We start from the raw sequence: 138581 nt of genomic DNA on the forward strand, positions 1-138581 counted from the left end.
TAGTTAGATAAATATTTATTAATAGACAAAAAGAAATATATTTCCGAAAGATAATTATTATCCTGGCCTTTCTTAATACATTGAAATTCTCGTGCACGGTCCGCTTACAACCGTACGAAGACATTTTATAAATATTTCTGCGGGCCTAGTCGTATATATAGCATTTACTGTTTTTTCGTGACTTTGTTGAAATTATTGAATAATATGAATGGACTTCATGGTTCTACGCATGTTAGCTGGAACAATAGCCGTTACCATATACAATGAATACAAAGTGGACTATTCAGTATCACTACTGGATTTGTTTTTTAGGAGAAAAAGTAATAAAATACGCCCAAAATGCAACATTGTGGACTAGAAATTGTTAAAATTTTCTTGAGGGTGTCCCCCCTCCCCGCCAATACTTTAGACCAAATAAATTCCGGTTCTGAGGAAGGGGCAAAAGTCAAAATGTTACGCTCCTAAGTTACGCCCCCTCAAACGTAAAATCCTGGATCCGCCCCTGAGTATCACCAAGCATGGTAAACAAATATTTCATCTCCGGAGTAACGAGATGAACGCGCATAATTTGGATTTCAATTACTTCATTAGTTAAATTTAAGACAAATTTAAAACATGATATACAATCTACATTATGGTGACAACACATTTTTTTCTTTCGTTTCACATGCAAGGACGAGGTATAAATAAGCAGGATGATATACATATTTACCATAAATAATTAAATGCAAGTCACCTAAATGTCCTATAAAATATTAAATGCAAGCCATTTTGATTTTCAAAGCGAACTCAAATTCTCAGGTTTCGAAGGATAAACTCTTTCCAGAAAAATATAATTTGAAAGTCAAGAACACAAAACACAGTTTGACAAAATCATTTTTATTATTTTTGTCTTGTTGCAGCATATTCTGATCACACCCTCGTGCTTTGGCCCCCAGTGAATATGTACAACGGTAATCAGCAAAGTGGCAGAACTATCTGCCTCTGCAGTCACCTACCAGAGGCTAGCGAACACCCGGGTATCACATGTCATGCTGTACAAAAATAGTAGGACACTCGTAACTGTCTCCACAAAACAGTCATCTAGAAAATACACTGTCAACTATTACCACAGATGTAGTGCTGTATTAAACATAATGCATTTTATTGGGACGCTGAGCATCTGTCGAAAAGAAACAAGGAACTGCAACTCTGTCAACTCCCAAAAAGCAGGATATGCTGAAAGAGTTGCTGGTCTTGATTCTTGACAGAGTTCTTGCCCTTTAAAATGTTTTTGTCTGTAGCATTATCACAAAGTCGAGAGAATACAATTACTTCGCCTGATAATGGGTGATCTAAAGCATACATGTACAAACGTTATGCATGGTGTTCAGACTAAATGCTCCATAAAAGACCAACAACATATAACAGCTTTAAATTTAAGGGCAGATCATTCTTGCAACCCACAGTACACAAGTTAAATCCTCGTCAAGTACCAAAGGATAATTGACTAGTCAAAGTTTAGTTGTAATGACATTTTGAAATGTATGAAACAGACAAAAGTTGTATTTTTTTGGTGAAATTCAAACTAAACTGATTAAAATTGACAACATTTGTCGTTTTGTTGAGAGTTGAACCTATGATGCAATATTCTTTCCCATCTCAAGTCAGACGGCTACTGATTATCGGGGAAAATATTATCTTAGCTTGATTTTTTTTCCCAAAATCTAAGATTTTGCAAGATAATTGACCAATGGTACATGATGACGGCACAATGTTAACGAGTACTGCAGGAATCCAACAATGAAGGCAGGTACATTTAATCAACCCAAACTTTGAAACCCTTTTTTGAGAACAAATTTTCATGATTAACAATTTTACGAAACAAAGCATCTTCGTCATGGACAGGTTTCTGTTGTATTGGGTTGATTTTTACAAAATACCTACCATATATTATGTAGTAACAGAGCTAAATTGAAATAAATCATTATAAAATAATAACATATCTGTTGCAAGAAATACTTCTGATTTTCAAAGGCAACTTGTTGCTTTGATCAAAATCATAGAATTGTGTCAATCTAAATAAGCAGTATAAGTAAGGTTTACTTTATAAACTTCTGTACTTGAAACAAAGTAAAAACCTTCCAGGCGCCAAACAAGCATACACTAAACTTACAAATACATCAAAAACATGTTGCATTTATTGCACATTGTGTAAATCACAACGAAGGGGCCATTTTGATACAGTGTTGACCCCACCAGTAAGGATCACATTTCTAGCCAGTGATTTTTTTGGTGCAATTTACTGCCTTCTAGGGCTGTTTCCCCTTGCAAAAAATTGTCCATTTTCCCCCAAATTGTATCATTTATTCATATAAAAGTTAAAACATGTGTATTTGCCTATATTAGCTATTTTGGCCCGATTTTGTATTTTTCCCAAAGACGGCATTTTTTCGCACTTTGCAAGGCACAAGCAGTAAAAATAATTCCCCAAAAAATCACTGCTAGCTACAGGGGTTCTAACAGCTGATTATTATCTATCCTGGAAAATAGCTTAGGGGGAGGGGGGAAGAGGGGCTTGTTTAAATGCCCAAAGCAGGCTTAGACCCCTTTTGAAATACCGTAGTTTCCAAAGTTGTTTATATTCATTTAAAAGTACTTTCTGCTGATTTTGATGCAAATGAGGAGCCAATATACAATCTTTAACTGTACAGGAGTCTGAAGCTTTAAAGTTGCACTCTCCTAGATATACCATTTTTACAACTTTTTTATTTTTTGTCTTGGAAAGAGCAAATTTTTGCGTGAATATCTGCAAACCAATGATATAAGTAGTGAAATAAGACTGGTGACAAAATCCGGAGAGCAGATTTTCTTATTTCTGTTTGAAAAGTAATGTTTTATGACCTAAACTGTTACTAACGTTTTAAGAAAAAATGCATAAAACATCAATTTTTGAACTTAAATATAAAAATCTGTGATTTTTTTTTTTCAGTAGTCTTTAATAACTGATTTTTATGGATTGTCGTAAAAAATGGCTCGTTTCAAGACAAAAAATAATAAATTTGTCAAAACGTTCAAACTATAGAGTGCAGCTATAAGCGCTCAATCCAGAGTTCAAGATGAATCCTCAACTGTAGAACCCCTGATTAAAAATTAGACCACATGAATAAAGATCACCTTTCTAGCCACCACAGTTTAAGGGAATATTCTAATATCATTTTGTTGTTCTTGTTTTCAAATTTGTCAAAGCACAAGAGATTGGCAGCATTTTGTCACCATTGCAATGGTTAAAATATCAAGAAACACAGCTGTTGTATTGTGATACATGTACAATGTGTGATAAAAACATGTCTGAATACCAAACCGATGTACATTAACATTGAAACATCATCATTCAAAATTGAAATGTTCAGCTTAACCATTTGCTGGAAATATGAATTTCTTAGTTGTTTTTTTTTCTCAATAAAAATCTGCTGGTTTATATGTGAATTTGCCTTTCATCACACCCTTTTTGTAATGCTTTTCATCAGAGCTGGCATTCATAAAAAGTCGTTACCCTAACTCAAGTCATTTTCTGAAGTTGAGCAGCTCACTGGTCATTTCATAAATTACTTTCATATCCGAAAAACTTTATTTTTATTAAATTTTAATGAATCATGTTAAAAAATTCTGTCATATCAAAAACAGTTTGTTTTTTAACAAACATTTTAGGAAATTGATTTTTTTACCATAAACATTTTAGGAAATTGAATTTTTGATCATGAACATTTAAACAAAATTGACTTAAGCTAAGAGAGATGTTTCATGAATACCAGCTTCTGGTATCTCTATAACTGTTAATTTAATATTGTTGTTTGCGAATGCAACTAATAAAAATTAATTCTGAAACACAAAGAAAAATCTAATATTTTATATTACTTTCTGACAAAATTCTGAACCCAAGTAAAATATATCTACACATTAAAACTAAAAAACAAAAAAAACAAATTAGCAATCATTCTAAAACAGTAAGTTTCAAAGATCCAACAAACAGTATAGTACACTTTTTTCATGTCAAACTTTTTATTTCTCAAAAAATAAGCAACTAAAAAATGGACACAAAAACCAGAAACAAATCATGGACTGTTTTCGAAATGGAAATAATGAATATTATATATGGATATATATAGCTATATTATGGAATCTATTGCACTTTGGAAAATGCATATATAATTTGTTTGATGATTGAAAACAGCCCATTTCTTGGTTTCAGATTTTTTGAAATAAGAGATCTTTCTAAAAAGAGAAAACATGACTAAACCATAAGGGATAGGTTCATGAGGCCTCATTTTTGCCCCGGAAAATACTAACCAAAAGATATAAAAAATAGCCATTGTGGTGTTGGAAACATATGTTAGAAATAAACTATAAACCTTTAACAATGCAAAGATAAATACTTTTTCATTTCTTTTTCACCAAATAATTAAAAATTATATACAGGTTGCAAAAAAGTCGAGCTTTCACATGTTTGGTAATCTTTTTAACTGTTTTGCTGTTTATTTATTAAAGTAACACCATCCTTCACCAGTGTTCATATCTTGCCTACATTTGTGGCCACATTCAATTTTACTATTGGATTTCAAGAAATGTCAACAAATGTAAAAAATTGCCAATTTCAATGTATCTTTTAATCAAGTACTTATGAATTGTTTGGTGAAATAGAACACAATGAATATTTTTGCTTTATATAAAACTTGATTTATTATTATTATTACATAAATTTCAAGCACCTAAGTTTATTTCTTATTTCTGGTGAATTTCAGGTGCTGAAAATGAGCCTTCAAGAAGCTTTCCCTTTGTTGGTATTACCGGTAGGATATTTAGAAGCTCAGCAGTTGCCAAGTACAAAAAGTCAACCATTAAAGGTCAAACTGTGATAACCCATGAATTTTTCAGTGCATATTCACAATTCTAAATGTTTAAATGATAATCAAAGTCAAAGTAATTGAATAGTTCTTACTATTTTCAACTGATTTAAACATAAAAAAGAAACAACTTTATTGGCAGCAAAAATGTGTCAATAGTTCAGAGTCATTTTTTAGTTAGAATTGCTGTAAAATAATCACACTAGGTGATCAAACTTCCAGTAAACCCATATATTCGAATTCTCCACGATGTTTAAAGTGGTTCAATCTCACCCCAAACAGGCTTTACAGCTAAACGTCTACACTGAAATGTTTTTTGTTATGCCAATGTAGCAGTAAATGTCACTTGAGCAAATAAATCAACACCCTGAATCTTACCAATTCCTGTCATATTAATTTCCCTCATATCTTTGCCAGCTTGATATGTTAATGAAATGTTAAAAGAAAAATGGGCAGCAATAATTCCTTTCATTTACTTGTGATGCGATTAAACATGATACTTTTATCATATTTTTTCTATTGCTTTTATTCTCATAATCAAAATAGTTTAATAAAATCTCGGCATATTTCAGAAATGCAAAAATAGGGGCAAATTTTGCTAAACCTTTAAGCAGAATTCTAAACTAAGTGTGTGATTCTCCATAAACATATAGAATAGTGAACAGGTGCATTCTGCGTACATTCCCACACATCAACACCGTATAGAAATACTGTAGCAGGTTTTCTCCTCTTTTTCTCTCCTTCCCCTTACCTCCTAAAATGAGATCAAGCCTGATAAGACTTCACACTGTGTGACACAACCTGTTCCCAACCACGAAAACACACACTTCCATACACAAATGTTCACACTAATTTCATGACACGAAGGTCAGATTATTTCACACAATGTCAACTGTTTTCAAGGCCAAAGTCCATTACAAAATATCACACCTGGCATCAAATATGAAGTGATCTCAGCACACTGGGCAATAAACACAAATGATATATTTAAATGTTCAATTATGAAGCAGAAAAACATGTTGGAACAACACTAATTAATGATAAAATTTTGGCATCTACAACCTCTGCCCATGGTCACTGTATAAGGCCGTCATTCTGTGAGGTATGTTCAATGTGAATCGAGATAGCAGAGTATTCTTTTGATTTGTCATCACTTGAAGTGTCGCACAAAATGGAACTAGCACAATGCTTGCAGTACCTAGCCTTAACAGAAAGGCACTTTTGAGATTCTAATCATGACAAATAGCACAGAAGCAAGTTTCGTTCACATATGGAGCATAAAGTTTTAACACTAAATGTCTGTTGTCGCCATCCTCCAGTGCTGCTAACATGTATCAAAAAGTAAGGATGCTGAAATTTCTTAAAGTGTTTTGCTCTTTGCAGATAAAATATACAGTTTCAATGTATACATAAAAACATCATAAACTCTGAAAGATCTGTTTGATTCACTTCAATTCTATCCATCTTTACAACATGATCAGAATTCAAGGTTTCAAGACTTAAAAATCACAGGCGAAGTCAATATAATCCAGCATCCAACTCCTCAGACTTTGTAGCACAAGATCCAGTATCTGAGAAAACAACGAACAACAGAAGTCTGTCCGATGCACAATGTAAGCACAAAAAATACGCCATTAGATCACCATGGATACTCTTCAATCTTCCCTGCCGACAAATAACGACACATCTCAACGACAGCAGTGATAACACTGGTATAAGAATTTGAAGGTGAGCACACGTTCGTCTCGCGATTTCCTCCGATCTCAATTTAAGTCTCTGTCTTCCAGATACCGATACTCAAACGTGAACCCCTCTTTTTTTCTTTGGCCCCATTTTTCATAGTCAAAATAAATATATGTGCCCTGAAATAGAAAGAAAATGTGATATTTTAAAATGTTTAGACTCCATTAACCTTAATATGTTAATTGTAATTATCTTTTATCATGGAGCAATTGATGTTATTTGTTATCGTTCATCATTGTGCATCTTTCAATGGCTGGTTTAAAGTAGGAAATTTAACGAAATTTTTATGTAAATGTTAAGAATGGTGTTCATAATTGTGGTTCAAAAATTGGTAAACATACAGATCGTGGTATGTGGTTCTAGCATTATGTAACTTTTTATTACGAAACCAGATGGTGAAACATGTTTGTGATATAATTGGGTACCTAATTTATGACGTTTACTTATTACCAGTATACAACCAAGGACAGTTTATCAAGAAATTCTGCAGCCAGAGTTATGGTTCTTGTGCACAGCACTTTTTCTCAATGAGATCTTACTGTTTATGAAGTTTGAAGTCAATACCTCAAAGACTTCAGGAAAAAAGTAAAAAAAATAAAAACAATGGAAGGGCAATAACTCTAAAACTACTATACACAAAATAACGTTTCTTTTGCAAAGCACTTCTTCTGAACAAAATTTATCTGAACAAAATTTATCTGAACACAATTTATAATATGTGTTTGCAGTTTAAAGTCAATGCCTCAAAAATGTATGGAGTAATTGAGAAAAGACTTGTCCCAAAATCCTAGCTGACCTTGCTTATCAATCAATTCCCAAGGGGCACAACATTAAAAATAGATTAGCAAGAGTCTGATGACAATTCAGTCCCTCTAAATCAATTTATTACAAAAAAAGATTTCACTTTCAAAACTATTTCACCTGTTCATAATCTTCATTTATTGTCTTTGGTTCTTCATGTCGTTGAAACCACATCATGTATTTTGTGTGAAATCTCCAGGACTGCTTTTTCAATGCTTTTGCTGCCAAATATTGAGCCTTGGTTCCCTAGATTAAAAAACACAAGCAGTTATGTGAAATGCCTGGTTCTTGGACCAAATTCCTCTTGTCTACAATGTTCAATGCGATTTCTTACAATCAGAGACAAAACAAGTTCTTACTTTTATTTTATGTTGACACCAGCTCATGATGTCTATTTCTAACTCATGACTGCTTCCTTAGCACAAATAAGCTTATTTTCTCTGATTGTCTATTAAACATATTGTTAAATATTGAACAATACCTGGTGATACCATATAATTTAAGCATCATTTGAAAAGCAATAATTTGCTGATAATAAATAACAAACCGAAAATCAATCGCAGTCAATCTTGTTTCTAATAGCATTTTGTGTATAATTTTTCCATATTTGCAATCACCAGGTATCACCAAATTTCACAAAGCAGAGTACCGAATACCATAAGAGGCATAACTCAACTAGATTTTCAGTTAGAAGTATGGGATCAGCTATAACTGAACATTTTCATCGTGAACATATTATACCATGTTTATTAACAACTTACTTTTCTTATTAAAGTAATGACAAGATTTACTTGGCCATCTATAAACATGAGTACAACAAACTATCGTGTTATCCAAATTTCAGTTCTCTGAAGATTTTTTCTTCATTACAACAGATTTTACCCTAGCAGCTTACCTCCATGTAATAGAAGATGAAGAAGAGTGTTTCCGTTGACAATCGTTGAAAGAATTCGACGGAGTCAGCGTGAGGGGGTGGGGTCTGTGGGTAGTATGAGGGGGTAGGGCAAGGATTCCGCGGCAAATGATGCCTGAAGAAAAAAAACCAGTAAGTTCACAGCGTCTGATTTACAGTTTAAAAAAGCTAATATCACATGAACTGATGTACTGATGTCAGAGTTTCAGAAGCCTGTATACTTATAAGCTGTAAGACAACACTGTCAAACTTCTTCAAGTTCTAGTATGTGGAATGTCGTTGAAAACACTAATTGTTCTGAAAAAATTGTGAAATTGTTTTACAACTGTTCAATTGATTTATTTTCATCATAAAACGAACATTTATGAACATTTATTATGCACACTACATAGGATTCAAAAATGTATTCAAGGACAGTTCTATCTGACAGTGAACAAGAGTCTTTCAAACAACAATTGATCTCGTTAAAACAGAGACAACATAATAACCAGTCTTTTTTTTTAACAAATAAAGAACAAAACTGTAAGAGATTTTTACAACTTCTTGGAACCATATGGTGGTAACACTTATATCGTTAATTTTGGATGTAAACACTTTAATTCCACATCCCATGATCTTAAGACTGTTTTCATACAATTCAGTGTTTACAGTATTGACAACAAGGCCATCATACCAACAAGCAAACAACAAAATATTGAAAATTCACAACTTTCAATTGAATCCATCCATCCAAATTTTATCTTTTAAAATACATTTACTACAACCAAGAATAAAGAATTTGGAAATTATTGGTGTGATATGATGGTTGATAATTTTGCCCTTCACATTGGCTGTAACCTTTCTACACTGACCGTAATCTTTCAGAGTCTGATGGGTGGGGCAAGTGCACGAAACCCGAGTCGCTCATCACCAGCTGGAAAATATTGTCCTTCCCGAGGGGTACGGGGCCGAGGGGCGCCACCCCCTGGAGCCGACTGAGCTGTATAGACTTCGTTGGCGGAACTGGTTGCCCTGATAAGCTGCCGTCTTGTGAGCCTGGACTTAACTGGTCTCCCGTCAACTGGCTCACCGCACTTGGAAATGGCACTGAAACATGTAGAATGGAATGTTGTTTTGCCTAGTTACCTTTCTTTATATGTTACAGTCTGTTAAATTAACTTTCAAACCTGCCCATCCTTATGACAGGTATAATCCGTTGAAGGAAGTTTGGAAGTATATTACTCCCTAGAAATGGGCATAATCAGGTTTGGAAGTAAATTACCCCATAGAAATGGTCATAATCAGGGCTTCCGTTCAAGAAAAATTGGAAGTAAATTACTCCCTAGAAATGGGCTTAATCAGGGCTTCCATTAAAGGAAGTTTAGAAGTATATTAATTCCTAGAAATGGGCATATAATCAAGACTTCCATTAAAGGAAGTTTGGAAATATATTACTCCCTAGAAATGGGCTTAATCAGGGCTTCCATTAAAGGAATTTGGAAGTATATGAATTTCTAGAATTAGGCTTAACCTTCCAATAATTCTCCCAAGAAATGGGCTTAAAATCCCATATTTTTTTAAGAATACTTCCAAAGTTAAAGGTTTGTTAGTTCAAAATATCATTACCTGGTGTCAATGCTTCTTTTATGGCGACATTTAAAATATGTCTTGAAGTTACATTATCTTTTATAGCATTAATATAAAATTGTCAAGTTGGCAGGTTATAGTTGCAAATTATTTAATTGTTAACGTAATAGTTGGAAAAAAGGAACAAACTGTAGTTTGAGTGACTTCGATCTTCCACATTTCAGTGAAAAACTGATTGGTAAGGAAGTTCAAACTTCCAGTTCCAAAATCTTAATGGAAGCCCTGTATAATGGCATGACAGAATTGTCCAAAACAAAATCTACAGGTTAAAAAATGTCAGGGTGTTGGATTGTTTGCATTCAGAAATGTATGACAGTTATGCTTAGTGATGTTCAGATGATCGATTATAATCGAAAATCGATTGGTTGGGCCTGAAATCGGCGACAATCGATAGTATTTGGTTATAATCGATTATCGAAAAAAAAAAAAAAAAAAAAAAAAAAAAAAATGAAAAAAAAAAGTAAGTGTTCAGATGTTTCTTTAACAAAATGGCTGATGAAAGCCACAATGAGCAAGAAAATGAACTATTTTTTATACAACAACACTTAATAACTTCAATCATAGACATAAGGTATATGCATATAATGATTAAGAGTTTAATACTGTACATGAATAAAACTACAACTCGGGTACTATCTAGTATTTTAAAAACCCATTGTACTATCGATAATCGGTTACTTGAGTGGAACCGATCATCGATAGTAAAATTGCAACCGATTCCCAACACTAGTTATGCTTTACAATAAAGTGAACAGTTCCAAACTTAAGGACTGGTTTAAATATCACTCTTTAGTTGCATAAGGGCATTAAGGTTTGTCCAAGTGTCTTAACTTACTTGTCAAGAGACCATTTTTGTATAAATACTCCAGTATACAAGTTCTTTTTGTTTTTGAACCATTGCTTATTTGGGCCACTGTTAACATCATAGTATCACAGTGCAAACCGAATCAAGAAACGGACAAGTTTTATACAATGGGTATTATTGCACAGTTTTAAAACAATCTCATACCTAAAAGTACCAAGTTGTTACCCACCTTTATTGTCCGACGGCTCTGAGGCTGATTGGCTCTGGTTTTCCGGACCCGCGAGACCAGCGTTCATCACAGCCTGCCGTGCTATGGACTTCAATGAGGACATTGATTCTGATAATGCATCCTGTAAATGGAATACAACAACATATGGCTTAAAATGGCCATTAAGAAGCCTTCAGTAATGAGATGTTAATAATTGGAATTCAAACTCCTGTGCTCCCATTCTCTGCATTTACCTATTTTTCTATATTGTTCTTTATTTTGTAACTAAAAATCCCCCCATCCCCCAACCCCTTGGACAATTTTTTTTTATGCTTTTGAAATGGAACAAGAGGTCACTGTTTGAAGCTTGCAAAGCCTAAAGCTCACAAGTCTATTCAATTAAATTCTTTCGGACATCATACTATATCCACTTGGAACAGCCTTCCACAAAATGTTGTTACATGCAGCACCGTGAACAGTTTTAAATCACAACTGGATAAGTTATGGGCACACAAACGTTTTGATCTAAGTGATGTGTATTAAAATCATCAATAAATTCGTCAGTAAACAATCAGACCGAAGTGAATTCATCAATATTTTCATTGATAAACAATCAGACCGGAGTGGAGATTTGCACAGAAGTAGTCTTAAGGCCTAAAAAAAAAATACATTTGGTTCGGGTTACCCGACCCTACCTACGGAATAGGTGCCGACCCTACCGTTTTTATAGTCAGTTTGAAAAAAAAATGAAAAACTAAAAAATAAATTAAAAAAAAAATCGTTTTTTTTTTAATTGCTTTTTAATATTAAGTTTAAACCTTAAATGCTTATACAGAAGATAGCTTTAACACCATTCTCCAATGATGAAAATGATATTCTTATATAAAACCTAATAAAAAAAAAAAAAAAAAAAGCCTACCTACCCTACCTATTTTTGAAAAGGATGTAACCCTAACCAAACAATTATTTTTTTTAGGCCTAAGGGATCAGCTAGCCTAAACGGCTAAACATTTCCCAAGAAGACACATGGTAGACACAAGGTAGGTAGAAATATGTCCGGTTAAGGAATGAACTTGCAGATTTAAATGACTAAAACACAGCTCAAGCAAGAGAAGATAAGGTGAAATTAATTACACATGCCAGGGGTCGTAACTCCTTGACAATTCAAGGGCCATAACCCAAGAGTGCATAGAGCAATCTGACTGAGTATTAAACCTTAAAATAAGAGAAAACATTGCCTACCTTATCATTTTGTAACACACTGCCAGCACTTAAAGGTCCGTTCATAACTACGGGCATAAGGTCTGATTTACTGGCGCTCAAACTGTTCATAGTTATCACTGCCTGAGAAACAGCTTGTGACGATGGTAGGGATGATTGTAATGACGTTTTTAAACTATTGTTGTTGCTGTTTAGCGCGTTGGGCGTCGACGCTGTCACACGGAGGGGCATCACGCTGATGGGCGACAATGATGGTGAATCTTTGCCGAGCCCATTGTTGAGTAACGGCGCTTCTGATGTTTGATTGGAGGGATTTACTACACTGCTGCTGTTGTTTGAGACAGAGTTTATTGAAGAGTTCAATGACGAAGACATTACACTGTTCACTAACACACTCCCCGAAATTCCACCGACACTTGTGAATCCTGACACATGATTTGTAATAACGTTTGATTGGCTCTTTGAATCTGAAAATAGACAGATGATTGAATCTGAAAATAGAGAGAGAAGAATGGGATGAAAATAGAAGTCTTTTTTAAATGCATGCTCTTACTACTCAATTTACTATTCAAAAATAAAACCAGTACAATACATAAATAAAATACTGTTAAAAGGATTTGTTACAAAGCAATTTTACCAATACATAAAATCACTTAAATAACAGAAAATACTTCCATTTCACAGAGATAGGAAAATAGTATAGCAGATGACTTTACAAAATATTTTACTGGAAATTTATGTCTGAAACATATAAACATGAAGTCATACAGCAACAGATGGGTATTATAACCAATGTGTGATTGTGTTCATGCAAGTAAGCAGTCTATTAGCTACCTACCGTAGTTACAATGCATGCACATGTTAGGAAATGAGACACTTCTAAAAAAAAGACTTGTCTTACAACATTAATAACAACAGATTAAAAATAATTACTGAGAGACAGAAAATAGTCTGGCTTAAATTTTTCACCACCTAATGACACCACATTATTTTTTTTTATAAAATTGAGAAGTCAAAACTTTAATATAAATATGTACACATTGTATTGTGTTTCTCTTAAATTTTTTATTAAAGAGCCTTTAGTTTAAGAATAAGAATGTTCTAGTCTATGATTAATTTACCAGGCAATACATAATGAACAGTAACCGTGTAGGACAAATATGATGGGTTTTTAATCATATAATATCCAAATGACAGAGGTATTATTAAGAACCTCAAATATACAAACAGATAACAGCAACTGGCACTGATTATCTGACCAAGTTCCGACAGATAATATAAACGCTTATATACGCTGACAAAGGGGCATAATTTATTATTAACTAAGTTACAGGACCTGATACAATTACGCTCAGTGTGCCTTGTACATAACTTTGTGTCAATGTTTGCTGTTTATTCGTTTCCAAAGAGGATGGCTACATTGTCCTCCTCCAACTCAGAGATAACAAAAGCTTCAAGGAGCAAATGCACATCCAATGTAATGGAGCAAATACCAATGTAACTGGTGTTGTTGTTTTTTCACTGGAAAAACTGGCATAGTTTAACACTTTTGTTAAAGCCTGAGTCATGGGACTTGCCGTACATGTGCAGATTGCCCCTGATGACATGTGTACCAAGTTTCATTTCAATATATTGAATGATTTTTTTATTTATGGCTAAGGTAAAAGTTAAAGCACAATGATGCCAGCAAAAGCAAAAGTGCTATGACAATACTTTGTGGACAATGTGGAATGTAAGTCACAGTTCACATGTGTTTTAAGTTACATGTCAAGATCTTTAACATATTTTTGGAGTTGACTAAACAGACACCCAAAGGCTTTGACAATATAAAATAGCTATTTTTTTGAAGAAAAAAAAAACACCTTTAGATTGTTATTAAACTCACCTGTGTGAAATCTCTGTTCTATATTTATTCTACATAAAATCTCTTGACTACTGGGGGACACAGGACAAGGAAATGATGGGAGACATGGAAACATGCAGGAACACATGAGCTGTATATGACAGTGGAATTATTATTATTAAACACTATCCTTCCAATCTCCCTTGCTTACATCAACTTCTACAGTCTTATAACTTTTGAAACAACGAACCCGAATTATTAGCCTAGTTATTTAAAATTGAAATTTTGAGCAAGTCTGATAAATATTCATCAGTGAAGGCTAGCTATTATTTTGACCACTATTTCATTTAAAAGACATTTTCCATTTCTCAACTCTTATGACCAGCTTCAGAGAATAACTTAATGCCAATTTCCTCGTAATAAGGTCTGACCATTCTGGCCCCTACAGGCATTCACAAACCATGGAATCTCACAACCTTTACTGAAGAGATATGCTGACATTGATAGATATGGATGCACATTTGTATCAGATTGTAGAGACTCTCCGCAATTCTGGAGTTAACAACCAGCTCATAATGCAGGGATGTGATTGACCTGGCAGCTGGAGGGCTGAAACCATTTCGGCCATGGGTTCTTATGGCATTTTTGGGGTCAAAAGCACACTGCCTTAGAAGAAAAACTGGCTTTTAAGAAGCTCTTTTGAGGGTTCTTCTGACTGGAATTTAAAGCACACAGGAATATCAACATAACAACCAAAAGCACTCTAGTAACTTTTTTAATCTGCTAAAAACAAATCACATCCCTGTAATGGCAGTGCTCCAGCCAGGATTTGAAAAGGGCAGGGTGAAGTTTTGAAAAGGGCAAACTACATGAGTCGTGTAGGGGCGATTGGGGGTGGTTGTGGGAGGGGTCCACCCCTGTCACAAGGTTGTTTGTTGTTGTTGTTTTTTTTTTGGGGGGGGGGTCTCCACCTAGAATTTGATTTGTTTTCATACTCAATTTAAATCATTTTCCATGATTTCCAGACTTGAACAAAAAAAGTTTGTTTTTTTTCTCCAAAGTTGGAAGGGTGTGTTTGAATATCTTTTTGTCTGTGGTAGTATGATTGTACTTGTCTGGAGTCTCCTTTAGTGAAATGTCACATATTTCTCCAAAAATCGAAGACAGTTAAACATTTGAAGCAATCAAATAAATAAATACACAAAAAACAAATATGTAGGTGACGATTCTTAGTTTATTATGATCGGGATTTGGTACGAATGTTACATTCAGCCTGGCTGTTTATAATTGTCATTGGTAAAATAATGTTTAATATGCTAATGTTTTAGAATAAAATGACAATAAAAATCACTGCCCTTTCTTTAAAAATCACTTATAAAACATAAAACATTGATGAAATAACTCCGAAATTCGTTCTGACAAAATGGCGCTTTCGGCGAATTTTGACATGATCGTTACCACGATAGGTAAACACTACATAAAGCATCAGCATATATTTGTGGGTTACAATGAAATTTTCATCAATAATATTTTACAAATAAACTTTAAAAACATTTACTGAAATAGTGAAGTATTTGATTGTGTTAGCGCCACCTTTGTTATGTTTACAAATCGGCAGTGACCGTCTGCTTCAAATCAACAATGTTTAAATGACGATTTTCGTCAGTACAATACAATTAACAATTATTTTAAAAGATTTAATTGTGCTTGACAACATTTTTTTACCATCCCTTCGCATTTTCTATCGCATTTTACGAACTTTCATCATTAAATGAACGAATTCTCAATGTATATTCTGATTGGCTGACATTCAATAGCTCCGCCTCCTGCCGATGTTGCCCTATTTGTCTCTTCTTAATTATTGGATTAGAAGATGACCGATTATGAATACACAGGTCATCTGCTCACTACACAAATACACAATTAGCTGTCATATGACTTGGACAATGCACATGGGAAGATGAAAGGGCAGTACGGCATATTTTAAGCAGTCAATGGGGGCATGGTGACACCTAGCGGGAACACTATTATCATAAGTATTACGTAATTTGTCTCAATTATGACAGCGGATTAAGGGCTGCCGATCTTTTATAATGATTTCAATAGTAGAAAGGGCACAAACGGGATAATTGGTGCTAATAGAGCATTTGTGAAAAGGGCACTACTCAAAAAGGGGGCAGGGCGGTAAGAAAAGGGGCACGGGCGCTGCGCCATTGAAAAACGGGCTAGCTGGAGCACTGAATGGTCAACCCTGGGGTCTGTATCATTATGAGGGATTCATGCCAACAGCAGGGTGAAAGACTTCCTTTAGAAGATGTTCTTGTTAAGTGATTTATATTCATTTAAAGGTACTTCCTGCTGTTTTTGATGCAAAAGTCCCAGCAAAAAACAATCTTTATAACTATGCAATAGTCTAAAGTAAGAGCTTTCAATCCTATTCTGAGCGTTAATCCAGTGTTGAACCCCTGGAAAATATGTTCACAACTTATTTGTTTTTTCTACACACGAATTCAAAAAATATTCCACTGTCAAATACCGCCAGTGTCCCACTAGATGAAGACCTAGGTCTTACCACTGGGCTGAGAGGCGAGATCGGTAAAGCTAAGTTGCCTCAAAACGGGCGTGCCAGTAGTAGAGGGGGGCCTCTGCCATACGGAGGGCGGTATTACGGTATTTTGTATTCGTGAAGGTATAGGGGAACCTACAATATAATAGCAGAAGGTAGACAGTTCGCTAGTGGTAGAGAGAAACTGCTGTGAATGGAAATATCTGTTCATTCATTGTAAATCTGTGAAATCATTCATTTTTATGGCCGTCTGGATATTTTGAGTTTTAGTCCATTAAAAAAACATAAACCACTTTTCTTTGATTTCTTTTTTTTTTCGAATATAGCCAGTCTTTTATTTTTTTATATTTTGTGATGTTCTTGTCCCTCATAAAAAAAATGCCACTTTTTAACTATTTTGGGTCTTTCTATCTCAAGTCAAAATTTAATGACCAATGCAAACAAATGATTCTGTAACTAACCAAAACTTCAACTGGACATTAAAAATAAAAATTAAATGAACGACTACTCATTAACCAGAAAAATGAATATTTTCACAGCATTCCCAATTCCTGCATTTGTTACATATCTGCCACCATCTAGAGACTACTTTAAAGCTACATGCTTGCTAACTGATTAGTATTTGTAACTGAACAGAAACAGGTTTTAAAGGGACTGTACACCAGATTGGCACCAATTTTTTTTTTTATCTGTAATGAATCTCAGGACAATTATTTAATAAAATGTTTTACTCTTTGATATCATAATTGTAATTTTTTTTTACCAAATTATAAAAAAATAATAATACCAAATTATAAAAAAAAAATTGAGTCGGACACCGGGTTCGAACCAGTGTCACCAAAATTGCAGTCTAGTGTTGTATACACTGTGCTATGAAGGCTTACCCTAAACGTTCGGAATATTTAAGCTATATACCTAACTTGGTAATATCACGTGATATGTCAGTTTTCGACAATTTTCTATTTATTTCGCTATTTCATCATACAGAGTACAGCCCCTTTAATCCGCCCTTATAAAATATTGTTTGTATGGCCTTTTGGCTTAAAATTTAGTTTTCGGACAAATTCCCAACAATTTCTCTCTCGTTTAGGAAATCTGATTACAATAAATAAACAGTATAACGTATGCATGCATATAAGTACAGTAGAATTATAAACATATTACAAATTTACTGTTAAAAAGCCAAAATTGTTTTAAATTGTATGCATCTTCATATTCTAGTAACAAGACCAAATGCCAGGCAGTTTGATGCAAATCAGTCATTGAAATTAGTCTTTGGTACGAACAAGCCTGAATTCTAACCCTATTATTGCTTGGAATTAAAAGTTTAACAAGCCCTGCTGTATAAAATTGAGAATTTGAATGAGCCCGGAAAGTGTTTTATCAGAGCAGGGCTTGCAGGCTTTGGTTAATTTTAATCACAAGCCAATATTGCACATTTTCGTTGGAAAAAAAAATCAAATTTAAACACTTAAATGGAAAAAGTAAAATACCTCTATCTTAAGTCCCATGTTATAACCATTAATTTATCAACTGATTTATCATAACCACTTAACTTTTATCTAAAATCCAAAAGAGCAAAATAGACAGTTTCTGTATTATATCCACATGAACATTAAATAACCCTATTTAGTTTTTGAATTTTGCAACTTCAAAATTAAACCATTCCTAACAATTTTGTAGAACAATGCATGACAAAGACCTAAAAACTCTAGTAAAAGACACAGTATAAACAGAAAATAATTCCTCTCTATAAATAAAGGACAATGCCCCACACTCATAACTGATTACAGATTTCTAGCTGCGCTAATTCTAGAACGGAACATGGTTAGATCTAGCTTATCCAGTCAAAACTAACATGCTGCTACACATCCATTTTATATGAATTTTTTTTAAAGATGCACTCTTACTCCCAAATAAGATTTACCACAATTAATACAATTGTTTAAATATACAAAAAAGCGTCCATAAATGCCCCCAAAAATGGTTCTTCTGGAGGTTACAGAGTTTAATTTGAAAGTAAGGTGTAGAAAACAGGGTATTTCTACCTTATGAGACAATAGTAAATCTTTAAGCACTCACCAATTATTTAATATTTTTGAGTTTTCAGCTATTAAATACACGATTACAATCTTGTTATCAGATATTAATATTTTACATAAATGCATAATTTAGTAAGAAGTTAAAAGGTTTATCACTCAAAATTTATGTTTGTTACACATGAGTATGTATTGATTTTGAATAGGAGTGTCACTTTAACTAATCACAACAACTGTACTTGCTAAATATGATGATTTTCCAAATAGCATGAGCAATTTTAAATGTTTTGATAAATGTTTGATAAATTTCTCAATGGGGCAAGGTAAGATAAAAACAATTGAGAAACAATTATCTATTCCAGGATTTACAATATCTTAAAATAATCATCTGCAACCACATATTAAAATTTTATACAGTCAAAAATCAAATCAATTGTCTGTAAAATGGGAAAAAATGCTTGTAACATAAATAAGAGTGCTATGTTTGTATTTATGTAGAAATGTTACAAAATGTGTTTCATTTTGCCAAAAGCCATTAGCAATGCTATTTAATATACCGTAATTTTAGGTTTCATCTTTTAATTATTTTTTTTGTTACCAGTTAAAGTTTGATTTTAGTTAGTAAAAGTAACAACTTTAAACAAACCCATTTCTTGGCAAGAAAAAGAATGCCAGTTCGTCCCTTTAAGGAAAGTTTAGAAGCATGTCAGCATAGACTGGATATATACATAATATAAATACATTAAATGCCTAGCAGTACATAACACCCATCACCCAAATGGTAATGTATTAAAGTGAGAGGGAGTGGAGGCAGGTCAGGGATTCCCCATAGTGCAAGTTTACCTGAATTACTTCCGTTCTGCCCATCCAACCAGCCATGCGATGATGACGATGATGCGTTTGGCAAGTGATTACTATTTGTATCATTTGACTGACTGTTTGAACTGAAATATAAAACAATACACATGAGCCTGAAACATTCACACGCCACCAGCTGTTATTCAACTAACACTGGTTATCATTTAACCATTCAATTGACCAAAAAAAGAATAGTACCGTAAATGTCCTTGTAATATTAGGACACTCTTCATATAAATCAATGGGGAAAAAGATTTTCCTTCCTTAATTTCAAAGGGACAAAAAGGACAACGCCTCAATTTTCACTGCATCTTTATCTATGGTATTAAGAGGTTTTATGGCATCCCACCCCCAATGTTTCCATATTTTATTGCCTTCATCATATACACCGACATTTACGGTATTTCCAATCAATAACAGCACATGGTTGTATAATCCAATACATTATGTTGAACACCTTTGTCAATCAACCTATGACTGTGGGAATGTAAAGCAATGCTTTCATTAGCGTTATTCTAGTTAACATATTTATTTGCTAAATTATTCATATATATATATATAAACAAGAAAAGCTAACTAATTATATATATTTTAATGAAAACAACATCTGGGTAAACTAATACTTTAAGAAAAACATTCACATATATACATTTGTTATAAGTCCTTTTGCTTTGGTACAAAAAAATACCAGGATTATTCTTTGAAAAACCATGTCAAAATGCAAGAACAAATGTTTATGAGGCCTTTTATTTTCTATATCTACTCACAAATATGCTGTAAATCCTGTTAGCAAGTTACTGTAGGCCTTTAGGTCTGGCATTATAACCAGTCCTTTTGCAGCAGAAGCAAACCTAGTACCTAGCAAAGATTTTCAACAGTGAGGTATTACTGTTGAGAATCTCTTTTCGAACAAGTTATCTCTTCTTGATGAATAGCTCTCATTCCCCCTCCATCCCTGTTAAAATCCACTGCATGTGCCCCCCCCCCCCCACCTCAGAAACAAATAATGTTCTGTTTCTATGGCAACATCACATTCACATTCATCTGTGGGTTTCATGTTTAAAACATGAAATTAGTTAAACGCCTTTGAAAAAAAATGTGTAATTTTCACCTCATTCAAAGAAATGTCATGGCTTCTTAATTACATATATTTTTTAAAACAAGTACTCCCTCCAAAAATTAAAATAAATTTGTGCCATGTATTTTTCTTCAATAAATTTTGTTGCTCACAGTTTGGTAGGCGTACTGGGCATCTTGGTGGAGATGGAACTACTGCTGGGGGATGATGTCGCATTGTTGTTCTTGTTTTTCTGAAATTAGAGGCAACTTCTTAGATTCTAATTACCGTAAATGACTGGGTATAAGACGATAGGGGGTATTAGACGCAGGGAAAAAAATCTGTGAAAAATCCGAGAAAAAAACTTTTAATCTATGTTTTTGGTTAAAAGACGCATAGAAAAAATGTCAAAATCGTCCGGCATTTTCAGCCACCATGTTTGTTGACAGTGACAAAAAAAATTTTTTTTCGTGAAAATGGCGATGGTTATCTTTAAAACCATACAACCATACTGTCGAGAATGAAAAGTTATGTTATGCAAAAAATATTTTGACGGTGCCCAACTTTGCTTTTTATATGTAAGTTTGATTATTGTTTAATTCAATTTATTATTCAAAATAATATTGAATACCGTAATTCACAAGAGTTCGGACACCATAAATTAATGATTTTTTTCGCTCTCCAAATACATAGAAAATTATCATTTTTACATTTTATTTACATGTTTGTTTAACCTGCCTTTTTTCTTCATGTTTGGTTTTTACCACTTATTAATTTATCCATAGTAATCAATGGTCATAAACTTATTTATTACGCCTATAAGTGTAAATCCTTCATGAAGTTAATTAAAACACCATTTTATACATGCACTGAACTGAATAAACACATTCTATCGGCTTCAGATCAAAGAGTCACACTGTGTGACGTCACATAACTTACAGTTATACCCACGAGGATCTCGTGGAGAGCATGGACATTGCTATGCAGGATTAATGTATAACTGTACGATTATTGCTTCATATAGTCTATAAGTGTGGTACAAGTTTGAAAGCTTATTGGCAGATCGTTTTACAAACATGCCATGTCGATGTTTTCTTAATCCCTTGATTGCCCTTGTTGTTTGTTTAATCCTCAAATAAATATATCACACTTCCTTTTCAACAGGCAATAAATCGTTTAGGATGGGTAGTAACTAATTAAATTGTCACAGTGGTGTATACGGTTAGGTAATCTAGCCAGGCATTGTAAAGATAAAAATCAATAATCTTCGTCTGTGAAACTTGGTAACTATGAAAGTTATGATTGATGTATTTGGGAAATAATTATGGGTGTCCAAATATTTAGAGTGTACGAACTCTTAGGTGAATTATCGTAACTTTAATCGAAAAATATTTTTGTTGAAATTATAAACGTCATACGATATACCGTATCCCGATCTTCAAGTGCCGTTTTAACCCGTATATACTCGATCAATATGACGCGAGTAACATCCCTTTCTACATAAATCTAAACAAACTCTCGGCTAGAAATTGACCTCAGAAAAAAAGTTCAAAAAATTGTTACTGGGTATTATACGCAGGCATTTTTTTGCATCAAAATCTGAGGGAAAAAAGTGCGTCTAATACCCAGTCATTTACGGTACAAGTTTGAATAAATAAACTTTATTTGGAATTCATTTATTCTGTTTCCTTTCCTGGGAATTCAGCAAGCACCATTATATACAACTGCAAATAAAGCTTCTTTGTATTGAATTATATACATAATCATTGGATACAATAAACTAACCATGTGTAAATATTAAACTGAGGTGGAGAGACAGACCCTAATTTACTGTAGGGCACCATCAAGGGCCCTAACCATAAACAAATACTAATTCTTAAGAGGACCTGCCTAAAGTCAATTTGACTTTATCAAACAGTCTTATCTGGTAAAGAGTATTGTTAGCAAATGCTCTCATTTTTTCTGCCAAAAAGGCGGATAACTCCCATTCAGGCCAGAATTTTCCTTTCTGCAAATATTAAACGTTTTTTATTAATGGTGGCCAAGTTTTAAAATGCATGATGATAATGACACCAAGGCCATCCCAATACCAGTTTTTTTCATAACTGTCTTAACTACCCAAAGAACTTAATACAAGCAATATTAAATTTGCAACGGAAATGAAAAGGACAACTTACAGCGTCTTCAATACTTTTATACTTTTTTCTTTCATCATCCTGAAAAATATAAGAGTTTCAGAAATTACAATTTACTTTTAGTACTAGACTACTACAGGCTAGAAGTGTACTTCATAAACCAATATAGGTCCCATTCCTCTTCTTTTGTAACAAATAAAGTAATTGACATAATTGGTACTTGTATTTAGATACTATAATTTGTAACTATTGACACATATCAAGGCTTGATCAATGAAAATAACACACAGGCACGTCAGAAAAAAAAAATAAAAAAATTATAACTTGAATCAAATATGGAAATTAGAAGAGTTTGTACAATCATGTGAGGGTACTCAATAAATTGATCAAATATTCAATTACTCTCCGATAGTCGATATAAAAGGTCCATCTCCTTACACTGGGGGTGGGGGTGAGGGGTTAGTAAGCCTGTTTATACGAGCACTCTTGCAAGGCCCATTCGGCGAATGCTTAGATAAGATTGTCTGTCATTTCAGGGTAACAGAATGTAATCCTGGTTAGAGCTACCCTGGATCTTCAATGTGCACTAGTGTATAGAACTGTCACAAGGTACCCCATTTAACTTCCCACCCGCAAGACAAATAGTATTTTTAGTGGTGCGGCAGGGAATCAAACTTGATCAAATTTAAAACCTCATGAAAAACACCTGTACAAAAATACTCAAAAAAGGATCTTCCAATGCTTGATACAATCTACAGTATTCTCCTTTCAACCAACCTTGGAATGATTGAGGCCAATGCCAGGACTAGGTGACGGAGAACTCGAGTTTGTTGACGTGGGCGTCGTTGACAACTTGTCTGAAAACCGATCTTCATCATGCGGTGGTGACGTCGGTGGAAGTAGCACTTGATCTGTGAACGTAAGGTAAACAGTGTATGAAATAGCACAAAAATGCAAACTAGATGGAAATTGATTAGAGGATGGTTTCAACCTATCCTCAGTATCCCAGGCTATACATAGCTTGTTACTCTACTGATTACCTTGGGAAAATTGACATAAGACACCTCATGTATACTCATGAATAATTAATGAAGTAAATTCCAGGTGTTTGATTGGGTGGGTGAGACACATTTCAGACAATACAGATATTGCTGAGAAGTTAATAAATATTCATGCATTATGAAGTTTCACTAGCAGATTTTCCCATGGTGTAGCCTGGGTGTTGATGATGGAATTAAACAGGAATACATATACATCAATGTTGGAAGAACAAGATTACTTCATTGGATGCCAACACCCTTCTGTTTTTTTTTAGTCAATAAGGGGGCATAACATGACTACTATGAAAGTCAGAGTTATGGGCCTTGTTACACAAGTTCAATTCCACGCTTCATGTGCATACCTTGACCTTGAACAGTTTTCGACCAACAAGAAATGACAAAGGTTAAAAGAAACTGCACGACAACAACAACAATGTCAAGGCTAAAAGAATAACTTAATCTAATGGCAGCCATTATGTATTATTTAGACAGTCACTGGATGGTGGTAATGATGGTATAGAATAACAGATATGCTTTCAAATTATAAATTCCTATGCATTTTACTTTCACATTGGCAAAATTTGAATTTATTAAACAAAAGAGCTCAGAATATTTTTATCCTAAATATATATATATCAATTCCAAGAAGTATTTTTTTCCAAAAGAGATATTTCAGACAAACTCTCTCAACCAGATATGGGTCCTTCTGAGCTATTGAGTAATATTTTTTTTTTTATAAAAATGCTTGTAAAATTGCAATTATACTTGGAATATAAATAAATAACATTTGTGTTTTCAAAACTTATATCAAGGATATAGAAAACGATAACTAAAATGTCCTGTTTATAAGGAATAATTTTTAAACTTTAAATATTTGTTAAAAAACGACGATTTTGGGGACGTTATTTGTGACATTTTCGAGTGCTATCATGCAAACTGTAAAAAAAAAGTAAATATTGCTTCATAATTACGGCAATTAGAAACAAACAATACAACAATAAAGTATGTATATAAATACGCAAATAGTTTGATTAAATCAGTTTGTTTTCTTGTATTTCTGTCCCGATAAACAAGTGCATTAGGACGTTACTATGTCGGTCCATTTTTTTGCATGAAAACATTGGAATCTCGATACGTCCATGCATATAATGTTGTGTGATGTGAGCGGTCTTTTACAAGAAGAAACACTGGTTTCGCGATATTTATGCGTTGCACCTGAATCTGATGATCAGAAACGCCACTATAAACTTTTATTCACAAAGTTTAATGTGTCGGTCCAACCTATAACGTCCGGTTATTTATCATTAAATACAAAACTACGTAATTTTATAAACATGTTATACTTCGGAACCGCAGTGTTGTGTACTACGTCATCAATTGTGGGCCCCGGTGTACACAACGAAAATTAGCATGGATGCAAATGAGGTAAGTTGGTGTCGGTCCATCATGTTCTTAAGCGCATAACGGGCATAGTACAAACCGAAAATGATTGTCATATTGTGTTTCTACTGTATTCATGTATTGGGGTGATTTATTAACCTCCTTATACATGACAAATGACAATGTGTTGGATTTTCGATGTTTTCACTCGGCATACTGGGGGCCTCCCGATAGTTATCGTCTGTATTGAGCATGCTCGTTACGTTTGGACCATTATTTTGGTTTTCCCGTTACACGTGGACAACGCTATGCATTGAGTCTACACTGCCAACGTAACGTCCACATACTATATTATCATTCTTGCATTGTATTATAGTTTACAATCACCATCTTATTGGTAAAAAACACTTCATGTTTCACATAATGTATCTGTACAGACAGTGTATTGAGAGAATGTCGTTGAAGTACATGAAACACTTGAATATCACAGACGTTATTTTGGACAATGACTTTTTGTTTTTTTGTTACGTCAACCCATAACATCTGTACATACAGATCTACATTCCGAATGTATCTGATAGAATATTGTTTCATTACTTGCAGGATGTGTTACATTTGATTTGATGATCAAGTAAATGAGACAAACCAGATCCGAAGTAATATTATAGAGGAATAAAACTGTTTTCATGTATGGACGTTACTTCTACACCTAAACTGTATGTCAATGTGTTCTACATAACGTCCAAATAGATTTTGATTATATCTATAAACAATCTTGTGCTAAAACTTGTATGAATGAATAATACGTATGTTTATTTAAGAAATATGATTGCACATGAAACATTTAAGTTGAATAAAACAGAATTCATATAAATAACAACATTTGTGTACGGACGTTAAATTTGACATGATATTAGTGTCGTAAGCTTATTGACGACTGATCCGTGTTGACATGACGTCGAAAAACGCTGTCTCATATTGTCTCATTCAATTGTCTCAGTCTGTCCATATTATAAATAATTATATATATATACAGGTTGAATTTCAACTTGGGTGGATTCGTGGAAGTTGCCTTGCCATGCAGTAAAAACAGAAAACTGTTTGTAGCAGAGGTATACACTTAAAACAAAGTTGTCTCTTGCTTTGAACGAATTCTTTATTTTGTTCTTGTTAATAGTTATTGTTCACATTATATGTTTGTGTTTGAAACATTGTTATGTTACAGAACTTTCCATTTATTCTTGGATTCACAAACATTGATAGGAAGCGGTAGGTCCCGTGTTCGATCCGGCAGGAGGGCGGGCTCTATTAGTTTCCGAACACCGCTTCATTGGACAGGATGTAATTCATGTTGATTTTCATGATAATCATACTCATCGGCCCTATATGACCTACAATGTCCAGTGTTTTTCCTGCCTATCAACTCCATTCTGAAGTAAATTTTGTTTTAACCCACCAAAACTCTTTTCCAATCATAAGATGAATTCATTGTATAAAACACCTAAATCCAGACATAGTCGTATGATGTACATGTAACATACCTTTTATAGTAAATAAAGGGATATATGTAGTTATACTTAGCTCTAACAATCCATGATGATGATGATGATGATGATGATCTACCTATTCATGGTGATGATGATATCATGGTGACTGCCTTTTTCATTCAGCAATAGTATGATGATGTCAACAAACAAACCAGAATGCTACAAATGCTGTTACAATACTAACAGACAGGTGCATCACCCTTAGTTGAATACCATTTGTTGCTTTTCTAATGCTGATGATAATGATGATGATGATGATGATGATGATGATGATGATAATGATGATGATGATGATGATTGGTATAATGTCCAATAAAGGCATGCAGGTGCAACACTCATATCATGAGTGTTGCTTTACAATTGATGATGATGATGAAATCAGAAGTTGATGATGAATGACTGCCTTCTTCCATTCAGCTATTTTATATTGTTGTCAACAAACACCAGAATGCTACAACTGCTGTAACAGTACTAAAAGACATGTGCAGGAGCTGTATTCACACAAATCTTAAACTTAAGTCAAAATTTCAAATGCAGACTTCTCTATTACTAACTATACGACTTCAATGAAACTTTTTATGACAAGTTTCATTGAAGTATATCTGAAAATGAATTAGAAATCTGCATTTGAAATTTTCACTTATGTCCAATGTCTTTCCTAAATAGCTTTGTGAATACAGCCCCTGCACTCTAGTGCCTTTTATTACTTTTACATCTATAGATAATGATGATGATGATAAAAATGAGCATTAAGTACACTATATTACTGATTTGTAATGATTGAATGTGTCAATCTGACTAATTATTCATCCAATGTCTTCATCTGACTTCAGGTTATTGATGTCCAGGAGGATGAAGTGTTGTTTCGTTACATGGAAGCTGCCAGAGGTGGATTTAAATGGCCAACAGTTGAAGATGTCAGCTGGGAGCATCATTCATCAGTTACTCGCCACCTTGATAACCCTGTTCTTGACATCCAGAAGAGTTCAAACCATGTTCAGATTTTTAAGTTAAATTAGACTTTGACTTTATCACAGGGGAGAACCCTGTTCTTGACATCCAGAAGAGTTCAAACCGTGTTCAGATTTTTAAGTTAAATTAGACTTTGACTTTATCACAGGGGAGTACCCTGTTATTGACATCCAGAAGAGTTCAAACCGTGTTCAGATTTTTAAGTTAAATTAGACTTTGACTTTATCACATGTATGGGAGAACCCTGTTCTTGACATCCAGAAGAGTTCAAACCGTGTTCAGATTTTTAAGTTAAATTAGACTTTGACTTTATCACAGGGGAGAACCAATCATTTGTTGTGGTATTTTTTCTATTATAATTTAGGCGATTTCAGTTAAACAAATAAAGTTATGGGAATACTTCAGTATCGTTTATAACGTTGGGGCCAGGTCCGTGTGCAGGGTCCATCCTAGAGGGTAATAGTCGATTTGCCAGATATAGATCACTGTGCAACTTGTCCGGGGTGAGCAATGATGTGTAACAATGAAAATGATGTCATCACAGATAAAGTTGCACAATAATCTCTATCTGGCAAATCGACTATTAGGGAGAAATACTTGTTAGCCTAGAGCTATAGATTACCAAACTTCTCCAATGCCGAACTCAAGAAGTGTTTTTATATATATAACGTTGCGGCACACCAATTCGCCCACCAAAAGAATATATTTAAACGGTGAGGGAAAAATAATAAAGTTATGAAGCTTTTATTTTGTGTCCACCCAAGAGAACATGTGACCTTGATAATTGTCATAACATGTTTCCAACCGGGTTCATATAAAGGTCAGTAGTACCGTCGTCAGGTGTCTCTCTCTCTCTCTCTCTCTCTCTCTCTCTCTCTCTCTCTCTCTCTCTCTCTCCTCTCTCTCTCTCTCTCATGCATTTTAGGTACCTCTTACCCATAGGGCATGTAATTTGTTGGTTTTTAATATAATATGGTGCTTTAATCCAATGCCCTATGTCAATAGTAACGTCCAAACAGAATTTTGGTCAAACTGTCAACAGTAACATCCGAACATTATTTTGTCCAGAATTGTTTCCTACCTTCAAATAAACATTTACAAAGTACATACATTATAGTCTACGTTGTAATGAAGAGATTACAAAGCTAATATAAGTTTAGAAGTCAAATCTGATATGTAGAAACAAATGTTAAGTCCAAAAATTTGGGTAACGTCCGTAACACTTACAATTTAATGTTTTATTCTTTTTTACATTACAATGTTTGAGAAATGATCACTATGGGCATGTACACTGTGCATCCAACTTGTTGTAAATTAACATTCATCTCCAATTTAGCACTTTATTTTTATGTCAAACCAATGTCAAAGCATGTTGAGTAACGTCCGTAACTTTCAATGTAGCTCATAAAAAAACTTAATTTGTATATATTATGCATTCTGAACTATCTTCTAACGTACCATTTATAAATGGTGAATAAATCTGCCATAACTAAAACCTATGCATTACAGGATATACTCAATTCTATTTATTCAGGTGTTGTCAAAAAAATATTACCCAATAGCTCAGAAGGACCCATATAGATGAATGAAGCGTAAACAATACCCATTAAAAAAATAAGGACAGTTGCCAGCAAAATTCCAAACCCATGTTGATGCGTTAACATTTTATAATGTATTCACAAGAAAAGAAGATCATAAAGATTCATATACACATCATTAAAAAAAAATCACCACAAAAAGTGTCATCAAATTTTATTTTCACATGCATTGTCACACAAATTTTCATGTGCAACAGAATCCAGCCTTGTGCTGTTAATTACAAGAAAATTATTCAAAATGCCACACAAGTATTTAGCGTCAAACTAAAAACCAGATTATATGTTATGTAAAAAGCCCTAAATGCATGCTACAAAAAATATTTTTACTTTTTCTACATCTTTCTATAATAATGGGGATGGGGACTGAAGAAAAAATTATATCTGTGAAATATCTGTGAGGCATGATGTAGCTATGAACATATAAATATGACAGTTTATACTAATTATTTAAAAAAAAGATAAATCCTATTCAGAATTGCAAAATCAATAGGATATTTATATTCATCAGAATAAGGAAAATGCTTACAACTGAAATTTATCATGTCGATGCACAAGTGCTGACAAAAGCATATTTTTTTTTTAATTCTGAGAAACTATATAGAAACATAGATCTGACCAATCAGAAAAGGCAATATTCAAAATAACATATTTTCAATACCTTATTTCTACCACAGCCATTAACAGTGATGGGAATGATGTTGAAAGTGATAACATTTGTTTTAATTCTATTATTTTTAAAATGTCTCTTAAGTTAAATTTCTGACCAATCCAAACAGGTTATTTCTCCTATCTGACCAATCAGAAAGATTTTTCACTCACATCTGAGCAATTAGAAAGACTTTTCACTCAAATCTGACCAATCAAAAACTTTTTTCACTCACATCCGACCAATCAGAAAGGGTTATAACTGTTATCTGACCAATCAAAGGGCTAACACTCACCAATGTCGTCCAACTCCAACTCATCATAGACAAACTCATTGTCCTCGAAATCGGGATCCCCATTGGATTCCACATAGTACTCAATATCGTCCTTTATGCTTTTGATCTAAAAAAAAGAAAGAAAGAGGCTTTAAACAAGATATTAAATATATAGCTACCAGTGACCCTAGCGACAACCAGTCACAACCTTAATTCTTTGTATTTTAATTGAGGTATCAACAAACCCAGCCTTATAGACTACTGTACTCTCACTTAAACGTTTTGACAACTTTTTTATTTTTTGTCTTGGAACGAGGCAATTATTGTGAAAATCCATGGAAACCATCTAATATAAGACTGCTGACGAAAAATTAGATTGCAGATTTTTATACTTAAGTTAAAAAAATGATGCTCTATGCATTTTTCTTAAGCCATAAAACATTAATTTTTGAACAGGAATATGAAAATCTATGATCTGATTTTTACTCAGCAATCTTATATCATTGGTTTGCAGATATTTATGCAAAAATTTGCTCTTTCTAAGACCAAAAAGTTGTAAAAATGGTATATCTGTAAGAGTGCATCTTTAAGAGGATACATGTAGCATCCTTAAACTCTATTACTAAATTTTGAAGACTCTTCAAGCACTGCTTGAGAGCTTTAGTGCTTTATTTTTACCATTTACATATATCAGAATGCCAACAAAGGCTCTTAAAGAGTTTGAGAGGTGTATGACTTACTAACACATGCATATTTGCAGTCCTTATGAAAATAATCTGGTTAATGACATAGAGGATCTCAAATGAGTGTTTATTTTGTATAGAATATATCAAACGAGTTCATTTTTAAACGATAAAAATGAGGCTTCCATTGCTCACTTGACCCGCTACCGAACAATCCGTGCTATGTTCCGAATGCATACATGTGCTGTCATTTTGTTTTGAATGTAAATGTTGCTTTAATAACTTTTAGAAGTATAATGAAGAAAAAAAAATCAAAAAAATCAACAAATATTTTTGTATAAGAAAGATCGCTCAAACTGAATGTATCATATTGGTAACGTGTAACCTACATTGCAATCTTCACGACTTAGTATTTTATGTCATCTATAATTCGCGAACGCTGTCATTTTCGAAAAATTGTTTATCCGAAATAACGCTTCTGAAATAATTTTTTGGGTCCCTACGATTTCAGATTAACAATGTTCAACTGTATGAAAATTATTGCATGGGGTTATATCACTCCTGCCCCATAAATTATGTTAAACCCTGGAACACTTGGCGGCACCCTACTGACTGAGCAATCTAGGGGACTGGTTATTACCCAACACACATTTAATTCCTCCACCCTTTCATCTTTTTGTTAAAATAACATAATGCCAAGTGGAGCCATGCTCCATCTTGTCATGTGACAGAGTTTATACTCAGCCACCATGTGCTTTTATTTATTGACAAAATAAAATTCTTTTGGACAACGAAATGGTTAAAAAACCTGCTTTATTTTAATTGCTTTTATAATGAAACTAGCATCATATATACTTTCAGTGATAATATAGTTTTACAGTACCTGTTCAAGGGGTATGGCATCGTTGTCGACCATTCTCATGACTGTCTCCAGCTTGTTAATGTGGAAGTTGTGCTTATCTTGACTTGTCTTTAGGGAATCAAATTTTTCTGACTTCTGAAACAAATTACAATAGACAACGTTTTTCTGGAAGGGTTCCTAGACCCTGATAGTTGACTAACTGGATGTCTCTAGTAATTATATTGTATAATGCACTGGTCAATAATTAATAACAGTTTATTTCTGTCCAGGGGCAGCCTGCTTGACTATTTCTTGCTATAAACCAGAATTTCTAAGTCTAATAATAACTTCAATGCAATAAGTCATGTATTTGCCCAGATATTTATTGAAATTTGCTGTTAAATAGTAAGTCTTGTTAAGGTTCTGTTTATATTTCAAGAAATTCATTGCTTTATTATTCATTAATGAAATCTGCATTTAGTAAAAAAAAAGATTTTGCAAGGGAAAACAGCCTTTAGAAGTCTTACTAATTGCATCAATATATCACTGAGTGGTGAGTAGCACAGCTCTCATATTACAGTCATCGATGTTAGAATTTTGAATCAACAAGCCCGAATGGTTATACCGTATTATATCATGCATACGACGCACTTTTTTACCCCCAAATCTCGTCTTAAAAAGTGCCTGCGTCCTTTCTATGCTATTAGAATTTCATCTGTTTTTTCCAAGTCCATTTCAGGTCGAAAATATCGGACCAGGGAAGAACGCAGTAATAGTAAGTATCTGTACTGCGTCACCGAAGAGAACAACTGACATAGGTAAAATCATGCAAGTTAACACACGCAGAAATATATTATATGTTTACTTTAAAATGATTTATTGAGAAATAAATTGAAAACAAACATGAGTGTTTACTTTTTTACAAAAGGGACGCTACTCACAAAAAACTCGATATGAGTCAGCATTTAACTGGATTGAGTTATAACGGCAACGGAAAATCGGGAAAGGAGGTAAATATCAAATAATCGTTGTTCATGATTTAAATGTTTCGATATTTTACAAAACATTTTGTTGTATGTTACTGTTTTAAAAAAATAATAAAGGAATGTGCATAACGCAAAGTAGCATTATTGTCACTATCAAATCTTTTCAAATGTGCGAAGGTGTGAAAAACACCCACTGTCTGTCATTAGAAAAACATCAATAGAACGAACTATTGTGATGGTAATACCGTATGGTTGTTTGTTCGCACTTTACCCGTCGTGCCTTCCGCTGGCAAGGATAATTACCGACACGTATTAATTATGCCTGACATGCTTTATTCCGCGCAGCGACAAGCCTTATCAAAACAATCATCAGTTTTGACAATACACAGTTTTGCAACGGTTGCAACGGTTGACTGTCATTCAGAACGCATGTCAGAAGCAACGGTTGCAACGGTTGACTGTTAGTCAGAAGGCGTGTCGGGACTATAACAGTATTTGTATAAGTCTTATAATGTTCTCAAAATGTCAAGACTTATATCATTGTTGTGTACACTAAATAACCGAAATGCTAAATTACCGAAATACGACGATAATTGTCGAAATACACAAGACAGTTATCGAAATATGCCTTATATACATTTTTTTTTACTTCAATATATGTTATAAATACTTTACCAGCTTCGATTTTTCGGCACCGATTTTGACATTTTTCCGCTGCGTCCTATCTTATATATTAAGGGTTTTTAACCCGTTTTTTCAACTATTTTTTTGCCTGCGTCTTATCTATGCTAGCGTCCTATACATGATATAATACGGTACTATTGCTTGGCATCAAATTTTTGAACAAGCCCTGCTATATAAAATTCACAATTTGAGCAAGCCCGAAAGACATTTTACCAGTGCAGGGCTTGCGGGCTTGTGCTAATTTCAACCACTGATATTAATCAAATAGACAAGCTAAAAACAGGCAGAAAGAATGCCCTGCATTACCTCTTTATCCATTTTCTTTTTCTTGTTTCCAATGGTGAGTTGTTCAAGCTCGCTCTCACACCGATCACTTTGGATCTTCAGATTCTCAATCTGAGTCTGAAATAGAGAACACACCTATCACTTTGGATCTTCAGATTCTCAATCTGAGTCTGAAATAGAGAACATACCTATCACTTTGGATCTTCAGATTCTCAATCTGAGTCTGAAATGAAGAACACACCTATCACTTTGGATCTTCAGATTCTCAATCTGAGTCTGAAATGAAGAACACACCTATCACTTTGGATCTTCAGATTCTCAATCTGAGTCTGAAATAGAGAACACACCTATCACTTTGGATCTTCAGACTCTCAATCTGAGTCTGAAATAAAGAACACACCGATCACTTTGGATCTTCAGACTCTCAATCTGAGTCTGAAATGAAGAACATAAGGCTAGTTTTGTAACTACAGCACCAATTACAAAATCTTCATCTTATGTCAGCAAAAAGTACATTTCAATCTCAATACCAGTTCTTGTTAGTTTCTTCACAATCCTTGTAAGTTATGATCAAAGTCACTCCTTTTGGCACAATGTTGCGCAAAGTTTGGTCTTGTGTTGTGGGGGAAAACTGAGTACCCAGAGAAAACCCAATTGTCCGGGTTGGTGACAACATAGCAAACTCACAAGACCCCCAGATTGGGAATAATCAAGCCCTGATCACCTTGTAGAGAAGCAATGGGCTAACCATAACAAGGTATTGGATATATAGCGCAAAGCAGCATTTATAATGCAACTGAGGTAGCTTTTACAGTCAGGCAGTAGAGTGTCTGCCTGCAGAGCCAGGGGTGGTGGGTTCAATCATCCTCACATATTTGTACAGGTAGTAACATTTTGACATACACATTAATTTGGAAGGTTTCAACTTTCAACCTCAAAATATGCATATACTACAACAAAACTGTTTGTTCCTACATATACTTCCAGTTCTTGCACAGACATATCAAATAATTATCCAGTCACTCAAATCACACAGAAAATACAAGGTTTTATGGTTCATTTGTAAATGATATTGCATGATTAATGAAGTTTCCATACCGACACCCAGTTTGTGATTTCTTGTTTCTCCTTGGCTTGTGGGTCTAGTTTGGACGCCGCACCAAGGCCTTCTTTTGAATATGCCTTGGTTTTTGTCTCTCTTTCAACAACTTTGAACCGCTCCATTTGCTGGAAGCAGATGTTTGTACTTAATAATGACATTTATATATATATAGCCTGAAAACAAATATGATGCATGTTTACAGTTGACACAATATCAAGATAGTCTTTCTCTGAAATGACTAACAAAAAGTTATCAGAACAGATAAGTAATGGAAACATAGCATCATATGCAAGAACTCCAAAACTACTTATATATCTATTCACTTGGGTTTTGATATATTTAAATTTTGTATTGTGCCAATCACGGTATAATTCATTTCCATAATAATATTTCCCTTATCAATGAAAGATAAAACCCTATGAAGTGTTGATTTCTTAATCAGTTTAACTCAATTTTATCCAGTCTAGACTGGCTAACAACTTTCACATTGCTGTTGTGTTGTGAAACCCATCAATTGAGATAAATGTGAAAACTGGAGAGTACCTTACTGTCAGGTAAATTAAATGACCGAAACCACATTATAAATAAAGCTAGTGCATCTTGTATCTTTTGTTCTTTAAATTACCTTAAATCAAACATGAATGGCTCTCAAGTCCAATTCAGTATTTTTTGTTATATATTTATTGATATAATATTTACATATATTCTCCTTTACACAGTAAACCACTTCAAATGATACGAATATAATATTGTGTCCCCAGGGATAAAAAATTCTAATCATTGTCCATCAGGGACTTGAGGTTAATCAGTATGTTTTCAGTTTCGGTAAATACAAACGCTTCTTATTTACAACACTTTGTATAATTTCAATGTTCAACCAATTACCGTTTCAATAAGCTTTCTGTTGTCGATGAGAGTGCGTTTGTCTTTGATATCACTGCTGGCCAGCCAGGTTTTAATCTGATCACGCTGGCGTTGCAGCTTCTTAATCTCTTTCTTAAGGTCCGCCTCATATTTCTCTTTCTGGTTTGCATTAGCTGAGTTATAGACCTGAAATAGTTATGTTGTATTGAAGATATTTTGATGACATACATAAGAAAGGCATAGCAGTGTTTTTTTCCCCTTTTAAGGGAATGGTGGCAGGCCCTTTGATAGGGGAAATATAGCATTGTTTTGGCAAAAGGGGGAATTCCCTTTAAAACACTAACATCATGATTCATATAATTATGTATGTTCAGCTTGTTTTCAAACCTTTTTACTCAACAAAGGGATTTTTACCTGGGCAGGAAAATGCCTTTTAAGAGGGAATGGATCTGAGCAATCTTTTTAATTTGTTTCTGGTTTCCCGGCCTACCCTATTTATTTTAATTGCCAGTCAACAATTTTTTCCAAACTTTGTTAAAAACACAGTAGACATGAAATTAAATATTTTTGTTCAAAAACAGGATGGTGACTGTGTTTAATGTGAAATTCTGTAATTATTCAGAATTTATGAATAGAGCCCAAGTGCTTCTGCACTGAAACTACTTTGAAAATCAATAGAGACAGGCAATAGCAGTAGGTTTTAGAAGATGTCAATTTGACACACAACGAAGCCAATACTGCCATGAGGCACCCAAAGTCAGAATAACTGATTGATTTTATTGCAAACAAGGCAATAAATCTGCATCCAATCCCTGTTAAGTGTGGATAAAGTTCCAGGAATCTACTTGACTAACAACTGGTCATCAGTTGACATCAATGTTTTATTATCATAGAATAAATGCATGAAATTTGTTAAAACCAGAAACTGCCTTTATTTATTTTCCATGATTTGGTCCGAGATTACTGGAATATGACCATCATTCAAGTTTCGTGAATCCAGTGGACTCATGGTTTCAAGCACAAACAACTTTGAAAACAAAATTGATTTATCATTACTGAGTTACTGCTTTTCATTTAACTAAAAGTAGATTAAAACAAACTAGACCTGTCACAGGAGTGACGAATACCCCCAAATGCCGCATGGACTCAGGAATGGCAAACCATTCCTTTGAAGAGGCCATAACTCCAAGGTAACTGCACGCTGCATCTTCTTTTATCATGCATGTATTGTTTTATTTAAATCTGTTGAGTAATTTAGAAGTTACACTGCTGACAAGAAAAACTAGCCTTTCATGAGTTATCGTCCGGAAACCGTTTTTCTATTTTTAGTAACAGTGACCTTGACCTTGGCCCCACCAGCCCCAATATCGAACTTGACCTGTATCTTCTGATGTTACACCTGTGTACCAAAAATTGTTCAAATCTGTCTAGCCTTTCATGAGTTATCGTCCGGAAACCGTTTTTCTATTTTTAGTAACAGTGACCTTGACCCCACCAGCCCCAATATCGAACTTGACCTGTATCTTCTGATGTTACACCTGTGTACCAAAAATTGTTCAAATCTGTCGAGCCTTTCATGATTTATCACCCGGAAACCGTTTTTCTATTTTTAGTAACAGTGACCTTGACATTGGCCCCACCAGCCCCAATATCGAACTTGACCTGTATCTTCTGATGTTACACCTGTGTACCAAACATTGTTCAAATCTGTCAAGCCTTTCATGAGTTATCGTCCGGAAACCATGAAAACCGACAGACCGACCGACTGACAGACAGACTGACCAACCGACAAGCTCACTCCTATATACCCCCTCAAACTTCGTTTGTGGGGGTATAACAAGAGCTGTCACAAAGACAGCACGCACGACTATTTCGCCACTTTTCAGTGTAAGGATTGACGAAAGGTTTTGGCGTAACATGCATGGATCACTGTATAAAGTCTCAATGCAATACATCAAGTAGTTGCTGAGATATTGACCTATGTGTGCTAACATGCAAAACCTTAACCAGAATTGCTAAATCAAATAATAAAGGCCAATTATTTGCATTATATTCAAATAAGTGTTATCTAATTTCATTAATTTAGTAGGTTAGATAGTTGGGAATATCCAAAGTTTCAAAGCAATAAATGATGTCAGTGCTCCAGCTAGCCCGTTTTTCAATGGCGCAGCGCCCGTGCCCCTTTTCTTACCGCCCTGCCCCCTTTTTGAGTAGTGCCCTTTTCACAAATGCTCTATTAGCCCTAAATATCCCGTTAGTGCCCTTTTTACTATTGAAATCATTATAAAAGATTTGACAGCCCTTAATCCGCTGTCATAATTGAGACAAATTACGTAATACTTATGATAATAGTGTTCCTGCTAGGTGTCACCATGCCCCCATTGATTGCTTAAAATATGCCGTACTGCCCTTTCATCTTTCCATGTGCCTTGACCAAGTCATATGACAGCTAATTGTGTATTTGTGTAGTGAGCAGACGACCTGTGTATTCATAATCGGTCATCTACTAATCCGATAATTAGGAAGAGCCAAATAGGGAAACATCGGCAGGAGGCGTGCCTATTGAATGTCAGCCAATCAGAATATACATTGAGAACTCGTTCAACCAATGATGAAAGTTTGTAAAATGCGATAGAAAATGCAAAGGGATGGTGAAAAATGTTGTGAAGCACAATTAAATCTTTTAAAATAATTGTTTATTGTATTGTACAGACGAGACTTGCCATTTTCAACATTGTTGATTTGAAGCAGACGGCACTGCCGATATGTAAACATAAGAAAGGTGGCGCTAATACAATCAAATACATCACCTTTTCAGTAAATGTTTTGTAAGTTTATTTATAAAATATTCATGATGAAAATTTCTTTGTAATCCACAAAATTATGTTGATGCTTTATTTAGTATTTACTTATCATGTCCACGATCTTGTCAAAATTCGCCGAAACCGCCATTTTATCAGAACGATTTTCGGAGTTATTTTATCAATGTTCTAAGTTTAATAAGTGATTTTGTAAACCAGGGTAGTGATTTTTATTGTCATTTTATTCTAAAACATCAGCATATTAAACATTATTTTACCAAAGACAATTAAATAACAAACAGGCTGAATGTAACATTCGTACCCAAACCCGATCGTACCAAACTAAGATTCGTCTCCACATTTTTTTTTTTTGTGTGTATCTATTTATTTGATGTTTAACTGTGTTTGTTTTTGTCTTCATCTTACAAACTTTTAAAAGAAATATGTGACATTGCACTAAAGAAGATGCCAAACAAGTACAATCATACTACCACAGACAAAAAGACAAATTTTAATTTTGATATTAAAACACACCCTTCTAAATTTTGAGAAAAAACAACAACACCATTTTGTATAAGTCTGAAAATCATGGAAAATGATTTAAATTGAGTATAAAAACAAAACAAATTCTAGGGGGAGACCCCCCCCCCCCCACAAAAAAACAAACACCTTGTGACAGGGGTGGACCCCCCCACAACCACCCCAACCTCTACACGACTCATGTAGCTTGCCCTTTTCAAAACTCCACCCTGCCCTTTTCAAATCCTGGCTGGAGCACTGGATGTATTGTGATAATGACTTTAAGGTGCTTACATGCAAAACCTTAACCAAGGTGTGCCTTGCCGCCGCCATGGTGGGTAGTATAGCTCTCCTTATACTTCAAAGTCGAGCTAAAAATGTTCAGCCAGTGTCCTGCCAAGGGCGCCCCCTTTTTTCAATCCTTGGCAGAACACTGGTTCAGGCCATCCTTATATAATTTTGTTTGGTTGCATTAGCCCAAACAACTTATCAATCAATGGCCACAAAAAAATGTTGGTTTATGCAGAATATTAAGTTGATAATGATGACATAAACATGAAAGCTACATTTTTTGCAAGGCATTATTTATCTATTTTTATTTCTGAAAAATATATCATGTTACACTCATGAAATACTGTGATATGTCACAATATGTTTTTGCAAATAGTACCCATCCTTATCAAACAGATTGGAAACTTTTATACATTTCAGAAAATTAAAAACAATTAAATTCACTAGTATGTAACATCATGTATACTGGGAACAAAATGTATAGAAAATCAATGACGGGAACATTAATGGACACCATAGTGACATGTATTATGAGGGTAGGAGCATCTTTAGACAGACATGACAGTAGGACAGGAGCATAGACAGACATGGCAGTGGGACAGGAGCATAGACAGACATGACAGTGGGACAGGAGCATAGACAGACATGACAGTGTGACAGGAGAATAGACAGACATAATAGTGTGACAAGAGCATCGACAGAAATGACAGTGGGACATGGGCATAGACTGACATGACAGTGTGATAGGAGCATAGACAGACATGACAGTGGGACAGGAGCATATATAGACAGAAAAGACATTGGGACAAGAGCATAGACAGACATGACAGTATGACAGGAACATAGACAGACATGGCAGTGGGACAGGAGCATATACAGACATGACAGAGGGACATAAGCATGTACAAACATGACAAGTGTGACAGGAGCATAGACAGACATGACAGTGGGACAGGAGCATATACAGACATGACAGTGGGACAGGAGCATAGACAGACATGACAGTGGGACAGGAGCATAGACAGACATGACAGTAGGACAGGAGCATAGACGGGTTTGACAGTGGGACAGGAGCATAGACAGACATGACAGTGGGACAGGAGCATTGACAGACATGACAGTGGGACAGGAGCATCAACAAAATGACAGGTGGACAGGAGCACTGACAGACATGATGGTGACATGTAGCATAGACAGACATGACAGTAGGAAGGAGCATAGACAGACAGGATGGTGACATGTAGCATAGACAGACATGACAGTAGGAAAGGAGCATAGACAGACATGACAGTGGGACAGGAGCATAGACAGACATGACAGGAGCGTAGACAGGTGTGACAGTGGGACAGGAGCATCGACAAAATGACAGTCAGACAAGAGCATCGACATACTTGACAGTGACATTTAAAATAAGGAAAGGAGTAAAGACAGACTTATGAGTAGGACAGATGCATAGACAAAAGTTGACAGTGGGACAGGAGAGTTGACAGATGTGACAGTCAGGGGTGTAGAAATTAATTCAAGTAGCAGGGAATATCCTAAAAGTAGGCGGGGGGTCTGGGTGTCCTCCCCCTGTTAGGGTCAAGGGGGCAACGCCCCTTGTGGGATGAATTTAAGCCTTTTTAACCAAACATTCTAGTCTTCTGGTGCATGTTTATTTTGTAACAGGGCACCTTAACATAAATGTACTATAATATGATACTGAAACTGAGTACTATCCCCCCACCCACCAGTGAGGGCTAACTAATGAACCAAACTACTGTCAAATTCAGATTTAGGATAATATTATAACATTCCAGACCACATGCCTTGACATTTGCTAGCTATTCCCTCCTAATAATATATGTAATTTCTTCTCTACCAATTATATACTTTCAGCCACTGAATCACTATATTAACCTCTGAAAATTAAACATCTGACTTCATTTTCTGTGGTTCTAGATATTTCACCTGCAACTAACTTATTCCATTTTGATACCAAAAGAAATATCTGGACACTAAATTTCACCCTACGTACATGTAAAATTCATCAAAATAATGGATTATTTTTAGCAGTGACATCACCGCAAGCTTGTTCATTTTGTTTACACCTGGTTAAGTTTAACACGCGTATATAAAATTTACTGTTGCGTAAATGATAATAGGACTAACAGAAGGCCAGACACGCTCATGTTGCATACTTACTACGCTTTTTTGTGTCTGGAAAAAAATATTTATTTCACCCTCCATTGCTTCGCAAATCAATAATTTCAAAACATCCGCAGAGGGGATGCGACTAATAAGGTCATGTATCGAGCTAATGTTATTGTATTCGGAACACTGGGAAACCCAAACTTGAAAAACATCCCAGAGGGGGATGCGACTAATGACGTCACGTATCGAGCTAATGCTGTATTGTAGTCGGAACGCGCAGAAAGCAAAATTAACAATACCAACAATCAAGGTTTTAAACGGATGTAAACAGAACAGACATGACAAAAAATAACAGATTTTATTTTTGTTGATGTGGGGAAATTAGCCGGGTGGAGATGCTAAAGTAACCGGGTTATTTTACCGGCTCCCGGCCCATTTCTACACCCCTGGACAGTTGGACAGAAGCATTGACAGACATGACAGTGACATGTAATATAAGGATCAGGGCACCAATGGACAAGACAGTGACATGTAAAATGAGGAGAGGGGCATTGACAGACACAACAGTGATATGCGTAATGCAAACATGGGCATCGACAAAATAGAGACACATCATATGCCGACAGGGGCATCAACAAAACGATAGTGGCATGTGACATGAGCATGGAGGGACATGACAGTGACAAGTAATATGAAGACAGAAATACTGATTGAGATTGAAGTGACATGAAATACCACATCAAACACACAATTGAAAACAGCCCAAAATGAAGAAAAATTATGAGAGCAATTTACAGAAAGGGCAGTCAACCATGAAAGCACTCACTGACATGACTATGTAGGATTTTAGCTGATGAATACAAAAGTTTGCTGAACTCTGCCCTTTTTGATAGCACCTTTAGGCACTGATGGAGATTAATTTTGTTTAGAAGTTCAAAGTTATTCTATGATAACAAATATAAATAAACTTAATACATTAAATAGTTAAACTCTAGAGGGGCTCCCAATAAAACACAATATATATTATTTTCTGCCAAATTAATGATATGAAGTTTCTCACTGACGACACAATGTGCCCTTTTGAGTGCAAGCACCCTACCATTTTTTCTGCAGTGACGTGAAATATGATGACGGGAGCACTCACTGTGCCAACACCAAGGCTATCGACAAAACCGTGACTTTTTCATTAAAAAAATTGATAATGATGTTGAAATGCAATTGATTGTTAAACAGTACACAAACCTTTTGCCAAATGTCTTCAAAGGTTTCAACACCTTCTTGAACTTTTTTGAGGCATCTGTCTATTTCTCCTGAAAAAAAGAAATGAAAAACATCTGAGTTGTGCAAAGCTTTTTATTTAGACCATCAGACAATATTCCGAAGTTTTGGTCTTAGACTCAAAGTCTTAGGCTGGTATTCTATGATCAGGCAGTATGCATCCGTAGTGAGCAACCATATAATGCATAAATGTTTTATTACGCCAACAGAAATATTCGAAATTCATGTATTTTTTCAGTAGATATCGTTAAGCATTTTTTCTATGTTTTTCAAGCGAATACCAAAACTAAAATCTCTCAAGTCTGTGCAAATTTAATGCAGAAGAGTAGACATGGAATAAACCAAATCTGAACTAAAAATTTCGTATCCATATGTCAGACTATGGCCAGGCCTGCATCTATGGCAAATACCACAACATTGGCTAAAATTGCAGCGTAAGCAGAACCAGCATGTGTGTGGGGCACATCCGCTTCTTTATTTTATCATATAACTTTAACCGAATAAAAAATAAAATGCTTTCTTTGTTACAAACGGAATCAAGTTCAGTAAAACATTTTATTAAAATTTACGACTCATAATTTCATGTTTGTTTACTATACTCTTTTCGTTTCAGTGTCGTTTTTTTCTTGATGGCACTTCAATACATGGTTAAAACAGATATAATTGAGCAAGAGAACCACTCAATTTTTTTATCTTTTAAGAGTGATTCGGTAAACAGATGTCTTAGTTACTCAACAGGTATGTAATCCTGTTAACCAGATGACGCCATATAACACCAATTCAGCTAGTTGTGGTGGTGTTTCATGGTACAGCGCTATCGTTTTATAAGTTGGCAATGTATTAGGGATTGCCTTATACCATTGGGCTGGACAAAGATTTGAATGGGATGAAATGAGTGCATTTTTCTGGCTGATCCGAAATAAATAAAATTGATGTTAAAAAGCAACGATCACCGAGCTTTCCGAGTGATGATTTGTTCGTGACAATGCTCAAATCAGTAGACCATTTGGCTTTGAAAGATGGACCCTATGGCTCTTCTCTTTATTTACATTTTAAATTAATAACATGAAAACAATAACTTGGCATGCTCTACTGTTGAGTGCTGCTTTGTAAATTAACAGAAAGCAATCAGTTGGACAAAAATGAATTTGACACTAGCAAAAAGTTTAAAATTTCAATTATATATTTTTTCTACAAGTTTAAAACTCTGAAAGATTAAACACATACACCCAAAATACTGATCATGCAATATTATTGGATTTTGGAGGACAAAAGTTGAAACAGCGAAGAAAGCATTTTACGTTTAAACCACCATATCGTACCTTGCAGCTTTCGCTTGTCTGACATAGCTAAGAATACTTGCAGAAAAGTGTCAAAGGCATGCTAGGAGAGCCGAAATTAGCTCACTTAACACAAAAGATAAGGGAAATTAAGGGATTTCTGTTGTCTTTTTTCTGGTTTGGAAAATCAAAATGGCTTCTTTTGACCGAGTTACTTCTTCAAAATTTTGAATGCGCATAGAAAATATTTCCAAATAAAACTGCATATTTGACTTTATATTGTTGTGAAGTGGAAAATAATATTTTATCTTGTTTAATTTCAGGCAAATTTCCATTAAAATTGAGGATACAATTGGTTGTTATCGGGTAAAGAAATCTTTCGCACATTTATATTCTTACGCTTTAATCTTTATTCAGAAAATCGCCGGAAGTTGACATTTTGAGATTGTTTACGCATGTTATGGTTCAGAGTTGTCAATCTGAAATGATGTTTGGTCTTGGTATGCTGTTTTTCAAATTATCAAATGAATAAGGGCTTGAAATATGTTTGGTATGAAAGTTTAACAAATCGGTTACAGTAGCGTGTCCGATCTCCGTTTTGAAATGACATTAAGTGAATGTATAATAAATAATCTTGTTTTGACACTCTCACTGGCACTGAAATACTCTGAAATGTATATTGTTGACAGCTTAGAGCCAGCTTTGGCAATAAGCACACAGGTGGCCTTGTTCTTCTTTCTTGAGGGCAGCTGTGAAACTGTCACGTGTATCCCCCCCAGTAGTCTTAAGTAGTCGGAATCTATTTCCACACACTTCCATTTAGATAGTGTGGTTATGCACCAGTCCATTGTAACCACGACCTCCCCAGGTCTCGGGCGATAGCCGGAGAAATGGGAATGTTTTTACCTTCCAGGTGGCCCTGCAATGCCAGGTGAATGCTGTGTTTTTTTGTCTTGGCGCCAAAAATAGCGGGGAATTACTTAGGGTCCCTGGGGTGCGCTGGCATTTGGCGTGGATTTTGCCAGCAGTTCGTTCCTGCAGTCTGGGGATTTTTTTTATCGGGCTAGGTTGGACTGAAAACTAAATTCCCCACTGTTCCCCAGACCAGGGGGTCGTGGTTACAATTGACTGGTGCATTAGAATCAGCAGTCTGGTTAGCTCTGTTTGTTAGAGCGCCATGCAAGTGTTCTAGCTGTTGTTTGTTCGTGCCCCACACCGGGTGCACTTCTCCTCCCAGGTTTACTTTAATGGTGGCAGGGGTAAAGGGCAGGAGTGCCTCCGTCGGCCTGAAAAAGGTGAATAGGGGGAGGAGTGTAGTGTGTGTGTGCCGCCTGGTTAGCTCAGTTGGTTCGAGCTGCATGCTAGTGTTCTGGCTGTCGTGGGTTGCTCAACACCAGGTGCACTTTTCCTCCAAGGTTTACTTTAGGTTTGCCTTATCCAAAATTGTAAATAAATATCTTGATGTACAGTTATTTGGACCTGCAACACTTTCATTATCACAAGGGTGTTGCAGTCTTACACTGAGTTTATTGAGACGGTATACTTTTTAAACTGTTAAAAGGATAAGAAAAGGTTCAAAACAAGTTTAATCTATTAAAGCTGCACTCTCACAGGTAAACTGTTTTTACAACTTTTTTATTTTTTGTCTTGGAAAGAGCAAATTTTTGCGTAAATATCTGCAAACCAATGATAAAAGATTGCTGACAAAAGATTAATATGCAGATTCTCATATTTCCGTTCGAAAATTAATGTTTTATGGCTAACGGTTTCAAGAAAAATGCATAAAACATAATATTTTGAACTGAAATCTAAAAATCTGCGATCTAATTTATAGCCAACAGTCTTATATAACTGGTTTCTATGCATTTTCGCAAAAATTGGCTCGTTTCAATACAACAATTTAAAGAGTTGTGAAAATGTTAAGCTGTGAGAGTGCAGCTTTAAATGATGCTTTGAGTCCAACTTTCGGCCTCAAACTTGTGTTCATGGGTAAATCGCTCTTCACCTTGTTTTAAAAAATTTCATTGCCTGTTTTAACTGGTTGCACCAAATTATTAATGGGTGTCGACAATTTGTGCCCTGAAGTCACACAAAACACTTTTAGAAAGATATTGTTATCCTGCTTAGTATAACTTCCCTTACCAGTACTGGAGTATTATTTGAATCTGATCCTAGAATGTTAAAATTATACTGGCAGCTCTCATCATAAAATAAAAAGGCAATACATCATCAAGATTTATGTATATTGTACAAGTTTAGAACGACATGTACATGTATACTAGCATGTGTGAAGTGGTTTTTGCATTTATCAGTCGGATGAAAAGTACAAATTTAATTTCACAAAAAAACTAATAAACTCAACTGCAACTTAACATAATGTTGTGAATAGCAACGTGTACAAGTTTTCGAAACAAAGTGGTTCACAACCCATCTAGGATCATTACTGCAGGGGCCCTATAACCTTTTCATAAGGAACGAAATATAAAATCTTGTACATTCGATACTTTCAGAAAACTAAAATGGCTTCTCGAGATAGAACAACAATGGACGATTTCAATCTAAGCTTGACCGGGTCAGGTATCCAATCAGCAGCCTCCACTCACAGGAGTAGGCCAGGATCAGCGAAAAACAAGCGACCAAGCTCCGTTACTGACATGTCCACTGGAAGAGAGGTTCATATCTTTGTTTACAGATGATTATTTTTTGTTTATCGATTTATAATGTCAAGTTTAACTGTTATCTGTCTCCAGTGAAAACCAGTAATGTTAAGAAATCCTGATATCCAGAACATAAAATTTGTTATTGAGATTTTTCATAAAACAATAAGTGTTATTGTAATATAAAAACCTTCTAAACGGTAATTAATTTTAGTACTTTCCATTTGTTCATTTACAGACGAGAATATTATGAATATATAAGGCCAAAAAAAAAAATTTGTTTGTTTAGGGTAACTTTCCCAAAATTTCTAGGTAGGGTAGGTAGGGATTTTTTTTTTTTTTCAAAATCTGTCGTAAGTTCAGAGTGTTTTCTTGCACATGGCAGTCTTTCCTACATTACTGTCATTTCCTGACTTTGTTTTATCATATAAACAATAATTCTGATTAAAATCTGCATTTATCCGCCCTTCGTAACTCTCTATTCGCTAACGAATATTTTTTTGCGCAGAAACGGAAAAAAGTAGTTAGGGCATTTTTATAGGTAGGGTCGGGTTACCCGAAACAGACATATTTTTTTAAGGCCTAATAAGGTATTAATTTTTGGTCTGGTTATAATACTGGTAGTATGGGATTCATGTAGCTGGTTACTTTTCTTTACCATAGACTATCAGGTTGAACTTTATTGCTTATTAATTTTTCTGACTTTCAGTCCAAACCTGCATCAGCAAGGAAGAAAACCACAGGTAAGTGAGAAATATCAGATATATTTATAATATCAGATATATTCTTAAGTCTTGAACTTAAATGATACATGTATGTATCTCTGTCATTTTACCAAAATAAAAATATTCAAACACTTGAAGGACCATGAGCCTACATGTATGAGCCTATCTCTCACAGACATTCAGTAGTTATCATTCAGGGAAATCTGCATGCTCCTTGGGGCACAGGGGCTTGTCACATTGCCTGGATACAGTAATATATATAATTTTTTATTATTTTTTTTTAACGAAAAAAGTTAATATATACATGTATATATATAAATATTTATTTATATATATATACTAACTTTTTTCATGAAAAATTGTGGAATATATTTTAAAATGACATGTATTCACTATTGTGACCAAAAAAATAAATAATAAAAATAAAAAAATAAAAAAAAATATTAAAAATAAAAAATTATAAAAAAGATATATGACTGTATCCAGGCAATGTGACGAGCACCTGTGCCTTGGGGTACAAACAGCCTGATCTTAAAATAGCACATTCTTGGTTTATTAACATAACTATTGTACATTTCAGGCAATACGAGTGCTGCATCAACACACCGCAGTGAGTTTTCTGACTTCTCTTCTGTCAGCACGAGCAAAAAAGGCACCGCAGCAAGGTCAAGCAAAGGCCCCAGGTTGGGATTTAAATTTGTCGTCTGATATTTTAATTTTTTTTTTTTTTAAACAAATTCTTGCCCATGCATGTGAATTTGGGAATATATATTGCAAATTGATTAAGAATTTGAAACCAAATTGGTATTCTGGATAACTTTTAAATTTTATCGGCTTAAATATGTCAGAACATGTGACCCATGGGATGTCAAGTGTAAGGCATGTGATGGCTCATTATTTTATGGAATTTAACATGGTAAGGAGCAGAAAAATGGAGCATGTTTTTTAGTATTTTTTCATGTTGAGATATTGGTTTATTCATGTTTCCATTATTTTCATTATTTCTATTTTAAAGAAGTTTTTGTTTGCAGACAATGCATTGCATTCAAATAGTATTATTTTCAATTGCACGAATACTTTGAAATCATACACATGTACTCTTAAAAATAATGGTGTATTAAAAAGACATAAATAAGCTATTTTTGAAAAGTCTAAATGAATACCAATAATGAGTTTGTAAACTGTCTTTTTTAAACTTGTTCATTTATATTTCAGAGATGACTTTCTGGCCCTATTTGAAAGTAGTACGCAACCTAAAATCAAGGGAACCAGTGCAGGAAGTAAGAAGCCGTCTAGCACTGCAAACAAGGTTCTTTGGAGTAGCCCAGCTGGAAGCAAGGTACTTACTGTAGACAGTTTAAATGTGGCAATGGATTATTTTTTTGCGCATCGACCTAATGAAACTTCAGTTAACCTTTGTTTTCTATAAATTAAGTAATGGCATTTTCAATCTTGCATAACTTATCAAAAATTAAGACATTGTGAAAGAAGGACCTAAAAAATTGAAAACGATCTATAGCAGTTATAGCAGTTATTGTTTGCCTGACAGATTTTCGAAGAATATTAGTTTAAGTAATGTTATAGACTTGGTGTTATTGCCACGAGTGAGTATAAACATGCAGTGTTATGCCAATGAAAATATCTGAGTTTAATTTAGAAGTGAAATTATGAAGTGCATCTTGTCAAGATATTTTTTTTTGTGGAAACGGTCATCCTGAATCAATTTTCTGCAGCTTTGATAATACAGGTGTGATATGTTTATATTTTTCAGGCTTTGAAGAGCAAGTTTACCCCCAAAACCATGAATTCAAAACCAGCCAAAGAAGTTGAAGCAGCTGCTAATTTGGATGTGTTTCATGATCAGGATGAATGGCTGACAAATGAATCCAATACACACTCCATATTCCAACAAAAAAGTGCAAGAAGTAGTTCCGATGAGGAAGGTTTCAGTTTTAAGGACCGATTATCTCAGTCTTTTTCAAATAGAGGTCGAAAGTCCTCCTCTGATCAAGAGAGTTTCAAAAAGGGAGATAACACAGACAAAGGGTTATCTCCGAGAGTTGCGAATAATAACATACCTAGAACCTCTAGTCAAGGTGCAATAGCTAACAATATGACTTTACAGGGAATGTCTAAAGGTGTCAAAGTTGGTTTATCAGATCTAGAAAACTCTTATCAAAATATTAAACACAAAACTCCTGTGAATCAGACTCGTAAGTCGCAAAGTAGCGCTTACACACCTGGTGCTTATATTAACAGTGCGAATTCAATGGTCGAAGATCACATTAAAAAGGTGAACATGGCCGCAACACAGATTCAGAGATGGTTTAGAAGGCATAGTGTACAAAATAAAGAGACTGAGGTCTCAACAAAGGCTGGTGAAGCAGCATTACAAAGGCTGCTCCAGTCAAAAAAGCAAACATTCGAGGAACAGCGCTTACGTGAATCTCAGAATGATTTCTTTGCAAAGGAGATGGAAGAAAGAGGCAGGGAAGATAGGAAAAGGAATAAAGAGGAGCGTGCTAAAATGGCAAGACAGGAAGCCATTAAGGTATGTATACCGGTATTCAAGGTTTTATATTGGAATTTTAAGCTATAGGTCCTGTTGCTTTTATGGTTGACAAAATGGGGTCTCTGGTAATTATATGGGGTTCCAGGGTCCCATTATAACAGTATACCTTTTATGAATGTTATTTTAGGGATATCAGAGATGTAATTTAATTATGGGATACTTTGACCTAAATTGGAAAATGGGGTAAAGGACTCGGGTTTACTGGGTCAAGGAAATCATTATGAAAGTGTTGACATGAGAAACAAGTACAGTTAAACCCCGTTGGCTCGAACTCCTACGGACCGGCAAAAACACCTCCAGCCTCGGAAAATTCAAGCCAAGCGGAAATGCCTACTTTCAGTATAAAGAAATTGGTCCTTTACATCTAGTTCGAGTCAATAAGGAGTTCAAGCCAACGGGGCTAGACTGTATTTGAAGGTCAGGGAATGTTCATATGCTGTAAAAAAAAAAACTGTCAATATTTAGTTTATATAATACTGATTTTAGCTTGATTTTGAGATAACTACATTTGTAAAAGCTGATATGAATCACTTTTTGAGTCTGATTTTCATCAGTTTTGAGTCTGATTTTCATCACTTTTGAGTCTGACTTTCAGAGCAAAAATCAGGATGGTGTTTCGTGAATTATCAAAAGATATATTCCATAGTATTGCTCCAATGAAAATCTCTCCATATCTTCAAAATGGCCCCCATTGTTGGTGTGTTTTTTTGAGACGCCAAGGGACTGTACCCCTGGTTTGACTCAGTGGAAGCCACAACCTCTTGGGTGAATGGAAGAGAACTTAACAAGCAGGTAACTCACACTTTTTAATAATATCCAATATTTTAGGAGCTTCACCGTAAAAGAGAAGAGAAGAGAGAGGATGTGAAGAAAAAAGCTGAGGAAGAGCTGGCTTTCCTTACAGCCAGTGGCAAGATTACAAAGAAAACTGGGCTAGGTGGGTAATACCTACATTTCACTAAATTTTTATTGGTTCTTTACTATATGTTCACCTTATTGTTTGGCTACAGAAAACAGATAAAAATTATATTGAAAGGCTGGCGATGAAATTATATTGAAAGGCTGGCGATGTAGATTGACTGTGTATTTGGTGCAAAATTGCTTTGCGATCATGCTTTGTTTAACTGATTGATAATCACTTTTGGCTAAGTTTATATGTGAACAGTAGTATGTTAGCGTTAAAATTTCATTTTAATAGTCATCATTTACAATTTTTATTAGTTTTTTTAATGTAATTTTGACTTTTGGCCATGACTCTTGCAAGAGTCAATGTTCATGACTTCTAGAATTTCAAGTGTCAAAATTTTCTGTCATGTTTAAAAGTAACCCCTGATTTATATATTTTTTTTTTTAATTTTGAGACTAATGGCCATGAGTTTTGGAAGTGTCAATATTCATGACTTATGAAATTTTAAGTGTTGAAACTTTTGCGCAGGGTCAAGAGAAGCCCCTTATAAGTGAATGCATATATCTTTAGGAAAGAAGAAAGGCACCAAGCCAGTCTCCAAGAAGTCGAAAGGTGACAATGATGCCAACATCAACACTCACGATGGCAGCTCACCCGAGCGAGATAACCGGAACGTGGAGAGGAATAATGATGACAGTATGGATGAATATTACCAGGTTTGTCCATTTGGGGAAGATAATTTAGATAGTAAGCATGGCCAATGTACCTGAAAAACCACTTCATTTACTGAATTTGTGTTTTATATCTATTCTTTTAAACAAAATGATAAAGAGGAAACAGATATATGATTGTATTTATATGTATTACAATAAAAATGAAATTTAGGAAAAAGAGTTTTTTATCTGTTTCTGCTTATTTTATCTTATATATATAACTTTTCAGAACCACATTGAAAACACAGCCAATGGCTCAGAAAGGGTGGATGAGAATGAAGCAGGGAGCCATGTAGCGCCGAGTGATTCTGTAACCAAGACGACACTTGACGATTTGTTTGAGACGCTGAAGAAATTGGAGGAAGAAGAACAGCTTGCTACGGCCAGACCGGAGAGGAAAAATGCATGGTGTTAGTACCATATTTGTTCTTTAAACATTTATGTCCTTGAGTCTGTTTCTGGGGCTTGAATGATGCATTAACACAGGGCTTCCATTAAGAATTTGAATCTGGAAGTATGAACTTCCTGTCCAACAATCATGGATTTTTTTCACTGAAATGTGGAAGTTTAAGTCTCCTGAATACAATATCTTTTTCCACTATTTTTCAACTAAAATGTTAAAAATCAAGTATTTTGCAACTAACTTTAACATGCCAAATTCAAAGACTTATATTATTATAATTCATTTTACGTAAAGACTGATTGAAATTGTGACCATAAAAATAATATTGACACAAGGTTTTGATATATATTTTGAACTTACAAGCTTTCTACTTAGGAAGTTTTCTACCACATTATGGAAGTTTTTGTACTTCCAATGAATCAATTTTGGAAGTTTTAACTCTACATTTCTAGGGAGTAATATGCTTCCAAACTTCCTTTAATGGAAGCCCTGTAATAAATAACTCACTTGAAACAGCTTAACATGTTTATACAAAAATGGTTTTGGCTGCCAATTTGTTTCTAGCCTGCTTGCTTACCTCTTTTATATAATCCACTACACTATTGTGCTACAGTCGTTTACACAAAAGCAAATAGCATAAACTATAAAAACTGGTTCATAATTAGTATGCTTGCAGTCAAATTTGATATGTGCCCTGTGTATCTATTTCAACAAATGTGGTATTTATCAAGTAGAAGAAGAGTTGTCGCCCATGTAAGGTTTATGTGAAATGAAAATATGAAAATGTTAAATGAATGCAACCAATAAAAAATTATGAATAAATGGCTAGGTTTAAAGAAAAACAAAACAAAAAACAATCCTAAGCATGAACTTGTATGTACATTTTGTATAAAATTCGTGTTTTATTGGTTAGCTTTAATATCACAGTAATGATATAGAAGCATTTTTAGATGATATCGGCATTCGGGCAAACTATACAGTCAAACACAAACACTACTTTTTTTACTCTGTCAGATTTTAAGTAACTATCAAAAGGTATTGAAATGTCCATTGTTGTCATATATAAATACAATTATTTGAGTTCTCAATTCTAGAGAATTTGATGGCTTGGAAAATTTAATGATTCTAGAGTAACCAGTTCATTCTGATGGCTACCTTTGTTTCAGTGGAAGACATCGAAAAAGCCTTGGAGAGTGATGGAGACAACCCTAGTCTGAATGCAGAAAACCTCCACAAGTTCAATAGCCAGAAGGCTGATCTACCTACCAAGGCTAGCCTACTGTCGGATGACAAGATGAAGAGCATTATGGCATTTCTAGATGAAGTGCAGGTCTCAGAGAGACTGAGTACAGTTGATCAAGTAAGTACATTTTGAAGTTACTCTCTCACAGATTGATTGTTTTGACAACTTTTTTATTTTTAGCTTGGAACAAGCCAATTTTTGCGAAAATCCATTAAAACCAGTAAGACTGCTGACAAAAAATTTGATTGCAGATTTTTATAATTAAGTTCAAAAAATGATGTTGTATGAACATCAAACTGAAATATAAAAATCTGCTTCATGATCTTTTGTCAGCAATCTTTTATCATTGATTACGCAAAAATTTGCTCTTTCCATGACAAAAAATAAAAAAAGTTTTAAAAATGGCATATTTGTGAGAGTGCAGCTTTAATGATAGTTTCATATAAATTTCTTTCTGTAGTAAGAACAGTGGCCCTTCTAGAAAAGGTTATTCAAATAATGGTCCTTTTAGCAAGATTGCCATTCTGATAAGGGAATTAATGTATAGAAATCACTCAATATGGTAAGATTCTGTATTTTGGAAAAACTAGTATAGATCTGTCAATATATTTTCACTTGCTATAATAAATATCACTGATTTGCATAAATTTTAATCTATTTTTGTTCTCTTTTGAAATATCATTAAATAAATGGCATGCCGATGGATAATATTTTGCTTTCAAAACCACCAATTAATTAATGTGTTTAGCACAGTATGTTAGGAAAAAATCTGAAAAAAAAAATAAAATCAAATAACTGTTTAACCACTCAGGAGATATCCAAGCTGACATCCGACCTTGATCGGCCTACTGTTGGTCCAACTCAAGATGAGTTTGCTGAGCTAGAACAGGTAAACGCTGCAGCCTCTGAGGTCACAAACACAGTCCTCAGCCAACGCCTAGAGCTAGATGAGAAAAAACGCAGTGTCTCTATGCTCCAGAAAGCGCTGGTTCGTAATATTTTTATAAATTTATCTTATGTTGACTGGACCCTTTTTCTAAACACACTTTTAATTCAGTATCTTTATCTATTAAAATTTTGTGCTGAAATTGTGTGTTGTAGCATGTGAGTCATGTGGGGAAAATTGCGAATTCCAAACACTGTCAAAATATGAAGATTGAAGATGAGTTGTAGTTGAAGCACTATTTGACAGTCAGAAATAAGGCTGTTTATTTAATAAAAAAACGCATGATAAGGCTGTTTATTTAATAAAAAAAACGCATGATAAGGCTGTTTATTTAATAAAAAAAAATCGCATGGTAAGGCTGTTTATTTAATAAAAAAAAGCATGATAAGGCTGTTTATTAAATAAAAAAAATGCATGATAAGGCTGTTTATTTTATGAATAGTTTGCATAAGAAGACTGTTTATTTAATTAATAACCAGCATTATTTATTGTTTTCTCTTTCAGAATCAGCAGCGCGAGCTGACAGTTCGGCACGCCCGGGAGACAGACAAGGAGATGAAGCATCGCTTGGACCTCCAGAAAGAAGAATATGAGGAAACTATCAAACGACACCTGTCTTTCATCGACCAGGTAGGGGCTATAAGATATGATGCAGTATCAAATTGTTCCGTCTCCTCTCTATCCCTTTATTAACGATGATAAAAGATTATTGTTTGTTTCAGTGTAAGATTGTTATATATTTCACTGAGTGAGCACCAAAAGGCATACTTACTTTTGGTGCTCAGGTGGTGAAATATATTGCGATTTTACACTTAGACCAACAATTTTTCTTTTAATTATATGCCTTAAAGCGATAAGAAATGACTATTTTTCTGTAGTTTTTCAGAAAAGCATGCGAAATCGTATGCAAACATAACGTCATTTCGAAAATGACTATATCAAACAGTGAAATATACATTTTATTTCACTGATAAATCTCTATAAACCACAGTAAAGTATATATAGAAATATCTCCGAGAGGTTTTACGTTAACATTTACATGGACATTGTTGTCATATTTCAGCTGATAGATGACAAGAAGACCCTGAGTGAAAGGTGTGAGACTCTGGTGAAGGAGTTGAAACAGGTGGACAAGAAATACCAGGACCGCATCAAGGCCATCACTGACAAGTATGGATTGAAAACTAGCTATCATTTACCCTTGAAATTTCTAGTATGTTACTATTTTGGTTTATATACCATATAAGAAATGATCACCTGCCAGGATAACAGGATAAATGTTCTCGAGCTAACGGGTTTGGACTGTATTTACATTTTTCACCACATCTCAAGTCTAATTTAGACAACCTGACTGAAAAAAAGCAAAGTTTCAAATGTTATGAAACATCATTTCTAACACTCTGTTAAACCAACTTAAAGCAGATTTTTTTTTTAATTTTATCTTGTACAGCAATTATCAATATAGATTTGTCTTGACATTGTGTCAAAATCGCAGATTCAAGGAATTGGTGAATAATCCCTATATTACTTTTATCAAGACAGAAATAAAGAGAGGAAATTACATGTGTGTTGAGATGAGAGGTGGACATTTACCGGCTACTCTCACACATTGTATCTCTGGTTTAAAGTATTTTCTTCTTGCTGAACACTTTCTTACTTTCCAGACATAACATTGACATGCAGAAGTTGAAGGACATGCATGAGGCGGCGGAGAAACTACGCAGAGAGAGATGGATCGAGGAGAAAACCAAGAAAATCAAGGTAGAAAAGAATTTTGAATGTGACTGGCAAGACACTTTGGGCTGAAATAAGTATAACAAATAAAGCATTGCCACAGTTTTTAGCGGTGGGAATTGAGGATAATCAGCTGTGAAAGATTATAATTTGATCAACTTTATTGCAAAAAATAATGAAATATAAATACTTTTTTATTACCGACACTTCAATAATTTTCAGTAAACTATGAAAACTAATGGAGAGGTCATAAAAAAAGTACTGATGTATTTGATTTTTTGTTGTATTTGTGTCCACTGGTATATTTTTCCTGTTAAATTAAACAAAGATGAATACCAAATTTTGAGTTCTTTAAAATGTTATCAAGCACATGTGAAAGCATGTCAAGAAATTGCTTCCTTAAAGCTGCACTCTCACAGACAGCTTTTTTATTTTTTGTCTTGGAACGAGCCAATTTTTGCGAAAATCCATGGAAACCAGTTATAAAACACCGATGACAAAAAATTAGATCGCAGATTTTAATACTTAATTCAAAAATTGATGTTTTATGTATTTTTCTTAAACCGTTAGTACGCCATAAAACATTAATTTTCAAACAGAAATATGAAAATCTACGATCTGATGTTTTGTCAGCAGTCTTATATCAATGGTTTGCAGATATTTACACAAATCTTTTCTGTTTCCAAGATTTTTTTTTTAAAAAGTTGTAAAAATGGTATATCTGTGAGAGTGCAGCTTTAAACTATTGAAATTACTATGTGTTATATACTGCAAACCCAAGATTTTTTGTAACCAATGTTTTTTGTAATAATACTTTTAAAAAGATGGAATTTATTGTAGGCAAGATTCTTTTCTCAACTTTCAGGAAATGACAGTGAAAGGTCTTGAGCCGGAGATACAGCGACTAATAGCCAAACACAAGAGCGAGTTGAAAAAGATCAAACAAATCCATGAGGCAGAGTTGTTAGAGTCAGACGAGCGAGCGGCCCAGAAATATGTCCGGATGACTGAGGAGCTACGGGATCAGCTTGCTTCTGAGAAGGAGTCTGCATGTGCTCGGGAAAGAGAACTGGCAAAGCAGAGGTATATAAATTGGTCTTAAAGGGACTCGCTCACATTGTATAGGGTCTATCACCCTGTACCCTTAACATTGTAGTTAAGCGTCTGCTATCAATAAGATGGATGTAACATTGATAATAAGTCATCATTGATAGTTCAAAAAAGAGTTTTTTCTTTGAAATCATGACATAAAGTACTTCATATTGCCTAAAAGTGTAAGTAACGCTATTGAATATTGGTTGAATCAAGGCTTGAAATTAAGACATACTGTGATCAAGTGATAAAGGTTGCATCTCATGTTAATACTATATTAAAATAGTATGCAAACATGAATTGATTGATTTCTGGCAAATGAAGCAAGTAGGTAAGCGACAGAGCAAAAGAGACATTGGTTGATTACAGTGGTACAAAAATAGGAAGATCGTGAGGCAAAGGATAATTTATTGTAGGTTTATTGAATGGGAGAACATTACAATATTGTTTCATTCCAGGTACGAAAAACAAGTCCAACAAGAAGAGGAAGCGTACCAACAACAGAGACGTCGGTTGATGACAGAGGTACAGGAAGAGAAAGATCGCGTTGCTAAGGACGCGTCTCGTCAGCGAGCCGACATCGATAGACTTCAGCAACAGTTACAAGACAAACATTCTTACGCCATGGATGCGATGAGGATTGAATTTGACAAGGCTAGGGAGGAGCAGGAGAAAAGACATGCTGTAAGTGACCCTCGTGAAGTGAAAGAGAAAAGCTTCTATCTGCTTCTTTATTTCATGCCACACACAACCTTTTCGCTTTCACTTCAACTTGTAGCAGGGTTAAAGAAATAAATAGCTTTGCTATAAACTTGTAGAAGGGATAAGATGTTAACTTTTGGGTTTAAACGTAAAAATAGATCTCTGGGGAGTAAAACATGAAGGTTTGTCTATTGTTTTTTAGTCAACAAAGGGGCATAACTCAAGAGTTATTAAAGCCAGAGTTATGGGTCTTGCTGTACATGTGTATATGTCTAAGGCAACAATTACACCAAATTTTATTTAATTTCTTGAACAGATTTTGAGTAATTGCCAAGGTTAATGATTTTTCAATCCAACAAAACAAATAATGCCATTGCTATGAACAGATTTTGAGTAATTGCCAAGGTTAATGATTTTTCAATCCAACAAAACGAATAATGCCATTGCTATGAAAATATTTTGTTGTTTTTTTCAATATATTTTTTTCTTGTTAGCTCTTTTATTAGGGTTGTGTTTCTTTAAAACCAATGTTTTAGTTGTTGTTTTTACATTTCATTCATTTTTTTCATCTCAAAGTGGATGAGTTTGATTTCAAGACATTGGATAACTCTCAAGACTATTTTTGTAAAAGTTCATATGATACCAAAGTATCAATTAATCATTTAACTTTACTCAAGAACATGAAATGAAAAACTGAATCACTTTTCATTATTGAATTTTTCAAGTTAACTTGATCTCAAACATGCTTAATCACTTTTCAGGCCGAGACAAAAGAACTGAAAGAGCGTATGGAGATTGAAAAGGCGACATGGGAGGAGAATTATCGCAAGAAACAGGAGACATTCCTGATGCAGCGGGAACGCGAGCTCAAGGAGGGCGTGAAGAAAGATCGGAACAAGGAGATTGAACTCGTTATTCGGCAACTGGAGGAAGATGCGACAGCTGCGCGGGAAGACTGCGAAAGGGTTGCAGAGAATAGAATAAAGTAAGTGATTATGATTTTCAAATTGTTTATAATTGTTGTGTTGCCTGTAAAGGCATCATACAGGTTTTACACTATTACTTTGGTCAACGGCAACTTTAGTTAGCCTTTATGCAAACAGTAATAACTCATGTATATATTATCCAGTCATAAGAAATTTGGTGTGAGTGGGTATAATGTCTCAGTCATTTTCAATTGTGTGGTAAATTTCCTCAACTTCTTGAGTTATGTCCTTCTGACATGAAAAAAAGATAATAAATTTTGGCTGACAATAACTTAGTATATATCAAAATTATCATCTAATCATGAGGTCAGACTTATAAGATATATAAGATGTTTGCTTAAAATTGAATTTGTCTGATAAGTTTATTCTTCAGCATACTATTCTAAAACAATATTTATTTCTAATTGATTAAAACAGATTCTCAGCATTTTTCCATGAAATATTTGGTAGTTGAATGTAGGGCAGCATCAGTATTGGACACTGGTTTGGATTTCACATTTATAGCTTTAAAGACCATCATTTTCTTTAGTCTTACTGGTTTGTGTTGTTGTTCAAATTAGGAGGATACGAGAAAAGTACGAGTCAGAAATGAGGGAGGTGGAAAGATCTGAGAAACAGGCTCTTGAAAGATACAATGAAATGAAGGTAAGTAATTCTAGTTATATTATAATAAAGTGTTAAGTTTGTATGACTAAAGGCATGTATTGCCATCCAGTTATTTTAAGTTGTTACCAATTATAATTACCCTGGGCCGTTAAGCATCGGGGGGCCATTTCAATAAAATATTTAAGTCGTAACTTCAATTATTATAAATCTGTTTAAACATCGCAAATGGCAATGCATCATTTTTTTTTTATTTTATAATGAAACTACAGTTAAACCTGTATTAAGTGGCCACCCTTGGGAAATGATCAAAGTGGCTGCTTAAGAGAGGTGGCCACATAATCCAGGTTTGACATTTCCGCCACTTTAACTTTATTCAGAGATGGAGTATGTATCTTAACCACCACTTCACACCACAATCAGTAACATCTGTATGAATATTATTGAAGAAGGTTGAATACAAATACATTTGTATAGATAAAATAACTTTTAAATAAAATACATTAGATAAATTTGGTCAGAATTAATGGCCCCGAAACAGTAACAAGACAAGCACAAGCGTCCATAAACCATGCATACACGAGTTCATTCAGTTCCTCATTTCCTGTAATTTTCCTCTGTCTTTTGCGTTTGGATTTCCATTGCTTTCATATTCCTCCACAATTTCACGCTCACGCTTAGGTAAGAAATTGATATGAGTACTTCCACAGTTATATTCCTTCACAACACTTCTTGCACTACGGCCGTTTTCTCATAACTTTATACACTCGACACGTTCTTTTAGAGTCAAACACTTTCGATTAGTCTTATTTTCAGCCATAATCAAAATAATTTTTTTCTTAAGAAGAATGCATTGTAAATATCCGTTCGTAGAAATATAAATCCGTGCACTTTGAAAAATAATATTGAAGTGAATAAAAATCGTAACTCGTTTCACGCCTTCGAATGACAATGCAAACTGTGAACTCATAATAACCGGTGTTTTTGTCGGTATTTAATAATTAACTTCGTAATTATTTAATTATCTTAATAATTGTGTCAATTATGATCAAAACATTCGCCGACATGTAATAAACATGATTTCTCGATGAGTAAACACGCATGGAAATCGTGTGATGCAATGTTCATTTTCATTGGATGACTGAGATACCCGAGGCCGTCGTTCTTTTCCGTAAACTTCTATACGCAATTAAAGCTGTGTATTCCAAAAATTTATAAGCGGAAGTGTCAGTGACAAGGGATAAGTGGCCGCTAATTAGTGTTTTTATGGCTTCATGGGGACAAAAATTAGTGGCCGCGGCCGCTTAATGCACGTACATTATATAGTAAAAACGTACGGGGGGAATTTGGAGTGGCCCGTTTAGGCAGGTGGCCATTTAAAGCAGGTGACCGTTCAACCAGGTTTGACTGTATGCCACTTAGATATTATTATGACTAAAATTTACTTAGATCTTTATTGAAACCACCCCCGATTCTGTAAGCTGGTCATAAATATTTATCTAAATATAAACTTCCTTTGCATACAAAATAATGTTTTAATGCCTTCTAAAATACAACAGTTTGTGATGCCACTTTTCAGAATTATATAAACAATAAAAAAATAAATAAATAGGGAGTGGGTGGGTGGGGGGCAAACATTTATGATTCAAACCTTTTTAACCAGGTTTTCAACGAAAACCGAGTTATTAGAATGAAGTTGTCGTTGGGCGGGCGGGCGGGCGTCAAACATTGGTTTCTGTTCAATAACTTTAGTTGGCATTGATAGATATTGATGAAACTTCGTGTGTAGGTAGCTTATGGGAAGAGCTAGCTTGGGATTGCTTTTTAGGGGGGTGGGGGTAAGGTCAAGGTCACTGTTACTAAAAATAGAAAAATGGTTTCTGCCCACTAACTTTAGTTAGCATTGATAGATAATGACGAAACTTGGTGTGTAAGTTGCTTATGTGAAGAGCTAGCTTGGGATTGCTTTTGAGTGGGGAGGGGCTATGGTCAATGTCACTGTTACTTGAAATAGAAAAATGTTTTTGTCAAATAACTTTTGATAACATTGATAGATATTGATTAAACTTGGTGTGTGGGTAGCTTATGTAAAGAGCTAGCTTGGGATTGCTTTTGAGGGGGGCGTCTCTTTTTGATAAAAGTAAGGATAAAGTCTTTTTGATAAAAGTAAGGATAAAGTCATACAACAAATTAATTGGCTATAATTTCTGATTGCCCATAACAAAAATCTGGTTTCGTCGCTTCTAGTTTCAATTTTCAATAAATGAATACTATGATATATTGTCCCTATTTGTTTTATGAGCTTGTGGTTGTATTTGTATCCAGGCCCGACTGACAGAGGTGGATGGAGAAAATGAGTGTCTGAAGGTCTACCAGAAACAGAAGGACCAGGAAATCAAGGAACTCCAAAAGGTCAGTGCTTAATTACACAAAATCTACATTTGTTACCTTGTCTGAGGATACCGAAATAGCTATAACAAGTCTGGGGTTTGGGGGTGGGGTGGGTATTAATGTTTATTTTATGTTGCCAATGGTCTATCCATGTGCTTCAGGCCCATTGAGATTACCATTGATTAGTATTGTACTGTTACCGTAGTTAGTCAGACATAATGTATTGACAGAATCAGGGTTAGAGCTACTGGTTCATTAACATGTGCCAGTGTATAGTACTAGCACACAAGAATCCGTAAGCCTCGTATGTAATTAGTGGTATATGTACAAACTTGCATGTTTTTTTATTCCAGCTGACAGATAAGATGCATAAAGAACGTGACCGCGTCTCTGACATAATCCGGCAAGAGTTTGCTGACCGGCTTGTGTTTACGGAGGAAGAAAACAAGCGGATCAAGAACGAGATGTCAGAACTGAAAGCTCGTCAGCGTATTGAGCTGGATAAGGCCAAGGATGAGATTGAGGATATCAAGAAAATGAAAGATGATGAGATGGAGGAGGTTCACAAACGGTAGGGAACTAATCTTAGGCAATACTTAAAAATGGTTTGGTTTGCAATTGCCAACCAACAAATATTTTCAGTGGGTTTCTAGGTTCAGAACTTAACTTACTAAACAAACCAGAGTCAATACAAAATTTGTGTCAGGGCTGTTTCAGTCAGTCATACAAGTCACTGGAAACAAAGATTTTTTTAAGGATGTCCTTACTTTTAATTTTGTGGCGAAAATGTAAAATGTATTTACTCTATGTTTCATATTATTAACTAATTTATTGTATATCTAACTCCTATATGCATAAACTTGTCTGGTTTTAGATTAGTTTCAAACTTTACTGGTAAGTATATGAACTTGTTTTCAGACTTGATTCATACATATGAAAATAAGGGCTATTCCAGTAAAACATATAACCCAGGTAGGGTTGGGGGAGGCAATTATTTAAAAGTACCTTCCCTGGGTGTTATATATATGTTTAAATGAAATAGCCCTAAATTAAAACAAAAATTCAGAACACATTAAAGAAACTGCACACTTATCTCATGGTTCACCTGTTTGATATTATACTTCTGGTATTCAAAACTAAATGACTCTTCCAGGGTGAAGCAAGCCATTGTGAAGAAGGAAGAGGTTGTAACCCAGCTCAAACAGCAGTACCAGGCTGCGCAGAAACGAGCTGACCATCTGGAGGGCCTCCTACAACAGCAGAGAAAGCAGCTCCTTAATAAATGAGGAACTGTCATATCATATAGAAATTGCTGCATGGTTAAATGCACTGAAAATTTGAATGCCCTTTTGCAACACATAGAGGAAGAGCTCCTTAATTAATAAGGAACTGTCATATCATCTAGAAATTACTACATGGTTAAATGTGCTGATGGCTTGAATGCCCTTTTGCCACACACAGAGGATGCAGCGCCTTAATAAATGAGAACTGTCATATCATATAGAAACTGCTGCATGGTTAAATGCACTGAAGATTTGAATGCCCTTTTGCAACACATAGAGGAAGAGCTCCTTAATAAATGAGGAACTGTCATATCATCGAGAAATTACTACATGGTTAAATGCACTGATGAGGGACTGTCATATCTTATTTTAAAAAATGCTGCAGAGTAAACAAACATGCTGACAATTTGAATGGCATTTTGCAACACAGAGAGGAAAGTGCTCCCTGATAAATGAAATATGGCTTGCTTGGCAAACTTACGGAAAACAAAGTGTAGTTTATTTGCCATAAATCTGAAAAATTATAACAGTGGTGACTTAAAAACTGCTACCTATATGGTTGAGCAAGCTGAGGATTTGAATGGCCTTTTGCAACACTGAGGGGAAACAACTATCGGATATTTAGTTAACTTTCTCTTTGCATATATTTACAGAACATTTATGCAAAATGAAAAAATAAATACATTGCCATAAGGGATATAAAATTGCTGCAAAGAAATCGTCTCCAACATCATTAGAAAAAACAGCCCCTTAATAAATGAAATACTTCTTTCTTATATACATGAGTGAAAAGGATTACAGAAGTGACTAAGACATTGCTGCATGGTTTGAAATCACTATGATTTTCTCCCACAACAACTGTCAGAGAAACGGCTTGTCTAGAAATAAGATCTAAGATCTAGCTTGATTGACATTATGAAAAAATGAATTAGAATTAAATGGTGACTTAATTTACTTCCAGATGTTGTTTTCTGGTTATATGGCCACCTTAACATTCAGAAATTTGAATTTGAAGTATAAGAAATAAACTTGTTTCAATGACATTATTGATAGCGGACAAACTAGAAACTCATTGGGGGAGGGGTGGGGGTATTCATATACTTGGCTTTTGCATACATGTGTCTAAAAATAGACTTGCACATACTCATTATTAACCTGATAGAGAATGATATTATTATAAAAATAAGGCTCTCTTTCAAATAAATGTGTCTTCAATTGTTAAGATTTTACTAGTTCATGTCAGTGAGTTTCTTTTCTTTAAAATTACATTTTTATGTGTAAAATAAAATTGCATAATGAGAAACTTCATTGCATCCTTTGAGGTCTTTGTTTTTTTAGAAAACTATGTAAGAGAAAACTAGAGCCTGTTTCTTGGCTATGGGGTACCTGCATTCGAAGTGCTTCCAGATAGTTGTATTAACAAATGAAAAATGAAGGAATGATTTCCTTTACTTATTTTGTTTTATTGTATTTATGGTTGGACAATGTATATCATGCAGATGCCAAACTGAATTTATATCATAAGTGATGTCGACATCATTAAATAAAATCATAAAATATGTTTGATATATATTATTACCAAAATGACTTTTGACGTAATGTTATAAATAAATAACGTTCAAAACATGCTTGCTATATAACGACGTATGAAGTATTTAGAACTATTAATCATAAAATAGGTTTTAACGATAAAAATAGAGTGTCACATTCTTTGTTATTCAGTACGAAATTTATTAAAGTAGATTACTTAAATTTATTTACCTTGCCACGGCTCACTTTTTATAAATTTTAGAAAACATGTTTAATACATTCTGTAATGAATGTCCACTGTAATATTGTTTTGTTTTTTACCTGAAATGAGCCGATTGTTCAGAAATTTGTCAATGTTAACAATGTTGTTACGTCATTGTTGTTAATTTTAAAAGGTAGAATATTTTATGATATGCTTATTTATTTGCATAAGACATGTACAGCTGAAACCGTTATTTCAAATTTTGTTAGAAATACTGCAGATCACAAATTTGTCCATTTAACTTCCAGTGCAGTAAAGATTTTAAAGTTAACAACAGTGACGTTAACAATGTTGTTAACTACAACAAAGTTCCGAACAATCGGCCCAAGGTTATGAAAATAGATACTCGATTATTAACGATTATCAGTTGAGTTTTGATCCACATAGTATACTTTAGCCTTTACCCCAAAATAACGATTATAGGATTGTTTTTAATGAGTATGTCATTGAAAATCAAATCCATTCATTAACAGTTTAAGGTTGATGTGTTATATATTTCACTATTTATTATGTCACCTACTACACATATATACATAGAACATTTTATTTTCATATTTATTCAAGATTTGTCTTGATACTTTTCATTAAGGTTAGTGCTATTAATTGTTCATTAAAATGTGAGTTGCAAACTTGGTGGTCATTTTTTTTTTACTTCAGTTTAGCAAATCAGTGATGTTGTTTATTACTTACTTTATATTGAAGTTGTATAATTTTGTTACATAAGAAATGTATTTATCGGTGTTATTCTTAGTTGGCTTTGTAAATATTTCTGTCATAGTTAACTATTTTTCATTCCGTCCAGTTTTATTTATTGTTATAGTTTGTATGTAGAGTTTAATTTTGTACGCCAACAATCTTTATTTGTGCTGCTCTGCTGTCTCAGATGTGGATTTATTTGATAGCATGTTTATAGGCAAATGTTGTAAATTTTCTTTAAAAAAATAATTTAAGCTTTGGTCACAATACTTACAATTGTCAGAAAAAGGTGTTATAAGTTATATGGAATAGTTTAGCCTTTTGTTTCATTTTGGTATTAAATCATTTCATTTTGGTATTATAATCACTGCCGTTGAACATTTATTAAATACACAATGCGCTGTTTGTTCAGGACTCTGTTAAAGGTAACAAGGTGATAAACAAGATCGCTGTCAACTTTTAAACACGATCTATTTGATGATGTGCAAATATATTTAAATCAAATAAGTACATCTGAATCAGTTGTCTCAAATTTTGTTAGAAATACTGCAAATCAGAAGTGTATCTATTTAACTTCAAGAGCCGATTTGAAATTTAACAACAACGATGTTTAACAACGTTGTATTAAACAAAGTTCTAAATTATCGGTCCAGTTAGGCCTAAAAAAAAATTGTTTGGTTAGGGTTACATCCTTAGAATATCATTTCATCATTGGAGAATGGTGTTAAAGCTATCTTCTGTATAAGCATTTAAGGTTTAAACTACATATTGAAAATCAATTAAAAAAAAACGAATTTTTTTTTTTTTTTTTTTTTCATTTTTTTTTCAAACTGACTATAAAAACGGTAGGGTCGGCGCCTATTCCGTAGGTAGGGTCGGGTAACCCGAACCAAAGGTATATTTTTTTAGGCCTTAGTCATTATGCACTCTTCGAGTCCCTCCAGGCCAAAATATCATGAAAATACTTAAGTCAAATCTCAATCTCAACACATTTTACCACATAGAAGCATAGTGTTGTTTAAAATTGTGCATGCTTTTATACTTTTTGATAACGTATTTTCTCATAGAATATGTAATTGAAAGATTTTGACAATTTTTCAAAGAAAACTTATTCTAGAGCAAAAAAATATACTTGAGTAATTGTTGAAAGGCAATCAATTGTACTCAAGTACATTTTTAGCTCTAGAATATTTTTATGCCCCCACAAAGTGGCGGCATATAGGGTTGCCCTTGTCCGTACGTACGTCTGTACGTACGTACGTACGTCCCGAAGATTGTTTCCGATTTAATTCTTGAAAACCGTTTGTCCAATCCTCACCAAACTTTAAACACATGTTTGTGACCATGATATCTTGATCAAGTTCGATAGTCATGGAAATCGCTTTAGTCATTTAGGAGTTACGGCCCTTTTTTGCCAAAAATTCCCGAAGATTGTTTCCGATCTAATTCTTGATAACCGTTTGTCCAATCCTCACCAAACTTTAAACACATGTTTGTGACCATAATATCTTGATCAAGTTCGATAGTCATGGAAATCGCTTTAGTCATTTAGGAGTTACGGCCCTTTTTTGCCAAAAATACTTCAAAAATATATGTTTCCAATCTAATTCTTGAAAAGTATGTGTCCAATCCTCACCAAACTTTACATACATGATTGTGACCATAATATCTTGATCAAGTTCGATAGCCATGGAAATCGCTTTTGTCATTTAGGAGTTACGGCGCTTTATTTGCAAAAAAAGACTTGAAAAATACGTCCCGAAGATTGTTTCCGATCTAATTCTTGAAAACTGTTTGTCCAATCCTCACCAAACTTTTAACACATGTTTGTGACCATAATATCTTGATCAAGTTCGATAGACATGGAAATCGCTTTAATCATTTAGGAGTTAGGGCCCTCAGATTATCCTGAATAATCATTATGGCTTATTTTCTGTGACAAAAAATCGAAGTGGGGGCATCCGTGTCCTATGGACACATTTCTAGTTCCATTTGAATCTAGACCTAAGGTTTCAATCAACATATTCAATGATAAAATGCAGATAAAAAAATGTGTAAAAACATGTATTTTTTTCAATAATTTTTGATGTTATATGGTAAAATGAGTTGAGATTGAGTTTAAGATTTGACTTAAGTATTTTCGTGATTTTGGGACCAGGCCCCAATTTCTCGAAACTTCTTAAGCTTAACAGGCTTAAGTCGCTTATTTCAATTAGCCCAAATACATACTAATAATGGATTTTGATAAATGAAATATGGTTTCTTCTAATGAGCATACAGAATTTTCTTATATAATTTCTAAAAACACTCAAAGAAGTAAATATAACGCATATTATAGAACAACAAAAATAGTGAGTTTAGCTTAATCCTGTTATAAGGGACTTAAGAAGTTTCAAGAAATTGGGGCCATGGGATTGGGGAATTAGGTTAATAGTAAATGATGTAATTAAATTCTGTCGGGAATCACTCACTGTGTAAAGTCCTATTTGTCTGGCACAGGTCCCTCCCACAAATACACTCCTTCCTGACCCTCACCATCCGCTATAGACCATGTCATTGATATACACATAAGGCCATTATTATTCCGTTAAAAGAAAAAGTAACTTGCATGTATATATAGTTTCATATTCATACTATTTATTAACTTGATCATATTTTGAAGTGGCAAGCTATTGATCGCATACTTGTACTATAAAACTTAATTTTGGCCTGATATTATTTATAAGTTAGATTTGTTGTATTTATTATATATTTTTGTATTTATTAGGTAGAATATTTTGTTTTTCATTTTTATTGGAAATAGAAGATTTTTTTTATTGAAAAATAATAATGAATAAATTCCTTGCTTTACATTTATTTCTTTTGTTTTTTCATCATAGTTGAAATGAACTTAATATATAAACGTTCTTTAAAAGACATTACACTGTCAGGTATTATACTCCCACAAAACAAAAGTTGGTGATGGGGGTGGGTACAAGATACAAGAATCTTTATTTTAAGTCGGGTATATGTTAACAAGAAAAAATAACTCAGTGAGGTATTTTCCGACATGATACGGAAGATATGAGTGGGCTTATCATCCAGTTATCTGTAGGTCAGTTGATTGATCGGTTTTGTCGGAATGGTAAATTATGAAATTGTTGACGGATTAAACTATTTTTGGTATACATGTTGAACAACATAAAACACACATTAATATTTATATGAAAAACTACTGAAACAAGCTCAGTAGCGAAAAGATTAAACATAAACCCCGTTTAATGGCACTGGGCAAACGCCAAAGACATATAACACAAAATACCACAAACAAGAAACATGGAACAACAGCACACAACTCCACAAACAACACAGTGTATATATACTATATGAAAACTAGGTGTGTTTATCAAGGATTGGTAGGTACCGCCTTGGAACGGTCAGTAAAATATAAATTTACTGGGGGTTTAAACGAGCTACTGTGCACAAACTCACTCTGATCCCAACAATCCTGAATAAAGTAAAGAATGTAAAGGGTAAATGCAAATTTGACTTTGGTTTCGGAGTTATGGCCCGTTTTGACAAAATTTGCCCAAAATATGGCATCAATACAATGGCTCATGAACGAATTGAAGATTTTTTTCAACATGCTTCTTCTTATTATGGGAAATCATTCTATACAAGTTTGAATATGGGATACTCTCTTGGTCAAAATCATTGACAATTAGTGTTACACATGTCACACAGTGATGAAAGTATTTTGCTCCAGAATAAAATGTAAGTCTAAAAAGTATAACCTGGTCTTTGTCTCAAACCTTTTATAATGGTTTCTTGACGTAATATCAAAATGGTAATAAGGTACTTATTGTGTTTAAATATTTTCCCTGGAAAGGGTGGTACCACACCTTAAGATAGACAAATGTTGTTGGAAACAAAAATAGATATCTCCACCAATGTCTCACAACATTTGACGTTGAGAAATATGGAGCAGGGGGGGGGGGGGGGGGGGGGGGGGGGGGGGGGGGGGGGTATTCAATAAGCATCTTAGTAACAATTTTCAACTAAGTGAAAAATTGCCTTTTTTAGCCGGATTCTTCATTGAAAAATTACGGGTTATAGAATGGCGAAAACCTTCAGATGGGCGGGCTTTAACAATTCTGCGTTAAAGTTTTTATTTTATGTAATAAAATCAAGAGTTTTATCCAATGGTTATCAAACTTGGTTCGACTATTTGTCGCCATGTTATCTTGAATATATATGAATATGACTCATCTCTGGTCAAAAACTAGGTCACTAGGTCCAATCTTTAGAATAAATATTTCACCGTAATAAATTCAACAGTTTTTATCAAATCTTGATGAAACATGGTCAGAATGCTTGTCTGCATTATATCTTGCATAGTTTTTAATATGGTCAACCCCGGTCAAAAACTAGGTCACTAGGTCAAATCTTAGGGAAAATATTTCCACGTCATAAATTCAACATTTTTTTCATATCTTGATGAAACTTGGTCAAAATATTTGTCTGCATAATAGCTTGCCTATTTTTTTATATCAGTCATCCCCAGTCAAAATGTAGGTCACAAGGTCAAATCTTAGGAGAAAGAATTCCAAGGTCATAAAAATTCATTAATTTTTGTCAAATCTTTATGAAACTTGGTCAGAATATTTGTCTACATGTTGTCTCAAACATTTGTGAATATGGGTCACCTCAGATCAAAAACTAGGTCACTAGGTCAAATCTTAGGAAATATTTTCCCGATGTCATAAAAAAACGAAATCTTCGATGATAAAGTGTGTCATCTAGGGTCAAAAACTAGGTTTCTGGGACAGATCTTATTGCAAAAGCTGATGTTTTTATAAAATGTTCATTTTTCCTCACACAAATGGAATAGTTTCTGTTGATCAGGTTATTTGTATGAACGGTACCTCTGATAAGTATAAATATGGGTCTTTTGGGTTAAAAGTACTAGCTCATTAGCCCAAATCCTAGGTTTACAAACTTGCATCGTTAAATAACGATGGCGTCTTGTTCTAATGTGAATTTTAAGAAAACGAACAATGTTTGTACACCAAAAGTATGAAAATAAGCAAGAAAATGGTCTTAACAATATATGCATAAATCTGATGAAAAGTAGCGGTTATTTAAAATAATCGATGTCAAAAATTACAAAATTCTCACTAAGTTGAAAATTTTCACGAATATGCTTATTGAATACGGCCCCAGATTGTTGAGGTACACATTGGACACAAGTATTATGACAATTATTGAAGGCTTGCAGAACATACAGAGCGACCATAACCGTATAACAAACAGACAATTTCTCAGTTATTTTAGTTCATTGTGTACTGAATTACCATATTTCTCTTTGTACACCAGGCAACAGACCCAACCTTTCCTGAGTAGTGGTACCAGGTCATGCTAATATGAGCTATTAGTTTTGTAATCTTTTTGGCGGGTTGATGGTTTGAGTCCGTTTTGGCCATTGTAAACATTTTAAGATATTTTCTCCCACCTCAGATAAGTAGATCCAATAATTAATCATGCTAGATATTCTTATCTTGCCCACGGGCGAAGATAAAATGCCCGTATGGAACTCCTTTTTTATGGTCACAACATTGTAATTACCTCCCTTGTTGAAGACTGTCGTCAGTAGCATCAAGGAAATCTTGTCTTATGGTAATATTTAGAACGCTAATTAATTATTTCTCGCTTCAAATTTCACCATATAACAGTTTTCAAGAAATAATGCTTTATTCTCCTTAGAACTATTTAAAAATACCGATTTGACTTTTAACATTAACTGGATCATTGCGCGCATATCCATGACAACCACGTGCTATCGCATATCCATACGCAATTATTTTCACTAAGCACAAAAGAGTTCCAGCAAAAAATACATTTTTACTGAATTTTATTTAACTGATGTGGGAGAAAAAGCATCTACCATAGCCGCTCAGTATGCTTGGAATTCTAATTATAGAAAATCATAGTAGAATAATCAATATAATTATACTGGATACATAAAAACCTTTATTTCTGCAGACTCGCATGCATCAAACTATTAATAATAACCATTCATGCATTCCTGAATAACCCTAGTATGGATGACAACATCAATATCGATCGCATTGTTTACACGTCGTTAATTGGCAAAATTTCTTTAGTAAAGTCAGTAAGTATAGCAAAATATTGACTTGTAATTAATAAAAATATAATGATTCCTATGCAAGATTATTTTTTATAATAACACATAATTGTTTGCTAGTTACATCTGCTAAAACACAGACTTCAGTGATATCTAGCAACATAGGAAGTATTATTTCTTTAGCCCTTCCGGTCAAGGATAACCCTTGAAAATACACGCAATTATTTCCAACGGGATGGTCCGGCTGCTAAACCCTAGCTCTTTTTCGAAGAGACCCCTTCGTTCTTTTACGTGCTGGGTGTAAAGCACCGATACACGGGGTACAACTACCCTTTAAATGCTGAGCGCGAGGCAAGGAAGCTACTTGTACCAACTTTTAACGTATTTTGGTATGACGCGGCCAGGGATCGAATCCACGACCTCCCGCTCCGTATTAATAACTGATAAATTGGACAAGTGTGAGTTTAAGCCCCCAGTAGATTTGGGTTCCAGTGAATTCTTGTTTTACTGACCGTTCCAAGGCGGTAATCCCATCATCTATCGGTAAAGCTATTTTGATGAGAGTGCGGTTGGTTTGGGGTGTTTGTATTTGTGTATGTGGTGTTAATATCTTTGTGTCTCTAGTTCATTTGCGCTTGGTTCATTGCCTTGTGCCCTTAAACAGGGGTTTTCTTTGAAATTTCGTCAAGTTTCTGGGCTTGTCCCTGCAGTTTTCATTGTATTATTCATAAAAAAGACTACAGAAAGAAAAAAATCCATAAGAATAAACACAAACTTTTTCTGACAGATTGAATATCAGAGGGTATTCAACCTTCCCCTTGGTACTTAAAGACCAACCGACAACATGGGCGGCAACGTGATGAGGAGAAAATCTGGTCAATGTTGCAAGTGAGTTAATAAGTAGATTTTTATTGAAATATGCTGAAATTTGCTTAGTTTATGCAGATAAGTATACTGACTAATAATTACTCTACTTATATAGATATAGGTCTTAAGGACAACTATAATCGTGTTGATTAAATAATGCTCAATTATACATATTAGGTAGATACCAGCATGACATCCATTATAGTGAGGACATCTTAGTTTTGCGGTGGACACTTTCTGATAAAAAAAAATCATATATATACCATTAAATCAACCTAGTTATATACTTGCCTGATGATGCCGAATAAAAGGAGATTCTTCAGATTGTAAAGGGAACAATCTGTCATTAAGTAGATAATCTGCACATAGTTTTACATGGACTGTTCTATATATATATAGAACAGTCCATGTAAAACTATGTGCAGAAGAATCTCCTTTTATTCGGCATCATCAGGCAAGTATATAACTAGGTTGATTTAATGGTATATATATATATATATATATATATGTAATGATATTTACATAGTTGCATGGACTGAGGAGTAACAAAAATGTAAAAATGTATGTTTCCAATAACAACACCACCACCACCACCACCACCACCACCACCACCACCACCACCAACAACAACAACAACAACAACAACAACAACAATAATAATAATAATAATAATAATAAAAATAATAATAATAATAATAATAATAATAATAATAATAATAATTATAATAATAATAATAATAATAATAATTATAATAATAATAATTATAATAATAATAATATTAATAATGAAATCAATACATTATATCATAATATAAAAATTGTCTGTTTATTTTCAGGTAAGAAATGTTTCCCTGAGCGAGGATGAACTGGTCTGCAGACGGACAACTTTGAATATTCGTTATAATGTTGTTGTTGTTTTTTTAATTTAAGTTACAATTAAACAAAACAAGAACTATAAAATTACTTCAAAGCCGTTTGTGTTGCTTGATATAGTCTGTTTTTTTCCCAAAGAATGAAAAAATAAGGTTTTGTCATGGCATTGATATTGAGGTCTGCGTCCGTGTTGTCGTGGCGCAAATCTCAAACTGTTCATAACTCATTTCCAGATATCCAAATATGAAACTTGGTAGACACGATTTAAGATGTTTAACAACGCTTTCAACTCTGGGTTCAGTCATTGTCGAGTTTTGTCCCTTGGTCCACTGTAAATTACATACGTGTTGGCACCTTTATTATAACTAATTATTACTGCTTATATGTCAAATGAAATGTATGTTTTTTGGGTCACCTGCCTTTTCGCTGAAGGGACTACTTATTGTGTAATACTGATAACGTTTGTGTCTTTCCAATTCTCTTGATATTTCTAAGTTATACACTCAGACTGTATAATTGAAAATCTGACATTCCGTCAGGCATTTTGTTTGAACTAACGGTCAAAGTCATTATTTTCTAAAGTTTCCAGCCAAAATATTCAACACTTTTTAAGAAATGTGTAAATTCTACAAATAATACAATTCAAATTCAATGTAACAATAGTCGCATATAAAATAATCTAGTTTGAAAACCCATTGTGGATGTCATTATCCACACACTTTGACCAGCCCAATTGCGTTCATACCCCGATAATGACACCAACCCCGCAATTCATTCCTTATATTTACAACAATAGTTCATGATTTTATTCAAGAATTGTCAAAAAAAAACTTCATTTCATCCAAGAAAACTTGTTGTACAGACGAAACTATTTGACAGTGTTGCTATGGTGACGGTCAAACTGATTGTGGTCTTGAAGTCATGATGACAAAGGAAAGAATTGTCCGCTCAAATTGGTTAAGACCACTTGTTATTCTTGTATGTGTAACGTAATAAAAGTTGTAAAAGGCCCAACTAATAAACCAACGCACAAAGGTGGTAAACAACCATATTTAGTGATCAAAGAAACCAATCGATTTAAACACGGTATTTCTACCTTGTGAGACTATAGTAGACCACAGGAAATTTATTGAAATGCCAAATTTATCAATACTGGTACAGTGTAAAACCATGTATGTAAGAAGATGAATTTCAGTACGTAATCGAATGAAGGATATAGGGAATATTCAATGAAAGACAATCATATAGGTCTTCAAATGATTGAAATTTCAAAAATAAAATACAGAATAAACAAGATGATAACAATATCTAATTTAACAAAGTATGTAAATTCCTGAACGGTGTTGTTGATAAATTATAGTTTGACAAATGAAACATAGTGTACTCCTCCATTAGTTCTTTCTTGTTTGACTGCATATACTATGTTTTAGAAGAATGTCGTTAATGAAGCACATGAAACTTAAATATACAAATGTTTAAACCTTTTTAGCTTTATGTAAGTATGTATAACTTTTGCAATGCCTGAATATGTAAATGATATATGTTCTAATGCTATATTCGCCATGAATTTGAACTTGCCAAACTTGTATACTTTGCAATCTATGAGAGGGTCACGTTTATATAGTTAAATAATCTAAAAAGAACTATTTTCAAAATTAGGTCGACAAGGTCATAACTTGAGATAAGCATTACTTTCTTTATATTAGAATTACTTTATTGAATTGTTTAAAGACAGGCCATGGTTATTAACCAAGGGAGAGGTAAATATTTTGCATGCATTTATAATACAAAATGTACATACAATAATATAAGAAAAATGCACATGTTTAACCAAGCTCGTTGTCGGAGTTTTTAACACGTACACGTTTTTCAAACAATATAAATGCTGTCGTAAATAAGGCTATTCTTTCAGCATTTTTTCTACTTTGGGCGGTATGCCTGCACGTGGCTACATGTTCCGGGCAGTGTGTGGACCTTGATGCGATAGGCTGCGAGCGCAACCCGCACCTCTGTAACGACCCCCTTCTGGCAGAGGTCACCTGTCCCGTTACGTGCAACAAATGCCGTGAGTATTGTAAACGTTTTTTTCCTAAGAAATTGTATTATAAAGTTTAAAGAGTAGAAACATGCGATTGAGTTTATCTTTTTTTTGACAATATTGTCTTACGATCAGCCATTAAGAACCATTTTGGAATTCATAAACACACGTTGTAAATATAAGACAGTTTTGTTCCAGCAGCTGTTCCGCACACAACGCCAGGTGCTACGACAGGTAAATGCACTTTGAACTCTTTAAATACCATTTTTTTTTTCCAGTGGCAAACTGTGTTCCGTCGATACACCAGCATTTTTAGAATATTAATAGCCCCTCGACATTTTATACTGATTAAATCTGTTCATACGACAGCGATTCTATAACAAATTATTCTTCTAAAACACAATACCATATGCGATTCGTTTGACGAAAATGCTAGTTCCTGGACCAATTCGTACAGGGAACGTATTCACGGCCAGGTATTTTTTATACTTCAACCTGCTTCGATATTTTTGAGGACGTACTTTTTTTCTTCATTTATAAATGAGCATAGAATACACCTCTGAAAACTGCATTTCTTAAGTAAGTTTTTCCGCTACGTTGCTTAAGGGAGTACAATTTTAATAACAAACGGTCTCGAAATTACTGATAATCCTGTCAGGACTGCCGTGTTGTATACATGGACATGTATTGCAAATATTTTTCACAGGATTAACGAAGGCGGCTAATTCTGTCCCCGCTCCCTTGATTCTAACATAAGTATATAGTCTTGGCTGTAGAAAGGAACCAATGTCTGTCATCGCTCTTCGGTAGTTACTATTAAATGTGAATACTATCTATCCTTAACCTGTTTAACGGGGCTGGTAGATTTCATACACTTATTTCTTCGGCCGTTGATAAGATGAGTTGGCTATCGATTGTATTGTTGCCAGGGGTACCGGGCACCGCCTTTTTGACTACGATGGTTTGTCTGTGTGTCGGTGTATTGGTTTCATTGTCTAGAAATACACAAGGAAGTGGTTTGGTAGAAATGTCATTATAGATCTATAAATAAAAGAAGGCTAGTTTTTGTCAATAATCTTTTCCGCAAATAATCCGATTTATATCCTATCCGCTAGACATCATGGCAAAACGGACGTATCCAAATTGAAGGAGTTTCGTCCATCGCCATGTATTTGATAAACTAATATTCTACTTTTCACGAGAAGGCAAACAATTCGATAATTTTTTGCGTTTTAAAGTTTAATTTATACCGAGAACCTGAGTTTAAAAAGAGTTTTTATATTCCAAATCCATAATAAAGATGCGAGATCCGCATATCGTTTACGATACAACTTATACGTTTATTTTTATGTATCAATGTATCAACCAAACCAAATGCACAGGGTAAGTGTATGAGTGCTTGGGGCGAGTTGGTGACCTTAACGTACGAATATATTTGAGAGGGAGGTTGGCTTGTTGTCAACTCGACGATACTGCTTTTATCTTAAAAGTAGGCTTCTTGAGTGAAATTCAGCTGAAAATTGGTGAAAATGTTCTACTTTCGATTGTAAACATGCGTGAGTTTGATGGGAGAATCGGTTTTATAACTCCATCAACAATATGTTTACAAAATAACCGCAATACGTGTGAAGATTAAGCATATTTATATGGCACTGCATTCCCCGATTTCTCAAAGAAGCCCTCATAATTGTGATATTAGATAAAATAACGAGTCATACTTACGTTTTATGATGATATCCGTTCTTTTGCTCTAGCTCGGAAGTGTCATTGGCTCCTTTTTATACACAGCTCCTAAAAGAGCTGGAGCCACTGTTTCGCAGCCGTGTAGTAATCCTACTAAACTCTAGTGAGAGCCAGACACAGACAAATTTCGGTTTCGTTTCTGCTTCGTAGCCAATTGTGTGTTTGTTAATTGATTTTCCCAGTGTTGTGTTCTATATGAGCGGAAAGAGACGTTCTCAGGTAACAGACACAGAAGCTAGTCAATATAAAAACAAATATATTCGTACGTTGGATAACGTTTTGTCCGGCCACAACATTTGTCCGGCTAAACGGCAATCTGCTTGCACAATGAATTTTCAGACCCAGTGTTTACATTTCGAAATATCTCATAATATTCCTGGAAGAAAAGAAACGTAAAGACTTTCCTTTATAACACTTTGTGTTCCCTTCCTTGAATCTCTTGGCGTTTGCAAACACTCAGTCGATCAAAGGCCTTAAAGTGGTTATATACAGGTATATTAGTTCGATCATTCATCTGTATATGAAATTGGGACTAAATATTCGATGTCAATGACGTTTCTTGTCTTAGAAAGCTCCCATTTTGTTTCATTAAAAGAAGAGAAAGCATCAACTGTAGTTGATTCACTGGCATGATAAGGCATTGCTGATGTACTAGTTTTTACTATTTCTTTTTCAGGTCAGAGTACAACTCCAAACAACTGTCGTAATGGATGGGTGTCATTCCAGGGGTCATGCTATCTGTTTGGAGACGTTGCTTCTCGATCTTTCACGGCTGCCAAGGTGCGTGTGTGTATATATCAAACTTTTATCATGCATATTAAATATGTGTGTGTGTTTGTGTTTGTATGTGTGTGTGTTGAATAAAATATGTGTTTGTTACAGAGACTTCATAATATCGATATAGCCTTAACGTTTTACATTATTCGTAAATATGCTTACTTATGCATATATATTTACGCGATGGGGAAATATTGCGAAACCATAAAACATATCCACCCCCAGGAACAGCAAACAGTATGATACAGCGAAATAGTTAAATATATTTTACATGAAGTTTATATTGTATAACGTGTCGCCCACATCGGCGTTAATACACCGTTATTAAAGCAGAAAGTAAGTTTGGTGATTTTTTTCTCTTAGATTTGCTCGTCTGGATACATTTCAGAGCTTCTGCCAGCAGCATAATGCTATGCTTGTGCATATAAATGACCCAACAGAAAATCATTTTCTTCAAAACTACGCCAATACACTTCCATGTAAGTATCCTAAACATCAATAACCTGTACACAGGAATAAAATTCAAAAATACAGTCAGTTGTATAAATAATTCAATGAACATAACATATACAAGCCTATACAATTTTAAAGAAACTTAACATTAACAATTGTATATTATTGGATGCAGATTTTTGAACAGTAGTCAATTAAAATGTTTGCTTTAGGAATATGGTAAACTAATAAAGAACAACTGTTTTAAGCAATGCCACAACAAAGCCATTATATCGAATATAAGTGATCGTGATGGAAAATGTGTATACGTTCGGATTTTGGGATTTTTAGTTGTCTTTCCTTCAATGTTTTGAAATATAATTAAAGGTTTTGAATGTTAAAACATCTTAAAGTCAAATGTTCATAGGTGTATAATCCATACTTTTAAAATATTTGCAAAATATATTTGTTTAACTTTGACCTACTTCCATTTTTATCACAGCTGATAGGAGCTACTGGACTGGACTAACAGATGAAAATTCAACCTCGGTTTGGCGCTGGTTGGACGATGGAACAACAACGACGTTTTTTGGTACGTTGAACAATTTGGTGTTGCATTAGTTTAGAAGGGGGAGTGTGATGTTAATACTAGATCACCATTATCAAACAAAACGACACAAAAGTGTTGGACATGACCAAACACTATTTCGCATCGCCCCTACCAATTATGCCGCGTTAAGGTGTTACAACATATATTGCTTGTTTCCAGTTGACCGACCTTCCCAAACTTTTGCACGTAGCCCTATGTTTAATTAAATGTACTAGCAGATCGTTTCTGACCTAGTATAGTTTTAGGGATACATTTTCAGTAGTTTCTCGCACGGTGTAAACGGGGAATAGACGAAGTTACGAAACTGTGGGTGTTTCTTCAAACACAAATAAGTAACTGGGCCTATTACTGTCTTTACAAGTAAAATAACGATTTTTGCAGATAAGTGGTTTAAATACTGCTAAGAACAATCAATGTTGACGTACTATGGGACATTTGGTCGTTTAGCATGTCGCTTGCGGCAACATTCATATTGGCACACAAATATCAGGATAATCGTTTAAACCATATCTATATTGTCAGCTGAGATCAGGTCTGCCGGTCCTGGTGTACTCAATATTCAGTTTTGTACCACAGTGTCTTTAAATGGACTCTGTTATTTCAAACCTTTTAGTTTTAGTACAATTTGATTAGTTGCTGTATTTATTTTTAGACTGGGCCCCAAACGAACCAAACCCGATTTACATTGGAGAGAACTGTGTTGAACTACAACGTAATACAAACGTTTACAAGTGGAACAACATATACTGCGATAGACCAGACTATCCACTTTGTGAAAGTTTGTAACAAGCCGGCGGCAAAAAATTATGAGTTTTATCTAAAGTAATCCTTAAATACAATGTACACTTATCCATGTTTATATCATATAAGTAATGCACCTCTGATTAAAAAGTAGTGTTGAAATGTTTGATTGACTAAATAAAAAAATCATTAGCTGTATAGTGTTTTATAACCGTTGTTTGTTTTTTATCAGACATTCAGTACACAATAGTATGCTTTTATTTACGTTTAAATCTTTGTTATCTCTGTTAGAAATGCAGGAAAATAGGTCAATGAGCTAATGTGTATCGCTTTTTCAAAACCGGCCTTACTTAAAAAATCTTGTATGTACGGCAAATAAAAACAAATATACCGCGTTGATATTATTGTTTGGTATTACTGTGCCTTCGGTTATATTTAGCGAACATTGAAAATATAGGTAGTATAACGCTTACGCCAGTTTTAGCTTGTAATGCCAGTGGTACGGCTACCATGTCTGTCAATGATTTTTTTGTCTTCGGCAGATCGAGACTGCTATTTGAATACTAATTGTGTTGTAATTGGTATGGGCCGATGGCAATCGACGATTTTTCAAAAAAAATAATTTTACGTACATAGATTCTGACGAATGCGCCAAGTAGTTTATTCTTACCAATTAAACTTTCCATACAATGGTTTTCATCACACTCAGGTCTAACTTGCCCCTTACCCTGAGTAAAATGGTGCATAATGGTCTTTTTACTTAAAAAAGTGAAATGTGTGAAGTTGTGGAACATCACCTTTAGAAAAGGACATGAAAAGGATGCCGTTGTTAGGACTCCTTGATAAATTGATTCCGAAACATTAACAAGGTTTGAACGTATTTTCTACTAACATGGACTTATAAGTTTGTGCCCAGATGTTGGTCACGCAAATGTTTTAGTTCTTAAATGTAGTGATCATTGTCTATTCAAGCCATAATTCAAAGTAGACCTGTGTTGAGTATTGATTGAAGATTTTAATTCTTTTGTAAAAATAATTTAATTTACCAAAACATAAGACAATTCAGAAATATAACACCACTGATGTTCATATGACATTATTGAGACCGGCCACCCGATCGTAATAATGCAATATTCCTCAAGTGGTGTGGTATATTTCTTATATTTTACCTAACATTTTTATAGCGTTTATAATTTATTTAAATAAAAATTGACAATATACTCATGTGTACACCAACAAATATGTGATATTTCATAGTCAAGTTATATCAGTAAAGATTTAACATTTTAAGTTAATAATATCATAATTTTCATGAACATTTTTTACATTTATATAACAATTCAATATTCTAAAAACGTTTTTGATCTGTTTTAGTGTCGTCTGGCTATGTTAAGTTTCAATTATTTTTCACTCTCAACAGTTTTATGACGTCAGAGGTTCTAGAAATATTTTGGACAGGTCCGACCAGGCAACAATATCATATGGACCACTGAGGTCATAAAACTATATACTTTTATAATAATATACAGTGATATATGAGCTGATCGACTTATCTATACAAGCATGAACACATTTAGGTAATGCATGATATTAAGTCAATCATGATATGAGCCTGCGCAATTAAATCTACGTTATCTAACCGGTTTCATAGTCTTGACTAGGTCTTGACATTTCAGTCTACTTTTCAGTTTTTTCCATTGATGAGCAGAGAAGAACTCTGCCATTGTTGTGATAATAGTTAAGTTCCATCAAATAACGTTGATTATGCCCGTACACCGGGATCCTTAATCTGACCTATTTCTAATGTTTCCGTGTTGCTTTTCGTATGTTATTTAACAGAAACAGTTGGTTTAAACATCAAGTTAGTGCAATAAATGGTGTTTATAGTACATAAATGGGAAAAGTTTTACGCATTGAGAATTGTAGTCACAGGTACAACAAGATGACTTCAAAAACAGTGTGATCATGTGCAAAAGTCCTATGCTTGACATATTGGACAGATTAAAAAGCGCCTTACTTGAATGCATCATTGATGATACTGTTGAAGTGAGATCAAGTCCGTTAACATTTTGATGTTCTAGTTGGTCAAAACAATTTATATTGTTCGTAAAATACTTCTTAACTTGTTTTATGATTAAAACAGCTTTGAAACGCAGGTTTCTCAGCTTTATTTGAATTTTGAACTAGTTTGTTGTTTCGAGTCCCTAATACCTAACTGCCAGAAGAATGCTTAACATAGAATAGATTTGGCATTTTCGAAAAGAAAAGTACTTTTGATATTAGACTATGCAATTTTATATTTCCATTCGCTCAGAAAAGATTATTGACAATACATAATTATTTTATTACAAAACACAGAATTTAAAACCAAATAAATTTTCGATGACGAGTATATACTTATTGTGTACCTTATGGAATATCGAGTTCAGTTGATAGTCTCCTTCTCGCATATACGATTAAAAACAGTATGATACTAACACAACTGGGTGATAATTATCACTTTAGTAGGCACATTCTTCATTTTCCGGCTCTACTGCATGGCTCGCCTGAAAACCAATATATTGTTAAGAAATACTGTTTAACATATCCACCATAAGTATACTGTCTAGAGCAGTAACTAAAGGGCATCCTTATCTAAAAATATTACATTGAGGTCATGTGGCATCAAAAAGGCCGTTCAGTTAGCACCAAATGTGTATATCCACCGAATGTGTAAGCCGAGGTAGAATCAACTTCGAGGTCGGCTACGAACACTATAATTAGATTAGTACGTATAACAGAACAATCGAATGACAGATCAATGCGATTTTGGGTCACGTTAGCGGTTGGACTTTTACGTGTCAATGACGCTGGTCCTTACCACAACCCTGTTCCTTTTACATCCGGGCTCGGGACCGGCATTGGCGGAGTTATCCAAAGCATTTGTAGAAACTCTCATAATATTAGATTGATATAAAAATGCAAAACACCTGCGAAAATCCCAACAAACATTTTACAGCTTTCATGGATGTATCGGTGAACATAACAAGCTTGAAGTAACATACTGACAGAGATTTAAAAAATAGTTAATGACGAAGTGTATGCCTTAAGATCTGTATACTATGGCACCTTTAGGCGTCAATTGTATATCCTTAGGTTGTGGGACTTAGGCCATCTATATAAGACACTCTGTCATGCAATATGCATTTCAGCTGTTTAACGTTAAAATTGCATTTAAATTTGATAGACAATTAAAAAACTCTTTGATGAACGTTATTTCAAAGGAAAAGAGCACATGCAAATGAGTATACAATTTCCTTGTGCCGGCTGCTGTAAATGTTTCAGATATTTGTGTAACTGTTTTATTTCTTACTTCTTATTTCCAATTCAGGCATGCTACTGCTGTATATTTATCTCTTAAATCGGGTCAATGTATTTAAACTTTCGCAATTCAAACTTTACATTGACGCAGATAAAACTGATTTCAAACTATCAATGTTCTAGATTCAATTTATCATTTAGGCTGTTCATGACAACACTCATAGTTCGCTTATCTTTTAGATAAGCGATGCATTGTGGGGATATTTTACAAGTGATGTGCAATAAGCGATAAAATACACAGGTAAGAAAATGATTTATATTATATAATCGTGAGAAACCATTCTTTATATTTGCGTTAAAATTGTACATGAACGTCTATTTGCCTTTAACACACTTTACTGAAAGAATAACCAACAATTAATATATTACTTGAACATAAATGAACAATAGTATTCCAACTGTGTTGCACATTTATTACGGAGTTAATGCTGTAAAATGTAAGCAATTGATTTTACAGGCTGCTATGGCTTCTACGTCTGAGACTGATGAGCTTGAAAACGATTTTCCAATAATACCATTGGAAACAAACGGCGAAACAGACGAAACTGTTTTAAAATGTTTGATAGAAGTTGCTTTGCTTTCGGTTGGCGGCGTTCCTAATATAAACAGGTTGAACTTTGAAGCAACCAAAGGGAAATTCAAAAAGGTATTTCCATGGGAAACTCATTTCGAGACGAAGAGAGCAGGAAGTACGATTGATCTCCTTTTCATCACGAAATTTAACACGGAGACTGAAGGTAAGAGTGAAAAATCGAAATCTGGTTACAGTTACAATACGGACATTGACATGCTTTTCATTCCAACATCAGTAGCTGTTGTGAATGATGAAACCTTCGTCGAGGACAATACCATTGCAGTGATTGAACCAACGTCCCAAACCAGTTATATAAACCTCCGATATAATGAAAACTGCAATTTCAAAATTTCACCCAGCATTCTTTCGACTAAAGAAAACACTGCTGACAGATACATATCAAGTCAGAAACTGTTAAGAACAATGCAGAAACACATGAATGTTAAACAAGAAGCTGTTGAAATTGTCGGTCCTAGTTTAGCTGTTCTACCAGAACAAATGGAAAAGGTTCGAGATTTGATGACCTCTGTAGACATAGTGTTTGCTTTCCGAAACAAAGACTGGCCAAGTCTTGGGATAGAATGGATAACCAGAGATCGACCGAATGACTGGCCACCAAAGAAGGATTTGGATGAGCTGTATGCAACGGGAAGCCATGTAGTTCCCAAATCAAACAAATCATCATCCCCTGAAGAAGCCGACATAATGTGGAAATTGTCTTTCAACCTCGCTGAGAGACGTTTAGCAGAATTAATGGACACAAAACAAAGGTATTGTTTTCTCATTGTGAAAGGAATAGTGAAAGATTCAAAATCCAAAGCTCTGTCGTCGTACAGTTTAAAGAATGTTTTATGGTGGATGCTTGAAAGAGGAGATTCGACTATTTGGACGGCGCAAACGATTGGCCGATGTCTCGATGCGTATCTATGTGAGCTCATACAAGCTGCAAAGAACCATAAAATTGAGAATTTCTTCATGCCTGGTGAGAACCTGATAGAACATGTCGATAAACGTTCAATGGAGGTGCTTATTCACAGGCTTGAAAAGGCTAGAGGAGCACCGATGTCTGCCATTATAGGAAACACCATTCTAACACAGAATCCAGCACGTGTTTTCTCGATGACTCCAGAAAAAGAATTTCACTTTGAACAACTGCGATCGAAGCTAATGAGTTATGAGTCAATCGAAAGAGATCAACAAGGCATTCTTCAGATTGTCTGTTACCATTTCATCAACCTTGGATCCATCTATGCCATAGATCCTAACATGAGGGAACGAGCCGTTCGGTTCATTGCGACGTTTGCAGAAATCAAGTACCCAGATGAAGATCCAATGGATTTGGTAAAGCAAATGCTTGTTAAAGATGCAATCACATACATAAGTTCTGACAAAGATCCTTTTATAGAATGGTCTTACAGCTGTTTAGCTGTTATTGCAGAATACTTTTCATTTAAAGAACTAGAAGACCTGCTTAAGTCATACGATTTTATCGAAGAAAACATCGCATCGGTGTTGGCAAATATTGGTTGTTTATTACATCGATGGTCAAAGGCCGATCACACATTTTGGGAGAACCAGCGACAAAAAGATCTCACAAACAGTGAGAAATGTTTCGAGCATGCTGTTTTGAATTTCCCAAATAACACAACATTGTTAGCTGAATATGCACATTTTCTGTTGGTTCAAGAACGATATGAAGATGCTATTGCGATTGGACGAAGATGTATTGCAGAAAAAGAAGAGAATACCAAATGCCCGTCTATGCGTTTTGGAATAGAAGACAGAGATTCAGTTGACAATGCAATTGCAAGACATATTAATTTTGAGGGGAAGATAGCGGCTCCACCAAAGATATTTGGATTCTTTGTTACGGTTGTTGCATTGAAACGCCAAGGGAACGCAGAAGATGGGCGAAACATTTTAAGGGATTTCTATAGCGAAGTCGAAAAGGTGCATCGAGATTTGAAGTATGATTCTCTGTCGTTATATGGCTATGCTTGCATGACTCTCGGCCTGTATAAGGAAGCCAAACAGCCGTTCATACGTGCTGACGAATTGAAACGTGGGAAACTACAAGAAGACAACTTAGAGATATGCAACAAAGCTATGGCTTCTTAAGGGCAAGTGACACATATTTGGAAGTGACGAATCAGTTAAGCAAGTGTTAGTTTTTCCTTTTTTCTCACATGACAGTACATCTAAGCAAGTTTATTTCAACAGACCAATGGATAAGCTCCATGTTTGTAGGTTAAGATGCTGGAACGTTGGTGATTTAGATTAACTTGCTGAACAAAATGAATTCACTTGATCTAATTTCTAATAATTATATTTTTAATACGTTTACCATTGCATGCATTAATTTCCTTAGTTAACAATGTCTTCTTGTTTTGGAATGTGACTCATGTGTGCAGTTGTACAAACTCGTGTAAAGTTAATTACAGTATTTAGCAAACATATCAATGGTAATAATTGTTGTTTATTGATATTCAGGTGAGCTTTATAGGATCATGTTTACCCTCTTATTTTTTGTAATATTATATAATTATATTAATACAATAAATAATACAGGGACATATGAATTGATATATGAAAGATAAGGGTTGAATGTCTATATAATAATTTTTATGTTGCTATTAGGATTTTTCATAACTATGTGTTCATTTCAGTCCTTTTTTAAACCATTACATTTCTATAAATATTTGGTTACATTATGTTTTTAAAGAATGTTTTGTGCGTATACGATCATAAACGGTACATTACAAAACTAATTTGTTTTACTTATGTGTCTGCCCTCAGTCAATGGATATGCTAGTTTTCATATCAGAAGGCTCGACTGGTCATGTAAGAACAAATCGAATTAATTGCCTATAAGGTACCCGTTAGTGATCACATTGTCAAGATTATCTAGTCACTATTTATCAAACATCTTAGAAACAAGAGTTGTCACAGTATGTGACTAATGCCCCCGAATGTGGCATTGACCTATGACAAAGTTAGTGCATGAAAAGTTGATCTTGCCTTTACGTGTCAAGTACATACGTCAAGTAATTTTAAATTGCCACCCATACTTGACAATCTACACTATTTTGTCCTCAAATTCAGCATTATATTGTGAATTAACACCTAAGTGTATCTTTCAACTCAGAGGTAGAGACTTGGGTATTGCATGTGGCACAAGGTCTTTGTATGTCAAACACATGTGGCAAGTTATTTTAAAATATGTCCATACAAGAGAAAGTTACAGCCCGAACACGAGCACCTATACTCTGTGTCCTTATATGCAGCAATCCATTGTGAATAAACACTAGGTGTGACCTTGAACTTAAAGGTAATGACAAGGGTCTTGCACGCGACACGTCGTCTTGATATGTCGAACACAAGTGGCAAGTTATTTTAAAATATGTCCACACAAGAGGAAGTTACAGCCCGGACACGACACCTATACTGTATGTTCTTATATGCAGCATCCCATTGTGAACAAACACCTAAGTGTGACCTTGACCTTGAGGTAGGGACACAGGTCTTGCACGCGACACGTCGACTTTGTATTTCAAACACATGTGGCTAGCTATTTTAAAATATGTCCATACAAATGAAAGTTTCAAAAAGGGACGGACGGATGGACGGACGGACAGACGGACGGTGCGATTTTAATATTCCCACCTTCGGGAGAATCAAAAGATAAGCACCAAGCATAACAACAACATGATTAGAGGTGAGTAGCTCTTCCGAAACAGCGAAAGACAAATACATTGATTTCTCCCCCTTAAAATTTTGAATTAAGAAAACGTAATTCTAGAATGTCTTGAAGTATGAGGATAAGAAACCACTAAACTATCAATAATCATACCTATTTGCGTCGTTTTTTTATTGTTTTAACTGGTTGTTTGTTTTATTTTGGGATGGGGTATGGGTTGAAACCTCTACAAAAACTAAAGTTCAAGTATCCAGTAGCTAAATGAACGAAACAAAATACACTCAAGAAGAGGTTCAAATACGATGTTTTTAATGTATAGAACAGAACAGCCAGGATTAAACAAACTAACAATAGAAAAAATAAAGCAGCGAAAACCATAACAAAGCAACTAAAACAGCTTACACAATAATATGCAAACGACCTCATAAGTTTATCGGCGTAAACCTACCATCGTTACACCGAGTCAGGTGCAAGGTTCATGACATGATGATAAATACAATATAACACTAGTTCAGTGTTCAGCATTTTAAGCAAATTGTAGTGTTATGCATTTTAAGACTAAACATGTTCGTCTCGAGGATAAAATACTTATATAAATATTAAAACCATGATCCTTTTTAAACAGTTGCCTGTTAAAAATAACACGTTAGTAGTTTACAAGTTGTGATCTTGTTTTTAGCTCGTTTAGTGTCTGTTAGGCATTGTTCTTGAGCTCTAAAAATGGTATTCGTTAATGTCTAGTGGGCTTGGCCCTGTAGTTTTTATTTATCATTATACATTTTTCTGCAAACTTGTGAAAACATATATATTTCAGATGCATATTGTCGGGTCTATCGTAGTATCCGACTCCGGGAGCAGAGAGTCCGGGCAGATGCAAAAAATCACAATGCCCGTCTTACACCCACGTGGCGCTTTCTTGTAGCCTCTAACGATGAACTCAATTAGTTTAGAGTTAATGCCAGTTTCGCAATCGAACTAAAATAAAGCTATAGAAAACTCTAATCTTTGCAATTTAAGTATATGGCTTATCAGTCTTGTGACATATGTAAGGAATAATACTTTTGAAACGATTTCTTGGACTCTTCCCTACCAATCACGAACAGCGCAGTTGCATTAAAAGTCCAATCCAACATGTTTAATGTACTTTATTAGGTTTAACTGGACAGTGTTTTATGTATTTACTTAAAGGATTTTCTTTCGAACAACTGAGAACAAAGATGACGATTTAGATTTCATTAAAAAGGACAAAAAAAGTCCTTTAGATGTTTTGTCACACTCTTGTAAGCAACAAATGCCATTATTAGAGGAAAATTCTTTGCATTGAAGGAATAATTTAAACTATATTTTGCTAAGCTGGGCATAGATTGAGGTATTTTTTTTCCCTATTCATTGTATGGGTCATTTTTTCCGATGAAAATTAATAACAGTGGCAGTTTGTTCCTGGAGAAGAACAAAATGATTGACCTTATTGTTTTAAGTTTTCACGAAGCATGAATATGAGATATGTGAACAATAATAAGATGCTATTAGTTTAAATAGGCAGTCATGTTCAAAGAAACTTGCTTCTTCGTGTCATCATTAGAGTAAAGAGAACTCATTTTGTTGACAGTTATTCAAGTTAAAATATTTCATTTAAGAAAGTAAAAATATAAACGTAAAACCAATGATAAGTGATTTATAAGATTGCTTTCGGTAATTGTTTAAAAAATAAAGTTACATAACCATGATTTAACATTTGAAACTACAGAGACAATCCCAGTAGTCGAAAGTTCAAAAAGACCTGTTAAGAGGCACAAGTCAAGGGCTCAAACAAAAATAAACTAGTGACTTAAACATTTTAGCACAGCATACACAAATACAAAGACCATAAGCAGACCACATAGACATCAACACCGATAAATGATGGGATCACCGCATTTGGACGGCCATTAATGTTCATATTTATAGCACCTTACAGGGCAAATTTCATCAATAATTAAAATATAATATGTTTGTTCTTAAAGAGGATTTTTTTAATTAAAAAAGGCATACAACTGTAAATGTATTCTATGAACAGGTACACATTGTATACGAACTTCTGCAGCACTGAAATACATCAGTAGCACTTGTTTTTCGCATAACAAGAAAAAACAACATTGAGTATAAACATAATATACGATTCATAATGGTTGACCTTAACATCATTTTATTTCCATAGTAAACAATAAAATATATAGTTTTAATTCACAACATACTGCGCAAACAAATGCATAGCTTAGCATATCGTTTGCGTGATATCAAATTAAGATTCTGTTGTATTCCTTTGACGGTTGTGAGATGAACAAAGTTTAGATTACATGTGCACTGTGTGAAGTCAGATTAAAAAGTGCTATTAAAGTTAAGAACATCAGTATATAATAAAAAGTACATGCAGCAGAGTTTATGATTAAAGGGAAGTAATGCAATTTAACTCATTGTCTATTGTAGTGTTTGAGTAGTATATATTATACTACGCTTCAAATGGCATAAATTTGTGTCTTGTTAGCGCTTTATGTAAGTCACGAGTGTTATTGCTGTTGCATGTAGCTTTGGTTTATGTGTGTTAAAACTGAAACATCTGTATACATTAAGACACCGTTACAGACTACGATCAATAGTAAAATAGAACATGAATTTGAAATAGATGTGTCAAGACAAGCCGGCAGCCAAAGATCTAAGTACGATGATGTTGATTAATAGCACGAGGATCGAAAGACAAAATCACACGCACTCTCAATATCTGTTACAGTAAACAAAGAAACGGGATAAATGAAACCGCATTGATTCATTTGCTAGTTAAATTAATGTTACTGTACTTAGCCTCACAATTGTATTAATGACATGTCCGAGTGAAAACGATACGGTGCCAATAAAGACATTAACACACAATTAACAATGCTATTTGAATAAGTTTGGCAAAGGACACATTCATGGCAGAAATATGAAAAACCCTTTTTTATTGGTAACGTCATGCAAAATGGAAATTTTACCAATGAATTCATTTGAACATACATGGCCTCTTTATAAAATAAGAAGGAATATACTCTCCTTAAGTCACTATATACATTACATGCAATCATCAAATGATATTCATCTTCTACCTCCCCTCTCAATGTGTAAAGTTTTTGAGGATAGCTTAATGTTTGAAATAGCTTGCCTGAATATATAACACAATCAAATAATCACTGATTCAACCTCAGTTGACCTCAGTTAACGAAATAGTGTTCATCCGGTTGACGTTCTAACGGCTTCTGTCCACTGGATGATATAAATGTTTTTAAGTCTTAATCTTAATTGGGCAATGAATCATTTACCATTAATACCGGAGTCTCTAAAAATCCACACATCGTTAAATCCAGTCTGTTGTAACATATTTTTATTATTTGATATACAATACGGATAACAAGTGAGATTTATCAAAAACATGTTACTATTGGTATCTAGTGTTTTCGCGAAAGTGTTTGGGGAACTTTGCTCGACAAGGCAATTGCATTTTTGCGATGACTTATTTTATTGCTTAATTAGTTAAAGTTTACAAGGCAAGGGGAATAATATAAGATATTTTATAATGTAAACAATTATATAAGACCATAATTCTTGTCCGTGACCCATAAGCACAATAATCGCATACTATTAATCAATTCAAAGTACGATTGGGGCGAATCTGTTCTGACCATTTAGAAAAAAAACCCTTTTGCTTGTAGTCTCGTATGGCATATTGTAATTTTAGAGAACATCATGGAAGATAAATAACGGGTCCCAGGATATCCTGGTTTATATCATTTGTTACGAGATAACTAGTGCATGTCAGTGAAGCTATCTTGGATTACAGACTAGCTTCTCTCAACATGGCAATTATGCCAGCGCTTTCGGTGAAGCTTAACCAAATACAATTTATCAAATGAAATACTATATGTTACAGGACTTGATGTTATTGATAATTTCAGGCACTGTTTGTAAATTTCGCTTGAAGAGAGACGAAACAAAAGGGAAGGTTAAACACAAATATGTCTTCGAGTCTGTTTTCTCAAGAAATATTGTTGAACAGAACATTTATTATTTCTGAAGCACCAATAGGATGGTCCTTTAAAAAGTTATGTTTCAAGTGGCATTTCATATTGAATTAAATCTAAGGGAATGTGTATATGTTTACAACTCTGTGTGTACTAGTCGTATAGAATGTGTATATTGCACAAGTTTAGAATGACATGTACGACAGCACGAAGAAAGATATTTATGCGAGTATCAACAAACCTAAACGTACACGTTACGAGCAAAATTTCGCGAACGACTTTAAAAGTTATCAGCAATTTTTACATGTACGTGTAAATACATATACATGTACGCGTCGTGTTGGGCAACATTTCTATTATGTTGTTTACACACTGACCGATATCTGGAACGTGCAAAAAACGTTTATTTATTAAATGTGGACATGTTAGAAATATACAGAGCATCCAGAAATCTGAGGTCGAAAAATAAGTCACTGACGTTAGTTGTGCATAAATGTCGGACGGCGCGTTATGGTGACAGAAGTTTCCAGTCAGCATCAGCTAAGTTATGGAATGCCCTCCTATCTGACATCAGAGACTGTAACACCTTGCAAAGTTTTAAGAAGGCTCTGAAAACCCACTATTTTATACAGTATTATGGACGATAAGTGTTTTATTATTTTATTTCAGAGTGCATGGATCTATCCGGGATTTAACTGCTTGTTGTTACTTTATCTTTAAATTTTATTGGTTTTCACTAACTCTGAAATTATTATTCTATTATTTTACAGTTATTTCAAACATTTTATATTATATAAATTTTGTACATATGTACTATGCATAAACACTTTGTTTTAATTGACTAGCGTTAATATTGTTATAAGCATTTTAGTTTGCCTATTGTTTTATATTACATTGTAAAGCACTTTTGAACATACTTTATATATATAACTACTCACTATATACATTACATGCAATCATCAAATGATATTCATCTTCTACCTCCCCTCTCAATGTCTAAAGTTTTTGAGGATAGCTTAATGTTTGAAATAGCTTGCCTGAATATATAACACAACCAAATAGTCACTGATTCAACCTCAGTTGACCTCAGTTAACGAAATAGTGTTCATCCGGTTGACGTTCTAACGGCTTCTGTCCACTAGATGATATAAATGTTTTTAAGTCTTAATCTAAATTGGGCAATGAATCATTTACCATTAATACCGGAGTCTCTAAAAATCCACACATCGTTAAATCCAGTCTGTTGTAACATATATTTAATATTTGATATACAATACGGATAACAAGTGAGATTTATCAAAAACATGTTACTATTGGTATCTAGTGTTTTCGCGAAAGAGTTTGGGGAACTTTGCTCGACACAGCAATTCCATTTTTGCGATGACTTATTTTATTGCTTAATTAGTTAAAGTTTACAGGGCAAGGGGAATGATATAAGATATTTTATAATGTAAACAATTATGGTAATACCATAATTCTTGTCCGTGACCCATAAGCACAATAATCGCATACTATTAATCAATTCAAAGTACGATTGGGGCGAATCTGTTCTGACCATTTAGAAAAAAAACCCTTTTGCTTGTAGTCTCGTATGGCATATTGTAATTTTAGAGAACATCATGGAAGATAAATAACGGGTCCCAGGATATCCTGGTTTATATCATTTGTTACGAGATAACTAGTGCATGTCAGTGAAGCTATCTTGGATTACAGACTAGCTTCTCTCAACATGGCAATTATGCCAGCGCTTTCGGTGAAGCTTAACCAAATACAATTTATCAAATGAAATACTATATATTAAAGGAGTTGATGTTATTGATAATTTCAGGCATTGTTTGTAAATTTCGCTTGAAGAGAGACGAAACAAAAGGGCAGGTTAAACACAAATATGTCTCCGAGTCTGTTTTCTCAAGAAATATTGTTGAACAGAACATTTATTATTTCTGAAACACCAATAGGATGGTCCTTTAAAAAGTTATGTTTCAAGTGGCATTTCATATTGAATTAAATCTAAGGGAATGTGTATATGTTTACAACTTTGTGTGTACTAGTCGTATAGAATGTGTATATTGCACAAGTTTAGAATGACATGTACGACAGCACGAAGAAAGATATTTATGCGAGTATCAACAAACCTAAACGTACACGTTACAAGCAAAATTTCGCGAACGACTTTAAAAGTTATCAGCAATTTTTACATGTACGTGTAAATACATATACATGTACGCGTCGTGTTGGGCAACATTTCTATTATGTTGTTTACACACTGACCGATATCTGGAACGTGCAAAAAACGTTATTTTCTTAGATAGGATAAATTAGCAATCAAGATGCACTGTCAAAACACATTTATGAAGACTTGACTGATATAAATGGATTTTTCCCCAGATAATTAGTTTAATATATATTGATGTTTAAAAGTTCAGATGGTTACCCTATACCAAGAGAAAATGGTTTTAGAAAAGGGGATGTAAAAACATGAGAATTCCCAGTCATTACATGTCGGGAATTGAGCCCATTTCTAGGCAAAAAAACATTGGAATAGCTAAAACTAATTGTGTTCATTCCAAAGATCCAGCTACTTGTTACTTGTTTCTATTGTTTTGTTTTTAAAACGCTTTCGGACAAAGATATCATACTTAAGGATACCTAGACAACATACTTTTCTATAGCTTTTTCTGAACAGGCGGATACTATTATGGAGTCACAAAAAAGAAAGCGTTGAATGTTATTTTTATGTTGTTAACTTATAACTTTTTGAAGGACGCTTGTATTACTAAATGATGTAGAACTGTGCGATTTGCGACGACTTTCGATATTCTCTCTTGCACTAGTATAAGTCGGCGCCTAGGGCAAATATAGCTTAACATAATGACCAGTTTATGAATTGCAGAATAATGTTCATGATATGTTCCATCATACACAATACAATGCGATACACACATTTTTGTTCTTTAGTAACACACCGATATGATTTAATATATACCGAAATATACAATTATAACGACCTCGTACATTGATTTTTGTAAATATTAGTTTTAAGTACCAATTTTCTTTTGAAGAGCAAAAGTTACACGGTGCTATAACCATTGCTTATATGTTGCTGAATCACCTACACCTTAATTTCCCTTGGCGAGCAGCGTCAAAGGAAGTTTTGGAAATGTTATATTATAGAGAATAAATTTCCTGTAATTGCTTATTGTTTTCCTTTTGTTGTTTCCTCATAAGGTATCATACTTTTTCAAATTCATTTACTTTCATAAACAAATGCTTAAAAATCACCAACAGTTATGTCTTTCGATTCTTTAACTTTTATTTTTAATGTTCAAGGATAAAACACTTTCATTTTTGAACTAGGTGCATGCATCTTCTTTATTCTAATTTATAGCCTCAATGTGATGCAATGCATCAATATTTCTTTGTATTATTTGTTTGGCACGAGATAAGGTAAAACTATTTTTTCCAGGGAACCGTTATAATAAAGATACTAGCCAATTTACGTCGTAAATTGGAATTATACTGTATTTTTGAAAAAGAAAGATACGGGGTAAGTTAAATCGCATAACCCAAACCCTAAACCTAATCTACAGGAAAATTAAATTTATGCTTCAGCATTTAGCCTAGCAAATGTATTAATGAGGTGTTCACATAAAAACGATACTATTTCAGAATACCACATTTTATTCTAAGCATTTTGAAAACCCAATTCGATGGCGGGCAAAAGGCGATAAAAGAGAAAATAAGCAGTTCCAGTTATAAGTCGAATCGATTTGAAAGTGTCTCATTCCACTTTGGAAAATGACGGCGTATGTACTTCACATAATATGATGTTTCCATGGTGCTTAACCTTTTATTTATAAAGAGCTATTGTCCAGATATATGATGAGACTTTTGATTATGACAATGAAGTTTATAGAATTACAGAACACAATTATGTGTTATATGACTATATCATACAGTCACGTCACATTACTGCAGGTGTTTCCCGGTAAGCGCAAAAAAAGTTTTTCTTGAATATTGGCATATTGTTGTCAAGAACATTCTCCATTTAGGTCAGGAAAGGAAACACTTTATATACTAATTCCATGTGTTTAATGAGCATTTATTGGGTATTACGTTTGGCGAATCTATAAGAGAGTCGCTTCAAGATGCCAGTAAATGACTCCTCGTTAAAACCCTAATTGACATCATTTGTCTTGATGGTGCTATCTGAATCCAAGCTTTCTTATCATTCATTGGTCTGAAAACAATGTGCTTAGCTCCTTTTCCGCAGAGAACAATACGCCACTTACTTTCTGGCAAATGGGTTTATCATTACCATAATTTTAATCTTGGTTTGGTTCTATATAACGTATTTTTCTGTTAGGTTAGGATTTCTGATTCGACAGACATTTATATCGAAAATTTTCAGCTTGTATAGATTTTCATTCTTCCCAAAGAGTCTAAGTATTGTTGTTAATATAATATTAAATACATTTGTTGTTTCCTCAAACAATTTTCTTAAATTTGGATATGAATAAGAAGTTGTGTGTCGTCTTAATCTACATAAATCTGCAGCTCTCTGTGGCGCATTAGATTATCAGCTTGGAAGTCAATTTTCTTGGATAGGCATATTATGAAACTGCATTTTATAATAAAATATATGTAATTATATACAAGCAGTTTAAAAAGAAAATTGTGAATGCTTATTAATATTAAAAAAGATATGAAAACGTATGATGACGCTGTGTTTACCAAATTGATTTAACATCTTAGTTTTATTTAGAGGACTTTTCTCAATAAACAAAATTATGCCAATTATCATGTTTTTTATTTACCAGATGCTATTCTTAGCAAATTTAAGTTACTTTATTACGCTAGTATATATCGAGGGTTCAAAGGTAAAATGTGTCAACTTCCCATTTCAACATTTGGAGAAAAACGGTAAAAAAAGGTGCTAAGTGTAGTTGGCACTATAAAAAAAAATGCAAGAAGGAAAAGGTGCCAAGTGCAGATAGAGCCTTGTGCCGCTATAATATTTCATCAAATGTGAGTATTTCTAAAGGCAAAAGGGGCCAAATGCAGTTAAACCCTTTAACCACTTCAAAGAAAACCAGATTAGTATTAAATAATATAAAACATATAAGTATATCTTTAGGTAAAATAACAACCAATATATTCATGCGGTACTTTATGTAGACGATTAATGCATTTTGTAACACAATAAGAAATATGGTATACTTTAACACGTAAAGTACTTTATATTTTCTTTGTAGTGTCTGTAAAACTTGAAGTTCTACATTGTACGCAGATTAACTTAAATATTGAAAAATTGATGACTTAATATCAGGCCACACCAAATTAATGTTTAGTTCCTCGGATTTTTGCCAAAAAAAAATGGAGCGAGCAAGCGAAAATATATATATATTTTTTTTTTGTCAGTTTTCATAAAAACCGAAGCGAGCAAAGAGCGAAAAATATGTTTTTCCTTATATTCAATATAAATAAGAAAGATTGTTCAAAATAATTGCCCTTAAACCCATTTTAATGCCATCTTGAACTGAACCTCTAATGGACATTGGGAAAATGTCGGAATACATACTATTTATTCATCCGTGTTTAGTACAAACATTATATGGATATATCTAATTTCTTATATAATTAAAACGTACTTTAATATGACGATCATTCATAATAATAAATAACCCTGCTTTTAGTAAAAAGTTTGAAACGACCTATATAAATATGAAGACAAAACCACATTCACTAGGCACTGCGGGGCCACCTGAAAGGTAAAAACACAGCCCATTGCCTCTGCTCTCCCCGGTATACCCCTGGAACAAGGGCGAGATGTGGGCGGGGCAGTGGTTACAATTGACAAGTGCATTACAATCCCGGATTATGCTGCAAATAAAAACAACATATAAGGTGATAAACTTAGGCTTACTTATGTTGAGGTATATCCAGACCAGTGTTTATATCGCTATTTGTGAAAAGACATTTGTGCAAAACTGTTGTTTTGTCAGAATTTAATCAAAAATGAGCTTGATACATCAATTTGGACCAAACAATGACTCATGTTCCAGTTAAGTTGACCTGTCATCTTCAGCATCGTCGTAACGAGGTAAAAGTTTGGTCCCTTGTATTATGACTTGAATAAAATAGTACTAAGTTGATCATTCCGATTTCCATTCAAAACGAGTCACTAATTACGCAATACAATCGCTACCAGTCTCAGATAATGCATAATGATTGCTTTCAATAATGATCCTTTAGTGCATGAGACGATCAACAATGACTTCAAGCATGCTCAAAACATATTTATTGTCAAAAATAAGATTTAATTTCCAAACTTCGAGCCACATTATTTATACCGGAACCCGGCATTTTGATTGAATTTATTGAAACCAATGCTAAACCGATCGATATACAGTATAAAAACACTACGCATCGGTAACTTCCCTTTACAAAAACACGAAAACTAGCGTAGAAAAATTATACTTGATTATTTTTAGCCTTTAATAAATTATTACCTGAAAAAATCTGCTTCGCGATCAAAATGGAGGTGCTGGCGCACAAAAAAATAAAAATTTTTTTTTTACATTTTCAAAAAAAATAGGAGCGGTAAATCCGCGGAACGAAATATCAATTTGGTGTGGTCTCAGATAGTAAGTAAAACTGGATATGTATTGGTAATAAAAACATTACCTATGTCTCTTATCTTTTGTTAGACAATAAAAAGTGTGTATCGTACAGTAATAAATATGTACACAAATTAAACAGATTTGCTGTATCCCAATAAACAATTTCCATCGGATAGAATGTGGTTTTTCTCCAGCATTTCGCAATTTTCAGTCTCCTTTTTTGTTCGTATAACTCTACTGCTCATACAGCTTCGCTTACAGTCCATCTGACGGTATCTCTTAATATGTTTTCCTCGTCGTTTCCATCCCTTGTACCTGGTTTTCGTACTTTGATCAACAAGAAATTCTTTAGAAAAAAATGATGTGACACAGATCTCACTTACATTTGCACACCTACATTCCATTGATCAACGTAACAGCCCTCTTGTTTCAGAACTATTCTGTTCCTCAATAAAAAACCCACTTGTAAGACAATGTTTTTTTTCAAACTACATTGCCCTCACCATTTCTCGTTCATATTTGTATTACATGTAGTTTGATGCTTAAAGCTGCACTCTCACTGTTTACCATTTTTTTATGTTTTCTCTTGGAATGAGCAAATTTTTGCGTAAATATCTACAAACCAATGATATAAGATTGCTGACAAAAACTCAGATCGCAGATTTTCATATTTCCGTCCGAAAATTAATGATTTATGGCTTAAACCGTTACTAACGGTTTAAGAAAAATGCATAAAACATCAATTATTTAACATAAATATAACATTCTGCTATCTGATTTTTTGTCAGCAGTCTTATATAACTGGTATCAATGGATGTTCGCAAAAATTGGCTCGTTCCAAGACAAAAAATAAAAAAAGTTGTCAAAACGTTAAATCTGTGAGGGTGCAGCTTTAACCTCTGTCTACGTTTCGTCTTGTTCATTGATTTCGTAACACTCTTCAATCAAATGCATAGAACGCCTTATAATCGATCAATTTCTTAATGTAATTATATAAAGGCAATAATATACTATTGGTCAGGTTCGGTACTCGTTTCAGAATCGATGGACGTTTTTCTATCACAAACATTCATATTACGATATGCTTATAGCATAAAACACTTAACAATTATATCAATATGTTTATTGCATAAAACATATTGAATTAAAGAGCATTGCTGTTACGATGAATTATGACATACGTGTCAACTTATTCTTCAGTACTGACTGACCAGTCAGATCACTAGTTCTCTTCCATCTACATAAGTTTAAGATATTTGATTTATTTTGAAAATTGTTTAGAGACGTGCGCAGTTAAGAACATAGTTTTAAGACAACACAAAATTTATTATTTTGAGACCAATAAGTATATAATATAACTAATCATGAAAGAATGATAAAACAATTGTTATCAAATAATTAAAGATCAGGAGTAAGCCAATAAACACAGTTATAAGTACTGGTTTAACTTTTAAATTAATATTGCCTTAGAATATTGGGAAATGATAACAACACATTCAGATAATCAACGATCAATGCAAGTAAAGAACAATTTTATCCCTGTAGTACAACTTAATTTTTTTTGGTAATGTAATGACTAGCCTTTATCTGCATTTGTATAATATAATGAACGATACCCTAAATCTAATAAATTTTAAATGCTATTGCGGTATTAATTAATATGATAATAAAATATGAGCCCACTACAACGTTCGTCCTAGTAATATAGCCAGGTTAAATAAAATAGACGTTTGAATATTAACTTAGTTAATACCATAACACAAAAATATTTTTTCACCTTAGTAGTCAAATCAAGCATCCCAACACAATGTTTGGGAAACATTAGAGATTCATAAACATGAAGACAATTTAAATGATAATTATTATTCCTTTTTCTAGTAATTAACCCCAGCTTGACCGGTATGATAAACAATTAGCCAGAAAAATTCCTGGAAAAAGGAGATAACTGATTGTAGCACCTCTGTTGTTAATTAAAAAAAACCCCTAATTTTATTGATTTAAGGTTATAAGTAAAGTGAGCACATTTTTCCACTGTAAATACCACACATATTGTTGGGATGAATGTACGAACTGCACTAGGAACCTTTTACCTGTAGAAATTTTTCCTGAAAGAAGTAAGCTCAATATTATTCTATCAATTTTGCCCATATAAGGAATGAACTTCAACTAGGAAATTTACCCACATATAAAAGGAACTTTACAAAATAGAAAACAAAATACACAAAATGTCATATTTGACCAAAATTGATGTTGGCACCTTTTACCTTTGAACCCTCGATATAATCATTCTAAATAATAATATATAAAACAAACACAATGAAATTGATACAACGTTTTCACATGCTGTTTATTTAACCAATCTAAACAGGATATGCTTGTCAATTATGCCCCCGACGGCCATATTTGGACAATTCAATAAAATATGCATGGACCTCATTGCTAGCTCATTTCACATGGGATGCTTATGTGACAGGTCTAAGAATATGATGAAAGTTCATTCAAAGTCTAAGGTCATAATGAACAGTTCTTAATCAAGTTGGGTTGATGACCAATATTTGCAGATAAACATCTTTTTTCCTAGCAGCATGGACGATAATTCAAATGACGTAACTTTGAATAAGCAGTTTTAGATAAGAAATATTATGAAACATTTAAGCAAAATGATTATGTGAGATAATATTCACTTTTTCTTAAAATCAAGTGTCTCTATCTGTATTTTTTCAAGTTGAGGACCATATGTCCAGGCATCATCGAGTTATCACTCGGACAAACATTTCACATTCAATGTCACTGTGACCTTGATCTTTACCTGAAATCAATTATTGAAATGAATTATCTACGGTAAGAGCCAACCTCCAAGTCCATAGGTCAAGGTCATGTCGGGATGTCATCTGGACAAGCTTCGATCTACCGACGGACAGACGGATCGACCGACCGGAATACCGACAAACTTCCAAAGCAAACGACCGACAGGTACAATGCAAATGAACAGGTCCAATCAATATTTTCATGCCATTTCCTTGTGATAATTAAAAGAGAGAGGCAATATATATAATATATGGCGCGAAATTTAAAGTCCATCACATAACACTTTGCGATGCGTTCTACCGACTGTTTAATGTTAGTTTGTAGGTAGTTCAAACTGTGTTTAGGTTGTTGGCGTAGATAATTACGCCAAACTACTAAAAAAACCTGTCTTACTTAATCTACTACAATGAGTTCAAATGTCCTTAGCAAATATCGTGTTTCGTTTAATTAGATTTACACTAGCAAAACACTTACGAAACGAAATGAAAGCAAGGTTCATATATCTTAGCACATATATGTTTATAAGTAACTGTTATGAAACTAGCTAATTATATAAAACAAATGTCGATTTACATAACGTAAGAACTATTCTTAAATAAGGACAGGCACTCATCGGTTACAGTGTTCGGGCCATTTAAAATATTATTTAGATTTATTTTTTATCGCCTGTGAAAAAGGAAAATTACTATCAGCCTTTCAACGCTTTCATTAAATACAATGCGTAAATGTTTTACTTTGAAAAGAAACAATAGGATCGATCTAATTGCTTCAAGTTGTCACGAAGCATGGACGTGAGATATATTTCGCTCACAAAATAAGCTTATATTAGATAGAATAGGCAATCAGGTTCCAAGCGTATTGCTTTTTCGTGTCAATTACAGGATAAAGTAAACTAATTTGCTGACATTAATGTTTCATTTGGAATATAGGGAGGAAAATCGTAACATATTAAGGATATGAAGAAAATTCTTCCATTCTTTAAAGTACCATACTCATGTGGTTTGGTCGTTCTCGGGAACGATACATAAAACCATGCTAACATTTTTTTATATCTACATACACATTAAACATGCTGACACATTAACCTTTTTGATTTGAACTCTTTTATATCAGTTAATTAAATTGATTTATGTGAGTAAATGACAGGATTGAAAGACAAATATTGAGTAAACCATAACATACAACTTTTGATAGGCTTACTCTTATTTTTGTATTTTGATAATGGTTATCCAAAGTTGAAATTCACTTCATGCTGCGTGTATAAATATCATGCACAGCATTTTGTTTTCGTGATATAAATCCTTAAGCAAGTACTCAGGTATTTAACCCCAAGGAAGAATACACCAATTACCATCTGTGTACTTGATGCAAAGATTTTGCAACTACTATGATTTTGTTCTTGGTTTGCTGAAATACACATATTTCTCTGTTGCGATTGTATTAATTTTTGTCGACATAAACTACCACGAAACTGTTCGGTAATACATTTTCGTACGATATAGACCTTTATTCATTCTCAAATATACATTTATTATTTTCAATATTAATATTAGAAATTCACGCTTTATATATATATTGAAATTGTCTCTGTGTTGTTTTTGTTCAAATACATGTTGTGACACTCATTGCATATGTAACTGAATCGCTTGATTACGAAAAACTATATGAAAAACTAAAGAAAAAAGCTAAGTAGTCGAAAGTTTACACATAAAGCCCGTTTAATGGAACAGGGTCAACACAAAATACAAAGAACACAAAAACAAACAATCACCAACAAGAAATATGGAACAACAGCACAAAATTCCACAAACAACACAGTACATGTGTACTATATAAAAATAAGGGGTGTTTATGAAGGATTGTAAGGTACCGCTTTGGAACATGCTGAATGAAAAACCTTCTCCCAAAACTGACCAAAAATGCTCTTTGTTTCGAAATAAGAATTTATGATTGTTCAATAATTCAGCTATTGAATATTAATTAATTCGAACACACGCGATCGTACGAAAAAGTTTTATTAAGATGACTCCACAAGTTCGTAAGTTTTGTTTGGCAAAAAAGAGAAAAAAAGACGAGTCTTCAAAATATAGAGTCTGTATTTTTTCAATAGGGAATGTATAATAAACAAGTATTTTCAGTGAAAAGATATCCCCCGCCAACGATGGCTTGTTTGTGCTTGATGGCTTGTTTATGCTTGAAGGCTAAAAAAAATCTCAGAAAGAATAAGATAAGCACATTGGTTTTACTGAGAAACGGCTGCAAACAATGATTTTTAAATAAATCAAGGGCAATAACTCTAAGGAAAATTGACCAATCGAAAAGAAAAATAGACAGGCATCATCACAGTATGTTGGTTTTTATTTATTCCAAGTGTCATGAAATTCTACCAGCTAGTTGCATAGAAAAGGCTGCAAACATGGATCTTGTAATAAATCAAGGGCAAGTAACTCATATAGAAATTACAAAATCCAAAATATAAATAAACAGGCATCATCGCAGTATGTTGGTTCACATTTATTTCAAGTTTCAAGAATTTCTACCACCTAGTTACTGAGAAATGGCTGTAAATATGAGTTTTTAAAAAAATCAAGGGAAATAACTCCAAGTACAATTGACCAATCCAAATAAATATAAACAGGCATCATCCCAGTATAGTAATTCATATTTATTTTAAGTTTCATGAAATTCTGCCAGCCAGTGACTGAGAAATGGCTGTGAATGTGCATTTTTCAAAAAATCAAGGGCAATAACTCCAAGGACAATTGACCAATTGAATTCTTTTTTGGACGGGCATCATTCCAGTATAGTGGTTCATATTTATTTTAAGTTTCATGAAATTATACCGGCTAGTTACTGAAAAAACGCAGGTGACGGACGGAAGGACGGACGGACGGAAGGACGGACGGAAGGAAAGACGGACGGACGGAAGGACGGACGGACAACGCCATTTCAATATCCCCCTCCCTATTTCATAGGCGGGGGATAACAATGTCACGATTTTCTATTAGTAAGCGAGATATTTAATTATCCCTGATAGGATTGGGGTGTTATACTGGATTTTATTATACGTCGTATAAATGACGCCTTACATGTTCATTGGTTGACTATTCACAGACGTTTACCTTGTGTTTTAAAGCAAATTTATAAGCCTTTTAATGTTGATATTTTGGACTTAAAGCACAGTCATCAAGTCGCATCTATGCGGCAATAGGTTTTGAACTAAAAATACAACCTAGTATCTAACAACTACTCACGTCCAGGCTAAGGTGTAATTTTTACACGTTTATGTGGTTGCTTGTATAATAAGTGTTGAAAATGGTATTCGATTGTTTCTGAAAATAATTGCTTAAGGCTTAAGTAGGACAAGCGGGGCCAGGGAAATGATTTAAGACCTTCTTGATTATAATGAATCGTATGATTATGATTTTATAAAAATGACCACCTCTTTAATCTTAGAGGTCAATAGTCAACCACATATTGTGTATTATTTAAAAAAGGTTTGGAAATAATCTATTAAATAATATATACATATATATTATAGGGACATTTCAAAACAACCCACCCCATGTCGATTGCGTCTCAGGTTTTTTTTGCATGTATTTTATTTGTTGGAAGTTGGAAAAGAAGCACTCGAAGCTCGGATTCTGTTTTTATCAACAGACGTAAGCCCAATCTGTAGCCAAATTTATCAACGCTAGGTTTATGCCATCGCATTCATATCATTGTCACTTGTTTGTTTCTTTTTAAATTTTAATGTTGTTGAAGGTTAAATCATTGTCTCAATATATTAATTCTGTTTGTTTGGTACCTCGTATATGTCCACATGCAGTTTCTTGATTTGTAAAACTAGATTTGTGTATATGTGTTTGGTTGCTGTTTCGTATACGATTAGTGTGGTAACCGTTATCAACATTATCACAAGTGTTCTTTGAAATATTTGCTGGCATTCTGTTTTGAAATTGTAAAATGCTAAAAGTTTCTTCTTTGACTAAAACACTTACAAAAGTGTGTGCACACAGTATATTAAGAACAAACCCAGAATATGAGGTTTATTTAAACTAAGGCATATTCAAAAACTCCATCCCTTAAAATGTTAGGCCAGGCAAAGTTTTTCATAAATAATGGAGGTAGAAATTTTGACAAGGTTAAATATTTATATATTATATTATGCAAAATCTCAACCAAATACAAGTATCCCAGACACTATACATTTTATTGAAGGACGTTGGCAACTATAAAATAACACATTACCTACTCACTAAAGTCAAATGGCAATTACGCAAATTGGCAATTGGAATGTAATGCTCGGCATTCCATGTTGTTTTGTTAAGCTTACTTTTGGTGTGTTAAGTAGAATTTTGTCCACTTGTATATCATTTATCTAGGCTTTTGGAATATTTCGAACGAGGAACCCTTCGGAGTCACATGGATTATTTCGCTTGATTGAACCTATCCGTTGCATTTCAACAGTTCTGTGAACGCACCTTACACATACGTGTGTAAATATATCTCCAAATTGTGATACCTTATATATTTATATTAAATAAGGAGCACACGTTTTCCTATCTAAACTTTTGACTATAAGTCTACAAATGTACACATTTTTTTGGCAACAGCAAAAACAAATGTACTAGTGTTGTTATATGAGAAAACATTATTTTTGTCATACATCAATTGAAGAATGAGGCATGGGAATTATTCCAATAACCGTAAGAAAATAATTGGTCTGATATCGTTTACTTGTTCCCATAAACGAATGCAGTTAACTGCCAAAATTATCATGACGCCACTCCTAGACACGGGTTAGAAATTAACGACTAATATGGGCTCGTCTGAAATTGAGCGGTTTATGATTTCTGGCTACAATGGATAAAATAAAATATTCCTAACAAGTAATTGTGTGTCATCAACAAGAGAATCGTTAAGATTGTTTGGCATATCATATAACAGAACTGTTTGCCAATAAAGACCCTGTTCTAGTAGTATCGTTGGTTTAAAAAGATTTAATATCGATATTCATAAATTGCGCCGCTGAGTTTTATAATGTTGCAGGATGTGATAAGATTTAATGAAATGTTGTTACGTATGGTAAATCACTTCTTCAATATACAGCCTTATAATATATACATCAATTTAAAGGTGGCTTTATTCTGAAAATTGTCACATTTTTTAAGGTTATGTCTCAATGAGGTTAACGTGGAAAGGCTTAAAATCAAGTTTTGACACATTTCGAATAAGGAGAGCTTTTTCTTTCCGTTTGTCTTTATAGTTATTTTCAGTTGCGCTTAAACACCATAGTTGTCTGGCTGCTTGCGGGATTGAATGTGAATTTCATAAGGTCAGACATTTTATTATCTCTTGATTTCATCGAGCTTGTAAAAACAAAGTCAAAGCAAAGGTGAGAATAAGCATCTGAACAAAGGAAACGGTTAGAAAGGAAATAATGCTTACAAGTGCTTTCATTTTTTTACCACTCCTTAATACTATTAATATAACGTGGTCATTACATGCTAAAGCATACATTAGGCTCAATTTTGGAAGAGAAAGCATTAACTTATGTTTACTTACTTCAAGTAATAAGTTTTACGTTGTTTAAGATATAATATTAAAAGACGAGCTATCATCAAGCGGTATGGTGAATAGATTGGTTAAAACAATGAAATTGTCATTGTACAGTAGTCATTTGTGTTGCATTCCAATAATTTGAACATATTTTATGAAAACAGCATTTAGCTAACCTGGCTTTGTTCTTATACACAATAACAAAACGAATAAACGAAACTCAACCGACCTAAAACTCAGTTTATGTTTTTTTCGATCCAAATATTGTATTGTAAATCGTAGCAGTAAAACAATACTAGGTAAATGAAAGCTTGCACCTTACAATTTTACACGTAACAGAACATAAATGTATAAAATGTTGTGGTTGAACGTGTTTATATTGATGTGCTATCGTGATAAAAGTACAAATCCGCACATAAGCAGCTGTCATAAGTACTTTACCGTTTGTACTGTCATGTCACAATACTGCAGCGGTTTGCGCTTAATTTGAAATGGCTTTCCCAATCAATACTTATTATATTTTCTGGAATATTTTGGTAAAAAATCAACCTTTTGTTTTAAAGGAAATAAAACAATTGTATGTATCAATTTTAGTGTGTTTTGTCGATTGAATGAGAATTGTATTATGAGAGAGTGCCTTTAAGACGCTAAGATTGACTTCTTGTTGACAATTAAACTGATGAATAAGACTTTATGGTGCTATACAAAGTATCATACACTGGCTTTATTTCCTCTTGTCTGTTACCAAGGAGAACTATTACCGTGTGCGTACTTTTGTAGGATTGTTTCTGGGAAAATATTTTGTAATCACTATCATTTTATTCTTGGTTAGGTTAATTACATGATTATGTATGCTGCGTTCGGAATAATTGTTTCTGACACACAATGTTATCACGAACTTGTTCGACAATAATAACTTACTTCAAGATAAATATTTTTTCTTTTATTTTTTAAATATATTATTATTTTTATTGTCATTATTGTAGTGATATGATATAAAATATATTAATTTGATTTACTGAATTAAAGGCCTTAAGTTAAACCCATGTATAGATGTCTTAGCATTATTATCACAACAGTATTGACATGACTAGGGACATTAACAAAACACCGAATTGGTCTGTCAATGTTTGGCCCGCGAGAGTATATATACAATTTGCAAATTTTAAATCCAATCACTGAGGTTTTAGGGCTAGTTGAAATTAATTTGGTCGGAAGTGTTCGTAACAATATCTGGTCTGTCAAAGTTCCACCGGTCTGGAATCAATCAACAACTGTCTAAGGTTCTGCCGACCAATCACTTGGAAACTCAAGTGCATTCTGGTCACTGGAACGAAATTATACGACAGCTGCAGAGATGTTTTGCAAATGGACATCATATTAACATCAAATTTTGTTATATATACTGTCTGTTATATTAACGAAAATGACATCAGCCATTTCGCTGACAGTCTTTATATCCAAACTGAACAAAACATATATTTGGACAGTGCGTATGTTTTTCATTAAATGGTTATTTAGTATTCATGTGCCCGGATATCGCCAAAGGTCTTACAAAGTCAAACCCAAAATTGCGATATTGGGGTTTGACAGAAATGGAAATCAAACACAAGATGAGATATTTCGATATATTTGGCTGCATGGTTCTAAATATATAATAGACAATGTCACTATGATGTAATATGTAGCAAGAGAGATAATTAACATTGATAGGAATGAGATGTTATATCCGAATTCATCATTTCTCTCATAAAAAAGGTCTTTGATATTTCCAGATATTTGTTCTTGGAATTTTTAAAGAAATTTGGGGAAAGGGCCTACTTATTTATTGCCTTATTATTTATCCTAGTAGAAATATTTATTCCGAATATATTAAATTAAGCAATAATATACAGGACAGAAACGGGCATACTAAGAGTTTATCACAAGCAATAAAAGTTTAAAGGGTGATCCTCCTTTGGAATAAAAAAAACACTTGGTTTGCGTCATATCTATGCGGCGGTAGGATTGGAACTACTGAGATGGTGTCTATATGATGTTGGTGTTAATTAACCATACGAAGTATGTCTTTGATAGTAATCACTGCAGTATTATTTTATCATGGTCTTGCACTGTTCAAAGTTTGTATAGGATTCCATGATATATAATTATTTGTTTTTAGTATTACATTGTTATGCGTTTAAGACTATTAACACTTTTTTTTTGGTTGAAAACGTCTACCAATTTAATGTGATTTTGTTAAGAATTTATTTTTCCATGAATAAATGTCCCTTTAAAGGAATTAATTTCTTTTAGAATCACTAAGTTGAACACTTAGTATATCAACAAAGCAGTAATAGTTCGTTTACAGTTAGTTTGCTTGATAAAACAACACCCATTTTGTTTTCATGTAAATGTGCGATACCGTACATTATTAACCCCCCCCCCCCCCCCCCTAAAGATGTGCTCAAGTCGTATATATTAAAGACTGTAATTAAACAGAAACTATCTGCTTCAAACCTGTACATAACAATGGCAGTACTTAGCCGGATGCAGTTGAACTACAGAAAAAAAATCTTATTACAGAGTGTTCACGTGCCTGCTGTCATGTATCAATAGATCTTTAGAATCTGTTTGATTTTGAATATTACTTTTGAAGTATATTTGCAATTGTTTTTATTTTTATGTGTTTATCAAAGAAGTTTACACGAGCAAATGAAACTAGTACATATACTTTATGCCTAGTTTAAACTAGTTTAAGGTCAAATTTAAGGCATATTTTAAGTTTAAGAATAGTTTGCAATAATATCGACAAGTCGATAAGATAGCACATTTAGTAGCGCTTCAAGCTTATCATCCGTATGATTAAAAATAAAACTTTAGAATATTTAATTTTGTATATTCATTTCTTGTTATGTATATGTGTATATTTTTGAGATTTCGTCATGATGTACAGTATTTATTAATTTTTATGACCATCACTTTCTAGCGTATGGGTATTTGGTTATTGCAATGAAAGCAACGAGCACAAAATTATGACCTATTGTGGACGTTATAATAAAGCTACTTTAAGGTATAAAGTATTCGTGACTTGATTAAATCATAAAATCTCAGTAGAATGTTCATAGAATCTAAAATATGACTGAATTAATATTCGATTCTTTTTTCCAAAGCAATTGGAACACACTACAACAGCAGCACAAAAACAAACCTTTAACCGATTATTTCACCAATAACCGACCATGGAGGTGTCAATCATATCCACCCCACCTTATGGAACCCAGAACACCGTTAAAGGAATGTCCTCTGGAATATCGCTTATTTAAAGAAATACTAAATTGTGTACGTATCCAACAATGACAAACACTTTAAAAAAACTGCAGCAGAATGTTTTTTAACTTAAGCATATACAGCTCATCGTTATAAACACAGTTTTACACTTTTAACATCAATCGGCTTGGCGTTTTCCCATTGCCACTAAACCGGGTTTATGTTTAAACTTTTTGCTACTGAGCATGTTTTTGTAGCTTTTTGCATAAATTTTGGCCCTATCAAACACAATATTGCAAAAACATGACCAAAACAAAGAAAATGTTTATTTTAAACTAGGGGAAGTTACCGTGTTTATAAAAGAGGGAAGCTAAAACCCGGCAATAACCCTACCCGTATCGATTCGTATCGGTAAATACTCTCTAATGATAATTATCACAATTTTATAGATCATGAGATATCAATTGTTCGTAAAAATTGGCATAAAAATATTGTGATAATAAAACAAATGTGAATTTCAATATATCCATCCAAACCCACTTTGTCCGAAAAGTGCAATCCAAACCAAATATGGCACCCGTTATGCCGCGTTCAATGGGTAGAAATACGGAGTAAAAATGGGATGGGGGTAAACCCTCCCCGCATTGTTTCATCCAATCACTTTTAAGTTATATTATGGCATGAAATGTTTCTATGCTTAATATTTGTATGGTTCTATGATAATTTCGGAGTAAATGAGATGAGGTTTTATTACCAATATTATACAATATCATTTTGCTCAAGAGTTTGTGCCGCGTTTGTATTAAGTTTAGCAGATGTATGGACTACGGATACTCGTGTTCACGAAGATGTTATGTTCAGAATATCGTTCCATTAAGAAATTGAAAGTTTCTTAACTGTGTATTCGGCAAGAATACTTACTTTATTCCAATAGTATACATTAACCGAGACATTTTCTTTTAACTTCTATAACCTAGCATTTGTCAAAATTCCACAAGTCCGGAATCAACCACTGTCGTTTGCAGCCGAACAGACAACGGGCCACACTGGTATGTGTATAATGGGCACTGGAATGAAATTATGCTACAGAAAAGGACACAAGGAACGAACAGTTGCTAACCATATTCTAATTCAGTTTTTACAGCACAACTGCAATTTGAGTATGTACTGTACAAATGTGTACGTTGAACATGACAGTAAACATTTCTTCGCTAATGTTTTTTTTTTCTATAGTAACAAATTTACCCAACAAATTTTGTCTCGTCAGTCCATTAAAGCCACAGGCTTTGGTGAACGAATTTAAGAAACAAAAAGCTGACTACGACCTTATAATGCAATTTGTGCAGTACAAATGTAATTCGATTATGTACTGTACTGTACTGTGTTAGGGAAATGAAAGACAGGAACCATTTGTTCACTAATTTTCTTTTCCTTTAGTACCAAATTCAGCAGAAAGGTTTTGTCTCATAAGTTTGTAAGAGATTCGTTCATCGGTTATTTAGTATTCATGTGGCCGGATAACACTAAAAGTCTTTCCGATAACTGTTGTAAAATTTGGCCAAGGATACAGTCTTTTAAAGATCATACTTGGTGTTTGACCAACATGAAAAACACCCGAGGAGAATTTATAATTTGGCGGCAACTCTTTTTCATGTCACTATGTTGTATTTGGAAGCGAGAGAGCTTATTAACATTGATAGGATTGAGGTTTTAAATCAAGACTCATCATAAGTCTAATAGAAGACGCCATACATGTTCCCATAATCGACTCCATGTCCTCAACGACTACTTAGAAATAACAAACAAGACACTATTATTTCAAATATTGAAATTCAGTAGAGCACTTGGACATTGACTGATGTATATCGTAACATACAACGTTACTATACAATTAAATACACTTGTACATGTATAATCTATTTTATCAAGTCACTCGATAATATCATTAGCTAACAATACATGTAAGAAAGTGGTAAACATTTTTACACACATATCAGATTCATCAGTGATAATCCTCGTAATAATACTGTATCAGTATTATTATGAAATTTCAACTTAAACAAAACGCTGTTACTCAGTCAAATGTTTAAAGCTGAATGACTTTCAGCGCCAAAACTCCTCGTGCAACTTGAAACTATGAACGCCACCTATCGGACATTAATTCCAATAAAGGGAAATTAATTTTGTTCTTATTCATTTCATTCAAACTATTTTCCTTTGCTTAAAAATTTATATATTCTCTCTGAATTTTAGCATATTTTTAAGGATAAATGTAAAAAGGCTATCGTGAATTATGCCATATTCCTTATGCCCGTTGGAATTTTCATTTCCCTAAATTAAATTAAGCAAAAACTAATAGGCACATTTAGGATTTAGCATTGGCTCTTTGAATTAAAAGGATGATCCTGAAAAATAAGCATAGTAATTAAATGTCATATATGCTTCATTAGATTTTTAACTAGAGGCAAGCCCAGTTCTTAAAACCTGCCTACGTCCAGGATTTTAGGGCAAACTATTTAAGACGTTATCTGTTATTTAGAATTGGAAAGACACTGAAGTGAAAATACCTTATTATTAGCATTTTTTTTATTAAACTCTGAGGGGGACTGGCATGGTTCTTTTTTGTTTAATTGTAAACATCCGACCTTCCGCACACGAAGCAAACTGAGCACTACTGAGCTATCGATGCGGTGTGAATACTCGGCAAAGTATGCAAAATGGGTTGAAATATCGAATTTTTAAGGGGAAGTCCTACGTTTATTTATGTATAGGTGAAATGATACCATTAATAAATTGCTACTTATTAAACTTACCTGATATGAGTAAGGGTCTGGCATCAAAATTTATGTGATTTTCATATGAAAACAGATTTTACCATGGGGGTGATGTTATTTGGAGGATTCATTTAATGATGAAAATATTAAATAAAATTTCCAATTCTGATGTATGCAAGCTTTTGATAAATCGGTAATGCCTTGCAAGCAACACCATGAAAAACTACTCAATCGAGCCTAAATTGGTCATTTTAAAATGACACGCTTATGGACGTATGAAACTAGAAAGCAAATGTTAAAGAAACACCTGGGACGTTCAATCATTTATGTTTTTACTTTATTCAGGATTGTTGGGATAAGAGTGAGGTTGTGCACACAAACTGGTTTAACCCCCCAGTAAATTTACATTTGACTGACCGTTCCAAGGCGGTACCTAACAATCCTTGATAAACATACCTGTTTTTTTATATAGTATGTATGCACTGTGCTGTTTGTGGAGTTTTGTGCTGTTCTTCCATGTTTCTTGTTTGTGATTTTATGTTCTATGTCTTTGGCGTTTACCCAGTGCCATTAAACCGGGTTTATGTTTAAACCTTTTTGCTACTGAGCTTGTTTATGTAGCTTTTCGCATAAATATTGCTCAATAACCACCCTAGAACTTGAAGAAGACAACTTGCTGTTAGTAAGTGCCTCAACCGGACACTGGGGCTGGGACTTCGTTGGAATATTAACAAGCATTGCTCTTCTCTAAAGGAATGAGAGTTACAATCCGAATGGTCTTGCTTATAACCGTATTTTTGCTAGGCTACCTGTCTGAACGTGCACAGTACAAAATAACTGACGTTAGTGTTTGTTTGGTTTTGACCGTATGCCTTGATACTGGGTCATCATAGATTAACAAAATAAACAATTATACATTCGATTCGTATGATGTAGTAAAGGTTTCACTAGGAAAAACGGTTCAAGGGTTGAAACCGTTTAATGCATTTTTCATCGAAAATATAAAAACGGCTAGAAATGACTTGTAACATAAACAGTCGACATGAATTAACACTGTTTGATCAATCTATAAAGCCTTACAAGGCCAATGCTATGGGACTATTATTGTTTGCCCCACCAGGAAATATACTTTGTATCTGTACCCTGCGGGGGAGGGAGGTTGTTGGAATAGCTTGAATGTCTTATACATAAACACGTCGAATCATCACCAATCAATCAATTCTAATTTCCCGCCGGCAAAATCGTTGGGAAACATTACATAAAAGGCCAAGGAGGGGAAAGCAAATGCGATGGATTTAGATATATTGATGAAAAGAGTTTAGAACAAAGGGTTGTTGACCGACTATGGCTAATTTAATTTCCACGCCGCAAATTGAATTGTGTTGTATTTTGATGTTACCCATTCTTACGGCAAATAAAATTGGGACAAGACAACAACAAGCGAATATATTTGTTTTTATCAAAAAAAAAAAGAAACCACGGTCAAGGGGAACGCGAACGACCAAAAGATAATTTGAAATTATAAAATAAAACAAGGCAAAGCATGTTCAGCTGTGCAAGGGTTTCCGAATATCCGACATTCTTTCAGAATATCATTTACTCGATAAGATATATCTTGTTAACTAGATAAATGAAACACGTCATTGTTTGCTGTTATTCCGTACGTATCAAATAAGAAATTTCATGTGTCTTCTTCCCTCACTGAAAAAACCGCGCTGTTACAGACCATCGAAAATTCCCACTGAGTTTGAAAGCTATTTATTAAGGACAAACTTTCTTTGTTAACTACGCATTTTAATATAATTGAATATATTTTTGAAGAATAAACCTTTGGAATAGAAACATGGGACTTGAGTCAATTATATTCGGTGGCCGTTTATCATCTACAGATATAAATCCAGACATCAGCAAAAATAGGTCAGCGACATTGATTTTTCATTTTTCCGACATGCATGTTGTTTTGTAGAAATGTTATTATTGTTTAATGTTGATTTATTATCCCGATATTAGGCCTGTTTGTTGTTTACCTACTTTGTGTCCATATGTTTTTGTCTTTTGAATCAGCCAGATTGTTGTGTTTTTTTCCTAGTTGTCCCAGTATTTGATAAATATAATGAACTATATCCCTTTTCAAGGGTTCCTCTAAATGTTTCTATGTATTTCTTTTCTTGTTTCGCGTTGGAACATACACTGGCCATTCCCACAGAATCTAGATCTAGAAAACAATTAAAAACTAGAATGTTATCATAATCTTGCAACACAATTCATTCCGTTTTTTGAACAATGGTGGAGTGAAAAATACGTAATACTTATTTGCAAGTAAATAAAATAAAGATTTGGAAGACTGTTACTGTTGTTTTTTTTAAATTGAAACACCAATCCCTTGTAGACTTCTATGGCATGTTGTTATTTAAGAAAACGCAAGAGACGGTACATGACTTTTCCCAGGATATTCTGGTAAGTATCATTTGTTATGAGATAACTATTGCATGTCAGTTAAAGCTGTTTTGGATTACAGATCATCTTCGCTCAACCTTGCAATTATGCCAACGCTTGCTCTGACATGAAAAAAAATATACATTAAAGGAGATGATTTTATTGACAAACCCAATATATAAAAACCGCTTTCACATGTGATTTATCGAAATGAATTGAGCTAAAATGTAGCGTATCGAGAGTACAATTAAGTGACTTGTCCGAACCATTAGTTTGAACGCATGTACTCGGTTGTAGAAAGTTGCATAGTATTGAAACGAAACATGTGTTGGTGTTAATATGTATTAGGCTGTCGCTGAATTTTGAATATGTTTCACATGCTTTTAATTGTGCTTGTTTGGGAAATGTTTTCAAACGGTATTTCTGTATTTCCCCACTACTTAGTCTATATTTACACTCGCAAACTACATCAAAGTTATTCTAAGTAAAAGCTTATCGTTTAATTCATCCATTTCATTAAAATCACATAGACTTGAAGGTTTTATTAATTCAAAGGTAATCATAATCGTGAAAAATGACACATTGATGAATGAAAATTTATTTTCAATTCACTGAAAGGAAACAAGGACATTGACATAAAATTCATGTTTAAATATGGCTACGAACTGTAATAGCTCATTTATTTACTACACGTTCGTACGCATAGTGATATACATGGGTCTTGTATGTTTATGAACATATAAGGCTTCATAGATGGGAGTTTTGAATTCAAAGCTACATGGTCACACATTCCACACTTTAAAAGCGCAAAAGTAATGCTTATATTTTTATATGTACACAAATCATATCTTGTTTTTTGTTGTTTTGAATGAGTAATGCAACACAATGAAAAATATATAACTTTTTCGAATCATCCTATTCTATTGCGCCTTTAAGACGACTTATACTGTTCTTCGAAAATACTCATCAGTAGTGCCCTGCAATGAGATTGAATTATGCCATACAACTAGTCATAAAGCTGCTGTGATATTAAAACTATTGGTATGTATATCTATGCTTTAAGGACATTTGTAATACCAGACACAGTTGTGCAACAAAACAAAGCATATGAGAGCGAAAAGAAAGTTAGGAACGCCATAAGCTAATGTGATAGTAATTGCTTTACTTTCACGAAAGGAAACCAATGTATTCATCGTAACTCCCTGGAGACATGAATCGTCTCTGGAAAGCTTTTACAGTCAATTAACTAAACCAAATTACGAATACAGTACATCTTTATGACAGTGAGGAACAAAAGCATTTAAAACACAGATGTAATTTGACTTTTTAGAGCTTTATCATATGGGAATCATATTGTCTAAATGTTTTGCAAATGCCAATGATTCCCTTATTACAAACGGCCCCTAGGAAAGCAGAGATGACCGGGAAGGACTGGGAAAAGTTTTTTCTGGGTTTTTATTGCGTTAATCTTGTATGCGAAGGCAAGGGCCAATTATTTGAGCATACAAATCCATGTTATAGTGAATGAATAAACAAAATTTCTTCGAAATTAGAATGTACCATGCTGTGTAGCGTTAAACAGTAATGTTGTGAAATTGTAAAAGCGTTCATAGATATTTTGTTTTTAAACTAGCGTTTTTCGTTCACTTTGTGAATATGGCATTAGCAATATATATATGTACACAATACTGTATGTATGTGCTGATACTATGATTGCACTAATTTATCGAGTGTTCGGCACAAGAGTGCTGCTACTGAATATAAAATAATAGGAATAACCCTATTCATGGAGTATTTTCGATTGGTATAGGTATAGACTCATGTATAAATTAACCTGGCCCCAATTCCTAAAACAAGGAGTCCTTAATAAATAAATAACGTTCAGCACCATATATTTGTTTCGTTATTGGTAAATAGTCGTCTTGATTTAAGACTTTAAATGCAACTTTATGAAAGATAGTCATGAAACACGTGGTCTGTTCAATATTTTGAATAAAAAACCATGCGACAGTTTTTCAGTAGACTTCAAAAGCAAAACGTTTTATCAAATTTGAAACTAATTATCGCTGTTGCCATATATTGCTATGAAGTGCAATATATGTCTTAAAAATGTCTTCTTAAAGTGACGTATACATCTTTAACGAGTGCTAGAAAGAAAGAAAAAAAGTATAATTTTGAATGAACTTATTTGAAACTTTAGGTTTGTAAGTGGAATTGAGCGTGGAAAGAACTTCTTGTATTGAGGGTATTGTTATTAAAACACTCCGATTTCGTTAAGAAGCCCCATTTTTAAATTAAGACAAGCATTATGATAAAACTTCATGTTTTAAAACACCAACGTCTGTAATTTGCATAACAAAACAAGGTGTTTGCCATTTCAATTAGTAATTGAGGCAGATTGGGGCTACGAAAGAAGTCATTCCTGAAGAACGGAGTTTACGACATTTTAAGAAGGAACATTGAAAATGATTTACAAGATATGACTAACATAAAAATCTTACGACGACGCCCGCACGGTCGACTACACCAAGGTCACGATAATACATGTTTTAAGATTCTTAAGTTTATCATTACACTTTTTGTATTTTGTTCATTAATTGTCATTACGAATTTACTGCAAGCTTTTATATGTGGGCAAATAAATTATAGTGTGAGCTTATTAAATGCACAAAGTGATATCTTCTTGAATGTGTCATAGAACATGGCGTTCGTTAATTATGGTTACTGGGCTTGTGCCTTAAGGTGAAATTGTATAATGGATCAAAATATCTAAACGTATAAAATCTTGAAAATTGTTTGATTTTGAACATTGGTCAGAAAATTTCTCTTTAGTGGTTATAAACGTGTGCATTTCGGCAATGATGCAGGCATGTATTACCTGTCACTTAAGATATAAAATTTGCTCTTGACTGAAGAGAAATTGATAAATTGATAATGGCTGTTAGGAGTACGCCCCCAGACTTCAAATGCAGCTGTTTTTGGTGAGTTGGGTAGACTCCCATTGTCTGTCATATGCAAACAAAGAGCTTTAAGCTACTGGGCTAAGGTTATGAATAACCCAGATTCACTTATGTTTAACGTTTTTACTGAACAATGTAATTTATATAATGGTTTAAATAGAAATATCGCTAATAACTCAAATATAAACCTATGGTGTTTATCAGTCAAACGGGTGTTAGATAATCTCGGTCATGGTAATATTTTCTTTTAATTTAATGCTGATACCAATTATATACCAAATTTGGTGCAAAGACTGAGAGATCAATACGCAATACACAGTACAACAATGGAGTGATATATTGTCTAATCAACCCAAAATGGAATACCATAAAACATTTAAATGCGAATTTAAATACGAAAAATACTTGTGTTTATAATACTAAATTTAGACAAAAGTTGTCACAATTTCGATTATCTTCACATAATTTGGAAATTGAAAGGGTTAGATTTAATAATGTTATTAGGGCAGAACGTAAATGTAAATTATGTGCACAGAATACTGTTGAGTCAGAATTTCACTTTCTGCTATGTTGTTCCGCTTATAGTGATATACGAAGAAAACATGGAATAAAATCACACTGGCCTAGCTTACTTAAATTTAAGAATTTATTATCCTGTCAAAATGTTAAGGTTATTAACAATGTTGCTAGATTTATTTCCGATGCAATGAAATTTCGAGAGGAAAAACTCCAATTTTTGGCTGCTTCTTAATTTTACTTAAATAATAATAATAGTAATGTCAAAAATACTGATTATAATTATAGTTATTATGAAAATGACAGAAATAACAATAATTAATCATGATATAGTTTGTATAACTCGTTAATTACTTAATATATTGATTATTTCAATTGTCAATATATATACGTTTTCATATGCATTTTATATCATATTTGTAATATTTGTTCATGTACGTTTGTGTCTTGGCCATATCGATATTTATGCAATGTGTAAATGGCCAAAGGCAAAATGCCGATTTGTCAATAAAAACTTGTAAAAACTTGATAATGTAAAAGTTCAACATCGTTCATTAAATTGCTTTAATTTGAATTATGTGCTGTATATTACGTGGACTCAACTCCATTTAATTTACATTTTTATTTGATGTTTACGTAACATAATTACATGATATAGAGCAAGACCTGACACATCGTGAATATTTGATCAAGCCGTTACCTAAAAAAGCAGCAACTTAGGAAGCCATAATTATCCATTGATGGAAATTAAATACTTTAAGAGCCGTGTAAAGAAAAATCATAATTAATATGTCCACGCTTTTCATTTTTGCTTCTTTGCAATGAAATTGGGCACAGATTCAAAACATGTTAGTTTTTCAATCTGTTGTATGTTTGCAACATTCACCATTTTTTTTGTAATACAGGCATTTGGCATAAACAACATACCTAATTTTGTTTTAAGTAATTGAATATCATTTTTTACCTTAGAAGAATCGGAAACTTATTATGAACGACCATAAGATTTTTGTTTTGCCAAACATAATATATCTTATTAATATAATTCGAGAACCCAATGTTTTAAAAATATTTTCAAGTCTTAGCAGTATCCAGCTTTAGTCACTTATTTTCGGGTTTTGTATATCTTTTTGTACTTTTCTTATTTAAAGAGCTTAATAATGACACATCTTGTAATGCCAAAGCTATTTCTAGACAGCTTGGCCACTTTATCAATCTTATTGTTCTGTTAATATGTCTATCCTATCTCTACATTCAAATAGAAAAAAAAAAACAGGCAACTATGCTATGTTTAGAGTAAAAGGCATATAACGTCTGAGATATTTCAAGACATTTGTAAGTGTCGAAGACGTGCAGATGGAGAATGTTTTTACGAGACGTGAATTGGGCAAAGTCATCCGTTTAAGTATGTGCTGAAAACCATACGAAAGCTGGTATAAATCAGAACACAAAATCTATGAAAGATGCGAGACAAATACATTAGGACTACCGAATTATTACATCATGAGAATAAAGTTGTCAAATCCAGCATCCTCTTGCAAGGAAAACGAAAACTCGTTTATAAATCAATTTTGTTCCTCTGAATGAAAGCTGGTATCACAAAATCATGTCCACACTTTTGATAATTAAGTTGAGCAAATTCTTTGAACACGATGAAGGACTATGCCCGAATTAGTTTGAAAAAATAAATATTAAAGGATGTGAAAGGTAATCATTTCGCATAAAAATCACTTACTGAAATATGTTATACACAATGGGTTAACAAGTAGTTCTTTAAACTTGCACTAATATTATCTAGAATGTAAGCAATGCTTTCCTGTTAGCTAAATTTAAGAGAACTTTATTCCTTATACATTAGGCAATATGTCAACACGTTTCAAACAATAACAATAATTGAATGTCTACCGTATTTTACGAAAATGTATCGAGTGTTGATTAATGCATACGACTTATAATATTTGTGTTTTTTTACTTTAGAGCCTTGAAAATATGAATCGATTTTCGTATATTGAAATATGTTATTTTTAAAGGCGAATAATGTAATCATATATGCTCGTACATAATAATACGTATGTATGTATGTTGCTCTTTCAGCATCAGGATATTGTGAAATGCTGCTAAATTATGCCATTTCCCCGTCTCTTCTTGTTATTTATGTACAGATACTCTTATGTTCAACAAAACGGTTGTATAGTTAAAACAATAGGTAGGCTGAAGCTCTGAAAGCGACGACAAATCTGTTCAATCGTGTTCAAATGGTTTTGTACCAATTTTTCGATATCAAATGGAGAAAACGGGCTCAAATGTGGCTCTGTCCCAGTTGCTACTTTTTATTTATAAAGACTATAATACTACTTTTTTCTCATGACTTGTTTTGGCCTAAGCTAAGATAAAATGGTACACATCGTCCTTTATTGGTATTCTTTTCAAATGACAACTTTCGGTTTAAAACTGTCCCTACCCACGCCCTTGTGTATAAAGTATGGAAGATTTATTTCACATCCGTATACGTATATACTTATATTAACATATTTCATTTTCTCAGTAATCACTGTACTTTCGCAACCAAATGTCTTCTACAGTAACCACCTTAGCATCTATGATTCTCCTTAACAATCATTGATCTTCTCCGCAACCAATGATTACCTTAATTACCTTGACTTCATGTAATGAAAAGTTGACCATGTATGCACTGCTACAAACTCGTTGAAAGTAAATGTGTAGTTTTTGACCATACATGTCCATGACAAATATACACATAATCCCAAAGAACATTTCGTTAAGAATATTTTAAAAAGACTGACAGTGCATGTTTCAAAATATACTGAAGCTTTCAAATGTATAATGACTAAATTATTTAACTCAGCAGACACTCAATTCAAATCAGATCGGTTGGAACCGATGCTTTAACCAGTTTGTCTAGGTCTAGAAAATAAGTAGCCTACATCTTTACATGCATTTCACTCAAAAAGGTTCATGAAGTAATTTTAATATATATTTTGTCCATTTTTGGTGTGTGTACGTATTGCGTATTTCATCCAGTGCCTCAGGCCCTAGCATTGTACCTCTAAACATGGTTTGTATTCAATTGTTTTACTTTTGGGTTTGTCCCAGTGCTTTCCATTGTTTTATTGCGCTTAATTGTGACATAAAGTCCAAAATTGTCCAATTTTATTCAGTTTCTTCAAACCAAAATTCTTAGAAAATTCACAACAAAAAATAAATGGGTCGAGAAAGCTTGGTATTTCAAAATGTTCAAGTTGGTGAGCTGAAGTTATATATACGGGTTGTCGTATGAAATTGAGAAACAGCATATTTTCACCACGCATAGCACAAAAGAGGTCTATAACTCTCCCAGGAATTGCCAAGGACGAATTAATGTCTCTAAGTTTCATCCTAAACCAATTTAAACTAAATACAGCGTACTACTACAAACTGGTTGGAGGTTTTGTTGATTTGTTAAGAACTATGGCAATGAGAACATGATGCACAATATGAAAACCCAAATACAGCATGTCAACTGTGCTTCAAATGAATAAAATGGTTAAAATTTAAAGTGTGGCCTTAAATATCTTGTTTCAAACAACTGAGAACGAAAATGATGAAACATCTTTTACATTTTCTTTCACGCTCTTATAAGCTATATATCCCAACATAAATAAAAAAAACTTTGCATTTATGGAAACTCAACCACTAGAAATAAAACCATTTATACTGAAATACATTTTGCTAAGCTTGGCCTAGATTGAAGTTTTTCATATCTCCATTTTATGGAGTAATAATCTCTGAAAATGAAATAACAATGACCATAAATAAAAATCGTATTTTCTTCTTGGACAAAACACCAAAAGGAATGACCTAGTTATTTCAAGTTGTCATGAAGCATGAACATGGGATATGTTTCCAAAGCAATACGATTATATAAGATCAAACAGTAATTTCAGTTCAAATAAAATTGCTTTTTCTTGAAATCATCTGGATAAAAACATAAATAATGTCTTGACAGTAATTTCAAGTCCAAATATTTCATTTGTGGGAGTGGGTTTAAAACCACAAACAATTAGATTTGGGATAAATAACAATACTTGAAGTAATTTCATTAAATAACAAATTGATATAATCATGATCAAACTTTTGGAATACTTATTTGATTAATACAATGAAACGAAAACAAACAAGGCAAGTAGTCCATACTTCAAAAATAAACCCTGTTAAGGGGCACAATCCGAGATACCAAAATACGGCATCCGTAATACCGCTTAATATTGGTCGGAACAAGGCGTACACAACAATCACTTCTTAGATGTTATGCAATTTATGTTTTTATGTTTATTTTTTGAGATCATTCTTGGATAATTTCAGAGTAATCAATACGGTTTTATAACCAATAACAATATGATATCACGACAATAAAGTACTTTTCAAGATTAAATGCCTTATTTGTATGAGCTGTAAAAGAAACGGTAAAGCTTATGTGCACATATAAAACGGAAGTATCAAGTTGTTTTAAAGATGTATGGACAAGGGAAATATATTTCATCTAAATTTATATGAATCCGCAATTCTATCTGGTTTATTACATTTTCCAAATTACAAATTGTAATTGAATGCTATAAAGTAAAGTTCAAAGGATACACGATTTATGATAAACTCTTACAAACAATACAATTTGTAGTTTATGATACCAGAAAAAAGAACAGTGTGCATGCTTATTTCTCTTTCAAAAAGGCATAAAAAATGGAGAATTTAGATTATTGATTTAACATGATTATTCAAAGTCATTTTAGAAGGCTTTATTAATCAGTTGCTATTACCTAACACCAAAAACACGTTTAACATTAAAATATATACAATCTATGAATCGGAGAACACGTTCTCTGATACATGGTTTAATATACAAATAACACGTGTAAATAAACCACTTCCTTATAGAGTGAGCTTGCCATTGTAGTTCCCATGGTTTTGTTATGTTGTCTTGTGCCAAATAGTGGAGTGTATGTTACGTGTATGCCGGGCCTCGAGAGCCCGGTTGAAGCGGATAACGATATCCGTTTCTCACCCTATTTGAGAGTCCATCACGTAAATGATCTTCTTATAAAAGAGGCATGAGGATTGACCTACATTTTAAGTTTTCACGAAGCAAAAGCTGAAGCTACTTTACAAACATGCCAATATTATATTGATTTAAACTTTTAATTTAGTTGCAAGGAAATTGCCTCTTTGGTGCATTTCCAGGGTACAGAAAACTAATTTGTTAACGTTGATTAAAGTTCAAGTTGAATTGTTTTACTTGGGAATTATCGAAGTTAACCGTTCAAGATACAAACAATAGAAAGGATTATGGAATTGACAATACACGTCACAAAGTGTTTTAGAACAAAAACAGCATTTTATTCAAGATTTCTTTACAAATAGTATTGCTATTTTTTATCGTATATAAATGTTGGGACAGGTGCTTGGCTATAGCCACACAAACTAGTTAAAGCCCCCAGTAGTCTCTTGTTCCAGTGAATTCGTATTTCACTGACCACTGACACTGGCGGTATTCTCATCATTTATCGGTTAAGATATTTTGATGCGTGTGTGTTCTGGTTGAGGGGTTTGTATTTGTGTATGTGGTGTTTATATGCTTGTGTCTCTAGTTTATTGTCGTCTTGGCCCTTGCATTGCCCCTCTAAACAGGGTTTATTTCTATTTTTGATAACTACATTTTGGTAATTTGTAACAACATTTTGTTTTACCATGAACAATGGAAATCGTTTTTATGTCACGTTGGTAATGAATATACCTTTAAGTATAAAAGTTGTGCACAAATTATTTTCATTTGATATAATTATGGAAGTAACACTATCATACGCCATTAAGAGCAATACAGTGTCTTTGTCACAATAAAACAACAACATTTCATCACCTTGTTTAGTTTTTTTGCCTGGACCTAATTGTTTTAATGATTTTGTCCTTACCGTGATCAAAATGTAAGTGTGACATAGGGCCGGAGTAGTATTCACCGTCAAACACAAGAGCATCATCAATTTTTGGCGTTATTTTTACTTATCCTTTTGTGGACAAAAGACACCATCTGCTGTCGACAAATCTCTTACAATTTGCTAATTGATCAAAACGTTCGGTAGAGCAATTTTACTTGTTATACATCCGAGGAACTGTCTGCATTATTCTTAACGTTTCATTTCCCGCGAGACATTGGAGTATGGCAAGACAAAACTGATAATGCTGCTACGTCGTATACATGCAACTATTGTTTCTTAAATGAGCTTTATACGTCTAAGTTTAAATAAACATTATTTTCAGTTTTGTTCTTTTCTTTATAGACCGTTTTTACAGAATCATATAACGCTGATCAGAATATCAAAAAAGATCTTATTTAAACCAAGGCATATGTATCAACGTCATTCCTTTCATAAGATTTGTTGGCTTAAATTCCTAACGTATGTAAGGCCAGTTAATGTTTTTTTGTTGGGTTTCAATACAATGTTTCAAATACGTGATAGAGGTAGAAGTTTCGACAGGCTTAAATAATTAATTCCTTCATAAGAAAAGTATTACGCACTCTCCGACAAATAAAAAGTATCCAGCCAATTAAACATTCTTATGAATTACGTTGGCGAATATAAATTTATTCATTAGCAACTCACAAAAGGTAAATAGCATTTGGCGAATCTGCAATTGGTCTCGTCTCCAAATGTTTCATTAAATTGAGATACAACAGATGTATTGGTCAAGAAATAACGTTTTCATCTCTACGTTGTGTCAAAGAGAAGTAAGTAAGTATTAAGAAAAAATATTTCTAAGAATTATAACAAATTTAATCAGTCTGGTTATTTTAGGAAAGTAATTGTTTATTATATATAATTTGTGAATTGAAGCCTGTCATAATTCCAAAACCTTAAGGAAAAAACGGTATTCATGCTATCATAAACGAATCAAGTTGACCTCCATCTTGATCATGACGCTACTCATACGGGATGAAAACGAACGACTTATATCTCCCCTGAAAAAGAGCGATTTACGATTTCCTGCTATTATGGATAAAAATAAATATTCCTAATGAGTAAGGAAACGCTAAGAAATCGGTAACCAGATCATGTTACAGAAAAAATGCCAATAAATATCCTTCTACATTTATGGAGATTTAATAGCGATATTCATAGAAACACTAAATAAATTGCTCCGTCCATATCTAATTATGTTAAAGAATGTTGTAGGATTTACTAAATGAATGTAACGATTGGTATGCACTTTTTTTTTTTTTTTTTTTTCTTTTTCAAATTTTATTCAACACAAAACAACAATGTTATAATACATGAAATGCACTAAATCTTTAAATGATGCCGAAATATTCAGCAAAACTATTCAAACATCTGTTTGTGACTCTATGCTTTTTATAGTATGAGAATAGAATGACAAATTCATTTTTAAAGATATGCATAATATCTACATGTTCTCGTCTACTATTGCTGATGAAATATGTTTTATATATACTATAACCTAGAGTGGCGAATATTAGGTTTAAATAAAAATATTCAGGATTAGAAATATTGTATCCAAGTACAATATATTCAATCTTTCTTATATTCTTGTTTACCCCGTATTTTGAAAAGGCATTTGGTATGCACTTATTTTGATGTGCAGTTTTATGTTTACTCAATACAGCAATGCCATCATTGAGATCAATTATTTCAATGTAATGACTATACAAGCGGAATAAGAAACTCTTTTAGCACACATTTTAAACCTTCTATTTGTTAAGGCAGACTGTGTGTGATGCTCATAGTTTCAAACAAAACTGCATCGTATCTTTGATTTTTTTTAAATAAGGTACTCTTAATTGTATTCATTCGTCTGCAGATAGAGTTGGGATCACCAATCATTAAAGTACTTAGGGTTTACCTATTGTTTTATTATTAAGTTTTCCTAAGTTAATGCATACTTTGATAAGACCTTTAACTGTTTTACTTTATTCAGAATTGTTGAGATAAGAGTGCGGTTATGCACGCAAACTGGTTGAAAACCCCTGTAAATTTACATTTTGCTGACCGTTCCAAGGCAGTACCAACAATCCTGGATAAACACACTTAGTTTTTTTTATTGTATATACCTATATATGCACTGTGTTGTTACTGAATAATAGAGACGATTAAAATGCAATTATTTTAATATGCAGCTTTTTGTTTACTTAATACAGCCATGCCATCCTTTAGTTTAGTTTTACTATATAAACAACTAGGTATGTTTATTCAATATTGTTAGGTGCCACCTTGGTAGGATCAGTAAAATGCAAAAATATAATGTAAATGTAAGCTGTGTTTTTTTTTCTCTCGAACGCAGTTGAACTGGTTAAATGCGTTGATTCCGATGGTCCCCAGTAGAACTTAAACAAGCCTAACTGTCAATCCTTACGGTATTTTTTTTCCATTCTGTTAATAGATCGACCCGATCGTATTCGTAAAACGTTTATCATACTACGTCACAATAACCTTAAACTTAATCACTTCAAATCATTTGAAACGTCAATTTGAAACGCTATTGACAATAATACATTTAAAGTATCAATATTTTACACATGTTTCCAACATGTTAATTTCACTTGAACGTAGCCTGCTGACACAATACAAGCAACAACAAGATAAACAATTTTAATTCGCATCTATATTGATTCGCGTTCCGAACATTTCGGAAGATGTTGCGTTCGACGGAGAATATTAACAAAGACCGAACGCCAGTTAATGTAAGGAATCAAGGTTGAGGTGTAAATATTGTACGTTAGGCAAAACATAAAGCTGTAAACATGGTATTTGTTATTGTCGCGTGGGGTTGACCACTGTTGTTTCTAATTATCATTATATGCGTTTGTGCACAGAAATGGAAAAAAAAGAATATTTCAGATGTTAATAGCGGAGTCGAAAGAAATATCACACCCAATGACCAGAATGCCCGGGCAAAATAATGCCAATAACAATTGTCTTTCATTCACGTTGTGCCTTCTTATAACCACTCTTCTTATAACATCATCGCATTTTTTTACGGTTATATAGTAAGCCTTAAAATGCTCATGCAAACACGTTCAAACCATAAACCGTTTGACCAAGCCTCTAGCAGAACGAAGACATTGAGCAAAAACGTTAAATAATTCGCAAACTTAACTATGCGATTCTTTTTACATTAGTTTACCAATTACAATTGTCTTTCATCCACGTTGTGCCTTCTTATAACCACTAACGATGCACACCTGGTAGTTTATAATTACTGTTAGTTTTCACAATTAAACTAAAGTAATACTTTGTAAAACTCTATCTTAAAAAATCAAGTGCATGACTGATCCTTCTGCGGATGAAATCTTTAAGGCTCGAAAATATATGCATTTGAAACGTTCTTGGAACCCTCAATACCAAGTATTAAGAGGTAACACCAACACATTTGCAATTAAGAAAAATCCAATCCGTCATTTTGAATTTACTTTATTTGAAATAAATGGGTAAAAGTTAAGGTATTGACTTAATTAATTTTCGTTCGATGAACTGAAAACGAAGATCATGAAACATCCTTTAATTTTGTTCTCCCTTGTAAGCCATAAATCCTAACATGCGAGAAAAACGCACTTGCATTACTGAAAATTCCAAGCACAAGAAAGGAAATAATTGATACTGTAATACATTTTGCTACGCTGGCCTCAGATTGAATAATTGAGTTTTTACCATTTTATGGAGCAATGTTCTCTAAAAATGAAATAACCATGAACATAAATAACAATCGTAGTTTCTTCTTGGAGGAAAACAAACCCATAATGGATGACCTTGTGGTTTTAATTTGTAATGAAGCACAAACATGGAATATGTTACCAAACCAATAAGATTATATTAGATTAAACAGTCACTTCAGTTCAAAGAAAATTGCCTTTTCGTGGCATCAACTGGATAAAAACACAAATTGTTGACAGTAATTTCAAGCTCAAATAGTTCATATATGAAAGTGGGTTTAAAGTTATAAAATATTTACAGGGGGTTGATAATACTTTCAGTAATTTAATTAAATCAAAGTTATATAATAAAATTAAACGTTTGGAATCCAGCGGCAAAAAACAAACACAGAACCGAGAATTTCAACTTAAACCGACTATGAGCGTGTCAACTTAAACTACCCCAACCTGGAATACAGTTTATTTTCGAACTGGCATCCCGAACAACGCTTTTTCAGGAATGGATTCAGGAATACATCTATGTTAGAATGGCTAATAATTACTCATTAATAAAAACTTATCTAACCACTAAAATTACATAAAGTCAGGCTAATATGTCTACCCAAAATGTGATAAAATCTGGGTTTTTTTTGTGTTGTTCCTCGGATTTAAACATCAATCGGCTACAACCATGAACACACAATACTTCGAAACTTGACAAAATCATAGAAAATGTTCAATTAAAACTAGGGGAAGCAACTGTGTTCATAAAAGAGTTTCGCTATAAAACTGCAATTACCGTAGCAGTATTTATTCGTGTAGGAAAACAATCAATGATGATACCAATGACCATTTTGGTAACGCAAATAATATAAGAAGTCATATAAGCGACCAGAAATTATTAATTGTTCGTGAATATAGGCATTTCTATAAAAAAGTTTTAGGTGTTAAAATTCAAACTCAGTATAATTTCATCTATGGAGAACTTGGTAGAATTTCATTGTTAAGCAAAAGAGCTGTTAATGTAATAAGATATTGGTTAAAAATTGTTAAAATAGAAGATCATAAATATACTAAAGGTGTTTACATTCAAATGTGTAGTTACATAGAAACACAGCCAAATTGTAAGTCTTGGGCAAAATCTGTATGTACTTTGTTACAATCGCTTGGATTCCATTATGCTTGGTTGAATCAAGGTGTTGGTGATGAAAATATATTTATGTCTTTGTTGAAGTCTAGACTTAATGATACATTTATCCAAAACTGGAGGTCAGAATTTAATAACTCGTCACGTGCAAGAACTTATACAATGTTTTGTAATTTTATGTTGCAACCATATTTGACAAATGTTAATATATATTAATTTAGAAAAGACCTATGTAAATTACGAGTATCATCTCATAGATTAGAAATAGAAGCAGGAAGATGGCACAGACCCGAACCAATATCTTTTGAAAATAGAAAATGTATTGTGTGTGATGTTTTTGAAGATGATTTTCATTTTATTCTTGAATGCCCTCTGTATAACGAATTACGACATTCATATATCAATAAGTATTATCGGAATAGACCAAACGTGCCAAAATTTGTTGAATTAATGCAATCCGAAAAAGTTAAAGTGAATAGAAATTTAGCCATGTATATTAATTACGTATTTAGTTTAAGAAACAAGTATCATTATTATTATGACTAGTGATAGCCTATATAAACATTATTTCACACTGATCTCTCGCCGTCATATATTGTAATGTATTGATTTTAATTTACATGTATACAATAATTATTAGTTTTGTATTTTACGCGATGTCATGTTCTGTATATTATAAATATGGCATTGATCACTTGACAACTTAAATATATTTATTATGTTCTCAAATGTATACACATGGACAGTATGTCTACATGTTTTTCTGAATAAGCCATAAACCATATATAAAAATAAAAACGTTGTTAAATTTCATCCAAATCCAAATTGCTCTTAAAACTGGAATCCGGCAAACCTAAACACGGCATCTGTAAAAAAGTAGATTTTGTCGGAATACGGCGTACACAAGATTTCACCCTTCGACCACTGTTCTAACCAATCGCATCTTAGTCTATATGACATCTACGGATTGTAAAATTCATATTTGAATTATTCTAAATAGATTTTTTTTACCAGCAAAAATATGCTTTCTGGACAATTAGGTATTGCTCAAGACTAAGCTCATAGTTGTATGAGCTTTAAAATAAGTGTAAAATGTATGCGCAGTAATATGAAAAAGGTATCAAGTTACAACGATGGATTAGGGCGGTATGTGTTTTCTAAATTTCATAAATCTGCAATATTTTAAGTGTATGCGGGGTGTACCGAGGACCCGGATGAGCCGATAAGGATGTCTGTCTCTCACCCAAATGACGCCGGAGATAAGGTCAATCACATGAACCCTCGCAATTTTCTTTACGGCCGGATTTTGTGTAAGATTTTAGGTGGTCCGGCTGCGTTACTCCATTAATGAAGCGACGGTCTCTTAAATGAAAGCAAAATACTATACAGCACGTAAATGTTTTTTTCCAAGAATTGACCTAATTTTTTCAAGTTGTCACGAGACACGAGTCTAAGATATTTCATTGTTTGTTTTATTGGATCAAACTGTCAATTAAGTTCTAAGAAAATTGATCCTTTTGGAATATCAATAGGATAATGAAAACTAATTTAGTGACATTGATTCAATTTCAAGTTAAACTATTCCATTTGAAAGCTATGGTTGTCAATAGTTAAAGAAGTAAAAAGAGGATTGTAGTATTGTTATTTGATTTGAAATTATTGTTAAATTTTGGGAAAAGTGTTAGGTTATGGCTATTCAAAGAATTTTAAGGCCCTAGTAGACTCGTGTTCAAGTGAACACGTGTTTCACTAAGAGTAACAGGGCGGTAATCCTATGAGTATAATTTAGGTGAAAGTATTTTGATACATTTGTTGTCTGTTTGTGGTGTTTGTATTTGTGTATATGGTGCTTATACGTTTGCATTTCTAGTTCATTGTGCTCTTGCCTTTTCCTTCTATACAGGGTAAATTGTTCACTTTAAATACAACGTTTGGTCATTGTAAACGAATGAACAACAGTTCATTTGAACAATGAAGGAAAGTCTTTATGCCACGTTGATAATGCATATACCATCAAGGACTAAAATTATGAACGATTTATTTTAATTTAATATGATTTATGGTTGTATGATATAACGCTATTTTGAATCATACTGTTTCTCCGTGGAAATAACAACAATTCCTTACCATGTAAAACTTTTGCCGGGACCTATTGCTTTTATTGTTGATTTGTTTCCTTACCATGCTTAAAGGGAAATTCAGGTATTTATCAACTGCCAATGATTAAATTACATATAAACGCAATCGTATTGTTACGTTTAACATTATCAGGATTTTTGCTCATGTGTATCCAGTTCGCGGACGAGTTCTCTTTGTCGGTGTTTTCAACGCGGTTTCATCAAAATTATTCCAAAATAATTCCAAATTGCAGTATAAGCGTCATTGGCATGCTCTGTTGGGTGTTCGGACCTTCATGGCCCTTAATAATTAAACAACCATTACTTCTACTTAAAACTGGCAATACTGTCACGCGTCGGTTTTATGTAATTATATTTTTTAACACACTTACATAAATTTTGTATTAAACAAATATCTTTTCTGTTGCGTGAATCCGTGAGGAATATGTCTACCCATGAATGCAGCATCCATTACATAAGCGAATTGCTTAAAAAAATGTGTACCAAAACTAACAAAATATATGTTTTGATGTCCCTTGGTACAAATAATTTTGACACAAAAAATCTGTGAACATTATTAATTTAAGAACTGCTTAAATACATTTTGTTGAATGTATATATTTTGAGTATCATAAGTATCCCCTATTTTCTATAACTGTTAAAGTCTTTTCACTTGTCGACAAATGTTTCCTTTTTCCTGTTAATTTCACAAAACAGCAATTTTCTTGAAACTTAATTAACTATTTAATCAAAAAGAGCTTTTTGCATTGGTGAATTAATTCATTATGATGTTTCGTGACAACTTGAAACTATTACGTCAATCCTGCTTTTTCCTTTACAAGAAAAAAACAGCAACACATTACGATGTTTTTTTATTGTTTTTTTCAATTGGAAAAAGTCAATTATTCAAAGTAAGCGAAGGTGCGGTATTCATCTTAAGACTTCAGTCGATCTTAGGGTAAGAATGATACTTATCTGAACGATCAGTCATCTTTATTAATATAACATTTAACATTTATGTTCACATAATTTCATTAGTTTAAGTTTTCTTGAAATTGCGTTTCCACGATTGTAAATTCAGTTATAATCTAGAATTTCTCCACTTGGGTTCTACACGGACAGCGTTTCCGTCTTCCGCTGGTCGGACATTCATATAAAGGAAACATGATATGAATACTCCGTTAAAAGAACTATTCTGTATAATAAAAAAAATGTCATTTTCACATTCCAATGAAAATGATAAATGCCTATAATGTTTCTCCGAGAAAGCCGGAATAAATATTTTGACTCCAAGATATTCCTTGTCTTTCTTAAGATAGCTGAGTAATCATCTCACGAGTACTACTTTTATCGCAGAAATGTATTTTAACACGTCAATAGAATAGGCTGTTATAGCCCATGAACATTTTAGTTATTGGTTTGGCGTTTACTCCTTGATAAATTGTAATCATATAACAGGATATCTTACTTAAAAAAATATAAGCAAAACAATACAGTGGTGATATTGATAATTTCTAATGACACAGTGAGGGTATGAAGAGTACTTTCAGTAACCAAACGAATTTGCTTTTGAGCCCGTTCTTCCGTCTTCAGTTCAAGTCGAAGCCTTTTATTTTTGGGAAATAGTATTCCAAACGTTTAATTTTCACGGAATGACTGTTATAGGCTTTTAAAAATAGTTTGCACACCTTTAAGTACAAATACCCCTCCCCCCACCCGAACCACCGTGTATTTCTCAATCCACTGTTGTAAGAAATCATAATTTTATAATTATAGCATCCTACCATAAAATGGCGTAAAAACTCATATTATTCCAGTTATTTTTGTACATTTCTATCACTTTGTATCAGCAGTAGTGTATGCAACAATTTCTGAAATATATTTTTCAATAAATTGCACTCACCATATATCTTTAAATGCAAACAGAAGGGCTATTTCTCACAATTCTATGTACACCAGCCCCTTTCATACAAAGGTGAAAACACTGACTTAGCTTAACTAGAATTAACATTTGATGACAAGTATTACAACCTTTAGCTTTTCTTATATATAATGTGGTATCGATCAGTATACATGTACTTATATTTTGAGATACAATCATCATATAACTAATTGACCTTGATATATTTCCTTCTTGAAACAAGTCTGCTCCTCCGAATCTTTTCATCATCCTTCATTTTGTTACGCCTTCTATCAGACTTTTGTGTTATAATATTACTTAAACGCTCAAGGTCCAGTGTTTAAACACAACTTACTCAACAGGCTATATACGTTTTAGTTATACCTAGACACCCCCCATAAGAAGATACAGAATGTTGGCCATGCTTGAAATCCTTACCTTGCCCAAGGGCAAAGATAAACCAGTATCCGTATGGAGCTTATTTGTGATGGCATCATGCAATTACCTCCCTGCATCAGGGAAACCTTGTCTTGTGGCAATATCAAAATCCAAATCTCGGTAAACCTCGTTCCCAAAAACACCCCAGGCTCAGGTTGGGATGAACCTTATCTTATACGAGCGGCCATTGAAGATCCCATTTGCATGCGTGCACTTATTCATTTTTCTCCTGTTAAATATCCGCAGAACTGTCTGCATCACTCACCGTGTTTCTTTTCCCCATGAGACATTTTAGTCTGGCAAGACAAAAATTTAAGTTTGCTTCTTCGCATACATGAATTAATTGTGCATTAATGAAGTATTTTTTTTAAAGAAAACATCATGTTTTGTTCTGTTCTTAATATACTATTTTAACAAGGTCATATAACGATGCGCAGTATTAAATTAAAGAAAGAAACAGAATGCGTATTTACACGAAGGCTCATATCACAACTTCATCCCGTTAGTAGACCGTTGGCTCAAATTCCTCACGTATGTAAGACTTTCGCTGTACGTCAGTACAATTCACTGTTTATAGTTTTAATAATTGATAGAGATAGATGTTTTGACATGCTTAAATATCTTTTTTGTCATAAGAAAAGTATAACACAAACTCTCGACAAAATACCAACGGTTTAGTGAAGAACGTGGGCCAATTTAAATTGGTCCATCAGTAAAGAAGGTAGAAAGTAATTGGTAAATTGGCAATTAGAATGCCACGGTCGACATTTCATATATTTGTTTGTTTCAAATATGTTGAAAGGCCAGCAGAATGGTTTAAGTAATGGTTTTAAGGATGGTTAAGTATAAAGGTTTTCCACTTCTATATCAATTATGAAGGCTATTCAAGTTTTCGACGAACCCTTCGAACACACAACAAATAATTTCGTTTTCATGAACCTGTTCGATGCATTGTAACAGTTCTGTGAACATTACTTGCACAAAGTTGTGTTAATGTTTCTCTAAATTGTAACAAACGTTTTCATCTTTACATTATTTCTATAAGTCGTTAAAGGAAACACACATAACGAATTTAGTCAATGTGGATGTATAAAGTAATGATATTTTTCACTATATTTTTATTGAAAAATGACTCATTTGTTTCGTTTTCACATTCCAGCAACGAATGCTGATAACTGCCTAATTTTTCATGACGCTACGGGTTTGAAATTAACGTCTTATATCTCCTCTAAAATGGAGCGATTTATGACTCCCTGCTACAATGGATAAAACTGAATATTCCTAATGAGAAATTAGGATCAACAAGGGAACAGCTAAAGATAATGGTTGGCGGTTCATGTAACAGAACTTATGCCAATAAGCTTGTATCTTTATAGTTTGGCAAACGTTACCGCACTCCTTTCAGCATAATATGCATTTCTTTTCTTTTTTAAACTGAAAAATAGTCCTATTACAAGTCACTTATTATCTTCATCACTATGATTTTTATGTATTTTTCAACACAAACAATAAGCTTCTACTATATTATTCTTATACTTTAATTGCCATTTACGCATCCCAAAAGTACTCCTGGTTGAAAATTCACCAAAGCGGCAAGTGTTGGTGATATAAACGGGGTATTAGACGTACAGAGCTTTGGTGAGCGAAACAAAAGCAGCTTACAATACAATAAAATTATATACTCGGTTAACAAATCTTAAAAACAAATCACGTAACTGAAATATACTTGAAGGTAGGTGTAAAGGCGAGTTTGTATTGTTAATCAAAAATAATCTTTAACAAAGTTTTAAATACTTGAAATGTTATTTGTTTACTTAACTATGGTAAAACATATTATTCTAACATAAATATACATGTTTAACACTTGCAACAGATGTGTTTTATCCATCATTTTATATACCGTAATTTGTATCAATAAAGTTTAAGAATGAATTATTTTTGCTTTATATAACATATTATTGAATTTGCAATATATATCTATGTTAAAGTCTTGGTACGATATTTTGTATGATTCTAAATCTCGATTGCTAAGAATGATTGTTCTACGATGATTGCAATTATAAGTCGCCATTTGCATGCTTTTGTGTATATTTCGTTGTGACTACAAACCGAACCAACCGGGTATAAAACCCAAGACGCCTTTGTGGTTTGCAAATGCTTTTATTGCAACACCAACTGGACAAAATTATCTTATCAAAACAAAAATGTGCATAAAGCAGAACAATTTTACGCGATTTATAGCGGTTGGATTTTTACGCGCCAGGGAACTTGACCTTGACCACAATCCTCCTCCTTTCACATCCGGGCTTGGGATCGGCATTGGCGGAGTTATCAAACGCATGTAACAGAAATACTATCAACATAAATTTCATCAAAAGGCTTACGAGGAAGTCTCGGTGAGGTTTACGTTGATTGAAAACAGGGGGCTCAAGGGACAAGTCGAGCAGCTAAATGTCTGAGTACGATGAATTTGATTAGTAGCACAAAGATCAGAGACAACATCACACGCACACTTAATATTCATTAAAGTGAACAAAGAAACCGGATTAGTGAAACAGCCAATTAAACAAATAACTCGGTACTTAGCCTCACTAAAGCATGAACCAGACGTCAACGTCAAACAGTAAGAAATCACAAATACAAAATCAATTGTGATGGGAACGACAGAGGTCCACTCTTTATTCTAAAAAATATGGATACTCAGTTTTTATAGCGATCGCCATGCGATATGGACGGACAGTCTTTCATTAGCTCACGACGGCTTAAACATACACATTATACCTTCCGCCGCTAGTTTACTATTTGTATGTTAAATTAATACTTGTATAACTGTAAAATTAATAAATATTTTATCATAAAAAACAAGCAAACCGACTAAAACAAAAAATCTACAATTACTATATTCATGCTATTGTTGTTCAAATATCACGTATATATGTTTTATATTCATTAATTGAGTTTATGTTATTTGTATAATACAGATGGCCACTTTGTTAATAAGATATGCATTATGCATTTATATGCAATATGTCTTAAGATGTTTTGTTAAACGTTTTGTGTCTTAATGTTTTACCCAATGATGATAAATATGTTATTTTTTATTCCACTTTCGTAATTGAATGCATAATTAATAACAGTAATTAGTTTTCCGTGGTTATAGAACATTTATAAATCACCAGCTACTATTTAGAGCTATGACGCAAATATTGCTTAAAACAATGAAATTATCTCTGTACTTTGTGTAGTTATTTGTGTTGCTTTCCAAAGAATTTGAACGTATTATTGGGAGAGAGCGATTAGTTAGACAAACTTTGCATGTGTACAATGACAAAACGAAATGCTACCAAACTGAAAACCAGTACACCAGTACACCAAAGATTATACTTACATCTTTAAACGGTTATCTCTCAAAGATTGTCATTATTAATGGTTACTCTTAATATTGCCATATCTTGGCAAATATAAACTATTTGGTTTTGGTTCCAGAAAACAAAACAGATCAATGATTTAAATTTAAGTATTTACTGTTCATTTAATGGGTATTGCATTTTGTAAATTAATGAGAGAGTCAGTTAAAGACGTTAGTTATTGTCTTATTGTTCACACTTTAATGACAATCAAGCCTTAAAAATAGTATCTGAATCCATGTTAAATATTCCTTAATTTGCATATTCACAAACAATCCTTCAGTTTTTTAGCCTCCGAAAAGAATACGTGATTTAGAATTTGTGCTGTTTGGAAATGATGTTTCAGGAAAAGGGGTTTGGAATAACTATTATTTTATTCTTTGGTTGGTACAATACATCGTTTTGTCTGCTGTGCTCGGAATAATTTTTGTCGAAGGTCACTGCTATCACTAAATTGCTCGGCAATATCAACTCCTATGGACTAGATTGTGTTCTTTCTAGAGGTCATCTTCAAATATGACATATATATTATATGGTATTAACTTGCATGCGCAAGGGCTCGATCAACTTCAAAGATCTGATGGAATCCTCTAAGGCTTAAGGAAAGGTCTATTTGAGTATGTGGCTTCACAAATAAATTGGTATAAGAGAAACTCGAACACATAAAACACACCCAAGACACAATAACAAAAAAGCCCCCAACCGATAAATTTCCAACAAAACCATTATTTCATCAGATATCGTCAAGATAACTAGTCATAAGTCGTGATGACATTTAAAAGGTTTTATGTTGAGTTTCAGAATCATGATTTAAAGCTGCACTCTCACAGATTGAACGTTTTGACAAATTTTTTATTTTTGTCTCGGAACGAGCCAATTTTAGCGAAAATCCATGGAAGCAATACTTTTCGAACAGAATTATGAAAATCTACGATCTGATTTTTTGTCAGCAATCTTATATCATTGGTTTGCAGATATTTACGCAAAAGTTTTCTCATTCAAAGACAAAAAATAAAAAAGTTGATAAAATTGTCAATCTGTGAGGGTGCAGCTTTAACGGATAAATTCAAACTGATGTAGCAATTACACAATAGTTCTATCCATTCCGAACAATAAAATATTTCTGCAGACAAAACTTCTAGTCTCATTACTTATTTATGGGTAATATTCTGCGGAATAGATATATAATTTCCTTTTGAAGGAAATGACAACTTTGAAGAAATATCAAGGTTCATATGTTATGAGACATTACTTATGCCAATGATATATTTCACCAATATAAAAGGCCTTTGTGAATCAAATACCAATAATTTTGCTTTTTCATGACATTAAACCGGAAAAAGAAACTAATTTGTTGACAATTATACGTGAAAAGCTTTCATTTGGAGAAAAGCAAAGGGCACCGCTACAAGGTTTTAGCAGTCAAAGGAATAGCGGATACATTAATACTGAAAATGATTACATCAAACAGCAAACACCTACCAGTGCTTAAGATAAGAACATTATTTTTAAGGACAAGCGTTTGACACGGGTTTTCATGATACGATCAAGGAACATCCAAACATGTTTTTTTTTGTATTTTTTTACAAGAAAATCTTTTAAAGCAGACCATTTTAGAAATGAGCGCTTACGCCGTGGCTTATAAAACAAAGGCATCTCAATTAGTCAAATTACTCTTCGGGAAATAAAAAAAATGATTTGATTCATTGGAGTTATGTGTAGACATGTCATATACGGAT

At 33.7% G+C, this 138581-nt stretch overlaps 4 protein-coding genes across 9 annotated transcripts; 3 read left to right on the forward strand and 1 right to left on the reverse strand.

Annotated features, from left to right (window-relative positions):
- Positions 1–863: 863 nt before the first annotated feature.
- LOC128203063 (CCR4-NOT transcription complex subunit 3-like) lies at positions 864–44107 on the reverse strand. Of its 4 annotated transcripts, none has more exons than XM_052904331.1 (18): positions 43945–44107; positions 42587–42654; positions 35622–35786; positions 34733–34861; positions 33656–33751; positions 31722–31832; positions 30177–30282; positions 23476–23609; positions 22741–22779; positions 20737–20816; positions 19492–19592; positions 16616–16744; positions 12222–12667; positions 11001–11121; positions 9192–9426; positions 8323–8455; positions 7548–7673; positions 864–6745 (listed from the first exon to the last, which is right to left on the reverse strand). In XM_052904331.1, exons 1-18 carry the CDS (start codon positions 43967–43969, stop codon positions 6647–6649), a joined length of 2343 nt encoding a protein of 780 aa, XP_052760291.1. In that variant the 5' UTR covers positions 43970–44107; the 3' UTR covers positions 864–6646. The 4 variants fall into 4 exon arrangements, with proteins under 4 accessions (XP_052760291.1, XP_052760282.1, XP_052760309.1 ...); XM_052904322.1 differs by having other exon boundaries at positions 31722–31835; XM_052904349.1 differs by lacking the exon at positions 16616–16744 and having other exon boundaries at positions 31722–31835.
- Positions 24633–28485, forward strand: LOC128203086 (uncharacterized). 3 transcript variants are annotated; one of them, XM_052904359.1, is made up of 4 exons: positions 24633–25163; positions 26155–26230; positions 26382–26459; positions 27499–28485. In XM_052904359.1, exons 1-4 carry the CDS (start codon positions 25153–25155, stop codon positions 27682–27684), a joined length of 351 nt encoding a protein of 116 aa, XP_052760319.1. In that variant the 5' UTR covers positions 24633–25152; the 3' UTR covers positions 27685–28485. The 3 variants fall into 3 exon arrangements, 2 of the variants coding, with proteins under 2 accessions (XP_052760319.1, XP_052760328.1); XM_052904368.1 differs by lacking the exon at positions 26382–26459 and having other exon boundaries at positions 25104–25163; XR_008255857.1 differs by lacking the exons at positions 24633–25163; positions 26155–26230; positions 26382–26459 and adding exons at positions 26464–26553; positions 26789–26855.
- Positions 44108–44335: 228 nt separating the features above from the next.
- Positions 44336–66177, forward strand: LOC128213379 (centrosomal protein of 131 kDa-like). The gene is made up of 21 exons (XM_052919028.1): positions 44336–44402; positions 46413–46574; positions 47269–47302; positions 47865–47967; positions 48500–48623; positions 49056–49835; positions 50685–50793; positions 51334–51479; positions 51706–51886; positions 53046–53239; positions 53934–54110; positions 54573–54698; positions 55132–55238; positions 55733–55829; positions 56668–56885; positions 57353–57578; positions 58358–58581; positions 59143–59227; positions 61511–61597; positions 61930–62147; positions 62730–66177. The coding sequence occupies exons 2-21, from the start codon at positions 46422–46424 to the stop codon at positions 62860–62862; spliced, it is 3522 nt and encodes a 1173-aa protein (XP_052774988.1). The 5' UTR covers positions 44336–44402; positions 46413–46421; the 3' UTR covers positions 62863–66177.
- Positions 66178–83102: 16925 nt separating this feature from the next.
- LOC128222870 (uncharacterized) lies at positions 83103–86048 on the forward strand. Its single transcript, XM_052932032.1, has 2 exons — positions 83103–83153; positions 83370–86048. Exon 2 carries the CDS (start codon positions 83376–83378, stop codon positions 85602–85604), a length of 2229 nt encoding a protein of 742 aa, XP_052787992.1. The 5' UTR covers positions 83103–83153; positions 83370–83375; the 3' UTR covers positions 85605–86048.
- Positions 86049–138581: the final 52533 nt, after the last annotated feature.

The sequence above is a fragment of the Mya arenaria genome, chromosome 2 (assembly GCF_026914265.1).
Source record: "Mya arenaria isolate MELC-2E11 chromosome 2, ASM2691426v1".
NCBI classification, from domain to species: Eukaryota; Metazoa; Mollusca; class Bivalvia; order Myida; family Myidae; genus Mya; species Mya arenaria.

Bases quoted from the DNA above. Each gene is read 5' to 3' on its own strand.
- LOC128203086 (XM_052904359.1), top strand. The intron at 26,231-26,381 runs GTATACACTTAA...AAACATTGATAG, and splicing joins GAAAACTGTTTGTAGCAGAG to GAAGCGGTAGGTCCCGTGTT. The intron at 26,460-27,498 runs GTAATTCATGTT...ATCTGACTTCAG, and splicing joins ACCGCTTCATTGGACAGGAT to GTTATTGATGTCCAGGAGGA.
- LOC128203063 (XM_052904322.1), bottom strand. From the start codon at position 43,969: ATGTCAGACAAGCGAAAGCTGCAAG. The intron at 23,610-30,176 runs GTGAGTGTTAGC...TTACGTTCACAG, and splicing joins GTTGGAGTTGGACGACATTG to ATCAAGTGCTACTTCCACCG. The intron at 12,668-16,615 runs GTAAGACCTAGG...GTCTATTTTCAG, and splicing joins TCTCGCCTCTCAGCCCAGTG to ATTCAAAGAGCCAATCAAAC.
- LOC128213379 (XM_052919028.1), top strand. From the start codon at position 46,422: ATGGCTTCTCGAGATAGAACAACAATGGACGATTTCAATCTAAGCTTG. The intron at 47,303-47,864 runs GTAAGTGAGAAA...TGTACATTTCAG, and splicing joins AGCAAGGAAGAAAACCACAG to GCAATACGAGTGCTGCATCA. The intron at 61,598-61,929 runs GTCAGTGCTTAA...TTTTTATTCCAG, and splicing joins AAATCAAGGAACTCCAAAAG to CTGACAGATAAGATGCATAA.
- LOC128222870 (XM_052932032.1), top strand. From the start codon at position 83,376: ATGGCTTCTACGTCTGAGACTGATGAGCTTGAAAACGATTTTCCAATA.